At 31.9% G+C, this 144,179-nt stretch overlaps 2 protein-coding genes across 2 annotated transcripts; one reads left to right on the top strand and one right to left on the bottom strand.

Moving 5' to 3' along the window:
* Positions 1 to 25,873: 25,873 nt before the first annotated feature.
* Positions 25,874 to 35,399, bottom strand: LOC127735206 (phosphopantothenoylcysteine decarboxylase-like). Its single transcript, XM_052245333.1, has 5 exons — positions 35,228 to 35,399; positions 32,844 to 32,939; positions 31,394 to 31,522; positions 27,847 to 28,015; positions 25,874 to 26,083 (listed from the first exon to the last, which is right to left on the bottom strand). Exons 1-5 carry the CDS (start codon positions 35,336 to 35,338, stop codon positions 26,004 to 26,006), a joined length of 585 nt encoding a protein of 194 aa, XP_052101293.1. The 5' UTR covers positions 35,339 to 35,399; the 3' UTR covers positions 25,874 to 26,003.
* A 213-nt stretch (positions 35,400 to 35,612) lies between these two features.
* Positions 35,613 to 138,331, top strand: LOC127735181 (NBAS subunit of NRZ tethering complex-like). The gene is made up of 59 exons (XM_052245280.1): positions 35,613 to 35,740; positions 37,744 to 37,807; positions 39,176 to 39,218; positions 39,818 to 39,898; positions 40,610 to 40,657; positions 41,161 to 41,338; positions 41,590 to 41,678; positions 42,297 to 42,588; positions 43,336 to 43,410; positions 46,227 to 46,355; positions 47,514 to 47,577; positions 47,823 to 47,872; positions 48,341 to 48,484; positions 50,581 to 50,753; positions 51,176 to 51,245; positions 51,800 to 51,925; positions 56,971 to 57,122; positions 71,203 to 71,340; positions 72,522 to 72,600; positions 73,501 to 73,605; positions 83,355 to 83,419; positions 84,106 to 84,177; positions 84,817 to 84,891; positions 85,511 to 85,585; positions 86,098 to 86,227; positions 86,652 to 86,786; positions 87,261 to 87,434; positions 90,595 to 90,668; positions 91,040 to 91,099; positions 91,586 to 91,648; positions 92,685 to 92,748; positions 94,122 to 94,180; positions 94,978 to 95,080; positions 96,249 to 96,466; positions 97,128 to 97,240; positions 97,652 to 97,731; positions 98,504 to 98,599; positions 98,976 to 99,097; positions 99,926 to 100,013; positions 103,291 to 103,593; positions 113,588 to 113,714; positions 114,309 to 114,385; positions 114,930 to 115,230; positions 117,824 to 117,890; positions 118,750 to 118,857; positions 121,982 to 122,226; positions 122,580 to 122,698; positions 124,125 to 124,217; positions 125,171 to 125,284; positions 126,399 to 126,490; positions 127,070 to 127,232; positions 127,873 to 128,015; positions 128,861 to 128,944; positions 129,674 to 129,782; positions 130,861 to 130,947; positions 131,495 to 131,637; positions 133,136 to 133,262; positions 134,353 to 134,481; positions 138,003 to 138,331. Exons 1-59 carry the CDS (start codon positions 35,645 to 35,647, stop codon positions 138,288 to 138,290), a joined length of 6,981 nt encoding a protein of 2,326 aa, XP_052101240.1. The 5' UTR covers positions 35,613 to 35,644; the 3' UTR covers positions 138,291 to 138,331.
* Positions 138,332 to 144,179: the final 5,848 nt, after the last annotated feature.

The raw sequence follows: 144,179 nt of genomic DNA, 5'->3' as shown, positions 1-144,179 counted from the left end.
CAATCAATCGCTGCAAATCCAAATAGGTGTGAAATGTTGAAATGTATTCATTGGTCATGACACATACTCTTTTTGCACATGAAGACCCCTTCCAGCAAAAAACCTGATTAGTTGCCTGTTTAAAGGCAAAATTTCTGCCACCTATTCAATTACTTTTTTCAAGTGGCAGTCCAAATTTCTTGCCCTTCATCACTTTAGACCTACTTTGCAGAACCTGCCTGTTGTATTGACAATTAATTTTGTCTTGTCTTGAAAATTAATGAAATAATTCCACTGGCCATCGGGCCACATTGTGTCCACCCAAATCCTGTAGGCAACTATGATGATGAACTGTATTCATTGGCCATGACTGTAAAAGCTTCTTTGGCCAAATACTAATATTTTTATGGTCACTTTCTAGTAGTACACACTGATAACAAAGGGTCCTTTACTTTAATTAAAAACCAGCATTAAATTATTCAATTTTACCCCAAGGGTGACTGGGGAATAGAAATATGGTCACCTGGTCATCTGACCGGCAGTAAAACCCTGACCAGGTCGGGCTGTGTGGGATGTACAAGTACACAGCCAAGTTTGATCAGAATGAGGAAGTTAAATCTGATGCCTCCTGTAAATATATTTGAAAATCAGGACATTAAAGAAGTATTGGCATATCTTGTTTACAAGTAGAAAATCAGCACCGTAAAATTTTGGTTTCTGAACTTTGTTTTGGTTGAATGCATATGAATGTTTATAGAAGCTGAATTGTGTCAATCCTAGAGAATCAGATAATCCCTTCAGGGATTTTGGGACCAGAGAGGTTTTTCTGTTTGGCTGCCAACACAAATCAGAAAAATTCTCTCTGGTTTCTGAATCACCAAAGGGATTATCTGGTTCTCTAGGGTTAACAAAATTCAGCTTCTACAAGCGTCCATATGCACTCGACCTTAACAAAGTTCAGAAACTAAAATTTCATGGTGCTGATTTTCTACTTGTAAATTAGATATGCCAAAACTTCCTTAATGTCTTGATTTTCAAATATATTTACAGGAGGCATCAAATTTAACATCCCCATTCTGATCGGGCTTGGCTGCTTACTTGTACATCCTGCACAGCCCGGTCTTATATAAAATTAGGTACCTGTTAATCATACCACCAGATATCGTTCGAACTTTTTAGACAAATTTGAAAACATGTTATTTTAGACTCGCTTTTAGTGATTACATTTAACATCTTGTACTGACATTAACTTTTATCTTTGTTCTTTCCGTTGTGGTATATGCCTTTTAATTTTTTTTTTTTTTTAATTGTTCTGTTTCCTTTTTTTAAGTGTTCAAAATTTTAAGTCATTCTTGTTTTATTGTTTTATTCAACCCTTGGACTATTTTTCATTTTTTGTTTTATTTTGAAGAAACTATATATATACCGGTATATAAAAGATAGAGAGAAATTGTTAAAGCAAAAATGTTCAGCTAAATAAGATCTAAAAATGAGTCAATTTGAGTGAAATTGTCAATTGTTTGCATTGTCCTTCAATCTTGCCAACCCATGTAAACTTGAGAGTTTAGGTAACATCCAATATAGAATTATATAAAAGATATGATGGGAATGACCTGTGCTATAGAAATGTATCAAAACTGTAGAATTTGTATTCTCAAAATTATGAAGATGAGTTAGAAATCTTTTGTTTCCTGTTGTGAAAGACCAATCAGGCACTAACATTGTGAAATACCTTGACAGAAAACCACAGAGATTGTATATGGATGTAAAACCCATGATTATAGGGAGTTCATCTGATGTGAAAGTGACCTCATCTCTCCAAATTCAAGAATCAAACTGCTCTGAGAGTTCTGTAGGTGGTGTTGCAATGCAAATTCAAGAATCCAACTGCTCTTAGTTTTCTGTAGGGGGTGTCATAAGATGACTCATGTCACAATGTTTTATTTCTATTTTTTATTGTCCATTTGACTGATAGAATGAAGAATGTTGTAAATTTGAGCTGTGCCATAGTCCATCTTGCACTCACCTTTTTCTTCACCTACAAATAGGCTAGCCAGTGGCAGTGGAAGAATCTGACTTCCCGTCACACTAGACACATACACAAACCTGTGGTTACACCAACAGCACAAAATTTATATTACCTATTTCTCCATAAGCTTTATTATAACCCTACTCTTTAAGAATCTCTTTGTGCTTGAGTCATTTTGAGTTCCTTCCTTAAATTCAATGCATCATTCAAATCACAAATCTGAAGATATACCTTGAAGTTCAGTATGTGGTTTTAGTTTTTTTAGAAATCACTAGCGTCAAACCTTCATGGAATTTTATGTAATTTGACAAGTTTTTTTTACAACAAAAAGTATTCAGAGCAAAATTAGAAACTTTTTTTTTCATTTTTCCATATTTTACTGATAAATGGACTTAATTTTTTTTTTTGCAGTTCACATGTAGATACTCTTAGTGTTAAGATTTGACATCAAGTTCTTCCTTCATATTATTTTATGAAACTTTGGCAGAAAATTATTTAAGATGAAGAAAATTGTTGGAACCAACATTTTGAAATATATTTTCTTTTTCAGTATTTTACTGATAGATAAACCTTTTGTATTAAATATTGATTAGCTCTGAATATGCATGAATTATTTGACACTGGTTGTTTAAAAATCCACAATCAATCAATATATGAAGTTTGTAAAACCAAATGATATATATAGTTGTATTTGTGACATCACCCTGCCTCTTAAAAAATATCTCTTAACTATAGCTTTTTTCAATGGCCAAGATGAATTATCTGACTTTAGAATGATGGTGATATTATGGGAAGTAAAAGATGTCTTGTTTTCTGATTTTTTGTTTAATTTTTTATTGTGACAACTTCAGACCTATTTTAAATATCATTAGGTTTGGTGAATTTTACACAATAATATTAGGGCACTGGGAATTCAGTTGTGAAATTTAAAACAAAAATTTAATTTGAAGAGCATTCCAATCCCAACGTATCCCACTTGGCAGGGCACAACTTCTGAAGCGGCCTGTAGGCATCTTTGCAACATGTTCAGTGTTCGATATTTTGGATATTCCAAAATGTCGAACCCTGAATGTCGCTGGCAAAGCTCTGCCTCGTTATGGTACAGAAGTTGTTACTTGTTAACTGTGATAGACTGGAGAGATTTGTTTTTTTTTGGTAACAGTTAATTAAAAAAAGGATTTCAAAAAAAAATATGCAATCCCAATGTATCATACAGACAGGGGGCGAGCTGAGATCATCTTTGCCATACATTCAGGGGGCGACTTTAATAGATTTAATGTTGAACCTTGGTGTTCCTTCACTGCTCTGCCTCAGGTCGTGAGTCTCTGGCATGGTAGCGATATTCGTAAACTTGACCTGTAGTGTGTTAGACAGGGATTTTTGGTATATTAATAACTTTTCTAGGCAATGACACTTCTGATTCCCAGGATTTAATCTGCCCAGTTACTTTAAAAAAATTGTACAGAATTTGTTACCTGCCAATTGTGATAAACTTTATTTGTTTCGATGTTTTTTTGTTGATCTCTTAACTTTGAAGAGAGCATTAAAGTAATAGAAATTGTTTCCCAAGAAATTCTGACAATCCTTCAATTAAATATGATTTGTGTGAGCTTTTAGAACAATGACACTTTTGTTTCCCAGAATTATCATCTCTGTTGCTTTCAAAAATGGTCTCTTCCTTTGCTTAGAAAAGAATTTTGGCCAAAAATAAGACCAAATTTCTACCATTTTAGTAAGAAATAGATCATTACTTGACTCTGCCAAATCTATAATTTGTGACTCCATCCTTGTTCATTGGCTGACATCAAAATCATGTAGAACTTCCAAATCCTGTACTGTCATGGGGGTACAAGGTGGTTTGTTGCAATTTAGGTCACTATTGAATTTCTGCCCCAATCAAAACACTAACTTATCAGTGGCAATTTGAATTCCCTGCTGAAGTACAGAACTTTCGTCTTGCATTGATTGATTATTTGCTCTTGTGAATATGCATGAAATAAATGCCTCTGGACGACTGGTAAAAACCAACAATCAATCGCTGCAAATCCAAATAGGTGTGAAATGTTGAAATGTATTCATTGGTCATGACACATACTCTTTTTGCACATGAAGACCCCTTCCAGCAAAAAACCTGATTAGTTGCCTGTTTAAAGGCAAAATTTCTGCCACCTATTCAATTACTTTTTTCAAGCGGCAGTCCAAATTTCTTGCCCTTCATCACTTTAGACCTACTTTGCAGAACCTGCCTGTTGTATTGACAATTAATTTTGTCTTGTCTTGAAAATTAATGAAATAATTCCACTGGCCATCGGGCCACATTGTGTCCACCCAAATCCTGTAGGTGACTATGATGATGAACTGTATTCATTGGCCATGACTGTAAAAGCTTCTTTGGCCAAATACTAATATTTTTATGGTCACTTTCTAGTAGTATACACTGATAACAAATGGTCCTTTACTTTAATTAAAAACCAGCATTAAATTATTCAATTTTACCCCAAGGGTGACTGGGGAATAGAAATATGGTCACCTGGTCATCTGACCGGCAGTAAAACCCTGACCAGGTCGGGCTGTGTGGGATGTACAAGTACACAGCCAAGTTTGATCAGAATGAGGAAGTTAAATCTGATGCCTCCTGTAAATATATTTGAAAATCAGGACATTAAAGAAGTATTGGCATATCTTGTTTACAAGTAGAAAATCAGCACCGTAAAATTTTGGTTTCTGAAATTTGTTTTGGTTGAGTGCATATGAATGTTTATAGAAGCTGAATTGTGTCAATCCTAGAGAATCAGATAATCCCTTCAGGGATTTTGGGACCAGAGAGGTTTTTCTGTTTGGCTGCCAACACAAATCTGAAAAATTCTCTCTGGTTTCTGAATCACCAAAGGGATTATCTGGTTCTCTAGGGTTAACAAAATTCAGCTTCTACAAGCGTCCATATGCACTCGACCTAAACAAAGTTCAGAAACTAAAATTTCATGATGCTGATTTTCTACTTGTAAATTAGATATGCCAAAACTTCCTTAATGTCTTGATTTTCAAATATATTTACAGGAGGCATCAAATTTAACGTCCCCATTCTGATCGGGCTTGGCTGCGTACTTGTACATCCTGCACAGCCTGGTCTTATATAAAATTAGGTACCTGTTAATCATACCACCAGATATCGTTCGAACTTTTTAAGAAAAATTTGAAAACATGTTATTTTAGACTCGCTTTTAGTGATTACATTTAACATCTTGTACTGACATTAACTTTTATCTTTGTTCTTTCCGTTGTTGTATATGCCTTTTAATTTATTTTTTTTTTAATTGTTCTGTTTCCTTTTTTTAAGTGTTCAAAATTTTAAGTCATTCTTGTTTTATTGTTTTATTCAACCCTTGGACTATTTTTCATTTTTTGTTTTATTTTGAAGAAACTATATATATACCTGTATATAAAAGATAGAGAGAAATTGTTAAAGCAAAAATGTTCAGCTAAATAAGATCTAAAAATGAGTCAATTTGAGTGAAATTGTCAATTGTTTGCATTGTCCTTCAATCTTGCCAACCCATGTAAACTTGAGAGTTTAGGTAACATCCAATATAGAATTATATAAAAGATATGATGGGAATGACCTGTGCTATAGAAATGTATCAAAACTGTAGAATTTGTATTCTCAAAATTATGAAGATGTTAGAGATCTTATGCTTCCTGTTGTGAAAGACCAATCAGGCACTGATATTGTGAAATACCTTGACAGAAAACAACAAAGTAAAATACAAAAGTATACACTTGTTTATCCCATATCGGTGGATATATTAAACAATTTAAAGTATGAATAATGTGAGGGTTGTTAGAATAAAGCAAGACATAATGGATATTTGTGTCCAAATATCAGAAAAGTAGTTTTTGGTCATGACTTTTGTGACTGATAAAATGACTTGTGTCATAAGATGACTCATGTCACAATGTTTTATTTTTTTTTTTTTTTTTGTCCATTTGACTGATAGAATGAAGAATTTCGTAAATTTGAGCTGTGCCATTTTCCATCTTGCACACAGCTATCTTTTCACCTTTAGATAGGCTAGCCAGCGGCAGTAGAATAGTGTGATTTCCCATCGCACTAGACACATACACAAACCTGTGGTTACACCACCAGCACAAAATTTATATTACCTATTTCTCCATAAGCTTTATTATAATCCTACTCTTTAAGAATCTCTTTGTGCAGCTGCTTGAGTCATTTTGAGTTCCTCCCTTATATTTAATGCATCATTCAAATCGTGAATCTGAAGATATACCTCTATGGGAAGTAAAAGATGTCTTGTTCTCTATGATTTTTTGTTTAATTTTTTGTTGTGACAACTTCAGACCTGTTTTGAATACCTTTAGGTTCGGTAAATTTTTTACAGTAATATTATTAATAGGGCACTGGGAATTCAGTTGTGAATTTTGAAATTTGTTTTGTGGTAACAGTTAATTAAAAAATAAATTAAAAAAAAAAATATGCAATCCCAATGTATCATACAGACAGGGGGCGAGCTGAGATAATCTTTGCCATACATTCAGGGGGCAACTTTAATAAATTTAATTTTGAACCTTGGTGTTACTTCATGCACTGCTCTGCCTCAGATCGTGAGTCACTGGCGTGGTAGCGATATTCGTAAACTTGACCTGCAGTGTGTTAGACAGGGATTTTTGGTGTGTTAATAACTTTTTTAGACAATGACACTTCTGATTCCCAGGATTTAATCTGCCCAGTTACTTCAAAAAAATTGTACAGAAATTGTTACCTGCCAATTGTGATAAACTTTATTTGTTTTGATGTTTTTTTGTTGGTCTCTTAATTTTGAAGAGACCATTAAAGTAATAGAAATTGTTTCTCAAGAAATTCTGATAATCCTTCAATTAAATATGATTTGTGTGAGCATTTAGAACAATGACACTTTTGTTTCCCAGAATTATCATCTCTGTTGCTTTCAAAAATGGTTTCCTCCTTTGCTTAGAAAAGGAATATTGGCCAAAAATAAGACCAAATTTCTACCATTTTAGAAAGAATTAGATCATTACTTGACTCTGCTAAATCTATAATTTGTTACTCCATCCTTGTTCATTGGCTGACATCAAAATCATGTAGGACTTCCAAATCCTGTACTGTCATGGGGGTATATAGGTGGTTTGTTGCAATTTAGGTGACTATTGAATTTCTGCCCCAATCAAAACACTAATTTATCAGTGGCAATTTGAATTCCCTGCTGAAGTACAGAACTTTCGTCTTGCATTGATTGATTATTTGCTCTTGTGAATATGCATGAAATAAATGCCTCTGGACGACTGGTAAAAACCAACAATCAATCGCAGCAAATCCAAATAATTGTGAAATGTTGAAATGTATTCATTGGTCATGACATATACTCTTTTTGCACATGAAGACCCCTTGCAGCAAAAAACCTGATTAGTTGCCTGTTTAAGGGCAAAATTTCTGCCACCTATTCAATTACTTTTTTCAAGTGGCAGTCCAAATTTCTTGCCCTTCATCACTTTAGACCTACTTTGCAGAACCTGCCTGTTGTATTGACAATTAATTTTGTCTTGTCTTGAAAATTAATGAAATAATTCCACTGGCCATCGGGCAACATTGAGTCCACCCAAATCCTGTAGGTGACTATGATGATGAACTGTATTCATTGGCCATGACTGTAAAAGCTTCTTTGGCCAAATACTAATATTTTTATGGTCACTTTCTAGTAGTACACACTGATAACAAAGGGTCCTTTACTTTAATTAAAAACCAGCATTAAATTGTTCAATTTTACCCCAAGGGTGACTGGGGAATAGAAATATGGTCACCTGGTCATCTGACCGGCAGTAAAACCCTGACCAGGTCGGGCTGTGTGGGATGTACAAGTACACAGCCAAGTTTGATCAGAATGGGGAAGTTAAATCTGATGCCTCCTGTAAATATATTTGAAAATCAGGACATTAAAGAAGTATTGGCATATCTTGTTTACAAGTAGAAAATCAGCACCGTAAAATTTTGGTTTCTGAACTTTGTTTTGGTTGAGTGCATATGAATGTTTATAGAAGCTGAATTGTGTCAATCTGAGAGAATCGGATAATTTACAAACATTTATTAAATTCATAAACTATCCTGGATTTTTACCAAACTTGGACAGAAGCTTCTTACAATCAAAAGATAGTATAGAGAGGAATATTTTTATAATTTTTTTCCTCATTTTTGTGGAGCCTGCGATTAACAGCAAAAGTAGGTGAGACACCAGGTTCCGCGGAACACTTACAAATTTTTTTCAATTCCATACTCTAACTTTAGTGTGCCTCAACCAAATGTTACGAAACTTATACACAATACTTTTAACCACAAAACCAAGACCAAGTTTGGTGCTGTCATTTTACTGTTATTGTTAAGGTTATGCCCAGTTACAAATGGAAAAAAATACTATAAAATCACAGGCCCTAGATATGGCATGGGCACATAAAGAGATTAACAGAGCTTATTGTATATTTGATTATTTTAGATCTACAGTTTAAGGTTGCAATAGAAAATATCAAAATTTTATTTGACGAACATAAGAAAAAAAGTGATTTTTGATAATTGCTGAAAAGAAAATGGCTTAGTTAAAAAATATCAAAGCTGTGATTAAATACATATTTGAAATAATACACATCTATAACCTATTTGAAATAATACACATCTACAGTTGGAAACTTCCCAGAGGTGCTATCCAGCACTTTGATTCTCATTGTTGAAGGCCGTACGGTTGCCTATAATTGCTCACATCCACTTTATTTGGACTTTGGTGGATAGTGGTCTCATTGGCAATCATACCTCATCTCCTTATTTTTATATGAAGTTTTATAAATCTTTGATAGATGCTCCTTTATGATCAACAGATTGCATCTAGAGGAGTTATAACTTTTCCCATGATTTATTGATAAATGTATTCTGTTTTACCAGTTAACATTAATCTTTGATAATCTTTGATGGTTTCTGTTCAATTTATTCTCAGCTTTCATAGATTTAGGCTGATTTAAGACTTGAAATAGTGTAAGGGCACCTTTTGGGAGTGTGACTTGTACAAAATTTCAGATGGTGATTATTTTGGAAGGGACCTGGGTATGTGACCTATCTCGCTATAGGTTCTTTCAATGAAATATTATTTCTACAAAGCAGTGCTGGCATTGCTAATGTTGGTCTATAGCATGTATTTGTTTTTTTTGTAGTTTCATTTAAAATTCCAATTTTAATGGACATTGTAGCAAAAAAAAAACAATTTTAGGACATATTTAGTTTTTAAATCTATGTAGTAAAAATTCAACTCCTGGATCCTCAATACACTTTTACTTTTCACTGGATTGAGCCAAAAGTACACACCCTTCTGGATCACCTTAGTTATAATTAATCTTTGGTGTTTTGGTAGGCTATGAACTTTTTCAATCTCTTCTGTGAGGAGCAAAATATCATTTTCTCCTTTCAAATCTACTGTATTTCTAATGCCTCTTTTCTTATGGATTTTCTCTTCACAGAAAATGTGGTATTAGATATGATTTTGGTCTCTTATTCTTAAATTTTTCCCTCCTTTTGAAGAAGAATTTCATTCCCCTTCTCATTTGTCTCCAAGAAGGATGAATGGTGCATCTTTCTCATTTCAGTGGAGAAAAGATAAAGGTTCCTATACCTTTTTTTAATAAAAAAAATCATGGTTTCTCTCCTGAGTAGGAGGAATCATGGGTTTTAATTTGTCATAATTAAACAATACATTGTTGTTTTACTCTTCAGGAGACGGAAGAGGAAAATATATAATGTATTATGGTCTCTGTCCTTAGCAAATTATAATTTTCCCACCTTCTGGAAAAGAGTATCTTCCCTTCCTTCTCTTTTGTCTCCATTGAGGAGGAAAGAATGGTGCATCTTTTTCATTGGAGTGGAGGGAAATTATGATTTTTTCTTTACTCACCTTTGATAAAGAAAACATGGTTTTTCTCCTCTTGAGTAAGGAGAGGTCATGTTTTTTTTTGTCCTACTTGAAATAACATTGTTGTTTTCCTCTTCAGTAGGAGGCAGAAGAGGGAAATATATAATGTATTCATCTCATTTTCTAAAAGCCATTTGGAAAACAAAGGAGTTAAGTTGCAATATCTGAAAAGTAAATAAAGTGTGAAAAGGATCAAGGAGCTTATGAATTTTTTTAATTTAAAAAAAAATGTCTTGCAAGATAACATCTTTGCATGTTTATTCTAAATTCTAAAACATCATATAACTAACATATGTTACAAACCTAGCTTACCAATATGCTATCATTGCTTTGTTAATGAGCAAAATTTCTGCTCCAATCCAAAATGGCCTAATTTTCTAGTTTGTAGTCATATTTTCCTGGCATACAATCCTGCCAACCCATATGAAAATAAGGAGATGAAATATGATTGTCAATGAGACAACTATCCACCAAAGTTCAAATAAAGTGTAATCATGCAAACTTTTAGAGTTGTGCTATAGAAATGTATCAAAATTGTTGAATTTATGAAGATGAGTTAGAAATTTTAATGTTTCTTAATGTGGAAGACAAATCAGGCACTTATATTGTGAAATACCTTGACAGAAAACAACAAATTGTAACCATGACTTTTGGTATATGGATGTAAAACCCATGATTAGGAAGTTCATCTGATGTGAAAGTGACTTCATCTCTCCAAGTTAAAGAATCAAACTGCTCTGAGGGTTCTGTAGGTGGTGTTGCAATGCAAATTCAAGAATAAAACTGCTTTGAGGGTTCTGTTGGTGGGGTTGCAATGCAAATTTAAGGATCAAACTGCTCTGAGAGTTCTGTATATGGTGTTGGAATGCAAATTCAAGAATTTAACTACTTTGAGGGTTCTGTAAGTGGTGTTGCAATGCAAATTCAAGAATTGAACTGTTCTGAGGGTTGTGTAGGTGGTGTTGCGATGCACATTCAAGAATAAAACTGTTCTGAGGGTTCTGTAGATGGTGTTGCATTACAAATACAAGTATCAAACTGCTCTGAGGGTATGTAAGTGGTATTGCGATGCCAATCCAAGAAGCAAACTGTTCTGAGGTTCTGTAGGTGGTGTTGCATTGCAAATTCAAGACTCAAAACTGCTCTGAGGGTTATGTAGGTGGTGTTGCAATGAAATTTTTTTTTTCCTTCCCAGTATAATTTTTTTTTTTCCTTTAGCAGTCCAAATTTCTTGTCCCCTTATTTTTTTCTGTCTGAAAATGCATTTAATATTCACCACTGAATATAAAACAAACTACGATCAACTAATCTGATATGACATAAAGGGCTTGACCTCAGATCTACACATTTTAATCCCTGTTCTGATCAGTCTAGATGATTCCTTGAAGAGACTGTAATTGTTCCGTTATCAAGTAAAACACAAAAGTATACACTCTTTTATCCCATATCAGGGGATATACTAAACAGTTTAAAGTATCGATAAGATGTGGGTTGTTAGAATAATGCAAGATATAATGGGTATTTGTTTCCAAATATCAGAAAAGCAGTCTAGACTTTTGTGACTGATAAAATGACTTGTCATAAGATGACTCGTGTCAATGTTTTATTTTTATTTTTTTTATCCATTTGACTGATAGAATGAAGAATTTAGTATCTTTGAGCTGTGCCATAGTCCAACTTGTCTCATAATCTGCTCTTAGAGTCATCATCATTCATTTCCAGACAATATCATGAGCCATAAACAATATATCTTGAAATAAGTTTGGTTTGGCAATGCTCAATGGGTTGAAAAAGACCCCTATTGTACACCAAAGTTAGATTGAAAATGTTTACATGAAAGAACAAGACCCTTATTCATCAAAGGCTGAAAATTCTCTAGGAGTGAACAAGATCCTTATTATCGATAATGTTCAGTGGGTTGAAAAGACCCTTTTGTACACCAAAGTTTGATTGAAAATATCTTAGATTTCTTTATCAATGGTGAATGATATATTTGATTGCTTTTGTTGTTTACCTGCATTTTCATGATCTATTATTCCATTGGATATAGGTAGTTGATTTGTCATTTTTTTCAAACTTTCCAATCATTCTTAATTAGTGGTTTTTGAGACTCCAAAACCTTCAAAAATCCTTTCACGTTTTAAAGTAAAATAGAAACGATAAGATTGGTGTTAATTTCATATTTTGGCAATTTTATGGGATTCCAACATTTTGTACAGCTACATTCTAATTTATTAAATTTTCAAGTAGTATTAAATTAGACTTTTAGGGGAATGATTATTTTTTTATTGACAAGTAACACATAAATTTGAAGTTTAATTGCAGACCCCCCCCAAAAAAAAAATCATTAAAACCATGGCAATTGATTTAGTTTATGCATATTCTATTGTATCTTAAGGCATTAAGTTACTCAGTAGGACATTAATCCACTGAATCCACCTCAAGTAATTTACTTAAGAATGCCTCTTTCAGATATAAAATGCTGGTTCAAAAAACTTAACGGGAAATAAATTGTTCAAAATTTACAATTGATTACAACCTTTCAAATTTGATTTTTAAAATATTTAAAATAGAATAGCCAAACCTTTTATATCTTGATTTAAATTGTCCCTGAATGAGGTTTACGGTGGCCATCAATGATGAAACCCATTCTTTATTGTAAGCCAAAGAGAGGGCATCTGAATATCAAAAAGTCTTTGTCAATGGCTTAATTTTCACTGGCAGCTGTAAATTCTTCAGTAAATATTATGTTTGATTGCATAATTGCTAGTTATGATAATTGGAATAAAACGCTATTCTTTTCATTGTATGTATAAGTAATCTTTACTAAGTAGATATATGGTTGGTTGACAGTTTCCCACAAGAGGCTGAACATAACTGCACATTCCCCTCTTATTAGATATATACTGTTAATATAATATTTTCCCTTTTTTAAATTCTTTAAAAAAAAAAATCATAATATAAAAGAAAGCTTACTTCGATCACATTTGTTTGCAAATTATATTAATGTGAAGAGTTCATTTTGTGGTATGCTCAGACATGTCAACTTAGAAACACTCATTGGGTTTGTGGTATGCTCAGACATGTCATTGGTACAATTATATGTCTTACATTTATATTGTGCAATATTATTTATTTTATTTTATATTATTTGATATTATCAGTATTAAAGGATTTTAAGCTTCAATTACTAAAACCTTTTGTCTCTTCAAAATGTTTTTATTAGTCTTATAAAATTATTTAAGACATCTGCATTATAATAAATGAGAAGTTAATTACAGCCATTTGAATAAGATAATCAACAAAGTCTCTTACAACTAGATAAAGAAAAATAATAGAAGAACAAATCAATATATAAAAGCCACTCTAAGAGTTGAGAGACTACGAAAATATATCATACAATGTATAACTTTTTTACCTAGGGTTATAATGGGGTACCTTCATGACAAATAACGGTAAAAATCTGGCCAAATGACGTTATAGGTAGTTTTTGGTGCATGACGATAAAAAAAAATTGACTGAGTTTGACAAATCACATTAAATTCTTTTCAAAAATAACAGTAACGGTTAATTATTTGAGACTTCTGACGAATCACGATAAAATTTTAACCAATTTGACCCTAACGGTAGTCGAAAATGACTGTTTGACGACTTGACTGTAAAGGGCATTCCTACCCTCTATTATTATATGTATTTAGAATAAAACACAGCTTTATTTAAACTTAATTTGGTATTTATAATAAGAAAATGCAAGTATAGCAGACTCTTTCCCTCAAAAAAATATTTAATTGCAGATTTTGGAAATAAAATAACAAGCTTTGTTGTTAGGAAACCACCATAAATTTTGTTTTCATCGTTAGACATACCATTTAAAACGTCTACATCACATATTTGACTATTAAAAAACATTTGTTCATAAATCTGCTTAGGAAATGATTTAATTGGTTTGACTTAAATTTAAAATGAAGTGGACAAGTTGGAAAAACCAAAACAGTTCACATGAAACAACAGACGGCTTTATATATAATTTCACATTATGGCTTTTGTTATAAATTGTATATTTTTTTGTATTATATTGTTTATTTATTAAACTTGTTATATTTTTCTTCTATCCTGCAACTGTTGTACAGATAGCAGGTATACAAATACATGTTTACTTAAACTGTACAGTACCAATAACGTCCTGTTATATTCTATGTTTAGCAAATGTTCAGTTCACTGGTCGTCTTGGTAGTCCCCATTTAAGCCATTTGAATTTATAACAACAATTAAACAAGTACCGTATTGGAAATCTTTAAAAGAATGTGAAAGGCTTTAAAGGGTCATAGTGAAAATGCATGCTAAAAACAATATTTGTACATTTTCTAAAAATTTTAAATTTCGTGAAGGTTTGCCACATGAATATTAATTTATCAAATTTGTGCACAATTATACACTGATGAATACTCATTTTCATCCTGTTAAGTTAATTTTTAAGTAATAAAGCAAGGCTAGCATTTTCATTTTAAAAAATCTTCCTGTCCCTGAAATACAAGGTGAGTTCTTCATTTTAAAAAATTCAACTACTGTATCACAAGCCTGTCAACACTGAGGTTGTGAGTTTGAACCCCGCACATGGCCAATTTCAATCTTAATTGGCTAGGAGTGTAAATTTTCTTGCTGAAGGTCTGTGGTAATCTCCAGACACTTCAGCTTCCTCCACCAATAAAACCTGACTGCTACAAAAAAAAAAATTAAGTGTTGACAGTGGCGTTAAACACCAAAAATAAATCAAGGAATCATTCATTATAGAATGTAAAAGAAACTATGTATTTCTAAAAATTGCTTCAATAAATTTTTAATTTGCCAACTTATTCTAGTTCTATCGAGTGAAAATTTTTACACATATATGCTACAACATAACTGATATTGATTATCAAATAGTATGTGGTGGAAATATTCCATATCTTGTATAAAAAAAAAAAAAACCGATTGTGAGTTTTTAGTAGCAAATTGTTGCTCAATGCTGTATATAATTTTGTTTATTCTTTTCATTGTTTGTAATTAAAATATCTCTGAAAGTGTTCAGTATAAAATATAATGCAATGACGAAATATCAAATCAAATAGTTAATCACCAAAATAAACTATTTTGAAAATTTCTTTCTATTGGATATTTAATCTTAATGATTATAGATTATCTATGGTTTCTGAAACAAGAGGGAAATTCTCCATTGCAATCTCAGCGATAGGCGTTAGGCGCCAACCCCTGAAATGAATTGTAGCCTAGAAACTCACTCTTGTTTCTAAAACTAAATAATCTAAAATGAATAGACAGAGCTTTTCAAAAATATCATAATCGATGTGTATATAGCTTTTTCCAAAGCAATGTTAATGACACATTATATCGTCTCATTCTCAATCTACTCAACGGAGAAAAAACCCTTCTCAGTTAAGGAGATTGTGATGGAAAATGATCAAACAAAATTCAAAGGAAAATTTATGAAAATAGCAATAAATAACAAATACATTATATTTTATACAATGATGATATAAAAAATATGTTATATTTTGTATTAAAGATATATTTTCGTAACTTTTTTTGTTATGATTGTATTGTGTTTCATAAACAAACTTAATGGTAGGACTAAGGTAACCTTTTGATAGGCCTGTTTAAGGGATTTATTATGGTTTACCGTTGTCTGTCCGTCCATTGTCAACATATCGAACAAAAACCCTTTCACCAATACTCATGAAACTTTAGTGAATTGTTTATATCTATTGACGGATGCTCCCTTTCGATTTTAATAAATTTGGGATTTTACTTTTCCAAGTTTCCAGTTTTCAGTCAACTCAAAAATGCTTTGAGCAGTTTTCATGAAACTTTGGTGACTGGTTTATATCTATTTTATTTTTACTTTGTTTTTATTGTTTAAACATTTCTGATATGATATTGAGGAATTATGGAACTGTATTCATTGCAAAAGCGATATGTGTATCATTGGGCAGATGTAACGAGAGGAGGCTTAATTGATAAGTATTGTTTTGAAATTGTACAATCTTCAACATTAGATGGACATCTCTATAAAATATTCTTGTGAATGAAAAAAATATGTGGGATAAAAAACAATGAGATAGTATTATTCAACAATACTAGAGGATATCTAACAGTGAACATAGTCCACACCAATACAATATTTTGAATTACAAGTGAGGGTGTGCTTTAAGCATGATAATGGGTGCATTCTTGTTTTCAGTTTACTTGAATTTTATGTACACATGATTCACAGGCATATGAATAAAAGGAGATGAAAGACAAAAATCAAAAGTGGAAACAAAAAATAATCCTAATAAAAATCTGAACTTGCTAGTTTCCTAAGTCGTGGTCTTTTGACTTTTAAACTTTTACATAGTCTACATGGGTAATCTTATCAATCCTTTAAATAAATATATTCTAAAAGGTTACTTATTCAAAACTGTAATTAAATCTTTGAATATTGTTTTTGTCTCGCCTGTGAAGTGTGAAGAAAGTCGCAGTATGCGAGACATAGGTATTACTATCCGGCGGCGGCGTAAACTATTTGTATAAAGCTTTATATTTCAGAAGGTAGAAGACCTGGATGCTTCATACCTAATATGCAGATACCTTATGTTACAAAGTTTCCGTCTGTCATATGCCCATTGTCCTTGACCTCATTTTCATGGTTTAGTAACTGTGTGAAAAAAAAAATTTTTTTTGTCATGTGAATTTCTCGCTTATTATGAGTAATATGATAACTATATTTGGTATATGGGTTCCTTGCAATGTCTACATGTCCGTCAGACTGAGTTAACCTGACCTCGACCTCAATTCATGGATCAGTGATCAAGGTTAAAGTTACTTGATTAGGTCTGTTTCTCAGATACAAGAACAGGTCAACTATATGTGGTGTATGGAATGATTGTAAGGGGTACATGTCAGACTGGCAAGTTTCATCTGACCTTGACCTCATTTTCATGGTTCATTGGTCATTGTTATTTTTTTGTGTTTTGGTCTGTTTTTCAAGTACTGCAAGCAATAGGTTAACTATATTTGGTGTATGGAATGATTGTAAGGTGTTCATGTCTGTCTAGCTGGTGTCATCTGACCTTGACCTCATTTTCATGGTTAATTGGTCAATGTTAAATTTTGTGTTTTGGTCTGTTTTTCAAATACTAATATCAATAGGTCAACTATTATTGGTGTAAGGAATGATTGTAAGGTGTACATACAGGAGGGATTGTGCCTGATATTCATATGATGAAGACATAATCTTTCAATCAGTTTAATTGAGGTCTGGAGCTGGCATGTCAGTAACTGCTAGTAGTCTGTTGTTATTTATGTATTATTGTCATTTTGTTTATTTTCTTTTGTTTCCTATTCTGACATCGGATTCGGACTTCTCTTAAACTGAGTTTTACCGTGCGTACTTTTGTGCGATTGTTTTTTCTACATTGGCAAGAGGTATAGGGGGAGGGTTGAGATCTCAAAAAACATTTAACCCCGCCGCATTTTTGCGCCTGTCCCAAGTCAGGAGCCTCTGGCCTTTGTTAGTCTTGTATCATTTTTAATTTTAGTTTCTTGTGTTTAATTTGGAGTTTAGTATGACGTCCATTATCACTGAACTAGTATACATATTTGTTTAGGGGCCAGCTGAAGGACTCCTCCAGGTGCGGGAGTTTCTCGCTGCATTGAAGACCCATTGGTGACCTTCGGCTGTTGTCTGCTCTATGGTCGGGTTGTTGTCTCTTTGACACATTCCCCATTTCCATTCTCAATTTTATGTCTGTCTAGCCTTTATTATCTGACCTTGACCTCATTTTTATGGTTCATTGGTTAACATTAAGTCTTTGTGTTTTGGTCTGTTTTTCAATTACCATAAGCAATAGGTCAACTTTATTTGGTGTATGGAATAATTGTAAGATGCACATGTCTGCATGACAGTTTTTATCTGACCATGACTCCATTGTCATGGATCTTTAAAAAATGTTAAGTTTATGTGATACTTGTAGTAAAAAAAACCTTTATTTTTTAAGACTTTCAATATAAAATCAATGGTCAGTAAAACAGGCGAGACTTTTCAGCGTGTACATTCTTGTTATTGGTATAGATATTGATTTCGTTATCATGAAATAAAACCATACTAAATATTACACACATGTACTTTCGTGGTACTACAATCTGTCCGTGTCGATAAATATATTTTGGCATTGCACAAGGTCATGTTTTTCTCTGACTGTTAATGGAGTCTTTACACTAAATCTATTGGATGTTGGATGTGTACTGATTGATATTTTTTGTCTTAGATACTGTAAATTCAGAAATTATTGCGAGGTTTTTATTAATGCGAATAATTCGACTAGGCGAGTATCGCAATAATAAGAACTCGCATTTTGATAACTAAAACATAGATCTGTATATATATTTTTCTGAAATCGCAATAATTAAAATCGCATTCTCGTCCATTTTTGAAAAATCGCAATAATAAATGCACGCAATAATTTCTGAATTTACAGTACATGATTTTTTTATGCCCCCTTCGCTATAGGTTTTACCCTTGTCCTTCCGTACGTACATCCCTCTGTCCGTACATCCCAAAGTTGGTTTCCATTCTCTAACTTTAGTTTGCCTCATCCAAATGTTATGAAACTTATACATAATGCCTATCACCACACAACACAGATCAAGTTTGAATTTTGGTGGTGTCACTTTAACCGTTCTAGAGTTGTGCCGCTTTACAAATAGAAAAATTGCTGAATTTTTCGTTTGCGTTCTCTAACTTGCTAGTTTCAATCAAATATTATGAAACTTATAAACAATGCTTATTACCACAAAATACAGACCAAGTTTGAATTTTGGTGGTGTCACTTTAACCGTTATAGAGTTATGCCCCTTTACAAAAGGAAAAATTGCTGAATTTTTCGTTTCTGTTCTCTAACTTAAGTTTGCCTCAACCAAATGTTATGAAACTTATACACAATGCTTATTACCACAAAATACAGATTAAGTTTGCCTTGACCAAATGTTATGAAACTTATTACTACAAAACTGTCAGATTAATAACAAATTGGTGTAGCATCACTTTTACTGTTCTTCAGTTATGTCCCTCAATAACTTTATATGATATGCAAGCAAGGGCATCATCTGTGTCCCATGGACACATTCCCCATTCATTGTCTCGCCTTGACGGAGTCAAAAAGCGAGACATAGGTATGCTGTATCCGGCGTTGGCGGCGTCAACAATGTATTAGTTATGATTAGGTCTAGTTCATGGTGAACCACTAGTGGTAGGTCAATGATATTTGGTATGCAGTTGTATTAGCATTGGCCCATTTTATTACCATGGAGATTATTTGGCCCAGCCCCCTCAGTCAAGGTCTCTTGATTTTGAAACTTTGCTTAGTTTACATGTATTAGTTTGTGATTAGGTCAGTTTATGGGGAACCAGTAGTGGTAGGTCAATGATATTTGGTATGCAGTTGTATTAACATTGTCACATCTCATTACCATGGAGATTATTTAACCCTGCCCCCTCAGTCAAGGTCTATTGACTTTGAAGCTTTGCTTAGTTTACATGTATTACCGGGTAGTTTGTGATCAGGTCAGTATATGGGGAACCACTAGTGGTAGGTCAATGATATTTGGTATGCAGTTGTATAAGCATTAGCACATCTCATTTCCATGGAGAATATTTGGACCTTACCCCTCAATCATGGTCTATTGACTTTGAACCCTTTGCTTAGTTTACATGTATTGGTTTGTGATTAGGTCAGTTTAAGATGAACCACTAATGTTAAGTCAATGATATTCGGTATGCAAATGTATTGGCATTTGCAAGTTTCATTTTCATGGAGATTATATAACCCCACCACCTAATTGTGGTTCATTGACTTTGAAACTTTTACATAGTTTACAAGTTAATGTTTGTGTTAAGGTTTGTTTAAAGGGAACGACTTATGAAAAGTCAATGGTGTTTGGTTTGCAGTTGTATTAGCATTGGCACATCTCATTTCCATGGAGATTGTTTAGCCCTGTACCTTCAGTCATGGTTTATTGACTGAATATTTGCATAACTTCCATGTTAAAGTATTGCTATTTTAATTTCAACATTTGCATTATCAAAATAACAAATAGGCGAGACATATTTCTGTGTTAACAGTTTATTGTCGAGCCTGCGACTTTAGTCGCAGAAAGCTCGACATAGAGATAGGCAGCTACGGCGGTGGTGGAGGCGTTAGCTAACTTCTTAAAAGCTTTATATTTTAGAAGGTGGAAGACCTGCATACTTTGTATATAGATGCCTTATGTTACGAAGTTTCCATCAGTCACATGTCCAATGTCCTTGACCTCATTTTCATGGTTCAGTGACTACTTGAAAAAAAGTTCAGATTTTTTGGAATGTTAAATTCTCTCTTATTATAAGTAATAGGATAACTATATTTGGTATGTGCGTACCTTGCAAGGTCCTCATGCCCGTCAGACAGTTTTCACTTGACCTCGACCTTTATTCATGGATCAATGAACAAGGTTAAGTTTTCGTGGTCAAGTCCATATCTGAGATACTATAAGCAATAGGTCTACTATATTTGGTGTATGAAATGATAGTAAGGTGTACATGTCCAACTGGCAGGTGTCATCTGACCTTGACCTCATTTTCATGGTTCAGTGGTCATAGTTTAGTTTTTGTGTTTTTGTCTGTTTTTCTAATACTGTATGCAATAGGTCAACTGTATTTGGTGTATGGAAATATTTTATGATGTTCATGTCAGTCTGGCAAGTTTTATTTGACCTTGACCTCATTTTCACGGTTCATTGCTCAATGTTAAGTTTTTGTGTTTTGGTCTGTTTTTCTGATACTGTATGCAGTAGGTCAACTATATTTGGTGTATGGAAATATTTTACGATATACATGTCAGTCTGGCAGGTTTTATTTGACCTTGACCTCATTTTCAAGGTTCATTGCTAAATGTTAAGTTTTTGTGTTTTAGTCTGTTTTCCTAATACTGTATGCAGTAGGTCAACAATATTTGGTGTATGGAAATATTTAATGATGTACATGTCAGTCTGGCAGGTTTTATTTGACCTTGACCTCATTTTCATGGTTCATTGCTTATATTAAGTTTTTGTGTTTTGGTCTGTTTTTCTTTCACTTTAAGCAATAGGTCAACTTTATTTGGTGTATGGAATGATTGTAAGGTGTATATGTCTATCTGTCAGGTATCATCTGACCTTCACCTCATTTTCATGGTTGATTGGTCAATGTTCAGTTTTCCTGGTTAACTTTTTACTTAGATACCTTAAGCAATAGGTCAACTATATTTGGAATGATTTTAATGTGTACATGTCTGTCTGGCAGGGTTCAAATGACCTTGACTTCATTTTCATGGTTCATTGGTCAATATAGAATTTCCATGGTTTGGTCTGTTTCTTTTATACTATAAGCAATAGGTCATCTATATTCTGTGTATGGAGGGATTGTATTAGAGGTGTAAATGTATTTCTGGCTTGGTTTATCTGACCTTGACCTCATTTTCTTGGATCATAAATGTTAATGTGATACTTGTAGTAAAACTTTATATGTAGGACTATCAACATAAAATCAATGGTCAGTATATAGTAGGCGAGACATTTCAGCGTGTGCACTCTTGTTTTATTAGTTGTTATTGGCTTTGAACTAGCTGTCCGTAACTGTGAGAACTCTCAGATCTGTATTTAGTGTCTCTTTTGTTGTTAGGGATGAGGGGATGGATATATATCCTGCCACGTCCTGTCTGCTTTTGTTTGATGTTTTATTTGCATCAATCTGATGAGTTCAGCCTTTTTCAACTGATTTTTTATATAGTTTGTTCTTATGATGTGCTGTTACACCACTGTCCCAGGTAAGGGGGAAGGTTGATCGCTCACAAACATGTTTAACCCTGCCACATTTTATATGTGCCTGTCCCAAGTCAGGAGCCTGTAGTTCAGTGGTTGTAGTTGGTTTATGTCTGTCATATTTGTTTTTCGTAAATTATTTTGTTATAAATTAGACCGTTTGTTTTTCATGTTGAGGCCTTTTATAGCCGACTATACGGTATGGGTTTTTCTCATTGTTGAAGGCCGTACAGTTGCCTATAATTACTTATATCTTTTGGCTCTGCACTCTCTCAGTCATGATAAGGTTTTTTAAGGAGAACCATTAGTGGTAGGTCTGATATTTGGTATGCAGATATATTAACAGTGGCATATCTCATTTCAATGGAGATGATTTGTCTCTGTTCCCTCAGTCATGGTCTATTTATTGAATATTTTCATAGTTTACATGTTAAAGGTTATTGTTAAATCAGTTTTAAGATAAACCACTATTGTCAAGTCAATGAAATTTGGTGTGCAGTTGTATAAAAATTTGCAATTTCATTTCCATGGAGAAAATATGGCCCTTGTTCATTGACTTTGTAACTTTTCATATAAAAATAAGATGTGATTATGATTGCCAATAAGAACTATCCACCTAGATAGAATATGACATTCCTCTCATAAATTGAATATATATATAGAATGTTGGTGTTCAGGGTTGAAGGACATGAAAAAATTGTATTTTTTATTGTTGTAACTTCAAAGTATGCAATGTGATTTCGAAAAAAAACCAATAGTAAAGGTGAACACTTTAAGTATTTTTATTGTCATATGACCTTAACCATTTGACCGTGATGGTTTTAGAATGAGCATAGTGTCCTACGCAGAATTTGTCTTTTATGTGGAGCAGGATCTGCTTACCCTTCCGGACACCTGAGATCACCCCCAGTTTTTGGATGGGTTCTTGTTGCTAAAGTCTTTAGTTTCTGTGTTGTGTTTTGTTGTTTGTCTGTTTGTCTTTTTCTTTTTTTAGCCATGGCATTGTCAGTTTATTTTCTTTGTGAGTTTGAATGTCCCTTTGGTATCTTTAGCTTCTCTTTTACTTTGTGCAAAGGATTTCAGAAAACTTATTCAAACTGCATTATCTGACATCATCCTTATTTGTTTGAATTTCAAGCATACTCAAATATATGTCATAATTTGTTTTCAAGTACATGTAGTAAAAGTTTGTAATTATTGACATATATGGCCCTAGCAATGTTTGTTGACATTGGCACTAGATAAAAAGGTTTAAGTTCATCTTATAATCCTGCACATTTAAATTGGAATTTTCTTCCTTTTTTATATGCACATTTACGGGACGTATTATGGTATACCGTTGTCTGTCCGTCTGTCCGTTGTCAACATGTCAGATAATAACTCAAAATTTAACCAATTTGCATGAATCTTTGGTGAATTGTTTATATCAGATGCATTTATATACGCTCCTCCAATTGTTTGTTTTTGTAATTTGCACTGGCCTGTTTCTTTTATTATGCATATAATATAATATTTGTATACATATACTATTTAAATTGAATTGTATATGTATGCATGTTTAAAATGACTACTGATTGATAAGTGTTTCTCTCATATAATTCTAATAATTTCTTGGAAGGAATGATCGTTACAGTGCATGTATCATACACTTAGGTATTTTGTAAAGTAATTCTCATTCCAATAAAAATAGATCATTAAGACCTCAGGGAAAAAAGAACAGGGAAGCTTCTTACAATATTTTGTTAGACAGTAATGTCATTATGATTGCAAGATATACAAAAATTGAGCATGAGAATATGAATTAGATAAAGTTCAATATATCTAAATTGTGACAAGGGAAATAACTCCATAATTTAAGATGAATTGGACAAACTATTCCATATCCATTAAATATATTTTTTTCTTTCATGCATTGTACTCCTAAATATTTTTCCAGGATATTGTGTAACATGTTTTATTTGCAGCAAATGAAGAAAATGAAACAGATTTGATGAAAAGTAAACTACATTAAATGCATTTACTAGCATCTTCTATTGAACTCACTACATGTTAAATAATCATTACCAAATACTAGATTGTACTAGACAATAGTAATCAGGAAAATGCAAACAATAAACAATTACTAAGAGACAACATATCACTTGCAGTTATAGCTTTGATACTGTTAACCATTGATATAAACATTTCATAGATACTCACAGTCCATTAAAAATTGACTTTTGAAGTTAGTGAAATATACAGAACGTCCTTGAAATATGAAGAAGGTCAATTTTCCCTCCTATATTCTGACTTTGAATTTAAATTGACCATGGTAATATGAAGAATACAGAAGTGCCATGTACCTATAAGTAGATCTTTGTTTGGTACTGTATTTTGTTGATATTACAATAAATGAAGATGGCTTTAGTCTGTTGACAATTTATGTCAAATAATTGTAATTGCTAGAAAGTCAATATGATTTTTTCTCAACCAGGGCTCATTATATTCCAAAGATATGAAATATCTTATTTATAGCTCAAAAGATTTTGTAGAGAATCAAAACTTTTCATAGGCACTGTAACCTTGACCTTCCACCCCATAAACCAAACGGTGATAATTGTCATTTAAGAGTAATAACTCCTTTAAGGAGTCGGTTGAAAGATTTTGTCTAAATTAATGGTATGTAGATCTTCACATTCTCAACATTTCTATCCTATCAGATTTTTCTTTCTATAACAGTTTACAAGATAATAGACGATATTTCACCCCTATGTTTTATTTTAAGCCTTGGCAGCCATGTTGGTTGGCAGCTGAGGTCATTAGACACACTTTTTTAAATGAATACCCTATGGTCCAATTAGCAGAGGAGATGATGTTTGTAAAAATTAACAGACAATACGACAATGACAGACCACATCAACAACAGACCCCAAGCCATTGGAAAAGCTCACACTGGCCCTTTGTAGCTAAAAACAACTGAAGAACATCTTGAGGTCAACAAATAGTCTTCAACCATAAAAAGAGTATTAAACTATATGTCAAGCATTGAATTGCTCCATGATAATAAAAGTTGGGAAGAAATCCAACAAAGATTGTGACAAGGGAAATAACTCCATTTATGAACAATCTGCTACAACACTAAATTCCCTTAAAATGTTCCGATAATGTCTCATACCAAATATTTTAATAAGAGATAATAATCACTGACTGTATGAAATCCTGGTTGTCTTATGTTGCTGTATATCATATTTGTTTTTTGTTTATTGTTTTGTACATAAATCAGGCCGTTTTCTTGCTTTCTTGTTTTACATTTGTCATTTCGGGGCCTTTTATAGCTTGCTTTGCCACATGGGTTTTACTTATTGTTGGAGGCCATATGAGACCTACAGCTACTAACTTCTACTTCATTTGGTCTCTGATGTAGAGTTGTCTCATTGGCACTCATACCACATCTTCTTATTTTTATATAAAAACAAGCATTCTGAGGGTATTGCATAGCAATACATAGTCCCCTACCACTTAAAAATTCATTGTACTGGAACAAAATGCTAACGTAATCTATAACTTGTCATGGTGTAAACTATATAACAAATATCAAGTCAATATCTTCAAGCATGAGGATAAAAAGTGTGGAAAACTGATTATTTAAGTAAATTTTCTAAGTCCAAGGACCATAACACTGCACAAAATCATTAGACCAGAACAAAATTCGAACTTGATCTGAAACTTGTCCTGATAAAACTATGTACCAATTATCAAATCAATATCTTCAAGCATGACGAAGATAAGTGTGGAAAACTGATTATTTGAATGTATTTTTTTAAGTCCAAGGACCATATCTCTGCACAAAATTGTCAGACAGGAACTTAATTCGAACTTGTTCTGTATTTTGTCATGATAAAACAATACATCAAATATCAAATCAACATCTTCAAGCATGAAGAAAAAAGTGTGGAAAACTGATTTGCCGGACAGACAGACAGACGGACGGAGTGCAAACCTAAATTCCCCTTCGACAACTAATAAAACACTCAAACTGTATTACATGAAATTTAATTTCAATTTAAGTTAAGAAAATATTTACATAAATGCAGAAATGAATGATCAATAAAACAGAATGTAAAAGCAGGACTAGAGACACCATAGTTTGTAATTAGGAGGTAGGACTATGTTAATGGGACCTTTGAATGTACTATATCCATTATTTTAGTCACTATAGTTGATACTTCAGCCATTGCACCAAAACCTGAAAAAGAAATCAACATTTCAGTCAGATCAAAATTAATAAATATATTTAATAAATTAATATTTGACAATTTTTCTTACCCTTTCTTTTATTCTAATGTTGGAAATAAAACTAAAACTTTGAAAAGTAATATATGTTTAAGCTTGAGACAGTTCTTTCATCTTTTTAAAAATAAGGGCAGGTGTGATATGCTGATCAATTCAGCTATTCATCGACCGCGGCGTCAACAATGTACTAGTTTGTGATTAGGTCTAGTTCATGGTCAATCACTAGTGGTAGGTCAGTGATATTTGGTCTGCAGTTGTAATAGCATTGGCACATCTCATTACCATGGAGATTGTTTGGCCCCGCCCCCTCAGTCAAGGTCTATTGACTTTGAAACTTTGCTTAGTTTACATGTATTAGTTTGTGATTAGGTCAGTTTATGGGGAACCACTAGTGGTAGGTCAATGATATTTGGTATGCAGTTGTATTAGCATCGGCACATCTCATTACCATGGAGATTATTTGGCCCCGCCCCCTCAGTCAAGGTCTATTGACTTTGAAACTTTGCTTAGTTTTCATGTATTAGTTTGTGATTAGGTCAGTTTATGGGGAACCACTAGAGGTAGGTCAATGATAATTGGTATGCAGTTGTAAAAGCATTAGCACATCACATTTCCATAGAGAATATTTGGTCCTTTCCCCTCAGTCATGATCTATTGACTTTGAAACTTTTACCTAAGTTTACATGTATTAGTTTGTGATTAGGTCAGTTTAAGATGAACCACTAATGTGAGGTCAATGATATTCGGTATGCAAATGTATTGGCATTTGCAAGTTTCATTTCCATGGATTATATAGCCCCACCCCCTCATCATGGTTCATTGACTTTGAAACATTTACATAGTTTACAAGTAATGTTTGTGTTTAGGTTTGTTGAAAGGGAACGACTTAAGTCAATGGTATTTGGTATGCAGTTGTATTACATTGGCACATCTCATTTCCATGGAGATTGTTTAGCCCTGTACCTTCAGTCATGGTTTATTGACTTTGAATATTTGCATAACTTACATGTAATTTAAGTATTGCTATTTTAATTTCAACATTTGCATTATCAAAATAACAAATAGGCGAGACATATCTCTGTGTTAACAGTTTATTCAATTGGGCATGTAACATTGTTGACAAATAATTTAAGCTTGTATTTACTTTTATATGACCAATTAGCATTTGGTTTTGATTCTAATAGAAAGTTGAAATATACCAAATGAATATTCAAACTCATTAGTCGAAAAACAAACTGACAAATGACCAAAAGACAAACAACAGTCACCTAACACAACATACAAAGACTGAGCAACAAATCTGTGTTATTCTGATGTTTTAAATATTTTCCATTTCAATGAAACTAATCCCAAAACATGACAATACGGATCAAGGCATATATGGTGACATTTTTACATATGAAAGGCTACCAAATCTGGTACTAAATGTACTTTACACTTTTACAATAAAATTACAAAAAAAATCCATTCAATTATGAAATATTATACTGTGGATTCATTATTATTCGTGGGATATAAATTTTTGTGCATTTCATGAGTACAAGTAAACCACAAATTTAAATATTCAACAAGTTACAAATTTTGTATAGTCTTATGAGCAGAATATGGCAAAACCATGAAATCAAATATCCATGAAAATGTAAGTTTTACTACAATCTACAAAAATTGATATCCACGAAAAATAAATTAATCCACAGTATGCCCTGTATGTTTTACCGTCATCTCCACAAGCTAATTTCTTCCTGATACAGGGAATTTCTTTGTATCCAAAACTTTTTAATTTTTCTATCTGTTGACTTGTTAACGGATGATTCCACATATGTGTGTTCATGGCAGGAGCAAATAATAATGGTCTTTTTAAATCCCAAGCTCTTACTACACATGTCTAGAAAATAAGAAGGGAATAAATTATAGGCCATTTTATTTCTATCAAAGCTGTAAAAAACAAATTGTCCAAATTTGATCCATTTTTAACCTGGTACAGCCTAAAATAGATATAAGAAGATGTGGTTTGAGTGCCAATGAGACAACTCTCCATCCAAGTCACAAATTGTAAAAGTAAACCATTATAGGTCAAAGTACGGCCTTCAACACGGAGCCTTGGCTCACACCGAACAGCAAGCTATAAAGGGCCCCAAAAATGACTAGTGTAAAACCATTCATTCAGGAAAACCAACAATCCAATCTATATAAAAAACGAGAAACTAGAAACACTTATGAACCACATCAACAAACGACAACCACTGAACATCAGGTTCCTGACTTAGGACAGGTGCAAACAAATGCATCGGGTTTAAATGTTTTAATAGGCGCCAACCTTCACCCTACCTGAAACAATAGTGTTACATCACAACATAGAAAGACACACTATAAAATATCAATTGAAATGGCTAAACTCAATCAAAAGACATAAAAAAAAACAACAAGTGAACATACACTGACAAATAAATTTGATCTATGACACAATGTAAATAACAGGCTATTATTTCAACTTGGAATTATTTTTAATTGTGGAATTTGCATAATTTCTTGTGCTTGAAAATTTTAATAAATTCCATGTTTATTCTGTATTTTAATGTTCTGTGCGGGCACAACACTTTCTATTACATAGAAGAATGCACATTTTCAATAGAATGTACTGTGCGGCGCACAACACTATCTATACAAAATACATTGTATGGAAAGTGTTATGCACCCCTCAAAACATTATAATACAGAATAAACATGGAATTTATTAAAAATTTCAAGCACAAGAAATTATGCAAATTCCATAATTAAAAATAATTCCAAGTTGAAATAATAGCCTGTTAAATACAAAATTAATTAAACAAGGGGGATAGATGTAAAACAATATCAAAAAGACAACCATAACCTTGGACAAAATGCTGCCAAATAAAATAACATACACAGGTAAATAAAAATAATTTTGTTGTAAGGTATACATGGAGTATACGGAAATAATTTTTACAAAATAAATAATTTTGTTGTTACTAGTACGAGAACAAAAGTGAAAATTTATCGTCATACTTAACACTAATAAAAGGTGGTATATATTTAAAATAGTGAGACTAGATATAACAATGAATAAGTAAACATTTTAAAACTAACAAAAATACATTACAAATTGTATCAACAGGTCAAATTAACACGAAAGTATGATTTGAGAGTACTCGCAGTTACTGAATAAAATTGAGAATGGAAATGGGGAATGTGTCAAAGAGACAACAACCCGACCATAGAACAGACAACAGCAGAAGGTCACCAACAGGTCTTCAATGCAGCGAGAAATTCCCGCACCCGGAGGCGTCCTTCAGCTGGCCCCTAAACAAATATATATACTAGTTCAGTGATAATGAATGCCATACTAAACTCCAAATTGTACACAAGAAACTAAAATTAAAAATAATACAAGACTAACAAAGGCTAGAGGCTCCTGACTTGGGACAGGCGCAAAAATGCGGCGGGGTTAAACATGTTTATGAGATCTCAACCCTCCCCCTATACCTCTAGCCAATGTAGAAAAGTAAACGCATAACAATACGCACATTAAAATTCAGTTCAAGAGAAGTCCGAGTCTGGTGTCAGAAGATGTAACCAAAGAAAATAAACAAAATGACAATAATACATAAATAACAACAGACTACTAGCAGTTAACTGACATGCCAGCTCCAGACTGCAATTAAACTGATTGAAAGATTATGTCTTCATCATATGAATATCAGGCACAATCCTTCCCGTTAGGGGTTTAGTATCATACCATCATAACATATATGAGAAGAACATAACCTGTGTCATGAAAGCTAGTTAAAGCCAAAAAACAATTAATAATAAAAAATCATGCATCAGAGACTAAAATCAACTAAAACACATCCAAGGCATTTAGTGTTTTAACGTCATGGACAGTCAAAGAAGACATGACTTGTGCAATGCCAAAATAAAAGTATCGACAGGCAGTAGGATAGTTAGGGAGTTAACCTGTTATTAAATATGTATAATGTAATATATAGATAGAGTAATCTCTATATAGAAAATGAACGTGGATGTGTATTTATAAATCCCAAAAACTCGTTTGAAAAGAAATCAAAAGTTATGTTTTAATTTGCAGATGACAAAATCGATATTTGTGCCAATGTAAACTATATTCAAAGATCTAATTACAACACTGGTAAGATAACCTTTACTAATAAGTTTGTTTAAAGGTTCGATGAGTTTACACGGATCACATAGTGATTACAGCACTTTTAGTACAATATTATCGTAAAATTTAGGATGTGAATTACCTTTTTTAACAAGTTTTCTACAGGTACAGCCAAATTTACTAATCAAATCTTTGTATCTATGAAAGAATTTAATAAAAGTTTTAAGCAATTTATGGTAACGACATCCCTGACTTAATAATTTACCAGTAATGCATTGATTACTTTTGTTTAAATCTATGACATCACTACACACATGGGCATAACAAACGAGTTGGGATATACAAACACTGTATGATGGAGCCAAAGGAATATCGTCGTCTAATAAGGGAAAATTAACAATAGAGAATGAAAAATCGTCACTTTTGTCTTAAATTTTAGGATGGAGTTTCCCTTTAAAAATTGAAATGACTAAATCTAGAAAAGGACAACTACTGCTGTTTATGTTAGATTTATTTAAAGTAAGTTCCTTTGGGTTAATTTTGGTTGTATATTTAGAGAACTCTGGATTATTCAATGAAAAAATATCATCAAGATAATGGTAGGTATTGTTGAATGTATCAACCAAATGTAACAATGATGTGTCTTTACTGAGTTTTGTCATAAACTGAGATTCATAGCAATACAGGAATAAATCGGCTATTAAAGGGGCGCAGTTAGTGCCCATAGGAATACCTACTACCTGTCAATAAAAGACTATTTTTTTAATAAAAAAAAAACTTCCAATTGCAAAAAATATTAGTGCTGAAACTATTAGGGCTCTTCTAGACAAGCAAGGATTATTGAACTATGATATTATAACTTCATTTTGATTTATATTGAATGCTTGTACTAAAAAGACATTTTACATAGTGATTAAGCTTGATATATAGAAAGGTGTATCACATTTTGCAAAATCAAAATTCTTTTTCAGGTAAAATCTTGTTTACCAAAACCCCCTTCCTCTACTTTCAGAAAAATATGGAGAATTTAATTTTTCTTTTGGTTTCAGTTTGGTAAATGAACAATGAAATAACTTAATACTTTTAGATTGTGAAAGAAAAATGTTTTTTGTTTGTAAAACTTACTAATAAATTATCACAGATTCCATGCGTAAGTTTTGCTAACGTGTTAGCATCCAGAGGAGCTATTACCATCAGATCGGCCCATCTTCTCAGCTCTATATGTAGTATAGGGTCACTCACAGTCTTCCAGTCCTATAGAAAAAATATAAAACTTAAACCTGAACATACAGATAGCATTGACATCAAAAGAATTTTAAACCAAGTACACATATTAATTATCTTAATGAGACAAATAAGATAATACAGATTTATTTTTTCAAGAGATTTATAAATTAGAGTTATAATCTTGACTCTTTCTATGCTTATGTTGAAAAGAATTTTCAGAATGCCATTAAAGTATTCCCCAACAATAACCAACAAATTATATGGTATGATGTGGAAAGAACATTCAACTAAGCATATTATTCTACCACATATTACCAAAGAAATTTGTTATTTAACTTTACCCAATCACATTTCATACTGTGCAAGACCTGCAGTATGAAAAAAGAAAATGAATGTGATAACTATTCGTTAGCCTTTTTTTCTACATAATATCATGTGGTGTTGTGTGTGATGTCCCTGGTGCATCATAGTCTACTGTATGTTAACCCAATATCAATTTGGAAGGAGCCTCATGTACTAAAACCAGGTTTTGATTTGTGGGATGAATAAAAATTTGAGAACCAGGTCAAAGGTCTTTTATTAGCGTGCTGACAATTGGTTGCAGATACCTAGACTGGTCAAACCCGCCAAAAAAATAAAATTGTGTATCATAGGTAGTAAATATTTTTCGTTTGAATTGTTTCACATTTTTCATGTAGGGGCCTTTTATTGTCTACTATACAGTATGTTTTTTTTTTAATGTTGAAGGCTGTATATTGGCCTTTAATAATTGCTAACATCCACTTCATTTGAACTCTGGTGGATAGTGGATTGGCAATCATACCACATCTCCATAATTTTATACTGCTGTTTATGCACTGCATACTAGGCATCAGTCATATAAAGTAAGAAAAATATGTTCATAGAGGGAGGGGCAATTCCTCTTTACACTCTGCTACCTTTACTAAGCTTGCATATTTTATAACTAACAAGTATGTTGGTCTAGTACATTGTCATAATTGTATAATTGATCTTCTCGTCTTTAATTAATATGGTAGCACTTGGAGTTTATCATCCATGGCATCCATTAAAGATCAATTTGTGATGTGTCTTCTATATATCAAGTTAAAAACCCAATGTCATTGTTCATTTGCTTTCAAAAAGAACAGCCTTTTAAGAACATTTTTACAAAGTTTCAAGCAATTCTTGGATGTGTCATTTCCACATGATTTTGATGCTTACAAAGAATGACTCTTAGGTTTTCTTTAGTTTCATCCTTCTTTTTATTCTACAATTTTTTAAGTATTAAAGTTATCAATCTGACTACATTATTTCAGATTCTACTGTTCTATATATGTTACAAACAAACCTTCCATTCATCCGCCTCTGTTAGCACAGGAATCTGTAAAGATTTGTGGTCAAAGAAGTTTAGGGCTTTCTCTGTTGCTACAACTTTTATTTCCAGCTAAAAAAATATAACAATAAATTGAAATTTTTTTTTAATTCATTTAATCAAAAATTCATGATTTTGGCAATGCATACTTAACCAGTTACTGGTATCAAATTTCGACAGTTGACATTAATAAAATTCTACATAACACATATGATTTTATAAACTGCTAGATAGGCTTAATTTGGTTGAAATGACTGAAATTCTGTGACTGAATATTTTTTTTTATTATTAATTTCTTTATCTTTTTAGACCTTTTTACCATGTGGTTTTCCATAAGACAATTTAGATAAAATTTAGTCAGAATATTCCTGCAATCTGGGAAGCCACATCAGGTGTTTACTCTCCCTGTTTAATATATTCAGGCTACAAGTGTGGTGACCACTAATAGGACCAACTACAAAATCTGTGTGATACCCCCTTTCCAAATTAGCTATATATATATGACAAATACATGTAAGGCATATAATTAATAATTCACGCACAAGGAATCGATTCGACAACGCAACACAAAATCTCTGATTCGATGAACTTTCTCCCCCACCCTTGATTTTCATTCTGTGGTGAACCCTGCAATAGATTCAATTTATGGCATAGAGCTCAAGTGTGTTGATTTCTTAAGTTTTGTATGACATTAAGACTTGTAGCTCATTAACATGATTATACATTTTTTGTAATTGAAATGAGGATTTGTGGTATGATTGCCAATGAGACTGCTATCCACCAGAGAGACCAAACAACGTGAATGATAGCAACTATCGGTCTTCAACAATGAGCAAACCCCATACCGCATAAACTATTTCATAGAACACATGTACCAAGAGTTGTTTTTAAATGATCATAGAGTTAATGATCATGGGATATATTTTCATTATTGCTATTTGGTATGATTTTCGTTTGATCTTTTTTTGTGATTATTTTTCATAACATGCTACTGGCTTGAGATAGCAAATTATTACTAGTATCTAATCCCTGTTAGCAACAGCATAGTTTTTCTCAGTCAAGAGAAAAAGAATGTATGACGTTTCCTAGGAAAACAGTGATTTACAGATTATCAAAGGTTTTTCAAGGGATGTTTCTTGGCTTTATCTCATCTCAAGGCTGTCACCCTTCAATGAGTTTGTCGCTGAGACACCCTCTCATTTGAAAAAACATCGAAAATCTATAATTATCATGTTTTTATTTGGTTTTATTCAGTGCTTTTTCTGACCAGATTATTTAAATTTTGTTACTGTGCATCTTTTGTTATTCCATTGATCATGTTCATCCATAAAAAAAAAGGGAGGGTTGAGCATAAAACAAATTTTAACATGGTACTCATCAATGGTTGTGAATGCTGCTGTTTGTCTCATTCGGTTTATCAGTCCAAAATAAAAGAATTTGGTGTTTCAATTCACAAGCATTCAGTCAGAAAAAGAGAGGTGAAATTACCAAAAGGATATTAAATCTCATAAGTCGAAAAATAAACTGACAATGCCATTTCAAAAAAAGAAAAAGACCAAAAGACAAACAAAAGTATACAAAACACAACATAGAAAACTAAAGACTGAGTAACACGAACCATTTTAAGTCCCAGCATTCAAATACAAAAAGTAAACACTAAGTACAATATTTACCCTGTACAGCTCTCTAACAGTTGTTGAATTAATGACAAATTTTCCAAGCAAATTTATTTTGAGAGACTGACAAATAAAAGTGTAGTTACCACTCAACAAACAAAGTTATGAAAATATAACCAGACAAATTATTCAAATTTGAGGCATTATACTCTTCTGAATTTTGCTTCATAAAGATGTGTATGACATTTTTACCTATACCATATATTTCAACTCTGCACAAGTGATTTGTTTAAAAGATTACTCTCGATTGAGGTGATTATTGTGTATTCAGTCTGATCAAGGATTTACATCGTAAATATTTATATCATTAGCCTAGCCGCCTGATATAAGAATATAAGACATTATAAGGGCCAATCCAAGATTTTTGAAAGGGTGGCGTAATTCCAGAATACTGTAAACCTATATATCGAAAAATATTGAATGATTTTATGTTTTAAAATTATAAATATATTTTTACTGGGACTATTATACTAACTATAGAGTCCCAGATTTTTACAATAAAAAGGAGGTGTACCCCCCTCTACTCCCCTCCCCTCAATCCGCCACTCAAAGTAAATTATCCAAAATTACCAAATACCCCCTGATGTACTCATCACCTGTAGGAATGATGCTAAATGAATCACATCAAAAGCTTTAGCTTGTATGTTAGTACATAATCAGATAATCATAAATGGGTGGAGATACCTGGTCATCGATGTTGACAAGTTCCTGGACTAAGATTGGGACTTTTATAGCTGCAACACTTCCTGTACAGCCAATTAGAACCTTTCTTCCTTCTACTGTTGGACCTGACATTGCTGTTCAGCTTCAAATGTTCACCCCTGTAGCAGAAGGATTCCCTGTGTCCATGTTAAAATGTTAAATCTAGAGAGAATCAAAACAGACAAGGGAGTTAATTACGATTGAAAAAGGTATTCCCCATTCATATTGAATTAATTCTAAATGTAAATGTGGAGAATTGTGATAAATGAAATAAAACCATGAATAATTTGTTCTTGACTTTATCCTTTTAATAAACTATAAGAGAAGAAATGATAATTTATCGATTTTTAACTATTTTGTTCGGAACCTCTTTTGATCTTTGATCCTGAAAATGTAAGAATGGCTAACGAAGAAGACGACGTGGAACTAGCAGAAGAAAACATATTGTATGACTTAACAGTCCAAGCTGAATGGCCACAAGAATCAGAAATTTTTGTATGTGTCTTCTTCTATTGATATTCTCTATTTATGCGCCATATTTTATCCTAAACAAAGTTTTTTTATGTTTTCCAAACCCTAATGGTTTTAAGTTCAGCTGTTCTGACAGAGTTTTTTCCTTTTGATAAAGAACTTTCAACTCAGATTCTGAACAGTAATTTATCCTATGTCATGTACACTAATCTGCTTTACTGTCTCTATGATGGGACCTCGTGACACAATACTGTACTATTAAACTTGTCGTGACTTAAGGACTGACAGTCTACAAGCCAATTTGTATATATTTTTATTTTTCGTTTAGGGTATCTCGCCCCTACATGTAGGTATCAACATTCCTTCTAAGAAGGCTTTTTTAAATAATTTTTCCTTTCCAACAAAGTATATTAGCCTTAGCAATTAGATCGCTTGTCAGCATCACAGAATTAGAATGTCACTCTATTTGAGACTTTATTTTGTTTACGATGATACATTGTGTAGGTGAATTTCTGATTGTCATGCTTAGTTTAAGAACTAGTTGGTTTGTCATTGTGTTTGAGTATTGACATTTAGTTGTGACAAAGATAACTTATAAAAATGGAAAGAGTAATCTTTATTAAAGTCAATGATCGGTAAATAAAAATCTACTTTGCTGAAATAACTATGTTTTTTTATTTTGGTTCATTTTTATATGTTTCTGAGTTAAGTGTGACATCCATTTTCCCTGAACTAGTATTATACATTTTTGTTTAGGGGCCAGCTAAAGCCCGCCTCCGGGTGAAGGATTTTCTCGCTGTGTTGGAAACCCATTGGTGGCCTTGAGCTGTTTGGTCGAGTTGTTGTCTCTTTGACACATTCCCCGTTTCCATTCTCAATTTTATTTTTTTGTAAATGTTGGTCATGCTGACATTTTCATTTTCTATTTTTCCTCATATTATACCCCTACTTGCTGACTTGATAGCTTTTCTAAAAAGGGCGATATATAATGATGAGGGAGCATGTAGAGTTCTTCTTTCCCACTTTTTCAGCAACTGCAGAGACAATTTCGTAAAAACTTGCACAGAATCTTTAATACTCACATGATGAACTTTTGGATCTCCTTTATCATTTTTTTCCTGTGAATGATTATTTGGGTTTACTTTGGGATGACATGTAAATCATCATAATAATCAACACACTTTAGTTCACATTTGTGTCTTCATCTTCTCCTAAACCCCTTTACATAGTATAATATATTGAAACTTTCAGAATATTTACCATATAATGCAATTGTGCACTTCCTATTGTATGTTTCCTCATCAGAATAAGTTTTGGGATTTCCATAACCAAAGTCAGGACTTCACCATTCCTTTATTTGAAAGGTACCCATTTTTATCTGCAACACCTCCTAAACCTATTATTACAATTTATTAAAACTTTCTAACAATCTTGACCATATAGTGGTATTGTGCATCTTTTTTGTTTTTTTTATCAGACGCATTTTATCAGTTTCCTGTAGCAAATCATGTGTACAGAACAGAACACATTTCTATTTCCTCCAACGACAGCCTCTCATCAGAATTTGAAGAAATGGTCTCATAATCTCCAACATATAATGCCATTGTGAACCTTGTAATTTGTTTTCAATCCAAATTATTTTAGGGATTCCCTTACTAAATCATGAACTTTGCAATTGATGCAGTGGCAGATCCAGGGGGAGGGTTTCCGGGGGGTTGGGACCCCCTTTTTTTTTTTACGATCAATGCATTTGAATGGGGACATATAGTTGGAATCCCCCCTTTATTCTGGGTTAGGACCCCCCTTTTATAAATGGCTGGATTTGCCCCTGTGATGGGAGGGAGGGGGTGATAGTTTTTTGAGCTTTGCTCACAGTACCTCTAGTTTCTTGTAAAATTTGTACCTATAAGGATATGCAAAAGCACAATTTCCTTACCTGAATGAGTATACTTCTTCAATTTATTGTAATGTCTTAGATGCTAGCTTCTTTCATAAACAATTAAATGTATTGGTATTTTTGTTTACAGACAAGAGGAGCCAGAGATAAAGGCCATGTATCTTTACTGGGGAGACTAACATCAGTAACACAAAGTAAGTACTGTAAACCGAGGAATTTTAGCGCCGTCTTTATGTCGCGATGTATTAACACACTCTAAATTTTGCACCATTTTGAATTGAGGATATTCCAGTGGCCGTTAAAAATATTTTCGTAATTAATTTAGAATATTCAGAAATCTTGTGTTTTCGGTTCCTTAATGTGAAAGGAGATTAAAAGTTGTGTCATGTTTACTCTTAAAAACACATGCGCATTGAAAAACAGAAAAGAAAATTAAACCTAATTTAGAGTGAATTAAATGTTGTCAGGATTAATGCTAATTAATCAATCTTTTGATCTGATTAACCTGTGTAGCACTCAGATCACCCCCAGTTTTTGGTGGGGTTCGTGTTGCTTAGACTTTAGTTTTCTATGTTGTGTCATCTGTACTATTATTTGTCTGTTTGTCTTTTTATTTTTGGCCATGGCGTTGTCAGTTTGTTTTCGATCTATGAGTTTGAATGTCCCTCTGGTATCTTTCGTCCCTCTTTCATAGCAGATTCAATGAGGTAATACTTTTAAAACTGATTGACAGGCGTCATTTACATATTTGTTATAAGTGTTTTTTATATAACAATATCCGTAATGTCCACTTGCTTGAGATGCTTTCCATGTTAAAAAGATTAACGAGTTCAAGTCATGATTTCTAACATTGCTTTTTATTTAGAAATACAGTTATGATTTGAAGAATAGATCTGTTGTCTGTAAAATCGGTGTTATACAGTGGTCCTGTACATATCCTATTCATATACGTACATGTATGGTCTTTATCTTATGAATGGAGTTTCCTTGAAAATTTCGCAGTCGTTTTATTTTCATGTTTCAATTCTTACCGCGAAATTGGCAAAAATAAAACTGCTGTGAAAATTTCCCTGTTTACAGTATTTATATATTATAATTTTAGGCTCCTTGTTTACATTTATATTTCATTATTCCTAAGATATCTCTGATAGTTAATGTAGTTTAATTGTGAACTGTAAATTCATAAATTATTGCGATTTTTGAAGAATGTGGACAAAAATGCGAGATTAATTATTGCGATTTCTGGAAAATATGCATGCAGATCTATGTTTCAGATATAAGAATGTGAGTTCTTATCATTGCAATACTCACTCAGTAGCATTATTCGCAGCAATAAAAACCTTGCAATAATTTCCGAAATTTACAGTACATCATTTCATACTTTTCTCATTTAGAATTCAAGAATATTGTGAAACAAGTTTTTCTGTCAAAAAATAAAGAACATTAATTAACTCATGTCAGCCCATATTATGATGCTCATCTCTAAAACTGATGGTAAATGGCTTTAACTATTGTAATTTTGTACATTTCAAAATAGTAATATGTTCTTTTATTTATTTTAGGAAGTATTTGGACATTTTTGAGAACTCTTGGAATCCCAATCATGTAAGTAAAGTCAGGCTTGTTTGAAATAATTTTTCATTGACTATGAAGATTTTCAAATATAAAGGGAGCGAAACATTTTTAACCTCATTTAGAAATTTTCTTGAAATCAGACACAATTACTAGATACTGGATCAATTGATATTTCAAGTCATATAAATCAACATGATTAATGAATATGTATACATTTCTTTTACCTAATGAATATAACTTTTTAGAATTATTATATTAATGATTTTCTTAATGATATATTGAACTATCTTTTTTATCATTTTACAAAACACTAAAACTGTGCAGCTTTTTTTTGTAATAAAAATTTAATTACACACATTGATACTTTTAACCATCCTGGTATGTATCCAGATGTCCTTTGTTTCGTTTATTGTCATAGAATGCTAAATGTGGTTCAAGTTTCCTTGGACGAATCATTAAGATCTTTGCATGCACTTCCATTTTATTTTTTAGAGCGCTTAAAATGAATACTTTCAGACATTACAATAATGACAAAGTCAATATTTTTTTACATACATGTATCTTTTATTTTTCTGTGTGTGAAATGTTAAGATTTGAGTTTTTATTCAAGATATATATTCTGTTTGTAGATCTGCAAGTCCTTGTTCTTTACCACAGAATTTACTGAAGTTAGTAAACAGTCAGATAAATTGGCATATTGCCATTGCAAGGTATAGTATTAAATTTTGTCTTTTTGCAGATTTAACTTTGCCAATAAGGAAAATAAATGATGTTTGAAATGCTTAGACTAAAAATACCACTTATTCAATATCTAAGTCTTTCAGTTTTCACAGCAGATTATCATATATTTTGTGTACTTATGTCAAGATTACTTAGTATAAACCCTCTTATGCTGCAATAAGTACTTCCACTTCTCATTTCTTTCAAGAATGATAGTACATGTACATCATGGCCTTGCAAGGTCAGCAGGATATTTACCCATTAAATCAAAAATTTTGGTATCAGTGGTAGAGATTAACTGTTAGAAAAACTCATTCTGTTAAAATTTCAAGAAATCCAAATTGGTCAATGACATAACAAGAACAGTGGGGAAAAAAGTGCTGCTTATGAGAATGCTACTGTTTTCAAATATAAGTTTTAATAATAGATTTACAATTTTTTTTCGCAGTCGAGATGCTAAAATAGTCCATTTTTACTTGTTGTAATTCAATATCAGTAGAACGGATACCAAATGTAAAACTGATATTTTTTTGTCCTGGTTGGTGACCCTGTGTGTTATATTTTAGTCGTTAATCAGCCGAAATTTACCAAAAAACACAGTTATTAACTCCTATATAAATTTAACTTTATTAAAACATATTTTGCACGCATTTACATATTATGAAGGAAAATTTATTTCATGATAATGTTTTCTTTTACAGTGAATGTACATACATTGCAATACTTCAAGACCAGTGTGTGGAAATCAGGTACAGATTTATCTTGTGTAGTTATCCCTGGGCTTACACTCATAAAACTTTGAAATATGATTATTGTATTCAGATTCAGAAATCAACCAATAAAAATACTGGATTTGGTGTTTCAAGCACAAATTTTGTATTCTTAGCATTGACTAATGTTTTATGACAGAAAGGCCTAGTAGATTTCCTCAAAAAATTTATTAGTTGATATTTACTTACACCATCATGATTTAATTTAAATATTTATTATATGTTTATATCTTAAATTCCCTGAATTTTATATGCATCTGATTTTATGATGCAGAAAAAAACAAAATTAGAGAAACTAATGTATATATTGACTAAGATATATTTTATATGTGCTTTAAAGTTATATTTTCAAAGAATTTTTTTCTTTTCTTTTTAACAATTACAAACTTCAGCAATTTTCCAAAAAAAAAATAATCTAAACTTAATGTACATATGCTATGAAAGAACATAATATATTATATTTATTTTATTTCAAACTTCAGATCTAAAAGGGACAATTTTGAGAATGTGGTTGGTAGAGGTGTTGTTCCCAGAGATCCATACCCGCAATGGCGACAGGTGACATGGAGCCCAGATAATACCATGGTAGCTTGCTCTAGGAGCAATGGGACAGTAGATGTGTTTGATATTGTTGGGACACAGCTCTTCGCTATCAGTGGGGTATAGCTTTTCATATCTTTAGTAAAATTCATTGATTTAAGTACAAAATTATAAATTTTTACTTTCTTGTCTATGGTTCACCACAAAATATGTGGAAACATTAAAAATGCTGACATAGTTTCCTTAATTATTTATTTTCATAAGTGAAAAAATATCAGTCAAAATTATTATTATGTCTATATTCATTCTCTAGCGTGATTTTTCACTTAATCTCATATAGTTATCCTTTAAATGTCTACTTTTATCTATAGGAAGCCCAAGAAGACATGAATAAGCCTCTAGATTTGAGCGGTGCTGTGGCAGGGTTGTTGTTTACTGATCTAAAGTTAGAGGCACCATGGTAATAGAAATTTTTATAAAGAAATATGGAGTAGATTCTCATGAAATGTTAAAATTGTTGTGCATTTATGAACAAAACAAAGTATGGGCATATGACAGAAAGAGTAATTAAAAGGGCTACAATGTACAAGTGTCTATATCATATGACAAGTGCTAAATCATCTGGAGTCTGTAAACATCTACATGAGGATCTTAACCTCTGACCGGCACATTGAATGAAGTCATCTTTTAATAACTTAATTGATACTTTTCCCATAATTTTTAGAATTATGTAGAAGTTTACTGAAGTCATGACAAGATGTATGAATTTATTTCCAAGTCTTTTTAAAAACTTTCACAATCTCTGTTGGAACTAAAACTGGCTTGAGGATTATCTCCCATTCATTTGAGTGGCTGTGTAAGAACAATGCGCTATTTCTGGCAAAAATGCCAAGACAGCTCTGTTGAGAAATTTAAATTGTAGGTACAGAATTCTCTTTAAACAGCTTTATTCTTCTATCTTTCACAAAATTATTAACATAGTATAGCGGAAAAAAAATGAAAAATAATATCTATTTGTGACCTTTCCATGCCTTTGTTTGATATTTGTTGTCCATGTTAAAATGATTTTTGAATGCAGGTCAGCAGAGTTATTGGTTGTCAACTATCATGGAAGACTAAAAAGCTACCTGGTCGATAGGGACAAAGGTTTTCAAACACGGCATCACTTCCTGTTTAACCACCAGTATCCTCTTGGGATAAGTTCTATTGTGTACTATGAGCCAGCTAAAATTCTATTGGTGGGAGGACTTGGAATGCAGACTGAAATTGCACTGAGTCGATCCATGGAAGAAGGGGTGACAGCCTGGAGAATTTTATCTGAATATCCTTATTATAAGATGGTGACAGATTATGAACAAGATTTAAAACAGGTACATGTACTTGTAAAATCAGTAGTGGAAAAAAAGGAGGGATATAGGAATAAAAATATTTAATAGAAAGCATGTATTTTGAATGTTAAAGATGAAATATTTGACTTAAATTTTGAGGTCAGTCTGTACATTTATATAACATATATAGCATACATTTTTTAAACTAAAGCATAGAGGTTGAAAATAGCATATACATGGTGGACATGGGTCTTAATTCACTGTCTAACAAGCAAATCTAAGCATGCTGTTGTATTCGGTTTTAAAAAATTTAAACGAAAAGTAAACCTTCTGAAATGAGTACTTGCTACAGAGATTTGTAAAAATGAGAGTATGAAAAGAAAGAAAATTAATTCTAACCACAACTGACTAAATGATTCTCATAAGTGTAAAATCAAATATACTGTGAAATTTTTGCATGTATTTATTATTGCTGTTGTTAAACAACCGACACACATATGAGATTAGTTATTGCTATTTCAGGAAATGCTAAATACCAATAATACTTTTTTGCAAAAATAGAAAACAATCAGGCTTAAAGATTGGAATTACATTGACTTTCAAATTCTGTACCACATTATTGCTCATTTTATGAAGTTTACCATAAAATGTTTTGAAACTTCAGCTGAAATTGTGAGTGATATTGGTTTGTTTTTCTATATGATTACAGTAATATTTATATTTCTTGACACAACTGATACATTACATTTCTCGTTTTATGTGGGTTAAATTATTTCTGTTTTATTGCAGGCTCAGCAAAAAAGAACCTTAATAAAAAGACTGAAATCTGTAAATGGTATCTTCAACAGGAGACCACATGTTCAGGTATAAAACTTCTGTGTGTGCTTATTTCATAATTGTCAACTTTTTGAGGTTTTGCTGTCTGAGCCAAAATGCATTGTATAAGGTAAACTACAGTTGTTTAATTGTTGCCTGCCTCATGTTCATATTTTCATCTTTATTCATCTCTGAGAAATAAGTCTACAGAATGAACCAAAAATAGGTCATATACATTTAATTTTATGTGAATCTTTTAACTTTAGAAATAAGGATATGACGTATGTGTCAATGAAAAATCAATCCATCTCTTAAAATTGGGAACATCTGAAAATCATCTTAGCAAAATCTTAAAGCATGACAACATTCATACTGTATTGTAAGCTCTAAACTTTTTGAAGACATAAAGAACTATCATATATGTCTATCTTGGTCAGCTGGGTTTATTGTCTCATTAAAATTTTCCAAAGGAGTAGGTCCGGTAAGGGCCGATTTTGGCCTCAAATTTCAGGTTCATCTAACGAAAGATTTTGGACACTTTTTAAACACTTAAGTGTCTATTTCAGTTGATTCAATTAGTTTATGTGAAAGATTTTAACTGATTGAGTCATTAAAAACGCTCCGATTACAGCTTAAATATGAAAAATCTATCAAATATGCCAAAAGATGTCACTTTTCAGATGGTTTTTGTCAAAAATGAAAGTGGCCGCATCCGTGTTCATCCTCAACCTTTATATATGTTATGTGTTATCATCAAATACAACTTACATTTCAATATTAAGAATGAACACAAATGCGGCCACTTTCATTTAAGACGGAAACCGTCTAAATTTTAACTAAAATACTAAAATTGTGAAGATTTCAGTAATTTAGCATGACTTAATGATGCTAGTACCCGATATATGTGCATTGTATTGTCAAAAACAGCCCATATTTATGTAGCAGAAGCATTCTACTTTCCAATAAATAACTAAAAGTTTACATTTTAACAATTTTGTAAAACTGCTATATTTTGGGGCCAAAAAGGGGTCTTACTGGACTACTCCTTTACCATTTTATAAAGAATTGCAGGGATCTCCATGGATGAAAATTTAACGATGGAGGAACTTTCACCATTACAAAACCCTGCGTCTACAGTGTGTTGTGATCAAAAGTAATTCAATCCTCCATTTTTATGTAAAGAATGGTGAACTGACTGATATATTGCTTATTATATTTATTTCATTATAGAACAACCAATATTTTCATTAATTGTCATATGTAACAATTTCAATGTCAAGCCTCCATGGCTCCCGTTCAGTCAAGAATGGCCGCAAGCTGTCCTTAAGGTTCCCAAGTCGTTTTCTTGCTATTTTGGTAATTGTTTAGGACTTTAAAATGGGGGGGGATCTTTTTTTCACTGTCAAATTCAGAAGTCATGAACCAGTATCGACAATTCCCAGCATCAACAACAAGAAGTTTCGTACCCATTTTGTAAAACGTTGAATAAAGATTTGGAGGTCAAACGTTTACAACTTAAAATGTTTTTAATGACTTAAACTAGCAAATTTCATAGTAATAGACAATGCAACATGCATCTTTCGATTCTGAATTTAAACCTGATGTAATAATTTGATTGTAAGCTATGAAATGAATTTCGGAATTACGATATGAAATTTCTTCAGATTATCAAGTTGCAGTTAATATTCATGTATTTACTTTTAAAATTGTAAAGTGATTCAATAATATCGATAATTGTTGTACTCATGTTAATTGGCATGAAATCATGTTCTGTTTTACGTCTTATTATACCCCCGCTTTAAAAAGGTGGGTTATACTGTTTTACCTCTGTCTGTTTGTCCGTCCGTCCATCCGTCAGTCAGTCCATCCGTCCCATGAATATTTTTCGTCGCATCTTTCTCAGGAACTGCATCATAAGGATTTCTGAAATTTGGTTGCAGGGTTTATATAAGTCAGCTATACCGTGTGATGCATTTTCAGGTTCATCACTCAACAACTTCCTGTTTACCGAACACTTGTATATTTTTACACTGTTAAAATTATTCAGTTGTGGCGGGGGCATCATCAGTTTCACATGTTTTGTACTCATTTAAAAAGGGGGATGCTGATTGTGTAAGTCAACATAAAAGCATGTGTTGTACTTGTTAAACTTTTTTCTTCGTAACTGGATTTAAAATTTATTTTTTAAATCTGAATTTTCATTAGCATTTGCTGAAACGTAATTAAAGAATGCAATTAATTGTCTATCTTGATAAAGTGTTTTCCTATCAGGTGTGTTGATCTACCTGTTCAAGTGATTAGTAATCTTTAGCCAGATATCCCTCAGGGCTTTACAACTATAATCAGGAGGACCCTTTGGATTATAATAAGGGAAAAATGGCGGCGGCTAGCGAAACGAAAAAAAATTTTGACAATGGCGGGGATCATTTGACGATGGCAGAAGATAATTAAATGATGGTGGGGATCATTTGACGATGGTGGAAGATAATTTAATGATTGCAGTGTGCCATCATAAAAATGGTCACGGAGATCCCTGAATTGTAGTGAAATGTTTGCAAGTCTAATAATCTTTAAATTTTTCCATGAATGATTTACTGTAATTCATAATTAATCAGGGGATACCAATTTTCGTGGATTTCATGGGTACAGGTTAACCACAAATTCAAATATTCAACAGATTACAAATTTTCTATAGGCTCATATGCAGACTTTGGAAAAACCATGAAATCATGTACATGTATCCCCAAAAATGTTAGATTTCTCAATCCATGAAAAATTGGTACCCTTGAAAATTAATGAATCTACAGTGTACAGTATATTGAAATAATTGTGTTATAAAAATTATATTTACTACATTTTTCTAGGATGGTGTGTTTAAACTGTGTATTTCTCCAGACAACAAATTAGTGGTAGGATTACATTACTCTGGGAAGTTGACCATCTGGAGACTGCCATCACTTAAACTTTGCCATTGCTGGGGACTTGAGGAGCAGGTGAGATATCTTATTTTGATTAATTATTGTAACTGCAATTTATTAAATTTTCTGGTGTGTAGCAGTTGGGTAATTTCATTGTTTTCTTTTAAATGATTCTTTTGTTTAGTTATATTTATAAAATGAAAAAAAAATATTTAAACCAAAAACATTTTTTACTATTACAATATGATTATGTTTCTTATATATATATATATTACAACATAGAAATATAATTTGCACTGCGTCACTGATGAGTCTTTTGTAGATGAAATGTGTATCTGGCATACAAAATTATAATAGATATAAGAAGATGTGGTATGAGTGCCAGTGAGACAACTCTCCATCCAAATAAAACTTTATAAAAGTAAACCATTATAGGTCAAAGTACGGTCTTCAACAGGGAGCCTTGGCTCACACCGAACAGCAAGCTATAAAGGGCCCCAAAAATTACTAGTGTAAAACCATTCAAACGGGAAAACCAACGGTCTAATCTATATAAAAAACAAGAAACGAGAAACACTTATGAACCACATCAACAAACGACAACTACTAAACATCAGATTCCTGACATAGGACAGGTGCAAACAAATGCAGCTGGTTTAAAGGTTTTAATGGAACCAAACCTTCACCCTTTTTCTGAAACAATAGTGTAACATCACAACATAGAAAGACACACTATAAAATATCAACTGAAATAGCTTAACTCAATCAAAGGACATATTAACACCAGTGAACATACACTGAACAAATAAATTTGACCTATGATACAATATAATGGTATCTTTGATTAGATTTTTTTGCACAATAGGGTTGCTTCACACAAATTATTTCCAGAAAATACAAAAAAAAACATTTATTTTCGAAAAATGAAAAATATTGTGATGTAAAATGAGTAATGTTACTGTGGATTCGTTGGATACCAATTTTCGAGGATTTCATGGGTGAACCATGAATTTAATTGTTCAACAAATTACAAATGTTCTATAGGGTTGTATGCAGACTTTGGCAAAACCACGAAATCAAATATCCACGAAAATGCAGGTTTTTCTCAATCCACGAAAATTGGTACCCGCGAAAATAAATTAATCCACAGTAATTAAAATCATATTTCATTAATTTCATTAACAATACAGGAAAGTTTATTAATAAGAACCACATATACTTTTGCTTTTGTAGCCTGATTTTGATGAGATTAGTCCAGAGTTTACAGACAATCCACAGAGAAGGAAGACTCTAAAAGGTGAGTTTTAACAACTGAAATTTATTTTCATGTCTTCTTTTAGTAAATTCCAAAAAAGAATGATTTAAAATTACATAAAACTGTAGTGTGGTAAAGTCACATTATAATATGGCAATATATTATCAAAAGATACAAACTTAATTTAAATAAAAGAGTTATATGCATTCATATTTGGTCTAGTTTAATAATTGGATTACCATTTTTTGTGTTTTATTGAGTATGCTTATTTAATTATTTCTTTTTAGATTTGGTTCCATGTAAAAATCTAGTAGATGTGAATTGGTGGGATAGTAAGGTAAGATAACCAATTATTACTGCAAAAGTTTCCCACTTTTGCTAAAAATAGAACTTTTGTTTCTTTTAATTGTAGGGATAGTAAGTTAAAATATAACCCAGTGTTACTACAAAAGTTTCCCACTTTTGCTGAAAATAGATTTTATGTTTTTTTAATTGTAGGGATAGTAAGGTAAAATATAACCCAGTGTTACTGCAAACATTCCTACTTTTGCTAAAAATAGATCTTTTGTTACTTTTAATTGTACTTTTTTACATTTTTTGCAGATCTGACTTTTTATGATAAATTTATGTTAAATGGTTATTTACTGCAAAAGACAGACGGCCATTGTTTAAAAAAAATGTTTTCACTAAATGTGTTATCGGAAGAGGAAATAATAATAATTACTTTTATTCACATAGTTAGTATGACTAAGGAATAGAGGGAGTTATTTTCACATCCTATATCAAGGTTTTTTTCTCAATTCAGTCACTTATCCTGTCTCGTTGTACTGGTGCAGTAACAGTTTCATCAACAAAGACTTTGAAGAATTTACTAGGAACCTCTCCGGAATGGTTTGAACCATCTTCCCGTGTGACTGGGATTCATCATGATGGATTTCTAGGTTTAGAGGTAAATCTGACACATTTACTGTAGTTATACATGTGAACATTTACTGTAGTCATACATGTGAACATTTACTGTAGTCATACATGTGAACATTTACTGTAGTCATACATGTGAACATTTACTGTAGTCATACATGTGAACATTTACTGTAATCATACATGTGAACATTTACTGTAGTCATACATTTGAACATTTACTGTAGTCATACATGTGAACATTTACTGTAGTCATACATGTGAACATTTACTGTAATCATACATGTGAACATTTACTGTAGTTATACATGTGAACATTTACACCCTGCCCTGTATTTCTGTCAATAGATAAGTTTCAATATGACATAATATAAGTTTTGAGATGTTTCCCTAGTCCACCATTTTGGAGGGATAAATCCTTAATAAATTGAATGTGGCTGATATATGATGGAATTTTTGCACATAGACCACCAACATTTTGACGAAAGGGAAATAACTCTTGCTCAAATTGTGTCAATGGATCCCCATCTAATGTTACTTAGCATTTTTATTAGGATAGGTAATATTTTTTCCATCAAATTTTAATTTAATGCTTAATCTGCGCTGCAACAAAATATGGTAATACTAGAAAATGAGTATATTGGTATTTTCTATTACGTAAGTTTGCCAAGGAATTTCAAAGTTGCATAGGAAGTCCAAAGATAACCTTAGAATTCAAAAGTTACTATAGGAATTGATTTGCATTGGAAGCCCAAAGTTTATAAAGGAATTTCAAAACTTACTGAAGTCATGTTTTGTGTACTTGTAGTTAGGTCTTTAAGAGTGATCATGTCATCAATTACTGTAGATTCCTTACTTAGAAATACAACGTTCAATCCCTTAAACACCAGATGCAAATAGAAATAAAGGTTGTAACCAATTTAGATTTTAATGCCTTGCTTTCGATGATAAGGAGCATCATATTTTTCGTTAGTTTGTCCATTTGTCTGTCCTGTATCAAGTTAAAAGTTTTGGTTTAGGGTAATTTACCATAAAGTTGTTATCAAATCAGCTTGAAACTTAGTACACACATTCACTATGATGTAAACTTTAAAACTATTTACTAAATGAGGGTTTGATCAAGATTTCATGGTTCACCCACATGGATTTTTCTAGCATTCCACAGGGTCCGGTATTCGGATGGCAAAACCCCTACATTTTTCCCAATTTTGGGAGCAAAATTCCAAAACAATCTCAAAATTCATTTTCATCTTTATTATTCATGACTGCAATGTTCATTATGTTCAACTGTTAGCTTTATGCCTAAAATCACCAACAAGTAATGTGTAAATCCGAGTAAAAACAACATCATTAATAAACAATGGCTGCCATAAACCGGAAATATTGACAATACAAATACCAGATCAGATTCCCCGGAGCGGATAAGGCTCATTCTGGGTTTGCCGATCAAATACAATAAATAAATAAATCAAAATCATGGCAGGTGACAAAATACAGCTCTGAAATATAAACACTAGAATTGAAAACCAAAATATATATGAAAAAGAAAGAAGAAACCTGAAATATTTTATACAGAAACTCAAATTTATTTTTAGTTCACAAATTTTCATATCAAAATCCAATAAAATGTGACATTACATTTTTTTATCACTACAAAATGTTGATATGAGATGCTTTTATAATGTAAACATATAACTACAGATCCAAGAGGTAATTTCTTCTCAATTTTGAAGGGCCAGTAAAAATCTGGAAGAGCAAGTGAATTTTAAAAAAGAACAGAAAATAAAATTTTATATAGCAATCATGTAGTTTCTTACTTTATTTTCACAAAAAGATAACTTTTAATGAACTAAACACACTAAAACTGACATCTGTTATATTTGTTGTTTTTTCCCAATTTCATTGAAAATCGCATAAAAAAAATCCCAAAACTGGCCAGGATCCTTTTTCCCAAAATACCCATAAAAAACCCTGACCAAGCTTAGAAATATGAAAGTTCAAACTTGGTATGATTTTCTATGGACACATATTCTTTTTAAAGATCTTTATAACATAGAAAACTATTTTTCCTTTTTCTGCCCTCTGAATTATATGGATAATAAAGGAACAATTCTTGCATTGTAGGTGGAATGTGTGTTCCCTCAGAAAAGACGACTTGGTGATACATCTGAAGAAGAATTCGAAGACAGTGATGATGAAGAAACTTCCTTTGTTTCCAAGACAACCAAACTCACAAAAGACGTACTTTATTATGTTACAGACATGGAAAGATTTCAGCCACCAAGAAAAAGACCAAAGTAGGATTGATAAATGTTAATTTAAATTGTTGTTATTTTCTTATATAAACAATTTGTATTTTTGTGTGATACAATGTGTTTAATAATTGTAAAATAAATCAGAAGTTCTTGAATAGAAAGCAGAAATAGAGTGTGAAAATCAATATTATATATTAAGACACAAACAAAAGTATGAAGCTTCAATTTGAAAACTTGTATAAAAATGTTTTTGAAAATTTATAGTCAATGCAAATTAGCATAATTAGGTTATTGCAAAAGTGTTTGACCTAATTTTTTAGTAAGTTTCAAATTCATATCTAGGATACTAAGGAATAATAACTATCTATTGATGAGAACAGATGCTATTGGTGCATTTCTGTATTAGGTCAGATAATTTTTTACCAATTACTATTTTGTCATTTTTCATTATATATTTATTTCAGAATAATTAACAGAACATACAGGCTTGTTTGTCTCAAATCAACGACCCCAGAAGAATTGTATACAAGAAAGGTGAATGAACTTTGACTGGGAAAAGTAATCCTATATGTGTAGTAAAGATGTGTTCACAGACATAATCCCAGGGGAAGACATATCTGTGTTCATTACATCGTAACATAAATCACTCTTTACAAGATCCCTATGCAACAAATTGAAGGTTTCAAATTTTATATTCAATTTGAAAACTTGTATAAAAAACTGTGAACATTAACATTCCTTGCTAATTATCCTAATAAGTTAGGTCACTTGATCCGATTTATTAGTATTTTCAAAATTCTTGCCAAGGATAGATATAGGAAAGAAGACCAATTCTCTTCTTCCTTTGACTGTGTTATTGATTGGAATGGATTAACTCCCCCTTTACCCCTTTTAACACTGTTGTTCAATTGAATCGGTTGACAAATCAAAATACAAGATAAATTCCAAGAGTAGTTAAATAATATTTTGTGTTAGTAAAAAATTGCTACTGTTTTGTTTTCTTCATGTTCATGCATAATAACTTGTATTTCAGATTGTTTGCTGCATGTTGATGTATTATGTCAATTACGTATTAACTTGTTTTTCAGATTGACCATGAAGAGTATGGAGAGGCATTAGAACTGGCCAAAGCTTACGGTCTAGATACAGATAGAGTATACCAGAGACAATGGAAAAAATCTGATGTATCTATTGCATCCATTCAGGATTATTTGGTGAGTACATTCAGTTATTTTATAAATATTAGATTTTAAAGGATAACAGAAATTACCAACAATAATATTGGACAGTACAACAAACCACACCAAGCCTAACAACTGACTCCTTGGATAAAATAGATGTACAAACAAAGACAAACATCCAGAAACAACACATGGTCCAGATAGCCTGGTTTATTATACACACAAATTGTGTTGGGGTTAAATAGGCACTTATATATTATATAAGTAATATTTATACATAGTTTGATTTTCATTACACTCAGTAGTCAATATTTTACTATTTTCCCAGGATGTGTGTTTTCTTTACTATTGAGATGAAACAGATTTATTATCATATCTCAATCAGCTAGATGTGAAGTTTATCACAATTCAATTCAATTCAATTCAATATTTTATTTACGTCTCACCTTATGTATAAAATTACATAATACAATTATGAAAGATACATTTTGTATACATAAGCCAATATGTACAGATTTATGAGAGACGATAACAACTAAAACAACATGTATGTACAATAATAGATATTAAACATGAATGGTAAAATTACACAACATAATTAGTTATTTATTATATACAATATAAAACTTCTTGGCATCTTTTCCGAATAAAATTACAGGTTTTGGCACATAATCTTTTAATATCTTGATTCGAAAATAAAAATACCATTATCTGATAGTCTGTAAAACTATTAAAATGTTCATCAATTTTAAGAGATTCAGTTAAAAGAATTTGTCTAAGATCATTACAAACAGGACAATGTAAAATGACATGATATTCATCTTCAACAGTATTAAAACAATTACAACAACATCTCTCTTCCAGTGGCAAATTTTCATACCTCCCAGTTTTCAGCCTAATAGGAACCACCCCACATCTAAATTTTGCAAAGGCACTTCTTTCACTAAAAGGCATCAACAGTTTGCAGTAGTTTTCAACAACATAATCATGCTTAAAAATAGTATATGTTCTCAACTTGTTACACTCATTTCCCCTCTGGAAGAGGGCAAATTAACAATTCTTTTCCATTCATCAATATATTTATCAAACATTCTTGACATGACTGTATCAACAAACATATTTTTATTATACGACCGTAAAAAAATTTTGCGGTCATATATTGGTATGACGTTGGCGTCGTCGTCCAAAGACACATTGGTTTTCGCACTCTAACTTTAGTTTAAGTGAATGGATCTTTCTGAAATTGTAATACAAGGTTCCATATCACAAAGGGTAAGCTGGAATTGAGTTTTGGGGTAATTGCCCTAAATGTTTAGGAATTTGGTGCCAAAAAGGGGCCAAAAAACAAGCATTTTTCTAGTTTCCAGACAATAACTTGTGATCAAGTGTATGGATCTCTCTGAAATTGTACTGCAAGGTACCATAACTCAAAGGGAAGGCTGGGATTGATTTTGGGGGTGATGAATCATATGGGGATTAAAAAAATTGGGGAGGGGATTTTTTCTTCTTTATAATTTTTCATTTTAAATTGGTTATTTCTGATTTATATATAAAAGCAAATAATAATGATATGGTTTGAATAGGTTAATTAAAATTTTTTAAGTTTTTAGACCACATTCATTCTGTGTCAGAAACCTATGCTGTGTCAAATATTTAATCACAATCCAAATTCAGTGCTGTATCAAGCTTGAATGTTGTGTCCATACTTGCCCCAACTGTTCAGGGTTCGACCTCTTCGGTCGTATCAAGCTGCGCCCAGCGGAGCATTTTATTAATATTAGTGTTGGTATTGCAAAAGTCAACCAATTGAAGTTCTGTGAACTGTTTTTTAACCATGAAATTCCAATTTTTTACAATTTTATGTTTCAGACTGACCTCATGCGCCCATATGAATATTTTCTTGTTAATACAATCTGGCTCCATATTTACTAAACTATGCCAGTGTCTTGCAATTAACTTTCATTGTGTATGGTAAATTGGAACCCACCCCATGTCTCCCATGACAGCTGGGTTTGGTGTGTATTTACTAACACCAAGGAAGAATCTACAAGCTCTCATCTGAATCGCATTAATAAATGATAAATTCTTGCAGCCCCAAATCACAGCACCATATTCAACAATAGGACTAACAAGTGAATCAAAAAGTTTTTATACGCCCGTTTACGGGACGTATTATGGTATACCTCTGTCCGTCCGTCCGTCCGTCCGTCCGTCTGTCCGTCGTCAACATGTCAGACATTAACTCAAAAATGCTTCAACCAATTTGCATAAAACTTTGGTGAATTGTTTATATCTTTTGACGTGAGCTCCCTTTCGTTTTTTATAAAATTTAGATTTTACGTTTCCGAGTCATGGGGTTTTATTCATTAAAAAAGGGGGATTTTCCAGTGTTCGGACAATAAGTCAAGAATGCTTTCACCAACTTGCAAGAAATTGTGGTGAATTGTTTATATCTATTGACATGAGCTCCCTTTTGATTTTTATAAATTTTAGATTTTACGTTTCCGAGTTACAGGGTTTTATTCATAAAAAAGGGGGGATTTTCCAGTTTTCGGACAAAAACTCAAAAATGCTTTCAGCAATTCTTATGAAACTTTGGTGAATTGTTTGTATGTATTGATGTAAGCTCCCTTTAGAATTTTATGAATTTTACATTTTACATTTCTGAGGTATGGGGTTTTATTCATTAAAAAAAGGGGTGATTTTCCTGTTTTCGGACAATAACTCAAAAATGCTGTCAGCAATTCTCATGAAACTTTGGTGAATTGTTTATATCTATTGATGTAAGCTCCCTTTTTATTTTCACAAATTTCTAATATGACATTGAGAATTAATTGAACTTTATTTGTTTATAGTCTGACAACAGATTTACTAAGTATTGCACAACAGCAAGAAATCTTTAATTGAATATAAATTCAATTCATATAACCAATTTCAAGTTCTTTGACTACATTTATTCAGAAACCTATCAAATATTTAATTACAATCCAAATTCAGACCTGAATCAAGCTTGAATATTGTGTCCATTTTTGCCCCAACTGTTCAGGGTTGGACCTCTGCGGGCGTATCTAGCTGCGCTTAGCGAAGCAGTTTATTTGTAGACGTCATATGAAATGCCACCAATAGATTCACACTTAGCTATTACAAGATCTCAAGCTCTGTTTGCTGACCTAGCAGCTGCTTTTGCAGTAATATACTGAAGTCGAGAAATTCATTTAAAACAAGGCCCAGATAAGCATATTCACTGCCAGCAGCAATATTCATATCCCCACACTTCACATGTTCTTAGCAGGAGGTTTAATTACATTAGTTTCCAATACAAATATACATGTCTTGTTAATTAGTGACCACTTGTGGCATTTGGCTTCCTTTGTCCTTTGTTTATTTGTACATAAACCTGGGTTCAGTTTAGCTCCTCCCATTTAGGAGTATCCTATTAAGAAGTTGTGTATAAAAAACCAGTGTATGCTGCCTTGAGTATCCAGTTATTTCAATGCAGATTTAGCAGTTATAAGACTATTTTTTACTCAAATAGTGTATTAGCTAAAAACTTGCCACCCACCAACCCCCTCCCTACACGTTCAATATTGCCATGACAGGGAACACTCAGCTGTTACCATCTGTGTTATGGACATTTATGAAATTTTATCACTGGTTGTTTCAAAAATTTCACTCATCTCCCAAGAATTTCTGGGGATAAACTGTCAAATGTCCTGATAGCCTCAAGCATTTATTTGGAACCATCGTTCCAATTGGATTGGTATGATGTCAAGCCAGGGAACTATACTTTGCTACTTTTCAGTATGCACATAGGCTCTTGGTTTATGCATGGAGCAAAAATTAAATTTTTTTAGTTGAGTAGATTCCCCAAGGGCCAAATTAGTGATGAATACTGGTATATATAAAGTTAAAGTTTTATTTCACTTATGATTTATGTTTCATTCAAACATGGATACCACTGACATTGCTACACAATATTTTCCCAGGAGTTTATTTACAATAGGATACAACAAATGTTGATACGAGCACTAAATCCTTAATTTGACATATGAGTTCAAATGGTGAGTTCTGAAAGAAATCAGGGGTAATTAAATTATTATTTAAATTACTAGGAACTCATTATGTGTGACTTGGAGGATTTTGTTCATTGACACATATTTTAGCATAAAGTTGGAATATAGGGCAAAAACTTACAAGAGGCTGGTTTTAATTGTCAGGTCAAAGAATTTTGCAAGAAGGTATCAGGTTGGATGTTTACTCAGGTGTTAACACACATTTCCCTATTACATAACAGACTTACATTGACCAAGGAAAAGAAACAGTATAAACAACAGACAATTAAAATAAGTACAATATCACAACAAATTATAAATGTAATTTACACTTATATATTTACAATCAAGAATCAGAACACAAGGCAAACATGGAACAAATGACAGTTACACATATTCAGGACCATTTCTGAGAATTTTGTATAAACCAGTTTTATGTGCACAAAAACCTTTTTGCATATCTAGACCACAAGTTGCTAAAGAAAACACACAATAAAAAACCTGTACAGTGCAGCTTCCAACAGGATGACCACTAACTAGCTAGAACAAGGAAATATAAAATGGCACATAATTTGGAGATTAGGGCCAAATGTGCCCTACTGCAGGAAGCAATTATTCACAGCTGTTTTGGTTGAATACTGCCACCAAAGAAACAAAACAATTAGAAAAAAAGACTCCTAACCAGTTTCATGATGTCTAATCTTAAAATCTAACTGAAAATGGCTATACTTGTGAGAGGTCAAACCTTATGTAAAAGTTATTTGTTTGGTATTTATTAGTTTTTCCCTGCATTAGAGAGGTTTGCTAAAAAGTCCACCATTGCAAAGCCATGTGAAGGAACTGAAAAAAATCCTGAAGTTGAACTTTATGATCAGGACAAAAGTTTAAGATGTGAGGTCCTCTCTTATTTAAACATTTTTGTTATGTTTTTATGGCTTCTCCTTTTCTATGATCAGTCAGGAAATCCAACATGAAACGGTTTTTCGATCGTAAATTCATGTAAGAGAAATTATTGTACTATTTCAGAGTAAGATAAAGAAAAGATCGTGGGTTTTCCATGAATGTCTCGAAAGAATTCCTTACAACATAGATGCCATGAGAGAACTGCTTGAGTTTGGACTTAAAGGGACAGATTTACAGGCTTTATTAGCTATTAAAAAGGGGGAGGATGGAGGAAGGTAAAATATGTCTGGTCAATTTACATTTACATTAAAACTGGTTCATTTTCTTTATCTTTTTTTACAATCCAGAGGCGGCAGTGGTGTAAACTATTTGTATAAGGCTTTATATTTCAGAAGGTAGAAGACCTGGATCCTGCATACTTTGTATGCAGATACCTTATGTTTTGAAGTTTCCGTCTGTCATATGTCCACTGACCTTTACTTCATTTTCATTGTTCAGTGACTGCTTTTTTTTTATGTCATATGAATTTCTCACTTAGTATGAGTAATATGATAACTACATTTGGTATATGTGTTCCTTGCAATGCCTACATATCCATCAGACAGGGTTCACCTGACCTCTACCTCATTTAATGGATCAGTAATCAAGATTAAAGATTGGTGGTCAAGTCAGTATCTCAGATACTATAAGTAGTAGGTCAACTATATTTGGTGTATAGAAATTGTAAGGTGTACATATCAGACTGGCAGGTTTCATCTGACCTTGACCTTTATTTCATGGTTCAATGAACAATGTTTAGTTTTTGTTGAGCCTGCGACTTTTGTTGAGCCTGCGACTTTTGTCTGTCGCAGAAAGCTTGACATAGGGATAGTGATCTGGCGGCGGCGGCGTTAGCTAACTTCATAAAAGCTTTATATTTTAGAAGCTAGAAGACCTGGATGCTTCATACTTTGTATATAGATGCCTTATGTTACGAAGTTTCTGTCTGTCATATGTCCATTGTCCTTGACCTCATTTTCATGGTTCAGTGACTACTTGAAAAAAAAAGTCAACATTTTTTGTAATGTTAATTTCTTTCTTATTATGAGTAATAGGATAACTATATTTAGTATGTACGTACCTTGCAAGGTCCTCATGCCCGTCAGACAATTTTCATTTGACCTCGACCTCATTTCATTGATCAGTGAACAAGGTTAAGTTTTCGTGGTCAAGTCCATATATCAGATACTATAAGCAGTAGGTCTACTATATTTGGTATATGGAATGATTGTAAGGTGTACATGTCCAACTGGTAGGTGTCATCTTACCTTGACCTCATTTTCATGGTTCAGTGGTCAAAGTTAAGTTTTTGAGTTTTGGTCTTCTTTTCTAATACTATATGCAATAGGTCAACTATATTTGGTGTATGGAAATATTTTATGATGTACATGTCAGTTTCGCAGATTTTATTTGACCTTGACCTCATTTTCACGGTTCATTTCTCAGTGTTAAGTTTTTGTGTTTTGGTCTGTTTTTCTTCAACTATAAGCAATAGATCAACTATATTTGTTGTATGGAAGGATTGTAAGGTGTCTGTCTGGCAGGTATCATCTGACCTTGACCTCATTTTCATGGTTCATTGGTCAATGTTAAGTTTTCATGGTTAAGTATGTTTCTTAGATACTATAAGCAATAGGTCAACTATATTTAATGCATACATTGATTGTAAGGTGTACATGTCTGACTGGCATGTTTCATCTGACCTTGACCTCATTTTCATGGTTCATTGGTCAATGTTAAGTTTTCTTGGTTAAGACTGTTTCTTAGAAACTATAAGCAATAGGTCAACTATGTTTGGTTTATAGAATGATTGTAAGGTGTACATGTATTTTTCGTTTGGTTTATCTGATCTTGACCTCATTTTCTTGGATCATGTTAAGTTAATGTGTTACTTGTAGTAAAGCTTTATATTTAGGACTATCAACATAAAATCAATGGTTAGTAAAGAAGGCGAGACATTTCAGCGTGTGCACTCTTGTTGTGGCTTGGTCTATTTCTCATGTACTATAAGCAATAGGGTCACTGTATTTGGTGTATGGAGTGATTGTAAGGTGTACATGTCTGTCTGGCAGGTTTCATCTGACCTTGACCTCATTTTCATGGATCATTGGTCAGTGTTAAGTTTTTACGGTTTTGTCAGTTAATGATGGTCAGATACTATTGTTACGGTTTAGGGGGTAGGCTGTAGACCATGTTGATAAATTTGAAACTCAGTTACAAGATAACTAATAAAAAAGTAGAAAAATTTGAAAACCTGACTGAATCACTTTTAGATAGTATCACCAAAATAGAAGGCCAAGTGGCAAATTTATGTATGAATATTTTAGATAATGTACCAAAAGTTAACAATGATTGTTCATTTGAACATACACTTTCTAATGTAACCAATAGTTTAATTGTGAGTAGTGAATCAAACCAGTCTTCAAACAATTAAACCAGTATACAGCGAGAATATTAGTTATACCAAACCATCAATCTACGATCGTACCACTAACTGGCTTGAGTACAAGCTACATTTTAAGGCTGTAGCAAAATTAAATTGTTGGTCAATTTTCAAGCTTATTACATGTATGAATGGTGCTGCTTTATTGACCTTATCGGATATAGAAATAGATAATATCCCAACATATTGTAATTTAGTTAAAACATTAACCAAAAGGTTTGCTCCTGAAAACCTGACAGATGTTTATGTTTCACAAATTGATGCTTGTATACTTAACCAGGCCAATCTTTACAGGATCTTGCTTAAGATATAAAAAGACTGATCAGAATGGCTTATATATCAGCAACTCTTGATACCAGGGACTATTTAGCATATATGGCATTTAGAAAAGCACTAAATGACCATGATTTAGAATTTTCTATTTTACAAAGCATTGTAGAAACCATTGACAGGGCGTTTACTGTGCTCTGATATGTGAATCTTTTAGAGCTACAGTAAAAAAGTTTAGACAACAGACAACATTTGAAACTGATGCTTGTTTGCATACAAAGCTGTCTGTCTGGCAGGGTTCATCTGACTTTCACCTAATTTTCATGGTTCATTGGTCAATGTTAATTTTTCATGGTTTTGTCAGTTTATCAGGTACATTAAGTAATATGACTACTATATTTTTTGAGTCGAAAGAAGGTGTACACGTCTTTCAGATGGGGTTCATTTGACCCTGACCTCATAATTATTATTCAATTTTGATTAAAAAATAAGTGTGCACTCTTGTTGGTTTGTAGCAATTCCTAAAATACATCCCATTATTCTAAAAATGAAAGGAGCAATCATTTATATGTCAATGAGACAGCAAACACAAAATATCATAGGCATCTAGAGGTAAACATATGGTTTCATCAATAGATAAGTGAATGCTCTGACTTGCCTGAAGTCTAGAAAAGCTGTGAATTAACAAAATCTTTCAAAGTTCTTTCTGTTTTATTGTTGTTCAAATAAGGCTTTAGAAATTCATGCAATTAATTATGAATATGAAATACTATTTAATTTCATAAAAGCATGAAAAAAGGATGATCTCAATACAGGCTAGGGAAGCAATTAAAATCAGTAAATCAGAATCCAGAAATTTCAACCGTATATATTTTGGCATCGTTGGGTTCACCTATGTATGTACTACAGCCTATGCACAGTGTTCCTGTATTGTCCATGTCTAAAGAGGATGGACAATGGATACCCAACTGATCCTTAGTGTTCAGGTAATGAATGCACTGTCCTGTAGTGTTGAGGATATGAATCATGTGATGATGATTATCTGTAACTATGAAATTGTCAGATTTTGTAGCCACCAAATCTTGAGGTTTCATAGTTTGTTTCTTGTTTATATCTGGATTACCGATGTATATCCATCTAGCTCTGTTTGTTTTATCTAATGCCACTATCCTACCACAATCTTCTTCATCCAGAACATCAATGACATAAATGTTATTATTACTGTCTGTAGTTATTTTGAAGGGAACAGTAAATATCGATTTCCCTTTGTTGTCAGTGTGATACACTTTTTCTTTTTCTCCATCCATACTCATCATGATAACTTGTCTTGGACCATTAATTGAGAAGGCTTGTGGTTGGTTCTCTCTTACGCCCACTAAGATCTTATGGTCACTTGTTACATGGACACCAAGTGTTATTAAAGGATTTACATTGTACCTTGCTGGTTCCAATTTACTGGTGCTACAGGAAAGTATTGTAAGGTTTGATTCTTTTGTAGATAGAAGTAAGTCACCTGATGGTAGTAATGCCATGTTAAATATGCTTGTCTTAAAAGTGTGTAAATCACATAATGATTCATTTGATAGTTTTATTTTATGTAGTTTAAGGCTTGGAAAACCACATATCAAAATACCTGGGTCATCACAACAGACTAAATTGTCAACAATTGGTAGCTCTGTTTTGTATTGCTTTATCACTTTAAATTCAAATATCTTTTGGTCATCATCAGATTCTTTTAATTCTCCAAGGTAGAAATCTTGAATTACATTTTTACCTGGGACAAACTTAGGCAACTTTTTATATTTAGGGTTGGCAGGTACTATTCTTTGTTGTCTTGAAATTTTCTCCTCTGAATATATGTTGAAAACTTGATTAGCAATATTTGAATTTAAGGCTTGGTTTAAATTCTTCCTTCTAAGGTCTAAATCTTTGTTGATCTTCTGTGATCTATTTCCAGCATCATTCACTGATTGCATCAGAATTTCCTTTCTTTGATCAAGTTCTTTCAAAAGTTTATTGGTATGGTTTTCAACTTCATCCTTTAATATTTTTTCTCGGATGAGAATATTCTGCTTTTCCAATTCATATTTTGAGTCTTCTGAAGATTTCAAAATTCCAAGTTCAGATAATACTTTTTCATTTTGATCTACTTCCTCTTTAATATCAGAATTAAAGATTTTCATTGATTTCAATGTAAGATTATATCCTTCAGCTAGTTCAATCATATTGTGTTTGTTATGAATTTTTGTAATACACAAAGGGCAGACAACTACTTCACATGCTTGACAAAATAAGACACAGTTGTGTTCACTATGAATTCCACATTGAATGTTACTTAAATCTAGTTTATCCTTAATCTGTTGCTGGTGAGAAGTAATGTCCTTTATGTCTATATATGTGTGCTGGTCAGTTGATTTCACTTTTTTATGAAGTTTCTGACATTTTGTACACAAGAGAAAGTCACACTGTAAACATTTCCATTTGACCTCCTTTGATTCTTCACACATCTGACATAACATTGGAACTTGTCCCTTCTGAAATGATTTTGATAATGCCATTATGGTGATTTAGTTTTACAATTTTCTCTATAAGTATAAGGGATATTCTTGATCACTTGATTATTTAGGTTGTCAAAATAATATCCTGGTGTTTACTCTTCTATTACCTATACTGATCAAGATTATTGTTATCTGTCAAGGTTCTATGAGGTACATAATATCTAGACATTTAAACAATGAAACTAATACTTTATACATTTTATGGGTTCGTTTCACTTAATATTTGAATAAAGAAGTTATTCTTAAAACTCAACCATAGTTGTTAATTCTAGTCAACTTCACAGTGATTTATTTTTCTCAGTTTTCATGCAATGTCGATGTATTCACATAAGAAAAAATTGAAGTTTGACTTATTCTTGAAGACTTCTTGTATTGGTTGTTTTTTTTTCTAACTTGTGAGAAAGTCCCATGAATAAACTGATAGAAAAATTATTTGGTTTATAGTGTTTGTAAACAGTTAAAGTTATAGATGCATCAATTAGCTAAATCAGGAATGAGTCCTTTTATACAACTGAACTAAAAGGTTGTAGAATATATAGGTTTCAGTGACATTTTCTAATTTTCTTAATGATATATTTGTCAATCATAACATGAGCATTTTTGACAGATAATTAAAATACTGAAAGTTTCTTTACTTAACTGACAGTTTTAAGCTATAAAAGAAAATGATACTATGAAATGAAATTGTTACTTTTCTCTTTTGCTTAGCTTTACATTTTGTTATCCCGGGCCCTTCTTATACGCCCGTTTACGGACGTATTATGGTATACCGTTGACCGTCTGTCCGTCGTCAACATGTCAGACATTAATTCAAAAACACTTTAACCAATATGCATGAAACTTTGGTGAATTATTTATATCTATTGACGTGAGCTCCCTTTTGTTTTTTTTATAAATTTCAGAATTACCATTTCCGAGTTTTGGGGTTTTATTCATTAAAAAAGGGGGAATTTTCCAGTTTTCGGACAATAACTCAAAAACAATTTCACCAATTTGCATGAAACTTTTGTGAATTGTTCATAACTATTGACATGAGCTCCCTTTAGTTTTTTATAAATTTCTGTTTTATTGTTTCCGAGTTTTGGGGTTTTATTCATTAAAAAAGGGGGGATTTTCCAGTTTTCAGACAATAACTCAAAAACTATTTCACCAATTTGCAAGAAACTTTGGTGAATTGTGTATTTCTATCGACATGAGCTCTCTTTTGATTTTTATAAATTTCAGACTATACGTTTCCAATTTATGGGGTTTTATTCATTACAAAAAGGGGGATTTTCCAGTTTTCCCACAATAACTCAAAAATGCTTTCAGCATTTTTTATGAAACTTTGGTAAATTGTTTATATCTATTTTTGTAAGCTCCCTTCTGATTTTTATAAATTTTCGATTTTACGTTTCAGAGTTATAAGATTTTATTTGTTTATAGTCTGACAACAGATTTACTAAGTATTGCGCAACAGCACAGTGTATTGCTCAACAGCAAGAAATCTTTCATATAACCAATTTCAAGTTCTTTGACTACATTTATTCAGAAACCTATAATATATCAAATATTTAATTACAATCCAAATTCAGACCTGTATCAAGCTTGAATATTGTGTCCATTTTTGCCCCAACTGTTCAGGGTTGGACCTCTGCGGGCATATCCAGCTGCGCTCAGCAAAGCAGTTTATTTTTAAGCTTAGTCTACAATACTTTTTGCTCATTGTTAAATGTTAAATTCTTGAACAGTGACCTGTACAAGGAATACTGCAAGAGCTTGCAATTGCAATCTGACATACTGGGTGCGACAATTTTTCTTAATATTTGTGAAACAACACTTTGTGTCTCTCCTCTCAATACAACCAGGTAGGGATGAAACTTAGGCATGCTATTTCTGGCAGCATCAGAGGCATCTTCAACAAGTTGTTAAAGTTTGATATTAGGTCAGTTTAAGGGGATCCACTAATGGTGAGTCAATGATATCAAGTATGCATTTGTACAACCATAAGTATATCTCATTTCCATGGAGATTATTTGGCCCTGCCTCCTCAGTCATAGTCTATTGACTTTGAAACAGTTTGTGATATGGTCAGTTTAAGTTTGATATGATGTGTCTTTGTCTCAACCCACTAGCAACATGTACTGTGGATTCATTTATTTTCATGAGTATCAATTTTCGTGAATTGAGGAAAACTCACATTGTCGTGGATATTTGATTTTGGTGGTTTTGCCCATCTTTGCATACAAAGCCTATATAAAATTTGTAATTCATTGAACATTTAAATTTGGTTTACCTGTACTCACGAAAACAATTAAAATTGGTATCCCACCAATAATAACTAAACCACAGTATTCACAGTCTGAGATCTTAAGATACCAGTAAAGTGGTATGAACTGTAATTTTACGGATTGTGTCCTATTCCCAGTTTTGACATTTTGACTGAATGTGACTTCCCATAGTAGGAAATGCTTATTCTGTCAACACACCCTATCTCAATTCTTTTGGAGTTTATGCATTTCCCTCAATTTTTGTGTGTTATCTGAATTTGTCTCTTCCTAAATGCTTTATGAGATTTAAACATAATTTAGCCTTAATTTAGTGGGAACCACTAAGGGTAAGTCAATGATATTTGGCATGCAGTTGTAATAACATTTGCACATCTCATTTCCATTAGATTATTTTCCCCTTCCCCTAAATCATGGTTCATTGACTGTGGGAAAAAAGAAGTGAAAGATACCAAGGGTACATTCAAAACTGATAAGTCAAGGAAAAACTGACAACACCAAGGGAAAAAAAGGCTGTTGATATTTGGCAGATGGATGCTTCACCTATTAAAGACTATGAATCATTACCATTAGTGATGACTACTGACTTTGAGCAGTTTGAGGTCAAGTATTGATTTTGTAAATGTCCACCCCAAAACCATGTATATTCTTGCTTGCCATGGCAAGACCTTTTTCAATGCACCTAAATATTTCTGCCTGGGGTCATAGTCCATCCCCTTATATAAGAAATTGTTGAACAATTTAAGAGTGGTTCAGATCCCCATCCCTGAAGATGTAATACCACCAAATCATAATAGGCCACATCATACGAAAAAGAGTAGAAAAAATATTCCCTTGAATTTGACAGTTGTAGGAAATTAATCTTGGATTTCATTGCAGAAAAAAATTTCTGAGTCATAAAAATATATCTAAGGTGTCTCAAAGCACCATTCATTTTTGTTTCGCCTTGACAGAGTAAAAAAGCGAGACATAGGTATGCTGTTTTTGGCGTAGGCGTCAACACTCTATTAATTTGTGATTAGGTCTAGTTTATGGTGCACCACTAGTGTTAGGTCAATGATATTTGGAATTGCAGTTGTATAAGCATTGGCATATCTCATTTCCTTGGAGATTATTTGGCTCTACCCCCTCAGTCATGGTCTATTGACTTTGAAACTTTTGCTTAGTCTACATGTATTAGTTTTTGATTAGGTCAGTTCAAGGGGAACCATTAGTGGCAGGCCGATGTTAATTGGTATGCAGTTGTATAAGCTTTAGCACATCTCATTTCCATGGAGAATATTTGGCCCCGCCCCCTCAGTCATGGTTTATTGACTTTGAAACTTTTACGTAGTTTACATGTATTAGTTTGTGATTAGATCAGTTTAAGATGAACTGCTAATGTTAAGTCAAGGATATTTGGTATGCAAATTTATTGGCATTTGCAAGTCTCTTTTTCATGGAGATTATATAGCCCCACCCCCTCATCATGGTTCATTGACTTAAACTTTTACATAGTTTACAAGTTAATGTTTGTATTTAGGTTTGTTTAAAGGGAACGAATTATGATATAAGTCAATGGTATTTGTATGCAGTTGTATTAGCATTGGCACATCTCATTTCCATGGAGATTGTTTAGCCATGTACCTTCAGTCATGGTTCATTGACTTGAATATTTGCATAACTTACATGTTAAAGTATTGCTATTTTTTAATTTCAACATTTGCATTTAACTATAAAAATTGCAAAAAGGCGAGACATATCTCTGTGATAACAGTTTATTTATTTGGTGTTTCTATAAAATATTTTGGAAACTTGAGGTGACATGGTTACTAAAGCTTGTAAACAGGAAAAAAAGGGGTGAAAATTTGATTGGTTTACTTATGGTGATGGTTATTATCTTATATGCAATGAAATGTTATTGATGTTTACACTGTAGTACTGGACAGAACAAAACTTTACTCTTGCCAGGTATTTTTTTATTTGAAACAAAGATATTTTTTTTTAAATGTGTTAGTTTAACAAAGACTAATAGGGAAGAAACAATGGTGGTATTACTCCTATTTAGGGAAGCTGTACATGTGTCTTTGGCCTTGTATGTACTCTAATTTTTAAAAATTTCATGCTATTTCACTGCAACATTGCAATCATGAAATGTTCTGAGTTGATTGAGTCTGAAAAACACATTTGAGGGAAAATTGCCTTGAAATAGGGCTCTACCATGAATATTAGTAGGCAGAGCAAGCCATACTTAGTGTTTTGATGAGTTTTCTCTGACTTTTTCTCCTTATTTTCTTTATTGGGCTATAAAAGAAAAGTTTTTCTGAAGTAATTCTTTAAGAAATATACAGTAATAAGTAAGTAAAATGTATTTTGAAGCAGTAACAGTAACAACAAATTATTAACTTAAAGACCCTCTCTGGAAAGTGGTATAAACTTAAGATTTATGTAAGGACTTATTGAAATCTCCATGGAATCAGAAAACTTTTATATGGATAGTTCAACACTTCAAATACTCATTTATTATCATATTTCTTACATAAATGTGTAATAGTTAACCTAAAATTTGGATTATTAGCCTTAAAAGTTAAAATTTTTGGGGAAAGAGAGGTATAAATTGACTAAAAGGGACCATATAATGAAGACAAAGAGGTACCTTAGTGGTGCTTATCATCTTAGAGTCATCTTTCATATCAAAGTTTTATGCAGATGAGATTAATAGATACCGTATAGTGGGTTATTTTTCGAGGGATGTTTATTTTCGCTTATTTTGGCGGATAAACGAAAATAGCGAAAATAAATTCCGCGAAAATTTATGCATATGTTGGGTACTTTCAAATAGCTAAAGCATTTTGTAAACAGTCTATTTTTTTCGGTCGGGAAGTCAATAACAGTATATGTTCCTTTTAACAATATAAATGCCAAATGGCATTGTACATACATGTATTTTATAAAATGAATGTCAGGTGTGTATATCCTTATTAATAAGTGTCAATTAGAATAAGAGAGTAAGGTAGTCTTGTCAGGTAATTACCCTTATTAATTAGTGTCAAACTATATAAGAGTTGTAAACACTCATGACAATTTTGTAACCTAGTTAGTAAGTACATCAAAGTTCCGGTCATTTTCGTAACTAATCAACTGTAAAATTTACAAGACGTTTAAATACCTGTAACAAATATCTAAGTCACTGGTATTTTATTTATTAACTGTATCAGAATATAATCAATAATTAAGATGTCATTCAGGTAAAAAAAACAATAAACCATAACAATAGGCACTTGTTTTACAATCTTTTAACTACAACAATTTCAGTATCCGCCAAAATAATTAATTGGGATTTAAGAATCCACCAAAATAAAATCCGCCAAAATTTTGCGTATACTTTGTTGCCCTTGAATCGCGAAATTTTTGTACAAGATAAAGATGAAAGCTTTAAGCACATGTACTTTTTGTAATTTAGACCACTAAACTATTGTACATTTCTTCTATGATTTTCCAATTACATTTCAATAATGGTCATCATTATTGCAGTGAATAAGATTGTACAGCAGGGATTTTGCTATCAATAAAAAGCAAATATTCCTTTTCTATTCAGAAAGCTTATTCATAAATCTTATATTTATAGTAGCAAAACATTATATATATATACAAATGTAAATTTAAGGAACCTACTCCTAATATTGTTGGTTTTAAATATAGAATAAAACAATATCAGTCATATGAATATTATATTGCAAAGAAAAATAATAATGTTGATGTATATGAAAAAATTTTGACCCCATTACAATATATATTTCCAGTATAGAGTATGATATTGATCTTCGAGCAAATTTATTAGATTATATTTTGTTTCTACTTTGATACATATAATTATAAAAGATAATAATGTACATAAGTAGTAATGTATGTGAGTATGTAAGTAAGTATTGTATGTGTGTATGTGATTCTGAGAGAAAGCAAAAGTGAATGCATGTGGTTCTCATTTCTTTTTTCCTGTTTACATTGATATTGCCTGATATTTATTTATTTATTCATAAATTTTTACCCTTTCCTTTTTTTGAATTGCTTTTAGTGTGTTTTAGAGTTTGTCTTAGTTATTTTTTATTTAATTTTTTTTGGGGGGATGGGGGGAGTAGGGGGTTAAAGTTTATTAAAATCATTAAAAAAATTATTGCTGTCAAAGGAAATATTGAAAAGAGGGAGGGAAGAGAGAAGAAAAAAGAAAAAAGAAATAAAATTACTCTTGACTAATAATTTCTGTTTGATTCCTGAAAATCTGAAGAGAAATTTAACATCAATCTTGATGTTTTATAACTGAAAAACTGTTTGTTTGTTATATTAGACATTTATGTTGAACCATCTTATTTGTTAGCATCAAACTTTGTATTTATGCCCCCGCCGCAGCGGAGGGGGCATTAAGTTTTACCCCCGTACATCCGTGCTTACGTCCCAAAGGTGGTTTCTGTTCTCTAACTTTAGTTTGCCTCAACCAAATGTTATGAAACTTATACACAATGCTTATTACCACATAATTCAGATCAAGTTTGAAAAATTTTGGTGGCGTCACTCCTACCGTTCTTGAGTTATGCCCCTTTATAAACATAAAAATTGCTGAATTTTTCGTTTCTATTCTCTAACTTTAGTTTGCCTCAACCAAATGTTATGAAACTTATACATAAAGTTTATTATCACATAATACAGATCAAATTTGAAATTGGGTGGCGTCACTTATACCGTTCTTGAGTTATGCCCATTTATAAACATAAGAATTGCTGAATTTTTCAATTCCGCTCTCTAACTTTGGTTTGCCTCAACCAAATGTTATGACACTTATACACAATGCTTATTACAACATAATACAGACCAAGTGCGAAATTGGGTGGCGTCACTTTTACTGTTCTTGAGTTATGCCCCTTTATATAAGCATAAAAATTGCTGAATTTTTTCGTTTCCGTTCTCCAACTTTAGCTTGCCTCAACCAAATATTATGACACTTATACACAATGCTTATTACCACATAATACAGATCAAGTTTGAAATTGGGTGGTGTCACTTTTACTGTTCTTGAGTTATGCCCCTTTATAAACATAAAAATTGCTAAATTTTTTGTTTACATTCTCTAACTTTAGTTTGCCTCAACCAAATGTTATGAAACTTATACACAATACTTATTACCACAAAACACAGATCAAGTACAAATTAGGGTAGCGTCACTTTTACTGTTCTTCAGTTATATCCCTTTATAACTTTATTAGATATGCAAGCGAGGGCATCATCTGTGTCCCATGGACACATTCCCCATTTATCTTCTTTTGGCTTAAGGCCATTTGGACACCACATAAAACTACTGACAAAGCCGCACCCAAAGACAAACAGTAACAAATATTTCTTACATGTTTTTTTATACAGGTATATAATATTTAATGAATATTACTAACAACCACTTACTCCTGTAAATATGTTGTGTACAAATTATCATTTTGTACAAATTATAATTTGTACAAAACAATTGTACAAATTATAATTTGTATTTTGGCTTTGTACAAATTGTTAATTGTACAAAAAGTGCCTGTACTGACTAAAATTCACTTATAACTTGTACAATAATTTATAGTATGGATTTTGTTATAAAAAAAGCATTTACACACACTATAGAATTTTTATTCAATGGCCACATAATAAACCTTATTTACAAAATACAAATATAAATGTTTGCTCAAGCATTGTAATTAAGATTGACATCAGGCGGGGCTTCAGATTGTATACATTATACTATAATGTTATTGGATGTTAAGTATATTGCAGAGTATAATGTATACAAGCTGGAACCCAACATACCTATTGATTGCAGGTGTCAATCTGAATTACAATGAATGAGCAAACATTTATACAAACAAAGCAAGCAAGCCAACCAAACCTTTAAACTACATGCATTAGGAAAATAGCTCTAAGGTAGAAGATGTTGATGCTTCATACCATGTTTATAAATGCATTTTGTTAAGAAGTTTTAGTCTGTTATTTTCTATTGTTCTTGATCTCACTTTTGTTTCGCAGAAGGAGAGACATAGGTGTTGCTTTTCCGGCAGCATCTTTGTTTGGCGGCGTCATCAATTGTAAAGTTTTCTGCTTAAGTCAGTTTGATAGGAACTACTTGTGATAGATCAGTTATATTTACTATAAAGTTGAATTGCTATCAGTACATATCAGTTTGTCTATTATTTAGAGGCCCTGCCCCCTAGGTCATGGTCTAGTGACTTTCAATTGATCAGCTTATTTTCAATGTTAATTTTGACGACTATTTCAAGGCCCTGCTCCCATAGGTCATGGTTTAGTGACTTTCAATTAATTACCAATTTTCAATGTTAAGTGTTCGTCTTAAGTTAGCTTAATAAGGATCACTCATGATAGACAATGATATTTTCTGTAAAGTTGCATTACTATAAGTACATCTCAGTTTGTCGATAATTTTGAGACCCTGTCCCCTAGTTTATGGTCCAGCAACTTTGCATTAATTAGCTATATTGCTGTCCATCAGATTGTCTTTTTCTGAATTTTCTGCTGACAGGCAAGACATATTTCTGTGTCAACAGTTTTGACTACTTCTTTTCTTATTTTTTTTTTGTAATTTTCAAAGATTTTCTCACTCACTATGTAAAGAAACAAAAGGAGTGAATTGGTTTTTTTTTTCTCAAATGGCTTAAAGAATATAAAAAAATCCTGAATTTCTTAATTTGTTTTTGAACTTTGCAAGTCAGTGTTCTCTAATGGATTGCTAATATTTCACTCATTATTTTAGGTTTATCCTCTGTGATTCAGAAGATGGTCTATATGAAGATATATCATTAGATGAATTTGATCCAGAAACACAGACAAAGAAAGAGGAATTGAAGAAAGCTAAACAAGAAGAAATGCTGAATGAACTGGAATTTAAAAAGTAAGCTTTAAAGCTTTAGATTAAAGTCAGAAATGTCAATACTAAATATACAATTTTAGTCACAAATCAACTTAAATATAGAAAATGTAAATTTTGCAGTAGATACGTCTTTTGACCAAAGTTTGATAAAATAAAATGAAAGTTTGACAAAGTAACAACCTAAATGTTGACAATGGAATGCAGGATCACTATTTCTCTAATTTTCATGCTATTTTCACATTTTTCGATCAGTGTGAGAATAATATTTCTCCTTTCTAGAGAAAACTTTGTTTTCGGCAAGTGATTGGTCGAAATTTAATTATGACGTAAAATTTTCTTGGTTTCTTCTGAATTTCTTATTGTGACATCATGAATAAAGGCGACCATGTCTGATGATGTCACATATAAAGAAACAACTTTCTGCAAATCTCTGAAAAGGAAGGATAAACATTGTTTAGATATCATCAAAAAATCAGAGAAACAGATTCCACCACTATAACTCGTGTATTTTAATATTTCTCCACTCTCAACAGTTAAATTTTAATTATTTAAAAAGCTTGGAAAGCCTCCTGCTTTAAATAAAAAATTTAACTGTTTTGAGTGGAGAAATATCGTTACACACTTGATGCAGTGGTGGAATCTATATGTCTCGCATCCTAGAAAAAATGTTGCAGGCTCAACAAAAAGAATACGTTTCTATAGTTATTTAATCATTTGTTCTAAGAAAAACAATTAGTTCTTTTTTACAGTATTTGAAAAGGGGGTAGATGTCTATCAACATTTGACCATCTGTCTGTTCTTAGTTCTAAGTTCTAAATTTTATAATTTTATGTACAGGTTCTACTGCTGCATCCAATTTGATATGATGTCTCTTTATTCAAGACAGTGAAATTTTCAAAATTTAAACACTTGAATTTTATGTCGACATGTAGGTAAACATTTACGGTATTTTTGGAGTATCTGCAAGTTGTGTTCTAAAGATAAAATATTTCAGGCATGGGTGTCAATTTTGTATTCAGTCAAAATAACAAAACCAATAATTCCAATCAATGAACAGATGAAAGCCAGCAAAATAAAATAATGCAGTTCTGAATAAAATGAATAATATAGACATTTCCAGATGATGGTTTTAGACATATAACTTGATCCTTATTGTTTCTTCTTTCACGCCTATCTGATTTTCATCTTTTATATTATTTCAGTCTGAATCTGGAACAGAGAGAAGTGTGTCGTGTCAGAAGAAAACTTCTTCAGTATTTGTACAGATTGAAAACTTATGAGGTATTGTATAGAAATTGTTAAGTGTTATAAATGTCTGTAAAATATAGCTAAAAAAACAACAAGAAAAATTTCATATAGATAGTATGACTACTGTAAATTCAGAAATTAATGGGTGCATTCATTATTACAAATCACTGTTTATTGGTAAAATTTTGAAATTTAATTAATGTAATTGCAAAAAATTTGCGGAAGGAAAATAAAGACTGAAGTTATGAATGCTAGTTTTTATTAATTGAGTTTTGCAAGGAAAAATCCAGTGATTAATTTGGTGAACAGTGGCAGCGGAAGGGTGATGGGTGGGCAGGTGGCTGCCAACAGTTTCCAATCAATAACTTATGAAACCTTTCGACCAATGCTTTTGAAATTTAAATATGTTGTAATTGATGACAAAATTGAAGTCAAGTTTGATATTGGAAAATGACACTTTATGTTGTTTCCCTGTAATAACTTATGAACCGTTCAATGCTTTTAAAACTTTATTTGTTGTTACTGATGACAAAATGGAGGTCAATTTCAAACTGATGATTTTTACTTTTGCCCTTCATGATTTATGGTCCTCGATAGATTTGAAAATAGGCACAGAATGTGGCAGGTCAAACAAGCTTGACAGTGCCTTCAAAATCCAGAAAATCCAGTGTGTTGTCAATTTGACAGCTTTTTTCTTGTTATTGCAAACATGATATTGTCACATTTTTCAAATAAAAACATCACAATAATTTTTGAATGTACAGAACAATTTTATGACTGTACAGAAAGTGAATGGTTTTGAGAGATATTTAAACATGTTAAAAGTGTGGCTTTAAATAAATCAGCGTCACATTACTCCATCTTCCTATTCCTGATAATTGCTTGAAAAACTGTGTGCAAGTTGTAGGTTTATTTTGATTTGTTTGTTTGCAGTGCATTTTGGGAGGTGTCCATGCAGCAGCAGAACGGTTTAATGAAAAATTCTTTCAGAAATTCCGATCAGAAAACATAGTGGAGACTGCAGTTAATTATGCCAGGGTAGGTAACCATTGTTACAGTGCATTTTGTGTTATTTTTTTTGTTTGTTACAGCCTTGCGCCATGTTAACTTATTTAGGTCACCCTTAAAAATTGTTTGTTTGGCATTGCCGACCCACACTATCAGCAGGTGGGTAGGAAGGTAGGTAGGGAAATTATTTTTTTTACCTTTAAAAGCATGATATTTTCAGACTGATTTTTCACAGGAATAAAGAGGAAGATATGACATTAAAAAATCAAATTTAATGCAACAAACGGAACAGCAAAAATCAAATTCTATTTTCTTAAAAAACATTTTCTGTCTGTTAGACGGACTGTTGAATTTTGAAATCTAAGCCCTATCTATTAAACCTGGCAATCTGATACTGAATGAAAATCAAAGATGATTGGTATTGTGTCTTAAAGGGAAAATTCGCGATTTTTTACTTATCATCTTATTATGTTCATAATACCATAAAAAACATATTCACCAAGTTTTATCTGGATATGAAAACTAATAAAGAAGAAAATTGGGAATTATTAATTTTATTTATTCGAACTTCCTGACTTCTGTGACGTAGTTTAAGTCTTTTTGCATGCCGGGAGTGGAATTAATCTCATTTAAGTCTTGTTCGTTAATCATATAATTACGCGATTTAAAGCGCATCGACGACTTTTGGCGTAGCTATTAACCAACTAATAATTAAGAAAGTAAAGTGATCAGCCGTGCAACTTTAAAAAAAAATGTACGATTTATATTTTAAGGATTTCTGATATGATTATAGTCATTATAGTAATAAAAGTAAATCATACAATAGAATATTTTTATGAATTTTTTTTCCGACGGATATTTTCAACAAACATATATAACTGATAGTGTATTAAAAATGAATGTTTGTATTCTCACCTTTTACTTCAGTCTAGCAAACATTTCTCGCTAGTACTGTGTAAAATTAATACAATGTGTATTGTACTGTGACACTTAGTGACTACCTGTTGAATGCGTGGTTAAATTCAAGGTATTTAAAGGTTTGCATTCTGTAATTCTAATCTTTTGATCTTCACTCAGTGAATTTTAGCCGTCACAGTTCACCGTTCCAGGTGTGAACATCATTTTGTATGAATGGTAAACGGGAGTGATAGTTTGAGACAAAAAATAAAAAAAGAAATATAATTATTTTGGGGGAGTAATATGGTGGCACAATAACTGGATAACCGTGGTATATTTTTATATTTTCCGTAAGCTCAGTTTAAAATGAATTATGACTGCTGAATATTTTTGTAACAATGAAATACTGAATTAATTTAATTGAATAAATAATAATGGCATTCTAAACACGAGTGTATGAACTAAAATTGTACTATTTTAAATTAGAATCGGAAACCTTGCATATTTGAAATAGATAATTACCAATTGCCATTATATAATTTGGTCCGTCCAAAGCGATCTTTATTTACATATTCAGGAATTAATGTCCTTATCAAAATATTTTAAATCTCACAACGTATAAATACTTCAGCCATTTGAAGAAAGATGTTTAAAAAGTTGACAGGAAATTTAAGGTCAACTTTGTCTTATTGGAATGAGATCGAATAATTACGAACAAAAGTTATTTTCCGGTTTGAAAAAGATAAAATAGAAATGTGGGTTTTAGACAGAAAAAATAATTATTTGGGGAGGAATATGGTGGCAAAATACCTGAATCGCCGTTATATATATTTTTTATATTTTGCATTAGCTCAGTTTTTAAATAGATGGGTGAGTATTTTGTTGTAACATCGGAATTCTGAATAACTTTCAATGAAATAATTTTATAAATAAAAATGGCCCACGAAAACGAGCATATAAACCAAAAACTGTGCTATTTTGAATTATCATCGGTAACCTTGAATATTTAAATGTGCAGAGAAAATTATCAGTTACATTAATATAGTTTGGTCCGTCCAAAGCGATCTACATTTACCTAATCGGGAATGTCCTTATTAAAATATTCTACATCTCACAACAAATACTTTAGCTATTTGACCAACGATGTTTAAAAAAATTTTACAGAATCAATCTAACGTCAACTTTCCTTTATTGAATGGAGACAGACCGGCGGAATCAATTTTCAATGTGCTTTATATCTTGTACCTTTGCAAGACTTATCATTCATTCATAAACCATGTCTATACCGCAGACATATATATACATATAATTATATGTCTGTCTTAACTGACAAGAATACTCCTGGTTTTACACAAGTAATTTGTTGGGGCCCTTTATAGATTGCTGTTCGGTGTGAGCCAAGGCTCCGTGTTGAAGACCGTACTTTGACCTATAATGGTTTACTTTTATAAATTGTGACTTGGATGGAGAGTTGTCTCATTTGCACTCATACCACTTCTTCTTATATCTATAAGCAGTATATTCTTTAAATTTCTGTGATTTAATACCAAGAAAGAAAAAAATCCCGAAATTAATTTGATACTTTGATACTCAATATTTTTCCTGGAAAATATTCACATCCTCATTCGGTCTGAAAATAAGATAAGAAACTGGTATACAGAACATGCAGAAGTGTGAATGTCATAAAACCTTGTTATATCAGAAACCATTATAAATGTGAACCTGTATACGTAAGACCTCATGGGACGATGTAACTTACCACATACAGGTAATATACAAGTAGCTCTGTTATACCCGGAAATGTCAAGGTTAATCACTACCGATACAGAATGTACCAATGCAAAGTAAACTCTGATGATTGTGAAGCATGACCATTCATGATTTTAGAGGAGTCTTAGGTGGGGGATTGCCGGAACGATTTAAATTCTGACTAGATTTTTTCTCAATTTAAATCACTGAACTAAAAAAAAAGAAGAAAACTACGTCCAAGAACAGAATTCTTCTTGTAAATTCATAAATACAATGTTCTTATTTTGTAACTTTCGATAGACTTGACCTCCAACCCCCCAACCCCCTCCTCAAACCTGGGAACATTATATCTAACAATGTTTATGTTCCTGCCCCAATAAAAAAAAAAAGAAGAAAAAAAAAAATGAAAGAGATGAACCATTAGAGATGAATGGTAAGTCACATCAGATTCAGATATTTATATACTTTAGTTGATTGTCGTTAACTAGAGATGTAAAGTTACATGTCTCTGCGTTAACTGATAAGAATAACAGGAAAGTATAAACTTGAAATAGATTTATGATGAATAATATGCAACTGCGGCACCCCTTTTTATCAAAACGTACATGCATGTATTTTAATGACTGTCCCTTATTTCGATTATAATGACAATTGTACGTTAAATCCTATAGTTGGTGAGACTTTTTTTTACCAGATATGCGACTTTTCGTATTTATATTTTCTCTTATATTACTCTTATTTAATATTTTATGCATAGGTGCAATATTGGGAATGGTTTATTCCCCCACAAGCTAACGTAATAAATTAATCAACCCTCAAGCTGATCAGACGTTAATACAACTACTATCAGTCTATCCGGAGTGAAGTTTCTTTATTTCTTCAAATACACTTTTTGGGGATCATTAATGTACGTCCAGTGGCATATATGACATGCATGTCGGAACAGGAAAATTGGCACAAGGTTCTATTAGAACCATGTTCACATTAATATACATTATACCCAACAATTGAGATGATGACGAATTTCTTCAACTGTTCGAGAACAATCTAATTGAAATATAAATCTGTGATTTTACTATGTCCATAACTTCGATGAACCAAAGCAAGTTAGATATCGACCTGTATTTAAATCAAATTGGTTCTGGATGTTCTTTCTTATATTCAATATACAATTTTAAATTGCGACTACCTAAAGTTCCATAACTTTCTATCTAGGCGTATAAACCAATATCGACAAGTGCGTACATTTTTGTTAAATCAATAGTCTTTCATGTTTCAAAATGTCCATCATTATTGACGAGTATATACTTACATTTTCCCCAATTTACCCTTGGAAAAAATATGTAAATAGATTTTTATTTTATTAAATCTTTTTTGGGAATTATTTAGATTTTCATAAATATCATTCTTTACACCAGAAATGTTATTTATAAACAAGCGTATGAGTTTAGTAATGACTAGTATATCACTATCGGACACGCAAGACAGAGATATTACTGTAAATTCAGAAATTATTGCGTGCATTTATTATTGCGATTTTGTCATTTTAGACTTAAATGCGGTTTTAATTTTTGCGATATTGAGAAAAATCCTGTTTAATTCATATAAAAACTTTCAAAATGCGTGTTTAAATTATTGCGATTATAACCCTGTCGCATTTTTCGCAATAATAAAAACATCGCAATAATTTCTGAATTTACAGTATACACCTGATAGTTTCAAAATGGAAAGTTACAAGTTATCGGCTGTGTACACTGATCAATACCCGATGCATGAACATGCTTTATGTAATTGTGTAATAAGAGTTTTTAAGCCCGACAGGAAATCGCTTGAATACCTGGACGTGTCACCTCACAATACCTCAGGGAATAATTCCTTTAGCCATGCTGGTGATCAGATAAGAGAAGGTCCGAATTTATTTAAATAAGTTTATTACATAAAAGAATTATGAACAAATTAGATTTTCGAAACCGATTTTACACGGAACACTTATTTATGAAATTGAACTTTGACTTTTTAACTAATTCCCATATAAATTTCTTGTTTCAAAAACTTCGTAAAGAAAAAACAGTTTAAAAACGACAGACCATAGTTATTTAGAAAAATAATTACATTTTCCGTATCAAGTTAGTTAGTCGGATAAATGCGACTACGTTAGGTTACTGCTGGTTTTGGTCCTTTGTGGTTTATAGATATATCGTGGTTTATAAACCGAGAAGATGTCAAAATGGCCGCACGCAGAGAATTGATACTCTAAATTTAAAATCGATGGTGATCTCTTATCTAGCAGAATAAAACTTTAATATTTATGAATTTGTGCTTTTTTATACAGAATGGACATAATATCAATTTTTTATTTTTTTGCGAAGTTTCCCTTTAAACACAACACATTTAATGTAGCATCTGACAGTGTTAGAAATAAAACAATCTAAATGGTGTAACATTTAACAATTTTAAAGCCCAAACAAAGTACAGTACTTCACTGCAGACTAGTAGTTTAATAATAGTGACTAGAGATTATTCTTGCATGTTTCCCATCATATGATGTACATCTACAATATGCACTTGTTTTAATAGAAAAAAAATCTTCTTTATACTTAAACTAAACATTTTGAACTCTGACAAATGTTTATTTTAAGTACATAAAACATATACTGTAAACCAACTTATTTTCGCGGATTCTTTATTTGGCGTTTAGCCCTTACTGGCCCATTTCCCAGCGATTTAATTTCGCGATTTTAAAATTTGCTTGATGTAGTTAAATGAGGAAAGATCCAAGTTTTAGATATTCGCGACGATTTATATTCGTGTTATTTTTCTACTGCGAAAGACGCGAAAATAAATCGCTCGCAAAAATTAGTTGGTTTACAGTATATGTATACAAAGTTTCTGACACTTCTGACAGAGTCCTCTAAGAGTGTAATAAGTAATGATAAAATGTAATTAGTAAACAACAATATATATGCATGTGCACTGGATATATTTCACTGTCTGGTCACATAACAAGCTCTTCTTTATTTATTTGATTATTTTCACTTTCTATTCATTTCTGGCTTTCTTGGTGTGTCCCTCGATTATTAAATTGTCTTCCCATGATGGGCCATCTTAATTAATGTATGTTTTGAAGTGATCTGGTAAATGAACTTTATTTGCCACAGTCACACAGTCAGAGAGGACAGGCCTCTACAATAACTTTTTTTTTCAACTTGCCCAATAGGACAAGTACATACCAAAACTTACTTGTCCGAATGGAATTGTAACTTGTCCAAAAAAAAACCCTTTGTATTAACCTTTTTTGCATTTTAGGTTGATTCAATGAACAAAATGAATTTAAACAATCGAACAGACTTTGCTTTATATCACTTGATATCCTTTTTTAAAAAATTATGAGTCGAGAACAACTGAATCTAGTCATGTCTAGTCACAGGACTTAGGTCTTAGTTTTCATCAATGCCAAAGTCTGATCAGACTCTGCACATCAGGTACAGTCTGGTAGGCCTGTCAGTCTACACTTATTTGGTTTGTATTCTGGTCTTTTATGATGATAACATATTGATTATTATTACAATCAGCTTTGTTTTTAATATATTAAAATGATTATCATAACTAGCACAGTTATTAATCATAGTCGACCATGAGGGGGTTTATAACAATCTTAACTACGCATGAGGGTCTTGCTCGGTTGGCTTAAAGATGGTAAAGAGGAAATAAACTTCTTATCAATGTAAATTTAACCCTTTCCCTTTCACACCGGTAAGCAAATTTTAAGATATTTTTTGGGCATTTAGTCTTGTTCCATCGTCATTTGCTGACGTACAGATATGGTTAAGGGCTCAAATTAATCCTCAGAATACCAGCAATATGGTTGAATGTGCATCAAACTTCTATCATTATCAGTTTATAGTCAATTCGCCTCTTACTGACATGTATTTCTTCCGTAAAAACCATTTTTTTTTTCTTCGAATTTTAAAAAATATTTTCAAAAAGAAGTGCATAGAAAACTGTCCTTTTGGGGGGAATTATGACTTTTTTCAATAACTGTGCAGTGAGTTTTTGAAGAATGGTATTAAAATAATAGTTCTAACTTGTACACTAGTAAAAAATATGATTTTTAGTGTACCAGCGCAATCACAAACTTGAAATGCACTAAAAATCGGTAGTCATTTCTTAAAGATTTTATCGTAAAAGAGACAAAAACCACTGAAATGTCCTGAATTTTTTTAGCAAAGTTGAAATAGATGTAACAAAACATGGTTTCGTAAGTGTTTGGGTATGATAAAGTTGAAAACACGTTTGTTTAAATGAAGGAAAATGTATATGTCAATGGAAACAAGACAGACTAAGAATTGGATTCCTGCTATATTTGCGCAAAAATCATGCATTTGGCCATTTTGGCATTAAAAATATATCATCGGAACACATAATTTCTAAAAGAAAACAAGCTGGGTGAGGATCTTCATATGTTTTTTTTTTCACGTCTTGAGTAGTAGACTTAAGTACTTAAATTTCAATATATTTCTAACGATGCCAGTGGTACAGGGGTATGCTGAACCCCCCCCCCTTTTTCCCCATTTGCTTCATCGGGTTCGGTCCAGGGTGCGCCACATCAAGTTATCATTAGTAATTTAATGAATCTTCCCTTAGAAAAACAAAATTTAGGTTACTGCTTGACTGAAAACGATTTAGACAAAAAAACTAGTGTCTGAGTTTGTAATTGGACGAAAAGAGCGTCTGAAATCAGTTATTTTGAATGTAACGGACATCGAGATTTCAAGGCATATAGCACATATTTCCTCTTTTAATAACAATATGATAACTTGTATGTCTTTAACAGACTTGGGGCATTGTGTTTCCACCAAAACCTTACCCTATTAGCGCAACAATATGTCTCTACACGACTTTTGTCCCAAGGATTTCGTATTTTTCCACATTTTCTCCAAAAGTCACATGACTTTTCGAAACATCCCACGTGACCAAAAAAGGACGAATTATCTTTAAACGTAATTTTCTGAAATATTTGACCAATTATCTTTCATATGAGCCCAACATGGCATGTGCATGACCATTGGTGCGAATGCAGTATTCAATTGAACTTTGATAGTGTCTTTTCGATAAGTAAAGGTCTAAAATGCCTGAAAGGGAAAGGGTTAAGCATTGAAAAAAGTATAGATCGCTCAAATTATTATCAATTTTTTATTTTTCCTAAAAAAGTTAAAATTATGGAATTACCATTTTTATACCATTCTACGTTTAATTTAAATTTCATTTATATTTTGTACCTATTTACATTATTTTTAGGAGGATAACTTGAAAAGTATTATTAATCAAGGGAAGTTACTCAAATTTTATATCAAGTGTTTTTCTAATACACAAATCATTGTTTCCATAACGGCGGTAAGCCCGAGGTAAAATGCGTTGATTTATTGCATGTTTGACACCCTAGCTGTCAAGTGACACCATATGATAAAATTATCCAAGTTCTATGATTTACAGGTAAACATTGCCTTCATCAGTGTTACAAAATCGATATTAGAGATTGAAATCATTGATAATAACAAACGGAGACTGACAAATTTTTGGTATTGAAATTTTCAAAAAACGAAAGATTTGAATTTTTAACAGGAGGGACAGAAGAGGGCTTGAAAATCGGGAGATTTTGACTGCTGCCGGAAGAATCACATGTCTGTTAAAAAAGTTGGAAGAAGAAATATATAAGATATTTATTAAAAGCAAAAAAATAATGATATTTTATTATAATTCACTGGATAAATATACTGTTACAAGAAAGAGAGAATTATATCTTGGGGATTGTATTGAGATATTTGGATTAGGTAGGACTCATTTCTTTAAACAAGATAGGCTTTCCTCCACTGCCAGCCTCTTTGGGTGCAATCAACAGTTTTTTTCTATGACGTCATATTTTAAGGGACCATGACTAAGTGACCCTTAGTGGTGGAATGGTTAATAAAGATACTTGTATAAAACTAGATATCACTGGAATCAGAATTGTCTCTAGTTTATATTGAAATAAAAATATAGTGTACTTTTAGTATAGTAAAAAAGTTCTATCCAGAGAAAATAGGGAAAAAGTTGCCTAATCTGAACATAAAAAACCTGAAATCAGCTCATGTGCATACCCATGTAAACATGATACAGGCACATTTCCCATAATCAAAACTGTATGAAATTCATAGGTTTTTACCTGGCCTTTAATAAAAATCATGTTTCAGGGTACGGTTTCCTGCTTCGAAAAGAGCTACAGTGGCTGCAAATAAGTTTTCAATTTTCACTGCCAAAACAACAGGATGTTTACAGTGTTGTCTCCCCTCAAAACATGTATATTTAATCTAATTTTTAAAATTATTTTAATCATTTAACCTGTTTAAATTGAAAGCTAATTAACTAATTTATACAATCAAATACAAAAAACATGATACTTTTTCACCAATTATATGAATAAAAAGGGATTTCCCTCCATGTTTATTTTTAGTCGGGGAATAACCCCTAGTTTTTTATAGCTTATAGCACCCTTTGACATTATCTACTTTTATTCTATGTCATTTAAACGTTCGCTCTCAACACAGTGTACAGCAAGAACTTTTACGATCTTGATTTGAAATAAGTAAAGCCCGGAACAAACTATGAGGATACGATGAAAATTCTGGCATTATTCCGATTTTTTTAATACAAAAAAAAATAAAATTCTGAAACGCAAATAACATTATTTAGGCGGCAAGTTTTTCAGTGGGTGGGCGGCAATGCCAAACAAATGAAATTTTATTTTAGGCCTTATAAACATGGTCTTGGTTTGGTATTTTGTTTGTGAAATCAATATTGCACACTGGTTAAAAATTGTGTAGTTTTGAAATTAAATTCAACAGATTGTTCTTTAATTTTACAGATTTTTTTAAATGTTTAATCCTCTTGCTGAAATTTTAGTGTCATTGAAAGCTGTGCAACTGTAATATAGATAGGGTAATTCCTAACTGAATTAACCTATTGCATGGATTGAGCGTACTAGAAATATAAAATTCATAAAATGTGAAGTGATATTATGAAACAAACAAAATATGTTATATGTTAATTCTAATATTTTGATTATGTTTAGTTTTATGCAAAATTTTAATTTACAGGATAATGATATAGAAGCTTTAGAAACTCTGTTCACCTTTCACTGGGAAGATCTAAGACCTCACAGGTAATTGTCAAAAGCTTATTTAGAATTACTTTGTTTATAGTTACTTTGTTTATACTCTTAATATATTTTTTTTTTATCCATTATATAGAACAAGTAGTTAGATGGTTGGTTTGCATCTGTCTTGTTTATTTGTTCATATATGTCACCAGAGTGTTCAAATATGCTTCTTTTTTCATGCATTTGCACAATAAGAATTTATTAAGTTCAATAGTTGTTTGTAAGTCATAGTTTCATTAGGAGTCCTTATGATAGTTATATGCAAAATGATTCCTAAGATTCTTATTTTTTAAAAAGATTTAAATAGATTATTATTTTAAAGAGGAAACGAATTATGACACTAAATTTGATTAAAAATCATGTTCATACTGTATGAGTTGCATCATAAACCCTTCTTTTTATCCAGTTTTCTAGCAAATGGTAAATTCTTTTGGGAATATGTCAAAAGCTTGAATTTTTAAAAATTTAAAGTTCTGAAATCTAAATTACTTGGACGAAACTGAGGTAAATTTACGGCATAGTTACATTAATCAAGCTTCTTTACTCTTGTCATTTTGATTTTATTAGCTAACAAAACCTCTTACACAAACAACTGACAACTTGCAAGGAATTTAGAATATCACATAAAATGTTTTTGCTGTAAATAAGCTCATTAAAAAACATTTCATTTCAATATTGCAATATTTCAGGTTAGGGATATTGTCTAATTTTCCAGAAACAACAAATCCACATGAATATAGGTCACTGCTACCAGAAGTTGGGTAAGTGAATAAAAGTTTGTTTCAAGAGATTTCCTTCTGCATTATTAAGATTCATTATTTTCAATAGAAAGTTGTTAATTAATACAAAGGGATATTCTAGAAGCAAGACTAAAGGTCTAGAAGTTTTGTTCAAATATAAGTTTCATTTAAATAATTTTTAAATTTTGCTAGTAAGATAATATTGTCCTTTTAAAGAAATCTTCCCTGTAAAATCACAAAATCAACAGATCCAAAATAATCAGGAATTAAGAATCCAATTTTGATAATTAGTATATGATATTGTACTGGAAATATTGAATGTTTGCCAAACTGGAACATTTGTGAATAGTGTTAACTGAAAGAGTACTTTTTACAGAATTATCAGAAATTTGAGAACAGATTTTTTTTGTCTAGACAATTTTTTCTGAAGAAAGAATTGACTTACTTTATATTGAAAAATAAAGAATAAGGAATAACATTCATCTTTAATAGATCTTAAATGTCTGAACCAATTCATTAAATGTTTGTACATTTTGGTTTCCATAACTATTAAAAGTTCATTTGGACCAATCCAAACTTCCAAAACCACTAAATATTTGATCTTGGAAAAATATGGCATCAGACACATGTTCAGTCAAATTGGTCATTTTTATGTTACAGGAATGATAAGTCAGTTATTCCTTGGGAAGAAGACAGATGGAGAGAAAAAGATTGGAGTGAGGAAGATTTTTGCAGGTAAAACATCCAAAAAATGGTTTGAGACATGATAAAAGTATAGTTGATTATGAATAAGGGATTGAATTTAAGGTTTATATGTTGATTTAAAAGATTTAAATATTATTTATTGATGTTTTATTTGTATATTATTTTGAATTATATATGTAAGAGTCACATCTATGTCCGGCCTCAAATCTGTGTCCTTTCCTCAGATCTGTGTCCTGTGACATCATGACACTCAAGTCTGTGACTCTTCATTTAGCCTCAAATCTCAAATAATTACAATGAAACTTTCAACTTTGTTATATATTTGTCTACTACAACAAAAGCACATATTTTGAAATTATAACTTGTAACTGAACTTTCATTCATAGCAGTCTTAACTATCCCAACTTAGCACTTCATTTCATTGTAAAGTTTGAAAGCACATTTTTAATTTCATTGTCAGTCTAATAGTCAGTCTTTTGTTTCAATGACAACCTTTATAGCATATCTTTCATTTCAAAGTATTGTGTTCAGTGAAACATTGCAGCTTTGTTTCATAATTATAAATAGCAAAACAGTATTGAACATATTAAACAGAGGGAGTTATTGATCAAATGGTTATATAATTCAATTTAACACTTATTCATTTCAGATCTATAATAGAACCAGTTTTACCAGATCTTGGAGGTTTCTTATATGAGGAAAATCCAGGCCTTAAAGATTTCAGGTTTGTATAATGATTTTTTACACTAGCCAAATGTTTGGTTCTTGATATGAGTAAACTTTAAAAATTATATTTAAGCGGAAGTAGTTTTTAATTAGTCTTTTTGACGTTATTGTCATACCACAGAACTTTTTAAAGTGTTTTGTCTGTTGGTTTTTGTGCATATATTTGTGTGTAAATTTATAAATTTTTCTCATATTTGTGAATTAATTTGTTGTTCAGTCACTTGTTGATTTTTTTTCTTTATTTGAATTCTTGGATTAGTTATTCTATAATTACTGTAAATTTAGAAATTTTGGGGATTTTTTTTATTATTGTAAAAATTGCGAAGAGATAGCTGTCAAAAAAAAATTAAAACTCCCATTTTAAATTTTGATAGCATTATTTGTATGCAGCATTTCCTGATATCACAATAATTAATCTCTGTTTTTAAATGCCTGCAATTCTGAATTTAAAGACTGTTACAATTGAATATTCAAGGTAATAATCATTTTTACATATTTTTTTTGCTGTAGAATGGCCAATCCAAACACTGAAGATCTATCTAAGTGGTACAGTTTCAGAGCCTGTGAGATCGAGAGGTTATCACGACAAGTAGACTTATCTGTAGAGTTGGTCAAACTGGCCACTGAGAGAGGAGTTGAGGTGGGTCCAACTTTTCAGGATATAGTTTTTGTAGACCTAAATAAAAAGACCTTTACATAATCTGTATACCAACTTATATTCACTAGCCATTTATTGATGCAATTTTCATGATAAGAAAAGTAACATGAATATAATTGGTTGTGAATATGTCAAACTTGGATCTTTTCCTTTTATGAATACAAGTTAAAAATTTTACATGTAAATCATCACGAAATTGTCTTAAAAGAGATAAAAGTGAGAAAAAAAGCATTCGCAAAAATAAATAAGTTTACAGTATGTATTATGGTTAGGAGCTTGATGTATTTGAATACTAGAAAAACATTAGATGACAAGCCTTATATAGAAACAGTAATACCATATTTAAAAGAATTAAAATATAGATGTATGATTTGAATAGATAATAATGTGAATACTAATTTTTCAGGGTTTATCTGAACTGCTTGATAACTTGGTTACCATGGAGATGCTAGTGTATGACTGTTATGTGGATGAAAATCTGACCTTTGATGAACTACAAAAGATGGCTGATTATGATAAATTGGAACTAATTATGTCCAAGGTATGTCTTAGTTTCACTGATAAAAGTAATGTGTATGCTGTTGCACAAAAAAATTCTGACTTCTACATATCTGTCCAATCTAATTTTTTTTAAATAAAAAATCTGCAACTCATTTCACAAAAAATCTTAAGAGAAAAATGCTTGTAAGTCATGAACATTTCAGTATAACTTGCAATATTTTTGTTATAAGTGTTTTTGTGAGAAAGAGCACCTGACGTCACTATGGTTTTGAAAATGGTAAAAAAATGTAAAAAATTGTAAAATAATCTTTTTGAAATGATAAAATCTGCTGAAAAAATAAAGTATGCAAGCCTAAATGTTATGGTTAGAAATTACAAATATGATTTGCTTACATACAATTGCATTACAATGCTGATCAGGGCATAGATCTGATAAACTGTTTAAAGATAACTCAGGCAAAAAATTAATTCAGTACTCTATAACAGACTGTATTTGTAATAAATTTTTATTCAGGCATCAACAGAAATGTACACAAAGTGTCTCCACAAATGGTTGGTACCTTTCCTTCAGCAGTGTGAACACAGACAGCCAGGGACCTTTACTTCATTACTTAGAGATTACATTGTCACAAAAGCTAAGACAGATCTTACATTACCCACAAAAATATTTGAAGCATCTAAAGCAACTGTGAGTATTCTTTGTGAAGTAATTCTGAAATAAGAGTTAAACATTATTATGATTGAATTGAAAATTTTAAGTAATTATTGCGAAGGCAATGAAACCTTTCCCCAATATCAGTTGGAGTTTACCTGTCCATTTGAAGTTTTGCAAAGTGTCCTGTCCCATTGAATATATACAATAGCTATTGTTCTCTGTGGAGTTCATTAAATAGGAACCATTAAATAGGATCTTTAAATTTCTGCTTGAAAAACCAATCATTCAGGTTTGATTGCCTTCGCAATAAATAATCTTTTACATTGGATGATTTGGATCACAAAATGTTTATGCCCAGCTACAATGATGGAAAGATTATTTATATTATTGTTTTTTCATCATACACTGTAACACTCATTTATACCAAAGAGAAATGTATTTATAGTTTGTTTGTGTTTTTGGGTCAATATGTGCAATTCATTTCATATAGGTAATAGTGGTAGCCTTTTCTCCATTCCTATGTCCATATCGTAAACTTGGATATTTACGATGACTCATTTCAAAGCTGAAACATTTTCACAAATTTGGTTCAACTTTCTGGTTACAAAGTGTAGTTTTTTCACAAATTTAGAAGCCTGAAAGGCATCATGTGATCTGGCTTCATCAAGTAAAAAACCCTATTTTCTCACCGTTAAATTCATTGGAAATTCAGTTCTTCACAAACATTCAATAAATGCAAAGTTTTAATATTTTTATTGTGTGGTCTTCTGCTCTTCAAAAAACACAAATGGTTATCCTCAGTCATTTATTAAAAATTGCATCACAGCCCAATATCATTGCATGGTGATTTTTAAGTTGCATATACATGTATTATTTTTGTTCCTTGTTTTCGTTGCATTTGCAAATTTTACTCATTTGCGATAAAGGAGTAGGTCCAGTAAGACCCCTTTTTGGCCCCAAAATATAGCAGTTTTACAAAATTGTTAAAATGTAAACTTTTAGCTATTTATTGGAAAGTAGGAAACTTCTGTTACATAAATATGTGCTGTTTTTGACAATACAATGCACATATATCGGGTACTAGCAACATTAAGTCATGCTAAATTACTGAAATCTTTACAATTTTAGCAATTGAGTTAAATTTTAGACGGTTTCCGTCTTAAATCGAAGTGGCTGCATTTGTCTTCATTCTTAATATTTAAATGTAATGTGTATTTGATGATAATACATAACATATATAAAGGTTGAGAGTGAACACGGATGCAGCCACTTTCATTTTTAGCTCACCAGGGCCCGAAGGGCCCCATGTGAGTTTATGCCATCACTTGGCGTCTGTTGTCGTCTGTCGTTGTCTGTCGTCGTAAACTATTTCAAAAATCTTCTCCTCTGAAACTACTGGGCCAAATACCTTCAAACTTTAACTAAATGTTCCTTAGGGTATCTAGTTTTTAAATTGTATCCCAAGTTTTGATCCATCGACAAACATGGCGGCCATAGCTAAAAATAGAACATAGGGGTCAAATGCAGTTTTTGGCTTATATCTCAAAAACTAAATCTTTTAGAGCAAATGTGACGTGGTGTAAAATTGGTCAATTGGTCAAGATCTATCAGCTCTGAAATTTTCAGATGAATTGAACAACCCATTGTTGGGTTGCTGCCACCGAATTGGTAGTTTTAACAAAATTTTGCAGTTTTTTGTTATTATTTTGAAAATTATTATAGATATATATATAAACTGTAAGCAGCAATAATGTTCAGCAAAGTAAGATCTACAAAAAAGTTAATATGACCAAAATTGTCAATTGACCCCTTAAGGTGTTATTGCCCTTTAAAGACAATTTTACACAATTTGTTCATCAAGTTTGCTTACATTTAAAAATCTTCTCCTCTGAAACTACTGGGCCAATTACCTTCAAACTTTAACTAAATGTTCCTTAGGGTATCTTGTTCATAAATTGTATCCGAAGTTTGTATCCATCGACAAACATGGCTGCCATGGCTAAAAATAGAACTTAAGGGTCAAATGCAGTTTTTGGCTTATATCTCAAAAACTAAATCTTTTAGAGCAAATGTGACGTGGTGTAAAATTAGTCAATTGGTCAAGATCTATCAGCTCTGAAATTTTCAGACGAATCGAACAACCCATTGTTGGGTTGCTGCCACCGAATTGGTAGTTTTAACAAAATTTTGCAGTTTTTTGTTATTTTTTTTGAAAATTATTATAGATATATATATAAACTGTAAGCAGCAATAATGTTCAGCAAAGTAAGATCTACAAAAAAGTTAATATGACCATAATTGTCAATTGACCCCTTAAGGAGTTATTGCCCTTTAAAGACAATTTTACACAATTTGTTCATCAAGTTTGCTTACATTTAAAAATCTTCTCCTCTGAAACTACTGGGCCAATTACCTTCAAACTTCAACTAAATGTTCCTTAGGGTATCTTGTTTATAAATTGTATCCGAAGTTTGTATCCATCGACAAACATGGCTGCCATGGCTAAAAATAGAACTTAAGGGTCAAATGCAGTTTTTGGCTTATATCTCAAAAACTAAATCTTTTAGAGCAAATGTGACATGGGGGTAAAATTGTTTAATTGGTCAAGATCTATCAGCTCTGAAATTTTAAGACGAATCGAACAAACCCATTGATGGGTTGCTGCCACCGAATTGGTAGTTTTAACAAAATTTTGCAGTTTTTTGTTATTATTTTGAATATTATTATAGATATATATAAACTGTAAGCAGCAATAATGTTCAGCAAAGTAAGATCTACAAAAAAGTTAATATGACCAAAATTGTCAATTGACCCCTTAAGGTGTTATTGGCCTTTAAAGACAATTTTACACAATTTGTTCATCAAGTTTGCTAACATTTAAAAATCTTCTCCTCTGAAATACAGGTGAGCGATTCAGGCTCTTGAGAGCCTCTTGTTGACAAAAAACCATCTGAAAAGTGACATAATTTGGCATATTTGATAGATTTTTCATATCTAAGCTTGAATTTTAGCGTCTTTAATGACTAAATCAGTTCAAACCTTTCACATAAACTAATTGAATCGACTGAAGTAGATACTCAAGTGTTTAAAAAGTGTCCAAAATCTTTCATCAGATGAATCTGAAATTTGAGGCCAAAATCAGCCCTTACCGGACCTACTCCTTATGTAAACATGCGGTTTTTGTTGGTTTCAGCAAAAAAGGCCTATAATATCAAGTCAGGATGATGTCATGTCCATGGCCCTAGAAGCTCTATATGTTTGTGGCAGGTATGCTGTATACTTATCTTGTTTTATATAATTTTAAAATTCTGTATATTGCCAATATATTTTAAATGAATTGATACATATTCATTGATTTATTCAAAATGAATCGGTCTTACAGCTACATTGAAGTAAGCAACTAACCTTGGAAAAATATAATGAAGTATAAAACAGACGATCTTATATACAAAAATAAACAATTCTGTTTGAAATAAAAACAAAAATACCCCTGTAAATGAACAAAGTATTATTACAGTCGACTCCACTTAATTGCATACCGCTTAATAGCATAATTCGGTTAATTGCATAGTTTTCTCCTGCACAAAACCATTTCCCATTCATCTAATGTTAAATTGTCCGGTCATATTATTTTGTAGGGATGATCAGCTGGACTTAGCTTTGGAAATTTTCCAGTGCCTTCCACAGAAAGGATATGGGTAAGATAACTAGAATGGCAATGTGACAACAATTTTTTGTTTTAGATATTTTTACAATGCAAAGAAGATTCTTGTAAGTTTCATTGAAGTCAAACAATGATTAAGCAGCCGTAGACAAAAATATTATATGAGTGTTCACGACAATAGACATAGTATTCATTATACATCCTTCATTGGTTTTATAGGATGTGTAGCGAGATATACTAATTGCACGTACACATATATATAAAGACAAATACTACAGTTTAAGACCTTGCAAAAGATAGATATAACAGTTGAACTAAGAAAGGGTGTTCTCTGCACTCACCTAAATATTTTCTTGTTGTGACTGACTGATGATGAACATTCCATCACAGTTTTAGGAGACACAGGGAAGGTACTTTGAAATCTTGACTAGATGTTGGTGTCAGTTGTTTTTTAAAATTATTTTTTGTAACTTATTTACTATTTATATTTTGATTCCTTATGCTGAAAATGTTTTAACAGGAAAGAAACAAAAGAATCACTTAGACTGCACAAGGAAATAGACAAGCTAGAAAGACATCTAGGGTAATTTTTATTTAAATACAGTAAAATTTTCTGTTTTTAACTTTTTTTAAAGTACTTTATCATCTTTTCATATAAGAACTAGAATGTGGTGTCAATTGCATAGACCTATGCAGTTTTAATCATTTAATTGAATTAAGTGATTGTTAAAGGTCATTTCATGAGAATTGAATTAAGTGATTGTTAAAGGTCATTTCATGAGAATTGAATTAAGTGATTGTTAAAGGTCATTTCATGAGAATTGAATTAAGTGATTGTTAAAGGTCATTTCATGAGAATTGAATTAAGTGATTGTTAAAGGTCATTTCATGAGAATTGAATTAAGTGATTGTTAAAGGTCATTTCATGAGAAAGCCACAAGAAGAATAGGGGACCTATTGTATGTAAAATTCAAAAATTTCTGCATGCGTTTATGATTGTGAGTGTTGAACAATGGAAAAATCAAAATAATCATTGAGATTTCAGGAAAACGTGCATTTAAATAATGCTATCAAATTTAAAATTGATTTTATTTTTGCAAAACCAATCCCATTGCAATTTCTACTATAATAAAAATATTGCTAAGTTATCAGTATCATAGAATTCTGTTTATATTTTATTGAATTGATATGGTATAAAGCGATAGTATTGTGACATTTTGTTGTATCAATTTTGAGCACAGTGCGTTAAAGCCTTTTACTTCACACTGTAATGATTATTTTATAAGAAAATGCTACAACATAATTGGATGTTCAGATCACATCTTCAAATGTTAATGAAATTATGTAAAGATATATTGAATTGCTTAAAGAGTAATTCGAAAATAATGAAATGGTTAAAAATAAGCTTCATTCAACTAATATCATGTTAAAAACTTTGTGTATGACAATCTGTTTAATGTTATTATTTCACATGTTTTCTGTACTAACAACAAACAGAAATTAAGCATTTTACCTTCATTTTTCATTCAGGGGCAAATATTCTTTCACTTTGATATAAAAAAAGACTATTTCCAATCATTTTCAATTTTATCATGTGATCTTTTATCTTGTTTTTTCAGTGCGTTAAAGATATTACATGAACAGGATGTGAAGAAACCTCTACATTATATCCTAGAAACAGAGGTATTGTGTAACTTTGTTTAAAATATGTTGTTTGGAATTTTGTTTAATTAACTTTTTTAAAGTTATATTTATTTATGCAGACCACTTTAATATTTCAACTTACCTGCCTCTTTAACTATTTGCAATTCTCCTCTACCTTCCACATACATGCGTTGAGTTTTATAGAGTATATTGGTAGTATCTCCAGTTATCTCCCTTTCTTCTTCATTTTTCTTTAAATGCCATTGAGCACCATGGCTTCCAAAACGGTCATATATTCCGGACATTGTCTGACTGGGAAAAGCATGAAACAGTCATCTACTTTTAGTGTTCAAGGCTTTCTTAAGAGACGATCATTTTAACATAATTAAAAAAAAAATGGAAGTGTATGCTATCTTTTTGACCCGACCTGTTGCCTTAAACAGCCACACATTTCCGGTCATAAAAGTGACATGATGAATAAGTACTTTCAAAACAAGCCCTACTTTAATACCTTCTCATTTTTTATCAAGGTTAATAAGTTGTCGGACAGCTGAAATTTACCTGTTCAGGTGACAGGTAAACTATTTTGTACCAGACATTGATTGGTCTATTCAAAGTTATTTTCTTACATTTCAGCGCTTTGCATCTAATTAATTTAGTCAAAAAGATTGAAATTATCAGAAATATGTTTATAAATAATATTTGATGAAATCAGAACCATGTTGTTTGAACTAGTACATGTGTGCGCAGGTGGGAAATTTAATTATGCATCCTAATTCTTCAAAAATGCTAAAATTATCATTGATACTTTTATCTAACTTTCATTTCAAGTATTTTCTTGAAGAAATAACATGGAAAGCGCTACTTAAACTCAATTGTGCTTTGTTAAAGTACACGGATTTTTATGTATCCGTCTCTGGTCTGTGTTTTACCATTGTCAAGTCAACATCCGGTATTAGGAAAATGTGCTTTTTAAAAACGAAAGTAAAGTTTTTGACAACGTTATTTTGCACAAATAAAGAGTCTAAGGTAGATATTAGTATGCTGATGTTGCACACTTCGAATGATGAACTGTCAATTTAACAGTTTATGTGAGAACATCAAATTTAATATCGTTTTAATGTCAATCATTGATTATATGATGGCCAACTGATTACCATAGTTGCCTTTTGATACTTAGTCTTAAGGGATTAAAATGTCCGGCTGGCTCAAATATTTTTTGGAAGCCCTGTTGAGTACATGTTCTTACTTTTTTCCTCATAGCTTTAATTTTGGTTTTCTTACGATTTTAGTTTTTGCAATTTTCTTACTTTGTTCATATAATCTTGAGTCCAGTAATTTTGTTTGTCTGGCCAGTCCATTCATTTTGTAAAAAGTTCAAAGATTACCAAATGTTTTTTTTTTAATTACAGAAAGATGCAGAAGATGCCAAGATGTTAATGATAAGATTGACAAGAGCTGCTGGCAAAAGGTTAGATAATGTCTGTGTAATGGGTTAATGATTCATTTTTTGCATAAGTGGTGTAATCCTTTTACCTGAAAAAATAAACAAAATACTGCGACTCTTTTCACAAAAAATCTTACGATTAAAATTTATCTTAAGTTATACTGAAATGTTCATGACTTATGACTATTTTTACTCGTAAGATTTTTTGTGAAAAGAGCCCCTGTACTGTGGATTCATTATTATTCGTTGGAAAAATTTTCATGGATTTCGTTGGAAAAGATGAACAACCAATTTAAATGTTCAACTAAGCATACATATTTCGTAGGATTCCGTTGTATGCAAACTTTTGCAAAAACACGAAATCAAGTATCAACTTAAATATAGTTTTTCTTCAATCCACAAAAATAAATGAATCGACAGTATGTGATAATCTTTAATATGCTTGTCTAGCAATATCAGTCATGAAATAAATAATAACACTCAGAATTCTTATAGCATGTCACATTGCTTAAAAATAAAAGAGGAACAATCATATCATTATGCTCTAAGAAAACAGACATCGATAATATTTTATAAATTTGCTGCGTTTAAAACACTTTCTGAATTTACCTCCATCAGATACACTGAAATTGTACAAGGATGTATAAATACTTAAATATAATATAAGACCAAAAGGACCTCAAACTTGAAATAACAAATCTTAGTTTCCATTAAGTCAAAATGAATGCTTATTCTTAAATTGAAAATTCCATTTCACATATAGTTAGTAGCATGTTTGTGTAGTATTCCTGAATTTTCATGTTTGAATTTATAATTGACAGAAGTGAACCCTTATCAGAAATTGCATGGAGAAAATTACATGATGATGTCATACAGTTACAAAATCAAGTCTACAGATGTCTGTCGTCTGGTCTGTGTCATGAGGTATGTGAATACACCTTATCCCCATTTGTCTGCCATTACTGGACATCACAAACCTTCCCTTAAAATTTTGATGTCACAAGAGAAATGTCTGATGCCACAAAAGAAAAGTGATTGTTGTATGATGCCAATAGTTCAAGTGTCACAAATTTTCAGGTCAAGTGTCACAAAGTCCCAAATATCGATAAGGTCTATGGTGTAGTCTCTTGAGGATGAACTTATGTCATTGAATAATTGATATACAGTGAAACCTGCCTTAACGGTCACCTCATTTCAGCGGTTACCTGTCTCTAACGGTCACTTTCAAACCCTCCCAGACATTTTCTCTATATAATTTAACTCGTTTCAGCGGTCACCTTATCTGCGAATGAAATCATCATTTTAATGTTGTTAAGTACCAAAAATCTTTATGACGAAAATTAAATGTTGTCAATATCGAAATCAAAATGAAACTGGAAACCCGTTTGCAACCAAGATCATGCAATAGATTTTGAATTCGTTTTTTTCAACACTTTTCAGTTTCCATCGAAAACAGTATCGGGGACTTATTTCTTCACGAACTTTAACTATATACATATACGAACATTACGAATTTTTCTTCAAATTTACATTACCAGGATCCGCCATTTTTTATTCCACTGCTCACAAGTACAATAACACTACCAATTGAAAACACTAAAACAATTTGACCTGATCCCAGCCATGGCTGATGTCATAATGGGTAGTTTTTAGAACCTTGTTTCAAAGGTAACCTCTCTTGAGCAGTCACTTTTGATACTTCCCAAGAGTGACTGCTTAATACAGGTTTGACTGTATATATTTTTCTACTTTTTTTATATTTGTTAAAACATCAATTATTTAAAGTATTTTTTTCAAAGATATTAAGCAGAAATTATGGCTGTTGGTTTACCATCATGAAAAAGTTAAAGCATAGTTATAGTTTTAAGTAAGGTTGTACTGCACAATTTTTGATAAATCTTTTGTAAATATAATATGATTTCAAAAGGAGACTTTCTAGTGTTTGGTATAAAAATATGAATTTGAATCTGTTCATGTTTCTTAAATCTAGCCTTTAGATGGGTTTTATCAGGTGGTTCTCAACACTAGTTTTCAAGCTTTTACACAGTTATGTGGACTACACATTTGTGTCTTAAAACATCTTCTTTTTCAGATATTTACTGAGAGCTTGCTCTGTTCTGGGAGAAGAGAGAGCATAACTTTAGCAGGAGAGTACATAGAAAGAAGCAATAATGAGAGTCTTCCAACTCAATCCTACACAAAGGATTTAAAGGTGTCATATAAACGAGCCATACAGCTAGTGGTTTCATCAGCCCAGGAGTATTTTGATTCTTCTACAGATATGAAGGATCCATGTATAGATCTTGCCAGGTGATTTTTACAATTATTCATATGTTACTCAAATTTCTTTCTCACTCAATTAGATCTCCTAGTTTTTATTTCAAAATATATATAAAAATAAGGAAATGTGGTATGATTGCCAATGAGTCAACTATCCACCAGAGTTCAAATATGGTGGATATATTTATTTTATTTCATCATTTTTTTTAAATTTTAAATCAAACAGACCAGTTGAAAGAAAGTGCAAAATTTTATTTACGTTTTTGCAGTTAAAACCATTTGTTATAAATGTAAAGGGTATTGATGACTTGGAAATACTTGACTAATTTTAAAATTACACAAAGCAATTGAGACAATTAGATTTTGTATGTAGAGAGGACTGAATACATTTATCTAGTTAAGTTCAAAGATTGCCTATCTCAATTTTTAACCACCATAGTAAGATTTGCATACTAAGGACTTATTTATTTTCTTGGATTCCAATTTTCATGGATTCAAGGAAAAAATGTATTTTTGTGGATATTTGATTTTGTGGTTTTACAAAAGTCTGCATACAAGCCTATAGAAAATGTGTACTGCGATAAAGATTTGAATTCCCTGTTTACTTGTACCCATGAAAGCCACGAAAATTATAATGAATCCACAGTATTTGAAAAAGAATATTTCTAAAACTAAAAATTTTGTATTTCAGGGTATGTTTAAATTTGATAAGAGACACACCTACTTTGATACAAGAAGAACTGGATTTGATTAACTCCCTTGCTATGTTGGATGATTTTGGTGTATCAATTATACCCGCACAAGGTAATTGATGTGATTATGGACTATCAATGATATACATACTAATTACCACACAGGATATACCAGTAGAAAACGTAGTAAAACAAGGCTTATTATATGGAGGAAACTATCAAAATAAGATTCTGAAGAGTACATCTGGCTACAATTGGTAGACAAATAGTTTGAAAATTTCAGCAAATAATGCATATGGTTATAGATATATAATCCTCCAGATCGTTTTGTAGGCAACTTACAGAAAAACTTTAATATTGAAATGACTAATTAGTTCTGAACAATTCAGTAACTTACAACTAGTTTATGTTGAAAATATGGAGCATCTGTTTTAAATTGAATTCTGTTATATAAATCAGATAATATACAATGACAATGTGATCACACTGAATTTTTTTAATGGTTTTGTTATATTTTTTGTAGTGAGACAGACTAAAGATAGAATAGAATTGATTGAAAAAGCTCTTAGTACCAGAGATACATCATACAAACAACAGAAAAAGGTATGTATACAGTGATGCATTCATGTATCTCTACAAAATCTGCCGCATATGACAAGGAATAGTTATTTTGGCACAAATTTATTGATTGTTATTGGGTTTTTAATGCCACTCTCAACACTATTGGTTGTTTCATGGCTGCTTTATTTTTTGGTGGAGAAAACTGAAGTTCTCAAAGAGAACCATGACCTTCAGCAGGAAAACTGACAATCCTAGTCAATTTAGATTGGAGTCAAATGCATCTGCCATGTGCAGGGTTCAAACTCACTACCTCAGTGTTGGCAGGCTAGTGATACAGTTGTTACTCTACTTAGATAAACTCGACCACCAAGGTCCCTCACACAAATTAATCCAATATTTAAAGATAGTTAGTGAATTAAACAGTATTTAGAATTGGGCTTCACTGAAATGTGCTGTAGCAGCAACATCCTTTTAATGAGAGAAGATTAAGTAGAAAGGATTCAATTTCGACTGTATGTATCTTTGTTTGTTTACTTGTGTGTTTGTTATATGATGTTGCATTGCTGACTCATTGACTCTTTTTATTATTCATATGTGTTTATCAATTATTAACATCCAAAAATTATTAAAAAAAAAATGAAATAAGATTCCATAAGCTGTCTTTTGATAAAAAATGTAGAACTGGTTTTAACATTTCTTTATAGGATAAATATATAACAATAACATTGTACTATAAAGATCCAGAAAATCTTCATATCATTTATATCATTTGCTAAGTACTGGAGTATAATGTTAAAATTTGTATTCTTTTCAGTTGATGCGGTTAAGTCATTTGTTGAAAATTGAGAAAGGAAACACCAATTTACGGGAAGGAAAAGTTCTGCATTTGATTGCTAGAGGTGCAGTTAAGGTATTTATAAAGCCTATTTCTGGAGATATTTGACTACATTACTTCTATCATCACTCAATTTATGTTTTGAAATGATAATGATAAGTTTGCCTGTCACATCAAAATTGTTGATTTCTACACACTATTTGCAAGCAGGATATTTTTTGTTATATGATGTTTTCACAAAATAAGCAAAAGTAACCGCTGCCCAAAAATCACCATGCTTACACATCCACTTAAATAGCTGTTTAGATGAAAGATATTTCATGTAGCATTAAAGTTTCTTTTAAGAAAAAAAAGTCTCTCATAAAACAATACATTGCAGAAACTATCTAGACACAAACTTTAATTTCAAATCTTAAAAACATTTTACTGTACATTTTACATTTAATTTCAGGCCCATGATTGTACTTTTGCCTATGAAGTATGCCAGGATTTGATTGATAGAATGTTTGGTCCTGTGTGGGATGTCTGTGTAGATCTAGCCAGCTTTGAAGATTTTAAAGATATTTCAGCCAAGTGAGATTATACTCTTATATAAGTCATTAAAAGTGGTGCCATGCATAGATAATGTAAAAGCAGATTTTCATGTAGAATTTCATCTTAGTTTATATTCTTACTTTCCAGAGAGGATGTTCACATTGTTTTCATCGTGTCCATCTAACACATATGGACATAATTGAAACAAAACCGATTGTAATTGGTTGCCAACATCAACAATTATGCATGTCAAATTTACATAGATATAGGAAGATGTGGTATGAGTGCCAATGAGATAACTCTCCATCCAAGTTACAATTTATAAAAGTAAACCATTGTAGGTCAAGGTACGGCCTTCAACACGGAGCATTGGCTCACACCGAACAGCAGGCTATAAAGGGCCCCAAAAAATTACTAGTGTAAAACCATTCAAACGGAAAAACCAACGGTCTAATCTATATAGAAACGAGAAACACGTATGAACTACATAAAGAGACGACAACTACTGTAATCAGATTCCTGACTTAGGACAGGTACATGCAGATTTACTGTGGATTCATTATTATTCGTTGGACACCAATTTTTGTGGATTTCTTGGGTACAGGTGGACTAAAAATTAAAATGTTGAGGAAGTTAAATTTTTATAATGACTTGTATGCAGACTTTTGTAAAACCACGAAATCAAATATTCTCGAAAATAAATTTTTCCTTCAACCATGAAAATTGGTATCCACGAAAATAAAAAAATCCACAGTACTTGACTTTGCATTTTGAATTATGGCCCTTTGTAACTTTGAAAACTGAAAATAACTTATTCAATAAAGTTTTTTTTACCAAAAACAAGTTTTAATTTGCTTTACTTTGTAGGGCAGATTTGTTGTCATTTTCATTAGCATACTGTCCAGCCGATATGATAGAACCTATACTACAGGCCAAGGCTGTTCTGGAAACTCAGGTATTATAATAAGTTTATTATCTCTTTTGAGGAAAGGAAATATAAATCATACCAATTTTTATATGACCGCAAAAAAATTTTGCGGTCGTATATTGGTATGACGTCGTCGTCGTCGTCGTCCAAAGACACATTGGTTTTTGCACTCTAACTTTAGTTTAAGTGAATGGATCTCTATGAAATTTTACCATAAGATTCAATACCACAAAAGGAAGGTTGGGATTGATTTTGGGGGTTATGGAACCAACAGTTAAGGAATTAGGGGCCAAAAATAAGCTTTTTTGTAACTTCCAGACATAACTTGTGTGTTAATGTATGGATCTCTCTGACATTGTACCACAAGGTTCCATATCACAAAGGGAATGCTGGGATTGACTTTGGGGGTAATTGCCTCAAAATTTTAGGAATTAGGGGCCAAAAAAGGGACAAAAAACAAGCATTTTTCTAATTTCATGACAATTACTTGTGTGTAAGTGTATAGATCTTTCTGAAATTGTACTACAAGGTTCCATGTCACAAAGGGAAAGCTGGAATTGAGTTTGGGGGTAATTGCCCAAAACGTTTAGGAATAAGGGGCCAAAAAGGGGCCAAAAATAAGCATTTTTCTAGTTTCCAGACAATAACTTGTGTTCAAGTGTAAGGATCTCTCTGAAATTGTACTGCAAGGTACCATACCACATAGGGAAGGCTGGGATTGATTTTGGGGGTAATTGCCTCAAATTTTAGGAATTAGGGGCAAAAAAGGGGCAAAAAACAAGCATTTTTCTTGTTTCAGGACAATAACTTGTGTGTAAGTGTATGGATCTTTATGAAATTGTACTACAAGGTTCCATATCACAAATGGAAAGCTGTTTTTGAGTTTGGGGGTAATTGCCCTAAACGTTTAGGAATTTGGGGCCAAAAAGGGGCCTGAAAACAAGCATTTTTCTAGTTTCCAGACAATAACTTGTGTTCAAGTGTATGGATCTCTCTGAAATTGTACTGCAAGGTACCATACAACAAAGGGAAGGCTGGGATTGAGTTCGGGGGTGATGAATCATAAGGGGGTTCAAAAAATTTGGGGGAGGGATTTTTTTTCCATTTTTTTCCTTTTTTTTTCTTTAAAATTTTCCATTTTAAATTGGTTATTTCTGATTTATATATAAGAGCAAATAATAATGACATGGTTTGAATAGGTAAATTAAAAAAAATTTAAGTTCTTAGACCACATTCATTCTATGTCAGAAACCTATGCTGTGTCAAATATTTAATCACAATCCAAATTCAGTGCTGTATCAAGCTTGAATGTTGTGTCCATACTTGCCCCAACTGTTCAGTTCTGCGGTCGTATCAAGCTGCGCCCAGCGGAGCATTTTATTTACTCAGCTACTGTTTTGACATTTAAAAAATAAAACTAAAGACTTGTGCATTTTTGAATTTCAGGATAGTGAATCATATTACTATTTGATACTGTAGAAGTGTAAAAGAGTTCTTACATTTAAGCTATAGTGTATAATTTTTGTGAGATTTAAAATGGAGAAATGTAGGTGTTTAAAATATTTTCAAGGATTAACATAGTTTACTTTAAAATGTTTTTTTATGCCCCACCTACGATAGTAGTAGGGGCATTATGTTTTCTGGTCTGTGCATCCCCTTCATTCGTCCGTCCGTCCGTCCATCCATCCAGCTTCAGGTTGAAGTTTTTTGGTAAAGGTAGTTTTTGATGAAGTTGAAGTCCAATCAACTTGAAACTTAGTACACATGTTCCCTATGATATGATCTTTATGATCACTGATAACTATTTCATGGCTTCACTCACAACCCAAGCGCTGACCTGTGACAAGTCTGCAAATACTTTGTACACAAACAGTGTGAACCTGATAGTTGCACACACGCCTGTACATTTTTTGTACATAATAAAGTTGGCTTATTAGTATAGTATAATATGTCTGATTAAACCATGGCCAAAATTTTCTTTAATTATGACATAGTTAGTGCATGATATCTGGTTTCAAACTATAGTATCTGTGAAGGGGACGGACATATGTACATATCACATGACCCAGTTAGTTCACGTAGAATATTAAAGTTTATTTGCAATTAATTGCAATCTATTCTATTTAATAAATAAAATGTATGACTGTAACTTCAAACTGGATATCTATATCCACAATTATTTAATAACAGAAGTAATCTTGCAAATTTTATCCATAAGCACATGTTAAATCTATTTATATCTACTTCCTGTCATTTAGGCGAGAAAAATAGGGAGACTTTGTTGTTGACATTGAATATACTACTTATAGACCTAAGATATAGGAATTCTTTTTAAATGGATCATGACAAATAAAGATTTAGATTTCAGTGCAGTATTAAGTCTGTATCAATGTTTGATTATCACCAAAGACAAGAAAGGTTAATATTTACATGAAATCTATGGCAAAATGTTTTTAAATTAATGAAAAATTTCTTTTTAATTTAAGATAGAAACTGGTTCAAACAATAAATCAATATTTGTTCTTGTTATTTTATATCTCCTTATGACAAGAATCCTTTCACATACAACAACTTTCTTTCTAGAAACTATAAAGTTGTTTTTTTAAATTGAACATTTTTGGTCTCCTTTGAATGATATTTTATTTTTATTGACCATGGATTTTATAAAAGATTTGATTACTTTAAATTTAGATGAATATTTTGTAATGAATCATGTTTTATTTATTTAAAAAAAATATTAAAGTATACAAACTGTTTATTGATTTACTTCTTTTTTTACCAATAATTTTCTGACTCAATGTCTACATAACACAGTACCACAGTGTTAAAACAAAACAAGAGACATACTGCAGCAACTAGAAATATAGCTTAGCTTAGCGACGTGACACGACACATCTGATTGTATGAATCATTTCACCAAGCTGTCCACATGTGTTACCCTGGTGTTATCCAAAAATCCTGGGGAGAACACTGTTGGTATGAAGGAAAATAAATGAATCCCCAGTACTGTAAATTCAGAAATTATTGCATGCATTTATTATTGCGATTTGTGAAGAATGGACAACAATGCAAGATTAATTATTGAGATTTCAAAAAATCTGCATTCATTGATATATGTATAAAATATCACAATGCGAGTTCTTGTTATTGCAATACTGGTCTAATCACATTATTTGCATTAATAAAATCCCCACAATAATTTGTGAATTTACAGTATTTTATATGAAAATTGTGAGATTATACTTGTCTAAGACTAGAAAAATACTATTTGATAAATTATTTTAATATCTGATAATACTTGTAGATGTTATACAGCACTATTCACACTGACATGGAAGTAGATGACAAATCATCAGAGAGGGCGCCATTGTCAGCCACGGCTGCTTTGCAGCATACGACACAGATTCTGTCCTCCACAACCAAGACAACAAAAGCTGTGTTGTCAACAGTTGCAGATACAAAATGGTGGCAAAGTACAATTAAATCATTGAAACAACCGACCAGACGACAAGTTTCTGAGACAGTTATTTATGATAATGACAAGTTTGAGAAGCAAGGATGCCATCCATTTTATGAAGAATTTATCATACCAAGTCATCCTGATTATGTAAGTTTTAAATCTTGGCAATATTTAAGTCATAATGTCATTTTGCAGAGAAACATAGTTTTCATTCCTTTTGATCTTAATTTTATTGATTTTTCATTCAACCATAGTTTATGGAGAATCAAGTTTGTATCAAATAAGATTCATAAAATTGTGAGGTGTCATGTAAACAACTCTTTTTATCGGTATGGTTTTTGTTGTAACAGATTTACTGTTATGGTTATCAAACCGTGGATGTTCTATCACTTGTATGACTATTACTCAATTCTGCTTTATCTAAAAGTTCAAATTTTTTGTATCACATTGTTATTTTATATGAGCTCTCTTTTGATTTTTATTACTTGTCCTTTTGCTGTAAAAGAGTTTTTGGACTTTGTGCTATGGAATTTATTTTTGTAATCTTTGACCAAACAATTAAGGCAAAGATCCATTAGGACAAGTCCTTTTAGTGAGCTTTTCTCATCACATTGTGTCCATCATCTGTCATTGTCGTCTGTTAACTTTTACAAAAATTTTCTATTCTGAAACCACTGGGCCAAATTTAACAAAATTTGGCGACAATCACCATTAGGGTCAGGGCTCACGCTAGCAGGCGACTGGGGCGACAAAGTCGCTTTCCCGTCCGTCACTTCGCTTTGCCCGACCGTCAAAAGCGAAATCTAGTTGCCCTGTTGTTATCAATACTTGCTTTCAGTCGCTTTCGTCATCAGCAATATTCAACATTTACCAAGTCGATGAAACAGCAATTTTTCATTTGAAAGTAAAGAAATTCAAAGACATAAACGATTTATTTTCTTTAGAAAAGAGGTTAAAGCATTGATTTTAAAGTTGGTTGCATGTTAATTTCATAAAGACAATTTTTTATCACTTCCGGTACTTGTGTATATCAAATCATTCTAACTTTCGGCAAAATAAGCTTGTTACTGATGAAATTTGCCTGAAGTAATTATAAATTGGTTATCCTTATATTGCATTAAAAACGTCATATTCCCTTCCAAATAGCATGTCAAACATCATTTATATTTGTAAATTTTTCTTCGTCCGCCATTTAAATTTTTGGGTAAATTATTGTTCAACTACAGATCTGAGTCGGGATTTCATCGGAAACGGACCAGCTATGACTGAAAACCGGATTCTTGCGATAACGACTACGGACGCATGAATGGTACAGCTGACAGAAGAAAATTGATCACAAAAGGAAAAATTACGCATTCCACAAGCATTAACATACTTTTGGTTAGATCTTCTTGATTAATGTATATATTTCCATGTATATGCATTGTTTCAATTTATAAATTAAAGTTGCTCAACTCTGGGACTATTACACTAATATAATTATATTATGTCCAAGCTTATCTGTGTTAAATAAAACTATCAAATTTACATATCATTTTAATGAGAAATACTTAATTTAATAAACATGATAACAGAGTAGTTTTTAATTGAATTTTAATTGATATAACAACTTTCTTTTCCTTTTTGATATAAAAATATTTTTTTTCTTATTATTGCCAGATATTTAATTGTTTTTTTCTGACAAGAGGACTAATATGATTGTGCAACTAAATATGATAAAATTAAACAACTTTGAATTTGAACTGTTACCATGTTACTTTAATTGTATACCCAGGTACAAATTGAACAATATAACAAAAAATAAGATACATATGGCTCTTTGTATTATAGTAAAAACCAAACATTGTAGCGCCGCGAGCGAATGAGCACTTCAATTTCAAAATTCACCACTTCTCCCTCTCAGTTTCAAAAGGAGAAGTCACTACTCCCTATGATTCAGAAGTAGTTTGAGCCCTGAGGGTATCTGGTTAAAAAATATGTTTCCAATGACCCCCTCCTGCCAACCTAGATGGATGACATGGCTAAAAATAGAACATAGGTTAAATGCCAGTTTTGCGTATTATTTTGAAAACCGTTATAAATAGAAAAAAATCTGACAATTGCAGAAATGTTCACAATGTTGATGAGCTCTAACTTAAAAAGCAAAACTGATCAGCAAAGCAAGATCTACAAATAAGTATAAAAGCCGAATTCTTTAGTTGACTTGTTATTGAAGTTATTGCTCTTATATGACGATTTTTACCAATTTTTGGCACTTTTGCCTATTATCTCGAAAACCATTAAAGATATACAGAAACTTTGAATAACAAAAATGATCAGTAAGGCAAGATCTACATACAAGTCAGATTTTTTTAATATAGTTAGAAGACTCTTTATAGGAGTGATTGGCCTTAAATAACGATTGTTTTACTGTCTTTTGTGTTTTGAGCAGAAACTAAACATAAAAAATTATCAACAATACAAGATCAACAAAAAAGAGATTTTTGTCATGAATTTTATTCTACTCTACAATGTTGAAGTGTGTCCATTGTTTAATATGCACATAGACCTAGGTGAGCGACACAGGCTCTTTAGAGCCTCTAGTTTATTTTTAGTATTTGTTTTTATACGACCGCAAAAAATTTTTGCTGTCGTATATTGGTATGACGTTGGCGTTGTCGTCGTCGTCCGGCGTCGTCCAAAGACACATTGGTTTTCGCACTCTAACTTTAGTTTAAGTGAATGGATCTCTATGAAATTTTACCATAAGGTTCATTACCACAAAAGGAAGGTTGGGATTGATTTTGGGGGTTATGGTACCAACAGTTAAGGAATTAGGGGCCAAAAATAAGCATTTTTGTAACTTCCAGACATAACTTGTGTGTTAGTGTATGGATCTCTCTGACATTGTACCACAAGGTTCCATATCACACAGGGAATGCTGGGATTGATTTTGGGGGTAATTGCCTCAAAATATTAGGAATTAGGGGCCAAAAAAGAGCCCAAAAAAAAGCATTTTTCTAGTTTCATGACAATAACTTGTATGTAAGTGTATGGATCTTCTGAAATTGTACTACAAGGTTCCATATCACAAAGGGAAAGCTGGAATTGAGTTTGGGGGTAATTGCCCAAAACGTTTAGGAATAAGGGGCCAAAAAGGGGCCAAAAATAAGCATTTTTCTAGTTTCCAGACAATAACTTGTGTTCAAGTGTATGGATCTCTCTGAAATTGTACCACAAGGTTCCATATCACACAGGGAAGGCTGGGATTGATTTGGGGGTAATTGCCTCAAAATATTAGGAATTAGGGGCCAAAAAAGGGGCAAAAAACGCATTTTTCTAGTTTCATGATAATAACTTGTGTGTAAGTGTATGGATCTTTCTGAAATTGTACTACAAGGTTCCATATCACAAAGGGAAAGCTGGAATTGAGTTTGGGGGTAATTGCCCAAAACGTTTAGGAATAAGGGGCCAAAAAGGGGCCAAAAATAAGCATTTTTCTAGTTTCCAGACAATAACTTGTGTTCAAGTGTATGGATCTCTCTGAAATTGTACCACAAGGTTCCATATCACACAGGGAAGGCTGGGATTGATTTGGGGGTAATTGCCTCAAAATATTAGGAATTAGGGGCCAAAAAAGGGGCAAAAAACGCATTTTTCTAGTTTCATGATAATAACTTGTGTGTAAGTGTATGGATCTTTCTGAAATTGTACTACAAGGTTCCATATCACAAAGGGAAAGCTGGAATTGAGTTTGGGGGTAATTGCCCAAAACGTTTAGGAATAAGGGGCCAAAAAGGGGCCAAAAATAAGCATTTTTCTAGTTTCCAGACAATAACTTGTGTTCAAGTGTATGGATCTCTCTGAAATTGTACTGCAAGGTACCATACCACAAAGGGAAGGCTGGGATTGAGTTTGGGGGTGATGAATCATAAGGGGGTTCAAAAAATTTGGGGGGGGGATTTTTTTTTTTTTCCCTTTTTTTTTCTTTTAAAATTTTCCATTTTAAGTTGGTTATTTCTGTTTTATATTTAAAAGCAAATAATAATGATATGGTAGGAGATACACACCAAACAGGATGTGTAAATTATTATATAATAATTATTAATTAACTACACTGTTATTGGACTTAATATGATGAAAACTGCCTATGCAATATAAAGGTGTCAACTCGGCCAATACAGAATAACTCGGCCAATATAGATTTTTTTCTGTATTGGCCGAGTTCTGATCCGGCCAATACAGGATTTCGGAACGTCTCTAGTTTTTAGATCGAAAGTCACGATAAACACAAACTGAAAGTAAACAGTTGTTTGGAAGACGCAGTTTTCATTTACTCACCATAAACATGCTGAAACGTTGAGTAAGGCATATATTTCAGGCTTAAGACGGTCACATTCATTTAAAAAGCATTTTGAAAGCAGACGATGGAATTATTTCAGGTTTGGGAAACGAGTAGATTATCACAAAGTTCATTTCTTGTCGACCTCATAATTCACGATGGTACAAATCGATTTACTGTTTACTTTCGCTTCTCATGTTTTGTAAACTGTCATTTATTTTTAAACCCGAACCAGGCATATGCATTCTGGAAGGGTGACCTGTAATTGTGCAAATCTTCGTTCTTTGGTCAGTTGGTTTATGGATAGTTGTATCATTTTCAACTCCTACATTATTTTTTCAGTTTGTTTCTGCATAACACATGCAATGGCAGTACCTTTCCAATTACTATTTATGTGTTGTGTCTAAATTTAAATTGTAACACTTTATAGTGACTGGAAAGGGTAGAAAAATTCATCAGATGAGAAAATGCTGAAGACACCTGAAAACAACACCAGATCATTAGATAGAGCATCTTATAAAAAGAAACTGAGATTTGGATAGTTCCACTTCAAAGTAAAAATGTTTATCTCTTGTGAAATGAAATAAAAAAAATATTGTAACACTGTAGTTAATTAATAAAGATACTATTACGTGTATTTCTGTATTGGCCTTGTTATTGGTCCTCGGCCAGCTGTATTGGCCTTCGGCTTCGCCTCAGGCCAATACAGCAAGCCTCGGACCAATAACAAGGCCAATACAGAAATACTCACGTAATAATATCATAGTATTGTGCAATAGCAAGAAATTTTCAATTGCACAGTATTGCACAATAGCAAGAAATCTTCAATTGCACAGTATTGCGCAATAGCAAGAAATCTTCAATTGCACAGTATTGTGCAATAGCAAGAAATATCCAATAGCACAATATTGCGCAATAGCAAGAAATTGTCAATTGTACAGTATTGCACAATAGCAAGAAATATTCAATTGCACAGTATTGTGCTAAAGAAGATACTTCGTATAAATTGCTTATTTCTTGACCAATTTCAATGGGGTTTTATTCTTGAATTCTTGGGGTTCTTTTATATGCTGATTCTAACTGTGTATTAAGTTTTTGGATTTTGGGCCCCGTTTTTAAATTGGTCCACATTGAGGTCCAAAGGGTCCAAAATTAAACTTTGTTTGATTTCATCAAAAATTGAATTATTGGGGTTCTTTGATATTCCGAATCTAACCGTGTATTTAGATTCTTAATTTTTGGTTCCATTTTCAAATTGGTCTACATTAAGGTCCAAAGGGTCCAAAATTAAACTTAGTTTGTTTTTAACAAAAATTGAATGTTTAAGGTTCTTTGATATGCTGAATCTAAACATGTATTTAGATTTTTGATTATGGGCCCAGTTTTCAAGTTGGTCCAAATCGGGGTCAAAAGGGTCCAAAATTAAACTTTGTTTGATTTCAACAAAAATTGAATATATGGGGTTCTTTGATATGCTGAATCTAACCATGTATTTAGATTTTTGATTTTTGGGCCCCGTTATCAACTTTGTCCACATTGAGGTCAAAAGGGTCCAAAATTAAACTTTGTTTGATTTCATCAAAAATTGAATTCTTGGGGTTCTTTGATATGCTGAATCTAACCATGTATTTAGATTTTGGATATTGGACCATAATAGGTGAATGTCCAATTTAAAATTTTTAAGTTCTTAGACCACATTCATTCTGTGTCAGAAACCTATGCTGTGTCAAATATTTAATCACAATCCAAATTCAGAGCTGTATCAAGTTTGAATGTTGTGTCCATACTTGCCCCAACTGTTCAGGCTTCGACCTCTGCGGTCGTATCAAACTGCGCCCTGCGGAGCATTTTATTGATTATGGGCCCAGTTTTCAAGTTGGTCCAAATCAGGCTCCAAAATTAAACTTTGTTTGATTTCAACAAAAATTGAATATATGGGGTTCTTTGATATGCTGAATCTAACCATGTATTTAGATTTTTGATTTTTGGGCTCCATTATCAACTTTGTCCACATTGAGGTCAAAAGGGTCCAAAATTAAACTTTGTTTGATTTCATCAAACCATGTATTTAGATTTTGGATATTGGACCATAATAGGTGAATGTCCAATTTAAAATTTTTAAGTTCTTAGACCACATTCATTCTGTGTCAGAAACCTATGCTGTGTCAAATATTTAATCACAATCCAAATTCAGAGCTGTATCAAGCTTGAATGTTGTATCCATACTTGCACCAACTGTTCAGGGTTCGACCTCTGTGGTCGTATCAAGCTGCGCCCTGCGGAGCATTTTATTGTTGTTGTTACAGGTAAGGGGCTTTTTTCCCAAAGTCTAATGAAAGCTGTTAGTTCATATTAGTCTAGAAATTTTTAACTTAAATGTAAGCTTTTTAAAAAGCAAGCAGCTTTCATTTTTAAATGTTTGGAATTTCATTTTAATGTTGCTCATTAGAAATGTTGACATTTTGCCAGAATGTTTTTATGTTGACATTTTGCCAAAACATTTTTACACTGTGTAAGGGTCAATTTAGAAAGGCTTCATTTAATTTTTTTCTTGAATTGGACAAAATTAGTAGATTTGCAATGATTGTGAATCCATCAATGGTGACATTAATAAATCTTTTAAATCTTCATATTTCAGAGGTTAGAAGAGCTTTGCAATCATTATATTGTTTATACATAGCATTCACCCCAAATTCCTATAATATATCCCCAAAGATCCCCTCTGTCTACCCAACACATACTTGTTTGTTGCTCTGGCTGGCAATCCAAAATCAGACTTTCAAACAATTACCCAGTAATCGTTTTTTAGCCTTGTGGTCATTAGGACCACCAACACTACAAATCTGGTAGTCCTGTATTTGCAGAAAATATTGGCAATTAATTATTTCCATAGATAAATATGATTTAGGCCAATTTGCACAATAATGATATGGTTCCATATCTAATATTGATATACATTGTCATCAGGAGCTTTACTTGCTATGTGCAGCCTAAACACGGATAATAAAACCACGACAAACTTTTAGTTAAGACCAACAGGACAGCTAGTGTTCTAGAACACTGCATTGATTTCATTTTCAAGGTACAGTGTTCAATGTTAGACTTTGTGATACATCAAAGGAACCTTTATTTAAAAAGCTTTTACTGTGACTTGACTGTAAGTGTTGCTCTCCACCTGTTGCAGTTCATTCAAAATTCTGACACAATTGTAATTCGTTTTTTATCAAACTAAACTGTTCTGAGCACTTTAGGCGAGCTTGCTTCCATGTCATGTAACTAAAAAGGCAGTTGTGTACATTGAACAGATACTGTAGATTCATTTATTTTCTTGGATACCAATTTTAATGGATTGTGGAAAACTTGCATTTTCCTGGTTATTTTTATTTGTGGTTTTGCCAAAGTCTGCATACATTTCTATAGAAAATTAGAAAATCAGTAATTAGTTGAACATATGAATTCAATGTTCCTGTTTACCCGTGAGATCCATGAAAATTAGTATCCTACAAATAATAATGAATCTGTATGTTCAAGAGGGGTATTTTTGAAGATTCCAGTATGCCATTCAAAAGAAGTAAACTTTCTTGAGCCACTAGTAAAAGGGATGTTCTCGAAAGATATTTTCAAAAGAATCCACACTGAACGTGATATATATCTGTTTAATTACACCAAATATCAATAGAGATCATAAAGCTAAACATTTAGAATTTAATTCAATTATTGTTTTCGCTATCAAGACATTTGTAAAATTAGACACATTTAATAAAGCACACAAATGATCAAGCTTCTCCTTGAAGAGTAAAATAAACATAAACAGTTTGGCAAATGCCACAGCAGACTGGGTAAAAAATAGACATCCCTGTCCAAATACTTTGCCAATGATGAAATATGAAAACAAAATCTGATCAAAGTGCAATTGGGGTCAAGTATGCATCAAATTTCCGGCCACAGTTGATTGAAAGACGATTCACTTGCAAAACTGTAAAGTCTGATATCTAATATGTTGTTTATTATCATTATTATATTCAAGCCAATTTCATAAACAAAAAAGTTTGATATTGTTTTTAGATTGTTTTCCTCATATTTATTTTCTGCAACACAGCATCCTTATTACACTCTAGCCACTGAAAGTTTTGAGAGCATGATGATAAATGTTTGTTTAATTACTTTTACTGAAAATATCCTATGAAATAAAGTTTTTTTCTTTGTTTTTTGTCTTTTATTTGACTAACTCTTAAATGTTCATGTTGTCTTGAATGTATTGCACAAAACTTATTCAATTCAGGTTTCCTTCATTTACCAGCTATGCTGTATGTTTCTCCACTGCAAGTTTTAATACTTTCTCATGGCTTAGAATATCTTTTTTTACTCTACCTTATTTTGATTTTCAAGAAAGCTTTAGTTCATAAAGAGTTCTTTTTTTTTAATATTTGTATCTTATATTTTTCTCCATTTGTCTCTTTCCATTCTTCAGTCTGTCTTGTCTTTTAGTTGTACATGTATCCTCCAGGGATTTCAGTTAGTTGTACATGTATCCTCCAGGGATTTCAGTTAAGTTATATTTTGTATGCACATCCGCTTGACATATTGGACAGGCCAAATCATCACATGTATTACAATTAAGGCAATAGAACTGTCCTGCCTGCTGTTGAATTTTCACATTAGAAATCCAATGCTTCCCTGTGAAGTCCAACCTCTTTAATGTCAATGATTTAATGATCCTCTTGCATGTCATATCTCATGTCTTATATTCTTACTGTTAATACAAATTTTCAAATAAGAGAAATCCATTTTTTTTCACTGTGCAGTCCAACATCCTTAATGTCCATGATTTTATGATCTTACTTTACATCTCTTATCTTAAATGTCTTATATATTTTTACAGTAAGTACACATTAAAAGTTCACAATCCAAACATTTCCACTGAATTTTTTGTTAAATGCCACTTTTGGTATTCGTCCTGTACAGATATGCCCAGAGAATGCCATTTTTATATGCTTGAATAACTCGATTAGCTGATTATTTAAACGTCTGGTAAAATCCAAAGATATATAGATAATTGGTATACACTAGTTAAATGACACTTTTCAGGTCAAGTATGGATTTCTGCTGACACAAGCATTTTAAAGATTTTACCTTGAGATAACAGTATCTAAAAAGCTCAGGAAACCTAAGTACAAGTAGTGATTTCCCATTTAAGTATTGACCCATGCTTATTATGCAGATGAGTCACAATATCAACTATTCAATGTAACTTGCAGTAAATCTCATAGTTAAATATTTTGTTATGCTTTCAATTTATTTAATAGTCACAATACACTTCTCTGGGGCACTTGGTCCAAAGTCAGTGTCAACATAATACACAAATGTATTAGTTTTATCATAAAAGAAACTTTTGCAGATTCTTCATGTCATAATGCCATTGTGCACCTCCTGTTTTACTTTTTGATAAGAAAGATTTCTGCAGTTTCCTGTACAAAAACATGGACTTTGCCTTTTCATATTATATTTATTACCCCCATGGAGTTCAAAACTGTGTAGCTTTAAAATTCAGATATTTGAGGTGATGGTTTGATTTAGCACTACTTGAATTGTTTTCTATTAAATTTTCTCTTCTCTATGTAAAGTATTTTCTATGTAAGTGTCAAATGATGCACACAAAAAACAACAATATTTGAGAAGTTCAGCCTCTTGTACTTACCCAATATTGATTGATTGGTTTGTAGAGACATTTTTAAAATCTTTTTATATATTCAATAAGTATTTTTTTATAAATATTCATACACTATGCAGATCTGACATACATTGGTATATTTTTTTCAGGCTGTTGTAGATTATACAAGGGGCAAATCTGAATGTGGCCACACAGCTTTAAGTGAAAGCATACTAAGGACAGCTAAACTGGAGGAAATGTTGACAGAAGGGGAGACTACTCAGTCATCACCTGAAGGTACACTACCTTGAATAGGAGAACAATATTATCATTGATGTTTATCCCCACATCTTTGTTTATTTACATATGAAATATGTATAATTATTAGTAAACTGATAATGAGAAGATTGTATTTTAGGTTTAAATAACAAGCAAATCATGTTTCCTTAAACTAGGATATCAATTTATATTCATAAAAAAAAACAGAGTTTGAAAAATAGTAAAAGTTTGACTTTGTACAATGTCAACATATAAAATGTCCACTGCATGGAAAAATTCTAATTTTAAAAAGCAATGTAAGTGATAAATGTAAAGTTAAAATTTAGATTTTTTTTGCATTTTGCAAATAATTTTTTTTTGAGACAATATGAATGTCTGTTGTTAAGATCTTAAACTTTCTCTACATATATGATACTGGTTGGAGTAAATTTTGAATTTTCATAAGTTTGTTTTAAAGAAACAACTGTATTGATATGAAAATAGCAATTGTTTTATATTATATAAAAATGCAGAAAGTGATGATCAAGTAATAGCAATCTTCATCCTAATGCAGCATTTGAAAAAGCAGAAGTACTAATATATATATAAACTGTTATAACACTCGTATTTCAGTTCTATTAGAGCTAGCCAAAACAAAGTTTCCAGTAGATAGTTCACTAGGCTTAGCATATCTATTGGCATTACCAGAGGTAAGTTTAAATATTTTTTTCCTCAGGAGTATATTTAATGAACTTCAGAATTTTAACAGCACTTTAATTGAGTAAATTTTATCAATTTATGGTTCAGATTTACTAAAAAAAATATTATCATGGCAGACAATAATTGCTAGTTTTGAAAATAAAACACAGTGGGAGCTGAAAAAGATGTCAGAATTTTCTAGTATGTATCTTATAATTTCAGTATGCTTTTGTTGGTTCCTTCATTAATCTGGTATACTATCTGTATGTACTATGAATGTTCAAAATTAGACAGAAACCAGTTTATGTTATACTTCAAAGTTAGTTGCTAGGATAAAAATTTAACTGTGGTTGTACAATATATGTTGTATGAATAGTTTTCAAATTTAGTACAATACTTAAAAGCATAAATTGAAATAACTAAATAAATGATAAAACAAAATAATATATGGAAAACCCAATGAAACAATATATAATAAAAAAACACTTATTTCCTATTCTGATATGAAAGTCAAAAGGAAGAATAGACTAATACTTTGAATTATTTTTTCTTTAGACTTCAGATGTGGAGAAGTTTTTTGATGATTTCCCTAAAACAGCCATTACCCAGCAGTTGACATTGTATTACTATGCCTTACAAATATATGCCTCTGTCAAACCTACAGCCATTCCAGAACCCAGTCCTCTGTACAGACATGATCCTGTCAAACTGATACAGAGAGTTATTAACTTTGTTACCAATAGAGATGACCTTGACTGGCCTCAGGATGTCCTTGACTTGGTGGAAAAGTTAAAGCAGTGTTATGAATCTTTTGAAGATTATATTCAAGCCAGGACTTTAGTTAGGATTGGAAGTGGTATGTTTAAGTGCCAATCTGCCATAGAATCAGGCAGCGGTGAAAACATGACAAACAAAAACCCACTCAAGTTGACATTAATTTATGTTCAAATTGTATAATGGTGTATGAATATAACTTTCGTTTCCTTTTCCTTTTCTAGTAATTCAAGATATAATTTGGTTGAAATGTACTAGAAGTTAACAATTAAGGGGATCTAACTCCGTAATTTGCTATCATTCTCAGCAAAAGTTATCTAAAGATTTCTCGAACTACCAAACAAGCAAAAATGAAAGACCTACCATTTCTAACTCAGAATGAGGGTAACTTCAACATAGGATAGTTAGGTCAGTGGGTTTTTTCGGCCATGTTTTGAAATTTTACTAAATTGCCTGATTCTTACAAAGACTGGTAATATAGAATAATAAATGAATATAATGCTTGATAAGAATCCCCTTATTCCCAATTGACCACATGAATTTGAAAGATAATTGGCTTATGATTTCTAATGTGTAATGAATCATGGACTTCGTTTATTTTGTATCCAACATGAAATTTGGCTAAATTGATTGATAATTTAAACAAAAAAATGAAATACATTTTTAGCTCACCTGGCCCAAAGGGCCAAGTGAGCTTTTCTCATCACTTGGCGTCTGTTGTCTGTTGTCCGTCGTCGTCGTTGTCCGTTAACTTTTACAAAAATCTTCTCCTCTGAAACTACTAGGCCAAATTTAACCAAACTTGGCCACAATCATCATTGGGGTATCTAGTTTAAAAAATTTGTCAGGTGACCCGGCCAACCAACCAAGATGGCCGCCATGGCTAAAAATAGAACATAGGGGTAAAATGTAGATTTTGGCTTATATCTCTGAAACCAAAGCATTTAGAGCAAATCTGACATGGGGTATAATTATTTATCAGGTCAAGATCTATCTGCCCTGAAATTTTCAGATGAATCGGACAAACACGTTGTTGGGTTGCTGCCCCTGAATTGGTAATTTTAAGGAAATTTTGCCGTTTTTGGTTATTATCTTGAATATTATTATAGATAGAGATAAACTGTAAACAGCAATAATGTTCAGCAAAGTAAGATCTACAAATAAGTCAACTTGACCAAAATGGTCAGTTGACCCCTTAAGGAGTTATTGCCCTTTATAGTCAATTTTTAACCATTTTTCGTAAATTTTTGTTAACTTTTACAAAAATCTTCTCCTCTGAAACTACTAAGACAAATTTTACCAAACTTGTCCACAATCATCATTAGGGTATCTTGTTTAAAAAATGTGTCCAATGACCCCGCCCGTGAACCAAGATGGCCGACATGGCTAAAAAATAGTACATAGGGTAAAATGCAGTTTTTGGCTCATATCTCTGATACCAAAGCATTTAGAGCAAATCTGATGTGGATAAAATTGTTCATTAGGTCAAGATCTATCTGCCCTGAAATTTTCAGACCAATCAGGCAACACATTGTTGGGTTGCTGCCCCTGAATTGGTAATTTTAAGAAAATTTTGCAGCTTTTGGTTATTATCTTGAATATTATTATAGATAGAGATAAACTGTAATCAGCAATAATGTACAGCAAAGTAAGATCTACAAATAAGTCAACATGACCAAAATTGTCAATTGACCCCTTAAGGAGTTATTGCCCTTTATAGTCAATTTTTTACAATTTTCATAAATTTTGTAAATTTTTGTAAGTTTTTACAAAATATTTTCCACTGTAACTACCGGGCCAAGTTCATTATAGATAGAGATAATAGTAAGGAGCAAGAATGTTCAGTAAAGTAAGATCTACAAACACATCACCATCACCAAAACACAATTTTGTCATGAATCCATCTGTGTCCTTTGTTTAATATGCACATAGACCAAGGTGAGCGACACAGGCTCTTTAGAGCCTCTAGTTTTTTCTTGATCTGTTAAATTATAAGGTAAATATACTCCATCTCCATGATGAATTTTCTAGCACTTTTTATTGTCAAGTTCACCATGATACATATGATCATTTCATCATTAAAATACATAAAAGAGAAAGCAGCTATTGAAAAATAATAAAAAATAGCTGTATCTGTACAAAAATAGAGGTCAAAGATACCAAAGGAGCATTCAAACCCATTAGTCGAAAACAAACTGACACTACCATGGAAAAAAACTAAAAACAATCAAAAGACAAACAACAGTTTACAAAACACAACATAGAAAACTAAAGACTGAGCAACACAAACCCCACAAAATACTGTGGATAACCTCAGTGCTCTGGAAGGGTATGCAGATCCTGCTCCACATGTGGCACTTTTGGTATTGCTCATGTAAGTGCAAACCTGGTGATAAGTCTAGTTTGGTATGCCATTTTTGAGGAAAAGAGGACTTGATTGTGATTACAACAATTAGAACATATCGGTCGTCATCTGTGAAACAGATATTCCATAACGGTAAATCAACTTGTGATGGTGTCCATAATTTTTTTTTTCGAAGGGATGATTTTGACTTCATCACTGGTTTAATAGATTCCTTATAAACAGTAACTGAATATATAATATTAAAACAAAGTTTCAAACAATAGTGTTAATGTTTGCAGAATACAACTTGTTAAATATTGAATTATTTCAGGCGTTGATATTCAGAGATTTACTGATGACCCAGAATATAAAAAAGAAACCATACTCGGTTTGACTATGTAAGTAGTATTACAAAATCATATTTTCTTTATGTTTAATGGATTCATGCAGCAATTTAAAAGATAGTATAGACATATGTTGTTGCATAATAATGATTTTTTTTATTTTTCAGTCCTTTTGTTCAAGTTACAAATATGGTCCACATTGAAGACCCATAACCTTTATTTCTAGAATATTACAAGCTTAGGAAGATTTTAAAAGGATATTTTCTGCAAACAAGTAGATTCCTGTGAATTTTATTAAGCATGATTGAAAACAGAAAAAAAGTACATGTGAACATTTTTTTACTTTTTGCTTTCTATTCTTATTGAAAGGGAGATAACTCAAACATTTTTATGCCCCAAGTAGGGGCATTATGTTTTTCGGTCTGTGCATCTGTCTGTTTGTCTGTCCGTCTGTCCCGCTTCAGGGTTAAAGTTTTTGGTCAAGGTGGTTTTTGATGAAGTTGAAGTCCAATCAACTTGAAACTTAGTACATATGTTCCCTATGATATGATCTTTCTAATTTTAATGCCAAATTAGAGTTTTTACCCCAATTTCATGGTCCACTGAACATAGAAAATGATAGCGTGAGTGGGGTATCCGTGTTTTATGGACACATTCTTGTTCAGCAAATATTTGTCTGTGTAAAAATCTTTGCAGACATTCTACAATAATTTTTTTGCCATCATTTTTTATTTTAGATTCAGAGTCAGATTTGGAAATTGACCTAAATAAATTGGAAAAAATAAAAAAAGATTAAGTACAGTTATTCAAATTTACTGTTATAAAATTTAAATGTCAATATTTTGCTTCCACACACATCTGGCAGACAAAAACATTTATTTTTCACCAGTATAAACATATATGTATATTACAGGAGTGTTAATGATGAGATGTATAATGTAGCCTGTAATCTGGCAGAAAGATATGATATACCATTGTGGGAGCTTTACATGTCACATCTTGAGTTCTTATTTGAAAGTGGGTAAGTTCAGGAACTATATCAGATATATACAGGCAAGTAAGTAGGTTTGTCTGATTTTTATGCCCCCGCCGTTAAGTTTTACCCTTGTCCGTCTGTACGTTATATGTACGTACTTCCCAAAATTGGTTTCCGTTCTCTAACTTTAGTTTGCCTCAACCAAATGTTATGAAACTTATACACAATGCTTATTACCACAAAACACAGATCAAAATTGAATTTTGGTGGCGTCACTTTTACCGTTCTAGAGTTATGCCCCTTTACAAATGGAAAATTTCTGAATTTATTGTTTCCATTCTCTAACTTTAGTTTGCCTCAACCAAATGGTTTGAAACTTATACAAAATACTCATTATCACAAAACACAGATCAAGTTTGAATTTTGGTGGCATCACTTTAACCGTTCTAGAGTTATGCCTCTTTATAAATGGAAAAATTGCAAAATTTTTATTTTCTTCTAAATATCAAGTAATTTTTATTAAAATTGGAGTTATCTTCCTTTGTCCATGATTATAATTGAATCAACTACATTCAATGCTTTAGGTATAAAACCACTAATTCATAGCCCCATTGCTTTCTATGTTAAATTCTGCAATTTCAAGCATAAATGGCTACTTTGTCTTAAGTTCAAATTAAGTGCCAGTTATTTCATGTCAAAACTGTACCTTATGCTGACTTGTGCTGAAAAAATCAACATACCTTTAATTGCATATTAGAGCGTACTGGTTCCTGGAAGTTTGATAGTACAGAAACAGGAACTTCTGATCTGAACAACAGGCCAAATGAGCCCTCCTATCAAAATTTCATATACTTCTTTATTATTCAAATAAAACTTTCAACTAGAGTTCTACAGTGATCCCAAGTCCCAAAGCTTTCATTTGATACTAAAACTACCTAAATATTCCCACTATTGACAAAGATACAGCTATGCGTAGGAACTATTTTGTTTAAAATATGTACTACTTTCTTGTATGTTCTTTCCGACCGGGCCTGAATTAGTGGTTCTATACCTATAACAGCACCAAACTTGTTATATTGACTTCTGCTTGACTTAATTTCCTTCTATGATCTATTTCTAGCATAGAAAAACACATAAAGCTTTTGTCAAAACAATATATCACTGAATTCAAGCTCAAATTGGACTGGTAGTAACATATGCGTTAAACAAAGAAAACTACATATGGATACTAATAGTGACAGATATGACACTTTTTCAATTTTTACCAGTTCTGATTTGTTAATATCTACTCAAATAACAGTGTTCTTACCTATATGTCTTATTTTTATCAGGGATTCTTCCTTGAATATAAATACAGTGGTCCAAACATAAAATATAATTGATAATTTTATCCCCCTTTTTTCTACATGTTGGAAAAGGATAGTGATTTGGTAAAAAAAACATACTTTTATGTATAAACATGGATCAACAAGAGCAATTCATGTATCTCCAAGATAGACAACTTGCTAAAATGGTTATAAAATGCGTTTCAAGTGAGATTTTGGAATTCCTAAATAAGTATACACCAATTTTCCTTGAAATAAATAACTCACCAAGAAACACAATAAAACATGAACACTCACTAGATAATTTGACCAAAAACAATATTTATACTATAAACTAGTCATAATATACAAGTTTCATTGGTTTCAGTGTTAGATAATCCAAAAATTTAAATTTCAGGTAAAATCTTAACTGTGTGCATGCTAAATGACCAAAAAAGGCTAAAATACCGTATTGTAGCAATTTGAGGGCTGTAATTTGACACTAACATAATTGTTACATAAAAAAAATAATGTAACATGATTTCTGACAACAAATGTGACCAATTTTCACTGTAAAGGGTATGATTTCTAAAAATAGAATTTAACATGCCTGTCAGTAATAGGTATAAAACCACTAATTCATAGCCCATTGCTTTCTATGTTAAATTCTGCAATTTCAAGCATAAATGGCTACTTTGTCTTAAGTTCAAATTAAGTGCCAGTTATTTCATGTCAAAACTGTACCTTATGCTGACTTGTGCTGAAAAAATCAACATACCTTTAATTGCATATTAGAGCGTACTGGTTCCTGGAAGTTTGATAGTACAGAAACAGGAACTTCTGATCTGAACAACAGGCCAAATGAGCCCTCCTATCAAAATTTCATATACTTCTTTATTATTCAAATAAAACTTTCAACTAGGGTTCTACAGTGATCCCAAGTCCCAAAGCTTTCATTTGATACTAAAACTACCTAAATATTCCCACTATTGACAAAGATACAGCTATGCGTAGGAACTATTTTGTTTAAAATATGTACTACTTTCTTGTATGTTCTTTCCGACCGGGCCTGAATTAGTGGTTCTATACCTTTATACAATGCAATGTTTAATTTATAAACATAAAAATTGCTGAATTTTTCATTTCCGTTCTCTAACTTTAGTTTGTCTCAATCAAATGTTATAAAACTTATACACAACCGTTCTAGAGTTATGTGTGTTTACAAATAGAAAAATTGCTGAATTTTAAGTTTCTGTTCTCTACTTAAGTTAGCCTCAACCAAATGTTATGAGACTTATACACAATGCTTATTACCACAAAACTCAGATCAAGTTCAAATTTTTTTTTTTTTTTTTTTTTTTCTTTCAAAAATATCAATTAGTACATTCAGAAATGTTTGAGATGTTTTGATAATTTGATAATTGTGAAAGCGTTACTTTTTTTTTATCACATTAATAGAATGTCAATGTTTCATTTCCATTAACAATGACCAATCACAAAATGGTTTACGAAACACTTTCAAATATCCAATTTATAATTTTCATCTGCAATTAGCAATAAATAAGGGGAAGGTTTCTTAAGAGGAAATCAAAATCCAAAGGGTTAGAAAAAACCTTGATGACACTATAGCCATGAGAGCAATCAATATCCATGTTGAAATAAAACATGCCCATAAAAAGGTACACAGAAAAGTGAAGACTGAGCAATTAATACTTTCTTTAATTTCTGAATTGACATTGTACCAGTAAAGATGAATTAATTTTCTTACTTTACTTTCTATTAGCAATTTGTATACAAAAAGTAGAGTACCCTACAAGCTACAAAACAAAAATGAAATATTTAAAATCTCGGCTTGATATTTTCAGTCTTGCCATCGAAGAAATAGAATCGAGAGTGAAGAATAAGAATATTGTTCCAACCTTGGTAAGTCAGCCTGAAGACTTTGCTGAAAGAATGAGGACCAATATCTACCCTAACCTGGATGGTACAGATCATACCACTTTAATCTATTACTTTACTCTGCTGGCTGGAGTGGGTGACATAAAACAAGGAGGAATCACAGCCGACAATCATCTCAAGCTGCTGAAAAGACTTAAAGGTGTTGCCGTAGGTAAGTACGATAGTACTGATCCATTACATTAACCCTCTATGGTATATTGTGTGTTTATTATTATCATGGGTTACCAATTTTCATTGATTTCGTGGGTATTGTGAAATCAGGAATTTAAATTTTCAACTAAGTATAGATTGAATATAGTTGGATATAATTTTTTTGCAAAAATCACAAAAACAAATATCCACTAAAATATCTTTTTTCAATCTATGAAAATTAGTACCCATAAAAATAAATGACTCCACAGTATTTGGTAGAAAGACTTTGAAATGCATCTTATTTATAAAGATTTAAAACGTATAAGAATAAAAGTAAAATGTTTTGATGGCAGACATCTTTATATTTTGTAGGTTTGGACTGTAAACAATTGATGAATGGTTTAAGCAGTCCAGTCCAATACATAATCCCTGTACTGACCCCCACCAATGTGACAGCCATTGCTAAATTGGCAAATAAAATACCTGATGGTGTAAGTTATATTTACATCCCAGCATACGTGACTGCTATAGCTAAATTGGAAAACACTATGATATTTATTTATAATCTGGAAAACAAAATACTGGATGCAGTACATTATATTTCCCTGCAATAACCCTCATAATTTTATATCAGCTTCTTTTTTGGAAAATAATATATTGCTGGTATAAGTAATGACAGCACTGCTAAACTGACAAAGATAATACTTGGATTCAACCATTCCGAACAATAATGGAACATGAATTTTCATGTAGTGACCCCACCCCACTCCAACAATATAACAAATGACACAGCAATCACTTAGATGACAAATTGATACTCAAAGAGGTTATTAATAATTTCCTGCACAATAAGTCATATTTTAATATTCATTATTTTTCAAACAAGCCATTCAGATTCATCCTTTATAATTTTTTTTCAAAACTGAATTGGGAATTACCTATTCCCCTTAACCTCACTGTCAATGGTAAATTTTCCCCTTAACCTCACTGTCAATGGTAAATTTTCCCCTTAACCTCACTGTCAATGGTAAATTTTCCCCTTAACCTCACTATCAATGGTAAATTTTCCCCTTAACCTCACTGTCAATGGTAAATTTTCCCCTTAACCTCACTGTCAATGGTAAATTTTCCCCTTAACCTCACTATCAATGGTAAATTTTCCCCTTAACCTCACTGTCAATGGTAAAGGAGTAGGTTCAGTAAGACCCCTTTTTGGCCCCAAAATATAGCAGTTTTACAAAATTGTTAAAATGTAATCTTTAAGCTATTTATTGTAAAGAAGAATGCTTCTGCTACATATATATGGGCTGTTTTTTACAATACAATGCACATATATCGGGTACTAACATCATTAAGTCATGCTAAATTACTGAAATCTTCAAAATTTTAGCATTTTAGTTAAATTTTAGACGGTTTTCGTCTTAAATGAAAGTGGCCGCATTCGTGTTCATTCATAATATTGAAATGTAAGTTGCATTTGATGATAATACATAATATATATAAAGGTTGAGGATGAACACGGATGCGGCCACTTTCATTTTTGACAAAAACCATCTGAAAAGTGACGTTTTTTGGCATATTTGATAGATTTTTCATATTTAAGCTTGAATCGGCGCGTTTTTTAATGACTAAATCAGTTAGAATCTTTCACATAAACTAATCGAGTCAATTGAAATAGACACTTCAGTGTTTAAAAAGTGTCTAAAATCTTTCGTAAGCTGAACTTGAAATTTGAGGCCAAAATCGGCCCTTACCGGACCTATTCTTGGGAGTATGGTACAGGTTAAGATAAAAAGGAGAAAAAAGATTTTTTAAGCAATGATAAGTCTTTCAGATTTAGATAACATGTTAAAAGAGTTCATTTCCTACTTATAGGTTTTATCTAATGATTACTAAAAGGAATGTCTTAATTTTCAGACTGGTGGATTTTTACATCCCAGTGTGGTACATTGTGCTTGGGCTGTCAAACAATTCTGGAATACAGATACAAAGAAAATACCAGATTCAACAGTAAGTACTGATAATAATGTTAAATAGATATAAGAAGATGTGATATGAGTGCCAATGAGACAACTCTCCATCCAAATCAAAATTTATAAAAGTAAACCATTATAGGTCAAAGTTAACACTATTTCCCAATTTAAAAAACCCCATAGACAATATTTTTGGATATATAATTTTATTTTAAAGTGTCATATAATTAGTGTTTGTAAAAATAAAAAGTGGTACACAAATGTAAAATAACTTGGAGTTATTAAATCTTTGTAAAGAACTGAATTTCCAGAGAATTAAACTGTGTGAAAATAGGGACTTTTCACTTGCTGAAGGGCATCAACTTTCAGGGCTTCCCAATTTGTGAAAAATTTAATCTCACTTCATACCCTGAAAATTTAACTAAATCCGTGAAAATGTCACGGCTTCGAAACAAGCTATTACACATTTCTAAGTTAAAGATGTGGACAGCGGAATTGAAGAAAAAATCTGCATTAGTAGCATCAAATATTGCACATCTAATGTCCATTGAATAGACATACTGTTATATTTGACCTCATTATGGTGTATTGTTATAAGATTGCTGTATCTTAATTTCTAGGAGAGGCTTCGGTGGCCAAGTGGTTTAAGTAGTTCATCTACTGTATCACTAGCCTATCAACACTGAGGGTTGTGAGTTAGAACCCTGCAGGTGACAGGTGCGTTAGACTCCAATCTTAATTGAATTGGATTGACAGTTTTCCTGAGGAAGGTCATGGTTCTCTCAGGGAACATCTGCTTCCTCCATCAATAAAAAAAATCCCTGCCACAATAGCCAAGAGTGCTGAAAGTGGCATTAAACACAATCAATTAATCAATCATCATAAGTTCTATGATTCTGTTTATTTCAGACTGCCTGGGTACACAGTGTATTATTGTAAATAGTATGTAACATTGCTATATCCTAAGTTCTAGGATTCTGTATATTTCAGGCTGCCTGGGTACACAGATATGAAGGTTGTGGGGAATCATTACAGAAGTTACTACCAATTGATGTCATCAACTTTATTGATGAAGTTGTTTTCTCAGAACAGTCAAGGGTAAAGGTAGGTCATAGTTTTAAATGGAAATCATCTGAATTACAAGGAATTGTTGCTCACAATACTTTGTTTTTCAGCATTTTTCAGGCATGTGTTATGCTTTAGATGAAAGCGTTTAGAATGTCTGACTGCATTGATGAAAATATTATATTTTTATGTCATAACAGAGTCTTTTGTCTGAAATTCTTAAAATATATATAAAATGAGATGTGATGATATCTGTCAATGAACCCTACAAGACAAAAAAAAAAATACAAATATAAACAATTCTCTGGTTTAAGCATCCATGAGGAAATAATGTATTTTGTCAGAAAATTTTAAATTGACATTAGTATCGTTTTTTTCTTTGTAAATATTGAGTCTTGATTTTGCTATAAAGTATGAACTCTTAAGCTAATTTTTGAACTCCAGAACAGTCAAGTTTTAAGTGAAGGCTCTTTTCCTTTAATATATTGGCTCTTTCTAGTTTTTCATGATATTTTTTTCTCATGCACATCAACCAATATCTTGTTTCTATACTAGTCATCCAAAGAAACGATACATGGTAATGTATTTTCCTTATATAATGAAATTGGATACACTGTACCAAGGTAAATAATTGCCCAATTGGTCTAATATTTACAGAGTGTTATTTTCTTATCAAAACCATTAATTTAAGGCAAATATGCCAATTTTTTTTGTTTGCAATTTTTGTTATTTCAAAAATCGTATTTTCAACCAAAAATTCAAAAAATCGATATTAGAACTTAAAACTTTAAACTTAAACATGGTCTGCTTAAAATTTTGAATGCCTTTGCAGATATTTGAATACTTAATTCTCATCTTCGAAGTGCCGACTTTTGTCATCATTTTCCCCAAAATAAATATGACCTCCCCTATGTGCAATAACAGGGTATTTTCTCACTCTCCAATTTGGTCAGATTCTTTTAATCATATGTATTTGCTTTGCAAATGAATGTTTTTCATTGGATATTTTAACAGTTTTTCCTTTTTATTATATTTTATGAAAAATTGGACTTCAAACTTGTGAATCGTTACTTTTGTTAACTAGTATATTATGATCAGGAGACATGTTGGTTTCTTTATCCACATTTAATACTTGAAACATTGATATTTTCAGCTGGAAGTTGAATGTAGACTAGAAATAGTAAAAAGAGCATTAAAATTTACAAGACAACATGGTGGAAAAAAGAAAAAGCAAGATGATTCTGGGTAGGTTTGATGGAAACAAATAAATGATGTATAGATACTGCAAATTCAGAGATTATTGCGAGGTTTTTATTAATGTGAATAATGCGACTCGGTGAATATCGCAATAATAAGAACTGATACCTATATCTGTATGCAGATTTTCCTGAAATCAAAATAATTAATCTCAATTTTTGTCCATTTTTCAAAAATCGCAATAATAAATGCATGCAGTAATTTCTGAATTTACAGTATATATTTTGACTATTGTTAAGTTGGAGGAGGTTATTGTTAGAGATAATGTGTGACATTTTTCCTACTGATTTTTTTTCCAACAGCTGGGTACAACTGAATGTCTGATGACGCCAAACAGATTAAACACAATCATTTTTGCAGATCCATGAAAAAGAAAATAATTTGCCAAAAAATTGCCTTGAAAATCATAAGACACACAGATTCCACACTGTATTAATGTGACACCATAAAATAGACAAAATTTAAGTGTCTCTAGAGGAGAAATTTCCACCCACACTCAATGCGGTGGTAGAATCTATATATGGAATGTTACTAAGGTGCTGCAATAAGGTACTATTTTCTATTTAGGTGCAGGATAAGTTGGGAGGATGCTGCCAACACTCTACAGCAATATCTGAGTCACATAGAAAGATTAAATCATGAAAGTTTCAAATCATTGTCAATGTCTGGTGATGATATGTTGGTGGATTATGCTGCAAAGTTTGATTTGTCAAAGGGAGATAATTTACAGGTATACATTTTCTTCAAAAACTTAGCTGGACCCTTAATTCATTATGAAATAGTTTATTCTAATGCAATTCGTTTGTAAAGATGATTTGGATTTGTTGTCAATAAATATTTGTGGATATCTTGAGGGGATTAATTTACTGGTCTGTAACTAAGGTAGCTGCCATTTTAAATTCTGGAATATTTTGATATGTGATTTCTTCAAAAAATAAACAAGATAGTCACATTTTTCACCCAACCTTTTTTTTGCCAAAATTTATATCAATCTGAACATACACATAGTTGAAAAACATCTGGTGAATAAGTTTGTCGCCAAGATGAGAACAAAGTTTTGCAGAATTTTATTATATTTGACAAAAATTTTAAGCCAAAATAATAATTCAAGTGGAATATTTTGATTAAGTTGGAATGGAGATAAAAATATTGTATTTTAAGCTTGGCTTACATTAACTTGGTTTTACTGTCGCAAATACCCTTTACCTAGCTCAACTATGCGACGAGAGATAAACACAATTTGTGACAATAAAAACTACATTTTACAAAGTCCAAGCTTAAAAAACAATACAGTTATCTCCTAAATGACAAAGTATTCCAGTGATTTTACAAACAATATTTAGTTGTGTCAAATATAATTCAATGTTTAGTTGCAGAAGTTGTACTGTGATATGATAGAGAATGGCTATACCGTGGAGCTCATAGAAGACATTATGGAAGTGTTTACAGTGTCACCATGGACACCACATACAGCACTAAAGGAAGCTGTTAATCACATGATACAGTTACTAAGGTAAATATATCATCACCATTGATGACACACACAACATTAAAGGAAGCTGTTTGTCACATACATTTACTTATGTAAGAACAGTGTTACCATGGACACCACAGATATACAAAACAACAGCTGACTATTTGTACCCTAATGCAGTTATTTACATAAGTATACATTATAGTATCACGATGGACACCAGGTGCAACATGAGAGGATGGTTCAGTTATTTAGACAAGAACTGTGTTAGAAACTGCTAGTAGTCCTTTGTTCATTTATGTATCATTGTCATTTTGCTTAGTTTCTTTTGTTACCTATTCTGACATCGGACTCAGACTTCTTTTGAACCGAGTTTTACTGTGCATATTACTATGTGTATCTTTATTCTACATTGGCTAGAGGTATAGGGGAGGGTTGAGAACTCACAAATCATGTTTAACCCGCCGCATTTTTGCGCCTGTCCCAAGTCACGAGCCTCTGGCCTTTGTTAGTCTTGCATGTTTTTAATTTTAGTTCATTTATATGTTTTGGAGTTTAGTGTGACGTCCATTTTCACTGAACTAGTACACAATTTTATTTAGGGGCCAGCTGAGGACCACCTCCGGGTGCGGGATTTTCTCGCTATGTTGAAGACCCATTGGTGGCTTTCGGCTGTTGTCTGCTCTTTGGTCAGGTTGTTGTCTCTTTGACATATTTCCCATTTCCATTCTCAATTTTACCATGGACACCACAAACAGTATGTCAACTGTGGTGTATGTCAATGAGACAGCAACCAAATAACACTAACATTTAAAAACATCTACAGTTGCTTAAATTGTAATGTGAAGGTTATTTAAACACAAAACTATGATTTTCGATTACAGAGATCCAAATGAATTGGACAAAGAAAAGATTCTTGTCAGACTTGAGAAAGTTGTACTTAACGTTGAAGAACATCAAAAGCAAGGGTAAGGTTTGGACTACTGAATCAGTGTCTTAAAAGAGAAGTACACATTTTTTTCAGATTAGAGAGATTATCTTGAAATATGCTTGTTTAAAGTTGAATTCACATGATCGAGAATTGATTTTTTAATTTAAGGAAAAAACATGTAATAAGAACTTAAACTTACAATGATATTGTGGATACTGTGTATTCATTATTATTCTTGGGGTATAAATTTTCATGGATTTTGAAGTTATAGGTGAACCCTTTATTCAGGTATTCATCAAAATATGAATATTGGTTATATAAAGAATTAAACAAACAAAAGAAATCAAGTATCTTTGAAAATATAGTTTTTCTCAATCCACAAAAATGTTGATCCATGGAAATAAATGAATCTCTAGTAAGAAGTACTTGTATAGCATAAATATTCATTATGCAACAGTCCTATGAAATACTGGGCAAAAATGATTTCAAAATCAATCCTGGATTCATCTTTGAGTCGAAAGTTACACCAATCATCCATTTCCCTTCCAGTGGCTTAAAATTTTCAACAAACAGCCATATAGAGACCATCTTTTTATAACCAAATCAAGATACCCACTTGGAACAAGTGGAATACTATGATATATATTGATACAGCTATTACCATCTTTTTTAGGCTGAAATTCACATATGGAATGGTTTAAGTAAGGATTTTTACCAAGAAATATTTTGTTACATGTATTACATACCTCGACTCTTTATATTTCAGGGGGAATCTTGTCTCTTCAGAAGATGTTATGGTTTTATTGAGACCATTCTGTTCAGATGACAGGGTAGCAGTTCAACCAAGACTAGATGTCTTGCATATGGTGGAAAAGGTAAATTTTTTAGTTTTTACAGTTTAAATGTGTTATTTAATCTTTTTTTTTTGTTAAATTGGAGTCAGGCATCAAACCATTATTTGAAATGAAAATACAAAATGTATCAAGATTTGTTTGTGAATTTATTGTTGCCTTCAATGAACAGGTTAAATGTACAGTGAATAATTAAGAGTTCAATTGATTGTTGTTTGCCTAGTATCCTCTAGCTAATATTTTGTTCAAACTTGGGACAATAAAATATGTAAATGTACAATACTATTCTTTTATATACTTTTATATTAGCTGGGATCTTACCTTCAAAAAGTAGACACTTATCATACCTGGATGTATTACTTATATTTCTAAACCAGTTTAGTTCAATAACATTAATGTTACTGATTTTGCTGCAGCAGATGCAAATTTCGACAATGAATGTCTCTTCAGTGATGCTTGAGGACAAAATATCTGAAAAACCAAAAGTTTTGATTTTCAAAAGGACAAATGGATCAGACACAAGTTTTGCAACTTAGTAACATCTTCTCCAATACATGCATATATGTAAGAATTGAATGCTTCTTTTTGTAAATTCATTGGGGTGTAAAAGCATTGACAGAAGTACATTTTATATGAAGCGCTTCAGCGCTTCATTCTAAAAATGTCCGCACAGTCAACGCTTTTACACCCAAAGAAGCATTCAATACTTATAATTACATTTTTCTACTAGGATCATTAAAACACGATTTCTATCAAGTTTTTCTTTTATTTATCTGTGCACTTTATTGTGGAAGCATGTGTCATCATGAATGTTACATTTCATTTTGAAATGAAGGTTAATTTCAGAATGACATGAGATTGCTATTAGCCAATCAAAATAATGTATTATAATGAAACATACATGTAATGTAATTATATATAAGCATAAATGAATATTACGTATTCAACACTAGTGGTTTTAGAAAAAAATTTTTGGAAACCTTTTTTTATAGAAACAAGTTTTATATTAACTTTTCATTAGGATATTTACCATAAGTTACTGTACATTTTCACATAATGTAATCGTGCCAAACATTCTGTGAATGCGTTTATTTATTTCTAGAGTTTCCAGTTAAGTGAGGAAGATTTAGTTTTGTTGACATTATACAGAACTGAGGCTGTTGTCAAGGCAACATGGTCTGACATACAGGTATTTTATAAGGAGACATTAAAAGTACATATACTTGTTTATCATATCTGCATCACATCAGGGTCTTTGCATGTAGATTGACAATCACCACATTGTCCTATAGCATTAATTTGCTTTAAAGAAGACTCTTGTCATAGATACAAATCATAATTCCTATTTATCAATCCTTCTGAAAGATTGGTTGTTACAACTGCATCACAATGTATTGAGGTTTTTAGATTTATATTTTAAAAATAGCTTTTCTATCTGCTGTTTTCTGTCTCCCTTTGAAAATGCATTCAATTCAAATTGGTTGTAATATAGGTAATATATTTATAGGTTTTTGTTAGAATCAATATTGACTTAGTATTTTTAAAATTCCCTTTACCCGTGAGTTTGATATCATACTTACCCACACAGTTTTTTGTAAGGAGGTTTCAATTTGCGGTATTTTACCCTTTTTAAATAAGACCGATTGCATGTTACATTTTTGGTTATGCATTTGATGATATTGTAAAATATTTAAAAAACAACACAATTTGTAGACTATTTTATTTTGATATTGCAGCTAAAAGAAGGTGATATAAATACAGACAAGGCAAGACACCAGCTGTTTTTACAGTTATTGTCCCAGAGTTCTAATTACAATCATTTTAATTCTATTTGTGACTTACTACAACTATGGCCTCCACTTAAAGCTGCAAATAGCAGGTAAGTGAAATTAAATAGATGCAATATAATGCAACCATAGAAATAAATGCTACATATTCTGCAATCAACCTTTAACCCTTAATTTGCAGGAAATGGGTATAACCCTTTTAAATTGACATGCTTCTGGTACTGAAATAAGTAGTATTGTTTTTGTAAAACCCTAGTTGTGACAACCTACTGTTAACAACCAGCGTCATTTCTTTAAAATAGAAATATTTAGAGTATTCCCTTTATTCTAAAGATAATTTCATGACACATCAGAGTAATACAAGTATCTGATGGTTAGATCTGATGGTTTGAATAGAGGGAAATCCATTTTGGAAATTTTTTATGCAAACATGACGCAATCAAAGTGGCAGACAATGTAGGTTTCAGTTTTGAATATTTTTGGGATTCCAACTCGAAAAATTGATTCTCAGGGTTCGTATCCTATAGAATTTGAAACAATCCACCCTATGGATGTTATTTCTGAATTCAGTATACCGAATTTAGATGTTGAAAACGATATTTTATCAGATATTAGGCATGGAGGATCATTAGTTTCTGATGTTTACATTTCAGGATTTCAGCAGCAAACTATCATGCAATGAACCTACTAGTGGACATTGTGACGTTTTAATTTTCTCAACCTCGATTTTGTACCTCAGCATGATTTTATGTATTGTTTTCTATCCTGATGACGGTGGCCTAGCCACTGAAACATGTCTATCTCAATAAATTACTGGAGCATTCCTTAAAGTGTTGTTGTTACAGGACCTTCTACAAATATCTTGACAGTTGTCTACTAAGTTTTAAAGGTTCGCCTTAATTTGAGTTAACAAGTAAAAAGCAAAATAATTTGTGATGATTTCAAAAATTAACTTTCCATGGACCTTAAAAATAAACTTACATGAACAATGTTAATTAGAAATCAACTTAATTGTTTCTTTTCATATTTGACCTGTTTCTTCTCTCAAAAATAATTTCTCACATCTGCTGTTCCCAGTACAGGTAACCATTACCTAATATGGTCAAACCATACATGGCTTCAGATTGACTAAGCAATGTGCTCCAAAAAACATTAAAGTTTTGTACATCTATCTCTTGTGGAATCTGCCTTAAATTGTGAATGAAATTCCTTTTACTACAATTTATTGATCCTTATTTTATTCAGTACCACAGAAAAAGTTTCTGTGTTTTTCATAGTGCATAAAGGGTTCAGCTATACATGTATATATTGATGGCTTGTTATTTTAATCTCCTTCAAGAAATTTTATTGGGACTATATAACTATCGACAGCATCTAGGTCTGCTTGTACTTACACCTTCTCAGACTGAGCAAAACATACAACCATTTTTTTACTGTCAATTCAGAAAATTTTGCAATGTTTTTGTCATTACAAAAATTGCGATGGAATTGGTTTCGCGAAAAAAAAAAATGTATGAATATTCATGAATCCAGAGTATATTATGATGCTGTAAAGTTAACTGAATACTGACGTTTACTTTTTTTTTTCAGTGACCATGAACAAAATGTTTGGGTAAACATATTTTGTGCCATGATAAACACCTCAGATTATAAGACTGTAGCTTTGGTGGTTACAAAGTACAGAAATATTTGTGATAGTGTCAGTTTGAGTATAAAGGTATGTGTTTTATTTTATGAGACTTAGAAAATGATTTTAAAAGACTATCCTGCTGTAAATAATATTTCTATACAGAATTGGTGTCTAGAAATCTGTTTTGAATTGATCAAATTTGAAATATCTAGGTATTTTGTCATGTCAGGTACTTTTCTAGCTAACTGTACAGTATGAAAAATGCTTATTGTTGAAGGTTGTACAGTGCCCTTTAGTTGTCCTTGTCATTTGGTCCCTGGTGGATAGTTGTCACTTTGACAATCATACCACATCTATTTAATTTAATGAACAGTCTCACTTCCCTTTATCTGGACCCTAGGTCATAAAACTTTACTCAGTCATCGGAGTGCAAAATTTGTGTTCGAAACACCAAATCCAGTATTTTGGATGGTTACATTCTGAGTCTTGAGTACGATAATCGTGCTCTAAATTTTTATTACTGTGAGGCCAGAGAAACTGAACATGTTAGCTGATGTTGCTTAATAGATTTCTTCTTAACAAAGTTTTATACCCTATATGGTGGGTGGTGCATGCTTAGTAGGAGTCTCTTACCCTGTTGACTCACCAGGCCTTGCTCCTTTTGGAGTTCATGTGATTCTCTCAGTTTTGGTTATTTTTTACCTTGATTTGTAACTTTTTAATGGATTTATGAGATTTGCACATGGGTTAAATGCTGTTGTATTTAATGAGGGTGGTGAAGGGTTATTTTTTGTGCAACGTTTTGCCATTTTTATTTCACGTGCAGCCGTGAAAAAGGTTCTTTATTCACCGTGTTTTGTAAAATAGGTAAAAAGATCAATGTGCAAGAAATTTTTAATTGTTTGTTCATCGTGAAATGGCAATTTTATTTCGCCTTCTTCCATTCAGATACCCCCCCCCCCCCCCCCCCCCATTTACGCCCCTCTTTATTTTATACAAGATGATTGTAGTAATAGTTTTGACTAACCAAAAAACCAAAAAGAAATTGAAAAAAGATTTATGAAAACATCACTGAGACTTGTTAAGAATAGTAAAATTTATATGATTTTCCAAAAGATATTATCAAGTGACTTTTAGATTTATGTGAAAAATTGAAACATATTTTATTCCTTTTCAGTGTGTAAGACATGTGTATAACAAGATGATAGAAAAGAAGTACACAATAGAAGGAGTGAAGTTTGTATTACTGTCCACACATAAAGATATGTTGTCTGCTGTTGTCACAGAACTGGCAGCTCTTGATGAGGTATAGTTTATATATTTTTGGTCAGCACTTGGCCATTGTCAATTATATTTGAGAGAGAGGATAATGAATTATATATTTCATCTTCCATACACAATATTGGCTTAGTTTCTTATATGTAAGACTATTACACTTTTTTTGTTTAGGTTGTATTAATGTCCTGTTATGGTTTTTTTTTGTCCTTTAAATAGGAGAAAGGCTATAACAATTATGAAAATAAAAAGGAAACAATTACCTAACATGTACAGTCCACTAGTTTTTTTAGGGACTTCTATATTCACTATGGGGATTTTAAATCTTCTGCTGTTTTTTAATTTCAAATAGTTTCAAAGAAATATGGTAAATTTCCAGCTGTAGATGAACAGCTTTTTAGTTAAAGAAACCTCTAAAAATTACCTGGCTTGCATTCAACTTTATCAAAAAGATGCTAAAAAAAATGGGCATGCAGAATTGTGGACAGATACTGTAAACCAACTTATTTTTGCTGATACTTTATTTCGCGTTTAGCCCTTTCTGGCTGACTTCGTGGCAATTTAATTTTGCAATTTTCAAATTTATTTGATGTAGTTGAATAAGGAAAGATTCACATTTTTAGGCAGTTAAGCTGCCTTATGCTACCACCCTAGATGTGTGTTCTTCCCACTAAATGGTGTAAAAAGTGCTATTGTTATTATCTAACTGGCTAATATGTTATTAATAACTAATTGGGCACTTTTTCATACTTTCAATTCTGGAATACAAAAAATATGACCAGAAAAACCTTAATTGATCGTCGAACTACCCAAAACTTTTGAAGTTGCACATAGGAAGTAGTGCTCAATAGAAATCCGTACTTAGTTTATCATCCCATGTGCTTTTGGCTAAGATGTCGAAGAAAAATTGTATGAAATATTTACAATTACAAGTCGTTTACATTTCCCAAATGGCCAAAAGCGCAGGAATATTGTTCATGTACACCAAATCTCTATTTATAGACCAGTTATTTCCTAATGTAAAATGACGACAATATACGGATATCTACATGTACGAACAAACTAGTAAATGTCTCATATACCACAATAATAGAACTGGATACAAACTATACCAACTTATAAGTCCTATACTGTAGTATTAAATAAACTATTGCCAAGTTTGAACTGATGCTGCTTCTAAGAACATGTATACAAGATTCTATTCATTTTTGCTGTCTCACGGATTTATACCAGCACCTCTATCATACTTTGAATCTATATATGTTAACAACAATAGGATAAAAGAAACATTTTATTACGAACTAAGCATTCTAATCTAACAACATATATACATATTTACATAAACAAATTACAACTTGGAAAAACTGGGGACTAACAGCTGTTTGACACTTTAGAAATTAAAATTGAGTTATCCCCCTTTTCATATAAATATAAAAATTAAAACTTGGGGGATAAGATACAAAGGCTAATGTGTAGAATTTGTATCGAATTGGCCAAATACAGGTGTGAAGCAGCTGTAGCCCCCAAGTGGAATGGGGAACCTTTGTTGCCAGTACAATTTAACCTAACTTCTGTCTGTCTCTGCTAATTGTTTTTGAGCATTTTTAAGAACATTAGGCGAAGTATGAATGTATCTTGTGTAACAATTAGATGACCATCTACCAAGTGATATAATCTCTATGATAGAGGAAATAAAGTTATATGTAGTAGTCTACCTTGGCAGTAATTTTAACTTACGCAAAACGTAAGGCAAGTATCCCGATGTTTTGAAGTAAGTTTTGTTAATAATGATGTTCTTTTCGTTTAAGAAGATTGTGACTATTTTATTCATTTCAATTAAATGTATGCACATTTAAATTCCTTTCTTTTACTACATGTATATTATCCCTTTTATCACTGACCTTTGCAGGTGTTGTTGTTTTTTTATGAATGTTGTTTTTATGAACGAAAAAGATCCGACAATCGACGTTGATGGGATGTTTTAAGAAATTTTATCTTGTAAACAGCCGCGATCCCCACTCTAAACCATATATATACTTGTATGGGACAATAAAACAAATCAAATGAAAATGATTTGGGGGAGTCCCAAGTGTCACTCCTACCCCTTCTGTTTGAGAACTTGTAAATGGTCGAGATCCCCACCCCTAAACCATATATATTCATGTATGGGACAATATAACAAATCAAATGAAATATAGGGGGAATCCCTGGGGGTCAACCCCACCCCTTCTGTTAAGAACTTGTTAACGGTTGAGATCCCCATCTCTAAACCATACATAGTCTTGTATGGTACAATAAAACAAATAAAATGAAATATAAGGGGAATCCACAGGGGGTCAACCCCACCCCTTCCTGTTTAAGAACTTGTTAACGGTCGAAATCCCCACCCCTAAACCATACATATTCTTGTATGGAACAATAAAACAAATCAAATTAAATATAGGGGAGACCCTGGGGGTCACGCCATCCCCTCCTGTTTGAGAACTTGTAAACGGCTGAGATCCCCACCCCTACACCATATATATTCATGTATGGGACAATAAAACAAATAAAATAAAATATAGGGGATTAGTCCATGGGGGTCACCCCACCCCTCTTCTTTTTGAAAATTTGCAAACGGTCGAGATCCCCACCCGGAAACCATATATATTCTTGTATGGGACATTAAAACAAATCAAATGAAATAAAGGGAGAGTCCCCTGGGGATCAACCCCCACCTTTTGAGAACTTGAAAAAGGTTGAGATCCCCACCCCTAAACCATATATATAATATTCCTGTTCGTCAACTCAAGAATGTTTGAATGACATACAGTCAATCTCCTAGGCGTCACATATGCATATCACTTTACTTGACCAAACCAATTTGTACTGGAATCGGCCCAATTAGGCGACGAATTATAGGAGCTTTGTTTTGGAGACTTCGTAACAGTATCCTGTTACAATTATTTTTTGTTTATTATAGAATTTAGTTGATGCAAGAAATAAGTCTAGGTTGAATTTATTTTAATTATTTTTTGAGTTATGTCTGGGCCTATAAAAATTTTCATTTAAGGCTCATCTTAAAGGAAACATATTTAAGATAAATAAGAAATAACTTTGGAAAATGGTAGGATTGGATAGCGGAAACATTAAGGTACAAACATTTTTTTAACTTGAAATAGCTGAGATAAAAAGTTAAACCAATTGTTCTACAATATTAATCTTAACTTAAGCTTCTGCCACATTTGCCTTGTTTTTTTTTTTAATTAACTGCCTATAGCGCCCCTGGTGCTTTGATTTACATATTTGTGACGATTTATATTCACGTTATTTTCTACTCGTGAAAATAAATCTCTTGCAAAAATTAGTTGGTTTACAGTATTTATTATAATCTGCTTGCATATTGATGGCACATGTACATGTGACAGCTTACTACACAAATCACCTGTAAAAAATGAAAGACCATTTTTTGGTCACTTTATTGTCTTCACAATAGCAAATATACACAATTAGCATTTTATCATATTGTTAAATTCATATGTGTATTTATGTTAATTTTTTGTTATATTCAAGGCAAAAGATGATGAAGAGTTGTTTGATCTCCTGTTAAAGAGAAGTCTTCTGCCACAAATTGTATATACTGTTTACTACAAACCTGTTATTGGTTATCTGTTAGCCAATCAGAATGTGGAGGAACAATCACATGACTATATGTTATTGGAAAAAGTAGCCTATCAGCTGAATGACAATGGATTCAAAGCTGAGGCTGGTTCTTTAATGTTGCAGTCCAGATCAACACATTCAATGCTTCAGACTTTTGGTTCTGCTTTGGGAGCTGTAGGGAAATGGCTCAAACATTAATGTTGTATTATGTTTATTAAAAATAAATATGCTCAAGATTATTCTTTGTTTCCAATGTCTGTGAAAAAATGGTCATTTATTGTCTTGCCTCGACGAAGTGGCAAAGGTGAAGCATTAATTTGCTAAGGTTTGTTATAAGGTCAGTTTAAAGGGAACCACTAATAGTAAGTGAATGATATTTGGTATGCAGTTGTTTTAGTACATGTATTGACGCATCTCATTTCCATGGAGATTATTTGGCCTTGCCCCTCAGTCATGGTCATGAAACTTTTGCATAGTTTACATGTTAAATTTTGTCATTAGGTCAATTTAAGATGAAAGACTAATGGTTAGTCAATGACATTTGGTATGCAGTTAATATAAATAGGCATTGGAACATCTCATTTCCATGGAGATTATCTGGCCCCTCTCCCTCACTCATGGTTCATTGATTTTAAAACTTGCATAGTAAATCCCTTTTAAATCACCTACCTCTCTTTTACATGTTAAATTTTGTGATTAGGTTAAATTTAAGGGAAACCACTGATGATGAGTCAGTGATAAATGGTATACAGTTGTATTAGCATTGGCACATCTAATTTCAATGGAGATTATTTGGTACTGGAACTTCAGTCATAGTTCATTGACTTTGAACGTTTTGCATATTATACATGTTCAAGTATTGCAGTTTTCATTTCAAATTTTGAATTTTGCTATCAAAACTACATTCAGACGAGACATATCTCTGTGTCAACAGTTTATAATAATATTTTTAAGTTTTGTAGAACCAAGATATCAGTAATAAGTATCATATTAGAAAAATTGAAACTTTATAAACTGGTCATACATCAAGGATGTGGGGAAGGTTTGTTTGACTCTAAGGTATATTTTGGTGTATGAATAAGAAAATATTTTCAGACAAACTGTCCAATCCCAGTATTGATAAAACTTGGCTTTTTTGAAATACCAAATATGTAACATTGAAGTCTGGGAGAACATGGTTTATTTACTTGTTGAAATTAGACTTGAAGCTAGCTTTCAGTCATTTGTCTTTTTATTTCCTTTTTTTTGTTTGTTTTTTGGGGAAGGGGGCGGCTTAGTACCAATCTGATGAGTCAAGCCTTTTAAACCTGATTTTTATTATATTTTATGTAATGCTTGTTAATCAGGCTGTGTGTTTTTTTTTTTTTGTTGAATTGTTTTTCATTTGGCATACCAGGACTCCTAACAAACTTACTATAAGACCATATGGGTTTTGCTCATTGTTGAAGGCTGCATGATGACCTGTAATTGTTCAAATCTTTGTACTTAGGTCTATGGTGGATAGTTAATCCTACTGCATCTCTTTATTCTTATGTTAATCATGATTAAGGTTCATCATGCAAGTTGTCAGCATGTTTTGTGTTTTGTTTTAAAATTTTCAATGAATGTGAAATTATGAATAAAATTTCATACAAGCAGGGATTTTTCCTTATTAGAGAGTAAATCAGAGGGAAACTTTATTTTACCTGCAACACCAAAGGTCTAGAAACCACTCCACTCTGTCTGTCAAAGTTTTCTTGGCTTCTATAAAAAGGGCATGATATAATATTTGGTCTGCAGCTTTATAATATTGAGTTGCAGGGAGTAAGGGAGCTACCATTTGATTTTTAGGGGGGGGGCTAGGATCAAATTTGAAAACAGGAGTTTTTAGTAAAATAAAAGGCAGGATGAGACACTTGCTAAAAAAAAGTCAGGATAAACTTTAAAAAAAAAGGCAGGACCCAATAGAGTGAAAAATAAAAAGGCAGGACAGAGTTTACAACTTAAAAAAAAAATACAGAACAAAATTTTTCATCCTAGCCCCCCCCCTAAATATCAAATGGTAGCTCCCTAAGCAATTATAACGTCTTTCATGTATCCACTTCCTGTTTGATGATAGTTTGAACACTCATTGTACGAGGAAAAGAGGAAAATTTTCCTAGGATCCTATTAAAGGGATTGATTCAATATTTGGTCTGCAGCTTGATAATGTTGAGTTGCAGCAAATTTAACATCTGCTGTATAGCCACTTCCTGTTTGCAGATAGTTTGAAATCTTACAACACTCATTGTACAAGGGAGATTTCATCGAAGTTTTCTTGGCATCAGTGAAAGGGAGTGATCAGTTATGCTCCAGTTAACCTCAATCAATTGCATGCAGTGACACAGGTCCAAACGCAGTATAGTCTTGTTACACCAACAAAATGAAAGAATGGATATAGTAATGGAAACATGTATCTGTGGTATAGTCTTGTTACACCAACAAAATGCAAGAATGGATATAGTAATGGAAACATGTATGTGTGGTATAGTCTTGTTACACCAACAAAATGGAAGAATGGATATAGTAATGGAAACGTATCTGTGGTATAGTCTTGTTACACCAACAAAATGCAAGAATGGATATAGTAATGGAAACGTATCTGTGGTATAGTCTTGTTACACAAACAAAATGCAAGAATGGATATAGTAATGGAAAACTGTATCTGTAGCTGTAATAACTTATTTATACACAATAGACCTTTAAGTCTTCAGATGATCATTTTTTTCAGTTCCATCATTAGGTAATGATGATCGAGGTATAAGCTTGTAAAAAGCCTGAAGGCAAAAAATTTAATCAATTAAAATTTTTATTTCATATTTTTATAAGACGGAACACTTGGAAGCATACAACATGATACAAATCACTGATTTACAAGCTTTTAGAAAATAATGATAACATGAGGTATAAATGTACAAAAAACGTGTAAATATATTATGACAAATATAGGGTTATAAATAGAAATGATGCAACCAATGAAATTTGAAATACAAAAATGTACAATGTAAATTGCTTCATAAAAAATTGATACTGGCATGTCATTCAAAATACTGTTGTATTTCCAACAGGATAAAAATATAATATTCACACTTTATCGTTAAAACTGGCATTTTTGGTTTATAGTACAAAAGACACATTTCATTGTAAGACACTATATAATTAAAATTTACAAGAGAAAAAAATGTTGGTTTACCATTCAGGGCCCTCTTAAGATGAACATCTTACCATGTTTTTTCAAGAAATTGTGTAAAACACCTGTTATAATACATATGATTTCACACAGTGACTGTCTATAAAAATATCTCGTGATCATATTAAACTGGCCTATTTCTGTTATCCATAACAATTATAATTAATAAATAATTAGACAAAAATGTTAAATATTTGGAAAAACGTTTGAATTACAAACATCCTCATGTCCAAAAGACTTAGGAAGTCCATAGAACAATACACAGAACACTTCTGATGGAGCAAGACAAGACCCATTTAAAAAAGGGGAAACTCAGGGCTTAAGAAGGGTTGCTCTACTAGTGATTTCTAGTGTGGGGAATTTAGGATGAAACCATATTATGTTGAATAATGATATACCGAAAATTAAATTAGTTTTTGTCAAAATGCACACTTTCTTCAGAGTTCCTGCCTCTGAGTATAAAACTGAACTACCAGATATGACTTAATGTTTTTTAAGAATTAAAGCCAGCTGAAAATGCCTTAGTCATTTGATGGTAATAATACTATTATTGAGGGGTCTGATGGAGGGGTCTCATCACGATTCACGAGTTGATTTTTTTGTCAATCACGATTCACAGAAAATAAATTTCCATGATCAGGGATCACGAAAATATAAAAAAAAAAATCTGTAAAAAAACGGATCACGAAAATAATTCATCAGGCCCCTCATTATTAATTTATACATTTAGAGTTTATGATTAAGACAACATGATGGCTTTCATATCCTAAATAATTTAATTTAATCCAACACTAATTTCTCAATAAATTTGTGAACAAATAGTAATGTGGTATGAACATATAAATATGGATAATTCTTAGCATATGCTTGAATGATATTTTTTTAACTTATAATATTTGTTGAACGTTGAATATAGAATTATCACTTCAGTTTTTTTTTTTTTTTTAATAACTTGTTTTTGTACTGGCGTTCAACTATATCATACTTATTACTAATCAGCAATAGCTAATATCTAGTTTTATCTATGCTTACTAGTTTGTATGTTTTATACAGAAATATAATAAGAGCAATATTTTCTTCACTCACAATATCTCTGATATGCCAGAATAAACCAAAGTGTTGCAGATTTTACATTTCTTACAGCAAAAGTGAATCTAAAATCTAAGACAAACATTTGATTTAATCTGAAGGTATCTTTAATCACTGTATAAAAAAACAACTTTTGACAATTATCTTACAGAAGACCAATCAGTAGTCTGCCATTCACTGGTCCCAGGACAGGGAACTTTATCCCTACACCTCTCTGCCTCCGCTGTTTTTTCTAGTTCCTCACACACAGAATCTTCTAGGGCTATTTGTTCATCTTTTCCAAGACTCCTCACACATATTACTGTACGACGATGGATGCCATCATTACCACATGTAACAGAACAATGCTGCCATGGTCCTGTCCACCATCTTAAAAAAAAAACATAAATTGTTTTTTTTTTTAAATTGAATAAAAAAAAATTATTTGTTAATGTACATACTATTTAACCAAAAAAACAACACAAAAAAACTATTTTTTTCTTAAGAATTGATTTATTACAAAAGAAATAAAACCTTTCCCTAGAATCAGTTGGTGTTAATCATGCAGGCTATTTAGTTTTTTTTCAAGGTGAACTGTCTAATATTAAATAAATGCAATAACAATTGTTCTCTATGAATTCATTCAATGGGAAGTTTTGCAATCATCATTTTCCTTTTATAATTTACAAAGGCTGTCTGCATGATATTTTTTTAAAGTTAATTTCAAGATATGCCACTTTGTACCAACATTCAAATTTTAAGTTCTTTGGCAATAATATCAATGCATTGACTATTTAATATTACTGGCAGTGCCATGGAATAATTACAAATAAATAATCTGAGAGAAAATTCTATGCTATTTACTTGGTGAACTTAAAATCTGACTTTTGCTTTTAATAAACTTACTATGAGGTAGGGGCTACCTACGTATATTTGTCCCAGAAATTGTTTGGTTTAATTATCAGAAACTACAGATAAAAAAAAATTATTCATATTTATGATATATTTAGCTGTTGAAAATACTGCTGGTTTTAATATATGAGCTGCTTCAGATAGAAATCGACCAAGTGCACGTATACATGTACATGTATAAAACTGCGATTGATTTTAAAACATTCAAATACGAAATAATAGATGAATTTTGGTCTGTTTTGTTGGGTTTTTATAACAACTCAATTTTCAAACATTTACAGACTTTCCATAGAGATTTTTTCAACCCGGTAATAGATGTATTAATATTCATTTGCACAAGGTCGATTTCTATCAGACGCAGCTCATATGATATAGATGCTACACAGTAACTAATGCATTTATCACATACCATGTACTGTATGCTATTTATCACATTCATGCACAAATTGTCCAATTTATTCATTTTTATTTGGCATTTACAAGATAACCTTATGTTGGTAAATACCACGAATGCGCAACGACAAGTAATCTTCAGTATCCTGAAGTTTTGTTGTATAACTGAAGAAGAAAAATTAGTAAATATTTTATCGTGATTCGTCAAAATATCCTTATCGTGATTCGTCTATCGTGATTCGTCAAAATATCCTTATCGTGATTCGTCTGAGACAGGATCAGACAGAGGTCTCAAAAATTATCCGTTTAATACCGTTATTTTTCGAAATAATTTAGGTATTATTCATCACATTCGCACGAAACTGTATTCATTACCCCTTTCAAAACTTAAATCTCTGTTCAATTTATGTTTGGAAACGACTGTTACAAACCCTCATTCAAACCAATACAAACTTACAGCTATCATTTCGGATATTGCAAGTCACAGACTTTTCAAACCAGTTCGC

This window comes from Mytilus californianus, unplaced genomic scaffold (genome assembly GCF_021869535.1).
Source record: "Mytilus californianus isolate M0D057914Y unplaced genomic scaffold, xbMytCali1.0.p SCAF_3, whole genome shotgun sequence".
NCBI classification, from domain to species: domain Eukaryota; kingdom Metazoa; phylum Mollusca; class Bivalvia; order Mytilida; family Mytilidae; genus Mytilus; species Mytilus californianus.
The sequence above is the reverse complement of the archived record's forward strand: the minus strand, read 5'-3'. Positions and strand labels throughout refer to the sequence as shown.

What these genes read in the sequence shown, in the direction of transcription:
- LOC127735206 (XM_052245333.1), bottom strand. Translation starts at nt 35,338, where the DNA reads ATGTCAGGTCCAACAGTAGAAGGAAGAAAGGTTCTAATTGGCTGTACA. An exon ending in TTGTCAACATCGATGACCAG is followed by an intron (nt 32,940 to 35,227) that starts GTATCTCCACCC and finishes ATATTTTTTTAG; the next exon opens with CTGGAAATAAAAGTTGTAGC. An exon ending in ATTAGCTTGTGGAGATGACG is followed by an intron (nt 26,084 to 27,846) that starts GTAAAACATACA and finishes TTTCTTTTTCAG; the next exon opens with GTTTTGGTGCAATGGCTGAA.
- LOC127735181 (XM_052245280.1), top strand. Translation starts at nt 35,645, where the DNA reads ATGGCTAACGAAGAAGACGACGTGGAACTAGCAGAAGAAAACATATTG. An exon ending in TGAATTGGTGGGATAGTAAG is followed by an intron (nt 47,873 to 48,340) that starts GTAAGATAACCA and finishes TTCTCAATTCAG; the next exon opens with TCACTTATCCTGTCTCGTTG. An exon ending in CCACTGAGAGAGGAGTTGAG is followed by an intron (nt 86,228 to 86,651) that starts GTGGGTCCAACT and finishes CTAATTTTTCAG; the next exon opens with GGTTTATCTGAACTGCTTGA.